Source organism: Dermacentor variabilis, chromosome 3 (genome assembly GCF_050947875.1).
Source record: "Dermacentor variabilis isolate Ectoservices chromosome 3, ASM5094787v1, whole genome shotgun sequence".
Taxonomy (NCBI): Eukaryota; Metazoa; Arthropoda; class Arachnida; order Ixodida; family Ixodidae; genus Dermacentor; species Dermacentor variabilis.
In genome coordinates, this window is record NC_134570.1 from 130,541,159 (window position 1) to 130,669,138 (window position 127,980).

The 127,980-nt window shown below is 48.2% G+C and overlaps 1 protein-coding gene across 1 annotated transcript; it reads left to right on the plus strand.

Annotated features, from left to right (window-relative positions):
- Positions 1-48,134: 48,134 nt before the first annotated feature.
- Positions 48,135-112,056, plus strand: LOC142574755 (uncharacterized). Its single transcript, XM_075683772.1, has 3 exons — positions 48,135-48,200; positions 69,291-70,267; positions 111,670-112,056. The coding sequence occupies exons 1-2, from the start codon at positions 48,135-48,137 to the stop codon at positions 70,137-70,139; spliced, it is 915 nt and encodes a 304-aa protein (XP_075539887.1). The 3' UTR covers positions 70,140-70,267; positions 111,670-112,056.
- Positions 112,057-127,980: the final 15,924 nt, after the last annotated feature.

Genomic DNA, 127,980 nt, shown 5'->3' on the forward strand with positions numbered 1-127,980 from the left:
AACATCATATCACGCACAGAAACAAACACGCAAGGATCTATAACAAGTAATTGGCTACGTAATACGAACTCAAAATTGGCACAGTTTACTAATTAACACTTATGATCGTGGGGCTCTTGTATTGCTAATAGGTACAGAATAGGCAACGCTAACGTCCTGATTTAAGGGAAATAAACTCGATCGTGGCTGCTGCAAACGAAATGAAAATTTTGCGGCAACATTAATATGGAAGCGCTTCTGCGCTCACTCGTGCGGCCATCGACGGTGAATACTGTAAACGACAATGCTCTGCGGGTTTTTATCAGGCGTAAAAACATAACAGCGAGAACCGATACATTTAATGTACTACATACTACAAGACAGATAATCAACGAGAAGATAATTCAACCATTCGAAATCTTCCAAATGCACATTTAAATCTGCCTACGGTAAATAGGAGAGCAATTTAAATGAGCTCCGGTCAACTCGACCACTGTAGAAGTGTCGCATCATTAAATACAGCTCCCAATGCTGAGCACAGGCATTTCTATAGTTGTCGAAGTCAACGTCATATAGCAGCACGCACAGGTCCTTCATCATGCCGAGATATGACATCTTCCTCCTTAGCGTATCGCTATTATCGTAAGCGATCGTGACATCGAGGGGAGGAGCAGCTCGCTTCACGATGCAACCCGAGACAACTGGCACGCGTCCGCTGAACCTGGCTTTCGAGTCGCACACCTCGAACAGAGCCATGTATCCGCTAGCCGCCGACACGGGCCTCGCTGCCGCCGGTTTGTTGATGTCGCCGCCCTGCCGGGCGTGCAATGACAGCGAGAAGCTCACGCACAGACCCTCTTCTGGTTGCGACGGTGGCGACGCCGGCCCTGCGGGTTCCTGAAAAAAGGCTTTCAGGAGGGCCAGCTGCGAATGGAAGACGGGAACAGAGTCGGCGCAATAATTGGCAAACGCGCCACCCTGAAATAGCTGGTGGGTGTTGAAGAAGGTCATATTCAGGTAGCTCCGAAGCGTGCGCAGGAACTGCATCTGGGATTTCTGCTGAGGGTCCACAATGGCAGCAACCTTGAACGTGACGCCGGGCCTGTTTAGGGACACGAGCCGCCTCACGCTGCTGACAAAGTCGCTCAGCTGTGGCACACCGCCGCCGTAGAAGTCCTCACAGACACGGCCATTAGGCACCCAGTGCAGGGTGATCCCGGAAAGATTGTAGAGAGTGGATGCGCTGAACAAGTCCTGCACCAGTCGTTGGCGAGCGATTGGGTCTCTTCCCACCTTGTGGAAGTCGGCGCTGTCTTCACGGAAGCCGCCCAGCGCGAGCAACACTTCTACCCTCACATTCTGGCCGCGCGCGGCGTCTCTGATGGCGCCAAGCCCAAACGTTTTGTCGAAATTTTTGGCCCTGCTCGTCAGAACTCCGCCGGGTAAACTCCACGACCAGTAGACCACACTAGGGCACATGGCTAAAGGAAGATGCAGTGGAAGAAAGCGACCGCGGGGAAGGCGAGTCACGTTGTAGAGGCAGTAGATGGGCTGAGGATCACCGGCGGGAGCCACGGGCATGAAACCTAGCGGAGCAGCGTTCACGTTCGCTACGTTCACAGCGTCATAGCCACTCGGGCTCTCTTTTACGCAGTCCTGCTCAGTCGTCTTACGAGCATTCTGTGTAGACTTGACGGTGGTCGAGGATGTCGTCGACGTCGTTAAAGACGTCAATATGATTCGGCTTGTCAATGGCGTCGTGCTAGGTGTAAGTGCTGTAGCGTTGGCCCCCACCATGGCGGCATCAATATTAGCCTTGATGTACGGAAACATGAAGTACAGTAGAGGAACAAATACCACTGCCATAGCGGCAATGCAGCAGGTACATTTTCCGGGACAGCAGCGTCGGGAACGCCGCCGGTGAGGTCCATCGTAATAGTCAGATGAAGAGATCGATTCGCCACCTTCATATCCGTGTTCTCTTCCGCCGTCTTCAGGGGCCTCCTGGTAGTCGGGGCCCATAGGGTAATCGGGAACCTCCTGGTAATCAGGGCCCATTTGGTAGTCGGGGTTGTACTGGTCATCATAACCTCCACCACTGGCGGGCCCAGCATTGTCACCCCTTGTAGAAGAACGTCGATGTGCGCCTGGCGACGCTGCTGAAGCCGAACCGCGATGCCGTCGGCCACTTGACGCGATGGGATCTCGGTGCCGCGTCTTACCGTGGCCTCTGCCATGAGCTTGCATTAGGGATAGTCGATGCCTGGTTCGCTCTCGCTGCCTGGTGGCTTCCAGTAATGTTCCCAGAAGAGCCCTCACCTGCTTTTATGGGGAGAACACGCCTCGTTGCATTTAGGTGAAAGTTACGGTTGATTATTCTTAGTGGTGGTGGCCAAAGACGCGGAATTTTCCAAAGCAGTCGCGACGATGTAAGATGGAGCGTCGCGTGCCTCGAGACAGTGGCCTGTTCGACCTCATCGTGCTAATGATTGCGATGCGAATATAAAAAAGCGAGAATTATTCTGCTTAAGCTTTACTAAAACGCGCTCTAGGCAAAAAACATTGTTCGTAGCCGTTATGCAAAATTGTCTTTTTTAAACATAATGAGCAAAATTTTCGCCACAGTTATTAGAAATCTTGCAAGCACAGGCTGAAAGTGGAAGAAATGGTTCAAAAACTTCAGCATTATTAGTTTTTTCTGCGAACCTTGAGTCTACGTCTAAAATAGGATTTTACAGCCTGTTTTCTGTTGTATCTATAAACAATGGCAACATTTAGCCAGCATTAGGCACTACAGAGTTGTTTTCACGATGACACCTGGCTGACTGGCCGTCGCGTGTTTGTGCCATTTCGATGTGAAAAAGAAAACAAAGGAGGGTTGCGTCATGGATCCAGCCCTGCAAAGCAACCTCTTCTGACGCCGTTTTCTCGTTTAAAATCCCTGCATCTTAGGAAATTCGCACGGAAAAGACAGCACGCAACCTGGTTGGGTTAATGATAGGTTTCACTGAGACTGGCCACGGGAATGGGTGCCACTTTCTCAAACCCGTTCCATTCAGTTTCGGCCAGTAGTTTTATTTCTATTACTATTGTTCGCCTACTTCAGCCATTTTTGAGCCTATCTATCTATCTATCTATCTATCTATCTATCTATCTATCTATCTATCTATCTATCTATCTATCTATCTATCTATCTATCTATCTATCTCTATCTATCTATCTATCTGTCTATCTAGCTATCTGTCTATCTATCTATATAGTTGTTTACCGGCTTAGACCACTAGGCTCGAGCTCGTGGTTTCTGATGCCGTCGTGGCCATTACAGCTTCGTGATCTTACTTTCGTCATGCCGTCATCGTTGAACCTTCTACGCTGATCCAGCAGCCCAAGTTGTCAAATGGCAGGGGTTTCTGAATATGTGCTCGGTGTTGGAATGTCATTGTCGTCTTTGCATTGTCGTCATACCACCTTTGTCATCAGACTCTCGTCATGTTGTTGTCGTCACGCCATCGTCGTCTTACAGTCCTCATGGACTCGTCGTTACACCGCCATCGTGATGTACTCGTGCTCATTCCATCGTCGTATTCCAGCTTCGTTATATGACTCCCGTTTTTTCGACGTCGTCATGCCATCGTCGTCACAATCATCCTAGCACCATTGTCGTCATGCTGTCGTCTTCACGCAGTCGCTTTGTCACAATCATTCAATCAGGAGCTGCAACCCATTATCGTGATACCATGGTCATCATATACGTCATACTATTGTGACAGCAATTACATGGGCACTGCAAGCGAAGCCGCGCTTCCTCACGCCAGCGTTCTTACAGCGAGTGTCACATGCAGGTTATGGAGTGAGATGTGTTCATGTTTGGCTATGCGTGCGTCACACCATGCTTGTTAATTTAGTTAGCGAGTGTTTACAAGTTGATACGGCTGCCGCGACTGATATTCTTACTTCATAAGCTGTCTAATAAATTGCTCTCGCAATCAACGCTTCCCTTTTTAGGCGAAACCATTTTTTTTCATAATTATGCTGTCGTCATTCAATTCTGATCACGCCGCCGTTGTTATGTCACTGTTGACCCTACATCGTCGACAGTATCATGCATCCATCGTCACGCTGTCATCGCCAAGCCGTCGTTGTCGCACCATTGTTGTCATGCAAGCTTCATGATGCAGTGTTCGTCATGCTATTGACGTCATACACACGTAATCATCCAATTGTCCTCATTCTGTTATTGTGCCATCTTCTTCACATTGTTGTCGTCCTACAGTTGTCAAGCATCATCATCATCAGCAGCAGCAGCAGCAGCAGCCTGCTTACGCCCACTGCTGGGCAAAGGCCTCTCCCATACTTCTCCAACAACCCCGGTCATGTACTAATTGTGGCCATGTCGTCCCTGCAAACTTCTTAATCTCATCCGCTCACCTAACTTTCTGCCGCCCCCTGCTACACTTCCCTTCCCTTGGAATCCAGTCCGTAACCCTTAATGACCATCGGTTATCTTCCCTCCTCATTACATGTCCTGCCCATGCAAATTTCTTTCTTTATTTCAACTAAGATGTCATTAACTCGCGTTTGTTCCCTCACCCAATCTGCTCTTTTCTTATGCCTTAAGGTTACACCCATCATTCTTCTTTCCACAGCTCGTTGCGTCGTCCTCAATTTAAGTAGAACCCTTTTCATAAGCTTCCAGGTTTCTTCCCCGTAGGTGAGTGCTGGTAAGACACAGCTATTATACACTTTTCTCTTGAGGGATAATGGCAACCTGCTGTTCATGATCTGAGAATATCTGCCAAACGCACCCCAGCCCAATCTTATTCTTCTGATTATTTCCGTCTCATCCGGATCCACCGTCACTACCTGCCCTAAGTAGATGTATTCCCTTACCACTTCCAGTGCCTCCCTACCTATTGTATATTGCTGTTCTCTTCCGAGACTGTTAAACATTACCTTAGTTTTCTGCAGATTAATTTTTAGACCCACCCTTCTGCTTTGCCTCTCCAGATCAGTGAGCATGCCTTGCAATTGGTCCCCTGAGTTACTAAGCAAGGCAATATCATCAGCGAATCGGAAGTTACTAAGGTATTCTCCATTACCTTTTATCCCCAATTCTTCCCAATCAAGGTCTCTGAACACCTCCTGTAAACACGCTGTGAATAGCATTGGAGAGATCGTATCTCCCTGCCTGACGCCTTTGTTTATTGGGATCGCTAAGTTATTGTTATCGCTAATGTCATCTTCCTGAGTTAAAGTCGAATACCTGTTCTGTAGCTTGATCTCGAATTCCTCTATTTTTCCTCTTACCGCTAACTCATTGATCGACTTCTTATGTACCAGTTTCTTCCTTTCCCTCCTCAGGTCTAGACTAATTCGAGTTCTTACCATCCTATGGTCCCTGCAGCGCACCTTGCTGAGCACGTCCACATCTTGTATGATGCCAGGGATAGCGCAGAGTATGAGGTCTATTTCATTTCTAGTCTCCCGTTCGGGCTTCTCCACGTCCACTTTCGTCTATCCCGCTTGCGGAAGAAGGTATTCATTATTCGCATATTATTCCGTTCCGCAAACTCTACTAATAACTCTCCCCTGCTATTCCTAGTGCCTATGCCATATTCCCCCACTGCCTTGTCTCCAGCCTGCTTCTTGCCTACCTTGGCATTGAAGTCGCCCATCAGTATAGTGTGTTTTGTCTACATCTACATACGTCTACAAAGAAGCTTTCGAATTCCTGGTCATCATGACCTGATGTAAGGGCGTAGACCTGTACAACCTTCATTTGGTACCTCTTATTAAGTTTCACAACAAGACATGCCACCCTCTCGTTAATGCTACAGAATTCCTGTATGTTACCAGCTATATTCTTATTAATCAGGAATCCGACTCCTAGTTCGCGTCTCCCCGGTAAGCCCCAGTAGCACAGGACGTGCCCGCTTTTTAGCACTGTATATGCTTCTTTTATCCTCCTAACTTCACTGAGCCATATTATGTCCCATTTACTGCCCTCTAATTCCTCGAATGGCACTGCTAGACTCGCCTCACTAGTTAACGTTCTAGCGTTAAACGTTGCCAGGTTCATATTCCAATGGCAGCCTGTCCGGAGCCAGGGAGTCTTAGCACCCTCTGCTCCGTCGCAGGTCTCACCGCCGCCGTGGTCAGCTGCTTCGCAGCTGCTGGGGACTGAGAGCCGGGGATTGATTGTCGTGTTCATATAGGAGGTTGTGGCCAAGTACTGCACCAGAGTGGCCAATCCTGCTTTCGTGAGGGTGTGCGTTACCGGTTCTGGTCGCCGGTATCAGGCCACACTCCAGGCCTGTTCAGGCAATTTTATCAACGCGCGGATTTTTTTCAATCCGGTGGAAAATTGCGCGGCACCGGGATTCGAACCACGGGCCTATTGCACGTGAGGCGGGTGTTCTACCTCTACGCCACCACTGCATTACCTGTCAAGCATTCATTTTCATACAGTTCTTTTGATGCCGTTGCTGTCGTTCTATCGTAATTCTAGCCTCGTCTTCGAACTATCGTCATGCCATCGTCGTCACACCATCGTCGTCACAAAGTCGTCATCATGCCACTTTTGCCGTTCCATCTACCTAAATTATTCGTCGTCGTTCTACTATAACCAGTTAAGTTGCCGACGGTATGTCGTAGTTATACGCCCCTTTTCATGCCATCATCATCATTGCGCCATCGCCAGACCGTCGCTATCATGCATCAGTTGTCATAACATCATCATCTTTCATTCGTGTTCCATGTAATCCCATCACTCCAGCTTCGTCATGTGACTCTCGTCCTGCCGTCGTCGTCCTGCCATCGTCATAGAGGCTTCAGGGTCCTACCACCGTAACGCCATTGTCACCATACATTCATAATCCCATTGTGGTTATACCATTGTCATTCCATCGTCGTCATGGCGTCGTCGTCATCTGTTGGCTCTCATACCGCCGTAAGGATACCATCGCTGTCATTTCAATATCGCCATTCTAGCTTTTTTCTGCTAGAATCATAGCTTTTTCTGCTTTTATCCTGGCTTTCTGTCTACATTTATCCTAGCTTTTACAGCCTTTGTCGTTCCTTCGAGTCACACAGTCTGCATCATCCCATCATGCTCATGAGCGGCCTTAATAAGCGAATGTCATAGAAAGCTCGGACGATAACGAAGTGTGTCGCCTATAGTAGAATCAACGAAAGTCTTACAATGACTACTACAGATGTTAAATAAACGTTAATAAACATCAGTAATACGGCGTGCCGCTCCATAGCTCGAATTCTAATCCTATTACCATTGACAGTAATTCCGAGATGAGTTGTGCCGTAATTTTAAGGCGAGAGCCGTAAGCGGCTCGTTGCAATGGCTCATACCCGAAAATAGTGGCGGCTAGTACAGTTGGTTGGTTGGTCCAAAAAAGTTATCGAGGTCCTGCAAGGCGCGTGTTAACGTGCAGCAGGCGAATCCCAGGTCGGGGCCGCCATAGAACTTCCTGGTCATCGACCAGGAAGTTCTATGGCGGCCACTTCGCGGGCCTGCTGGAAGGCCAGGAATTGGTCGGCCAGGAGTGGGCTGCAGAGGGCCGCCTCTCAAAAGGCCGAGGCAGTATTGGGCTAGCGTACGTAGCCTTGCACTTCCAGAGCATGCGCGCTCGCGTGGGCACGTCCCCGCATGCGGGGCAAGTGTCGTTAGAGAACACCTCGGGATAAAATTCGTGGAGGCTGCTAAGATTAACGTACGTCTCCGTCGGCAGTAGTCTGAGCGTAACAGCCTGCAAAAATCGGTGATGCAAAAAAATGTCATGATAAGGAATGGCTCATACAAAAGTCACTGTATATAATGCGTCAAACAAGGCAAATAAACATGTTGCCCAACCACAGATTCAGGGATCAAAGCCCCCCCCCCCCCCTCCCTCCACTCACCCGTGATGTATCGCGCGCGACAAGAGGCGGCGCGCTTGCTCCCCGCTTTTCTCCTTTGCGCACACAAGGCTGAGCCACCATAGTCGGCTCACCCATGCCCCCCCCCCTACGCTTTCAATCGCACACACAGCGTGCATCGCGCGGTCACGATGTTGTCGCCCTTGGACTTTATGCGGAACATGAGGGCGACGGCGGCAACAGGAATGCGCCTGGAGTGTCCATATAATTGCTGTCGCAGTAATAGAATAAGATTATCCGGCAACTGAAGCGTCCCGTGGCCCATTACATTCCGCAAAAGAAGAAGTAACGAAATCGAACTTTCGCAATGACAGAGTTTGCTGCGCCGCAACAATATACTTTTTTTCTTTTGTGGTGCGGCGGCATGGAAATGAAAAAAAAAATAACGCAAAGGAAAGGGTGCGCAATCGAATGCGTAGTTTGGGCACCTTATCTGGCTATCGAAGGAACATCGAAGAAAACATGAGACGCTTGGTCCACAGAGAACCACAGGTATAGATATCCTGCACCGGCGAGACAAAATTTTCCTGAGAGACTGCGCTCAAGCGAACGCGTTGCAATCCGCCGGGTCGCCGCAGTGATGGCGGCGAGCGACCATGCGTTGTTTTTTTTTTCTCCTCTGCTAGCCAGAAAGCGTCCAAAACTATGTCAGGTAGAAAATCCACTTGGCCAGGGAAAAACGAAAGCGAATCGAAGTGCGCCGCGCGGTCGTCGGGGCAACACGAAAAAAACGCATGTGCTCTGGCTGGCTCTGGCAGTCCGCGCGTAGCGTCAAGAGAAAAAAAAAAGATAAATTGAAGAGGTTCAATGTGCCCCGGCGAATAAAAGTAAAAATAGAAAAATTAATAAGAATGTAGTTACCATTGCTTGCTTTAGTGTCTTGGCTTGCATGTTTTGCGCAGGTTAAAAAAAAAAGATGTTGATATTATTTTCTGTGACATGATGGCAAAAATGAACCACCACTACGCTTCGTCTCATTCGACCTCGCTGCGTGCTTTCTCAACTTGTCTGATAGTCTGTTAATTTGGGTTGTCGCTTTGCATGGTCCGATGTACGAGTTTAGAAAAGTCGATGCACGTTTGGCGTCAAATGTTTATAACAACATTAAACCCGCAATGTTCCAGAATTGAAAATCAAATGCACGACTTCGGAAATGTGAATGCACCTTCCGCATGAAGAGTTTATGAGAACTTTGTACCCATAAAATCTGGAATCCATACACTCCGTAGATTCCGCGGCCTCTGCGAGATGCCGCAACGTGCCCCCTCGCCATCAAAACGACCTTGGAACTTTGTGCTCGAATGGGGCTCTTTGCGTTATGTGACTCCCTGCGCATGGGCGTTGCCACGAAATCCAGCCCGGTTTCGCAATGATCGCGCTGAAATGTCTTTTTGAGCGTGAAAAGGACATTCTAGACAGTATTCAGAATGATTTCCGGCGCAGCGGGTTCCTTTGGTCGGCGGTGCATGACAGCAACAAAAAAATTTCCGGGGGAGGGGGGCTGGAGCCCCCTAACCCCCCCCCCCTCCTGGCTACGCCCCTGACACCTAATATTTGGCCATGGCTCTAAGGCAAGAGGCTTAGTAAGGGTCAGAAACAGGCAGATTGACCAGCCCTTGTTGCGGTCCATTGTACGGCGCCCGCAAGGTGAGCGAAACAACAGCAAAACTGGCACCGCCACGAGCCAAATGGCTCTGAAGACCTCCCGGTAGATTTATTTGGCCTGATGGCGCTCTGTTATAGGCGACGGTGGATGCGCGTGTATGTGATTAAGGATCACATCCTATGTGAGACGCAGCAATGGCTTCATTCCACATTTAGTATGCTTTGCCTCACTACATCGCGAAAGCTTCACCGCGTAACGCCGTATTACTGCGGCAAAAAAACTTCTTCAAACGACTCAGATCAACTCTATTCCTGAGATCGCAAATTTGTAAACGTAAATAGGTTGTTTCCTGATCTTAAGTAATCATAACGCCAAACCTCTAATCATCTTCCTCCTTCAGCGAAGTCCACCTCATCCATACTTGTCATAAGGTGAATGTGAGTAAATCAAATTACACTTAATCATTAAGTATTACTGTTAAATAAATATTTGCTTGGTAGCAAGCTATAAAACATTACACTGTGACCGAGACCATATTTATGTAAAAAAGAAAGTGAAAGCAGAGGGAAAATTCCCTTTTAGTGCTTAACTTATTGTGGTTAACTTTCTGGGCGTACTTAAAACAAACTAGTTATTAAATAATGATCTTTGGCGAGCTAATAGATTAAACTATGAGATAATATTTGCTGATAGTGCAAATGAACCAGCTGACTCAGCATGGAAACCTATTAATGATGTAATCGGCCGCGCAAAGAAAAATGATGCGCAGAAAAGATACTACGGTACGAAGTAAATAAAAACATACAGACATTCGGTTTGTATTATTTATTATTTCTCTACAGTTCAATTGGCCTATTGAAGCAACAGATCAAACAAGTAACCGACGTTGCCTTTGTAATCAAGGAGAGCTCGAGCATCGCTCCCGCCGCTTGTCCGTTGAAGAACAAGAGGACGGACGCCTCGGCCTAGCAGCTCGCGATTGCGTTTGGCTGAGTCTGCTCGGCTGCTTTGCGCTCGACCAGACATGACTGTGGATACGGCTTCCCGATAACCGCCAATAAAGCCCGTAGCATTTGGTGGAGGTGTTGAGGTGCCTACCGCCTCGCCACCGAACTCCGGCGTCGCACTCTTCCAGCAGCTACCACCACCGCCATGCAAGACGACTGCGATGAGCGACCCACTTCGTAAGCCGGTCCAGTCACATGCGGCGCCGTTCGTCAATGTTACCCAGCAGCGTTCAGTGTCACTGCCAACACTAACATCAACGACTGGCTTTCGTAGTATGAACGGGTGAGTAACCACCGCAAATGCGACGATCCGACCAAGCTGACCAACCTTGTCTTTTAGCTAGCGCATGTCGCTAACCTGTATTTCCGTAACCACAAGGCACTCTTTGCGACATGGACAGAATTTAAGGCTGCCTTTGTGGAGGTATTTGGCCGACCTGCTGTGAGGAAGCTTCGCGCCGAACAACGCCTCCGCCAACGAGCGCAACAGCCTGGCGAGAATTTCACACGCTATATTGAGGACGTCGTATATCTTTGCAACCGTGTAAGCTGAGAGAAAGATAAGATTAAGCAGATCTTCACGGGCATCGGAGATAACGCTTTCCAGATGCTCCTGGCCAAGAATCCTGCCACCATCGCAGCTGTAGTCACCTACCGTCAAAGCTTTGACAAATTGCGGAGGCAAGAGCGCTCGCCCGCCGAACTGTTCCTCAAGTGGCATCCCTTTCGAGCTTGGCGGATGCTCCCGGACACACTGATAATGGCTCTCTGTCGCTCCACGTCTAAGCTTTCATTCGTGAAGAGGTGGCGCTCTAGCTCTCTCTCTGCTCCCTCTTACCCGTGGGCCTGGCCAATCAATGAATCAATGGAACATTATTTTTCAAGAACACACAAGATATATATACAAAGATTATTTGGACCGATAATCTATCCAATGCAACATACAGACAAATGTGCGCAGGTCAGATTAGAGAGGGAAAAACACGAAAAAACTACAAAGAAACACATATATATACATATGTGTGCGCGTATTTAAGTACACGTATAATACGTACATACATATAATGAACATGATCTCAAACCGTGCCTCTCAATATGCACGCAAGTTAACAGATCTAGCCTTGACAGAAAAAAAAAATCACTTACATGCTAGGCCGAAATTACGCGCAGCTTCTGTCTCAAGAGTGATCATGCACTAAATTTTAGCTCCCTATATTTCTAGAAGTCTTTCACCCCAAACGTTACGACATTCGGGCATGTTAAGGTTACCGTATGAAGCATGTCGCCATATTGCGTACAGAAACGGAAACAATACCTACAAAGAGGCGAGTTTCCATTATGTTATTGATTGAAACAACAATATTTTAGTCGCGCAACATCGGTGCTGAAGAAACGTGTTGCGATTGAAAAATGTTACATATAGGTTGATCGTCGCTTACGACTCTCAATATTCGCTTTTAGGTTCGTTCTGGAGCTATTAGGTAAATAGTGTCACACTCCATGAATAGCTTATGTAACTTAGGGAAAACACAGGGAAGGCGGCACATGGAAATTCAAGACGATAAGCAAAACGAGAACAAGGTGAAAGCAGGAGCTTCCTTTCACCTTGTTCTCCTTTTGCTCATCCTCTTATGTAACTTAGTAACTTATGTGAGAGTGACATAATGAAAAGTACAGTGCACGAAGTATAGCTTGTGGAAATTTTGGGGAGCTTTTATTAGAGTATAGTCGCCATAGGCTACCTTTGCGCATATCTTCCGTACTTGCTCATGCCAGTGTAAATTTTCATCAAAAATGACTCCTACGTCCTCCTGTCTCCTCGGCCCTGAAGCCGACCATCCGCGAGCCGGTTGCAGAGGTTCTCCCGCCAGTCCTCCAGCAACCTGCCACAGCAACGCCACAGCTGCCTTACTTGACGGCACTCCTGCCGTACTCGGCGACACCGCTACCTTATTCGACGCCACTGCTACCCTACCGGACGACACCGCGTCCGGCTCTGCTCACCCAGTCTCAAATGTCCCTCAGTGCTTCCGGCCACAAGATCCCTGTGCATGCGGGATAAACGGCCGATATGCCTCACCTGCGGTGCCGCGGGACATGTGGCACGCTTTCGTCGCTGCCACATGCCGCGTTCGGAAGTCATCACTGAACCGCACGTGACTGCATCCCGCTGCGATACCGATTCCAACCCGCCGCCGATCGTTTAGGACATTCTTCAGAAGTTCAACATCCATCGTTCTTCCTCACCGCATCGCCGCTCGATGTCGCCGTTGCGTGGTCACCCTCCTTCAGACGAGGGAAACTAAGTGCTGTAGTTCCGGAGGCAATAGCTGCAAGCTTGTCGAAACGGCCGAAGGCCTCCGCTATCGCCGCAAAACATTATAGAAGTACCGGTCGATCGAGTTGCTACATCTGCGCTAGTTGATACGGGTGCAGCAGTTTCTGTTGTACGTGAGACGCTTTGTCGACGGTTCCGGCAGGTCACCACGGCTCTTACTGGTGTTGTACGTCGCACCGCCTGCACTCAGTCCATCCTACCGTCTGCTGGGTGCACTGTCAGACTCAATATTCAGAACATTATGCAAACTGTCGAGTTTCTTGTGCTGCTTTCCTGCTCTCACGACGTGCTGCTACTTAAACGCGGCATCGGTGTTCCTTACCAAGAAAAAGCTTCAATTTCTTGATCAGTGTTGCCACGTTTAGATGATGTGCCTACGGTGTTATTGCATCTTGTGCCTTGCGCTTGTCCAATACGGACTTGGGGGACGTTGTTTTCAATAATAAAGATGGGTGGTTAGTCCAGCCACCTTCCTATCGTTTTGTCTATGTATGCCTCTCCGTTTTTCCTTTTTTCATGTTTGCTTGCATTCTCCTAGTTTTCCTTTTGCTGCCGTGGTCACATCCCGCCTTGGATGATCGCCCGCGTACTCAGAAGCGTTACGCAACCCGTGCACATTCCTGTCTGTGTCTACGATGGATGCCCAAGATCGTCGAGTTCAACGCTGCACCGAAACAGATGTACTGCAATTATGGTAACTACGTAACTTCACACAATGGGCGGACTGGTTTTGCATGATTCGAAGTACAAACAGCGTGAATTCTTGAACGAGGACAAACCAAACAAAATACAAGGACAAGAGCTTGTCTTTGAGCATGCTCTTTGTTTTTTTTTCTTTTGCTTGTTCAAAATGTTGCGTTACTACACTTTGAACCTGGCAGTTACGTATACGAAATAGCACGCAAAGCGTAAAAAACTGTGTGATTTGACTTATAAGCTTATGGTCGCGTAGCTGCTAGTCTTTACGTTTTTTAGTCGTCTGTGTTGCGACGGAGCGCTCGTTTCCGTCTTAAAGTTTTTTTTTTTGCTCTGGAAATATGTTTTCTTGCAAGATTGGGGAAGAAAGATTGAGAAATCTCGGGCGGGGCAACGCAATGAGCCCGGACGACCGCAGTGTTACCCGCCTCTTTTTCTGGCGTCACATTTTCTAATTTTTCTAACTCTTCGGTGAATGGTTCCTGACTGTGTTGTAAATTTTAGCTTTCTATACACCCATTATTCGTCGTTCCAGTTCGTGCAAAAGCCCAACGGCTGTCCCAGTCATTTTCTATACGATCTTACTTTGTTTTGGGCTGTAACTCTTTGGGCAGATGGCTGTCATCAAGTTCAAAATAGGCGAAGCCCGCCGAATATTGTGTGTACGTGTTCGAATATATGTCGTCTCATCAGTTCTGGTCGACTAGGAACTGTGATTGGTCTCCTTTGCATTCTGGCGGCGTGTTGGAGCGCTTCCCGAGGCGCTTGGGCAGAGTTCGAACAGGAAGCACAAAGCAGCCAGGTCGCCCTCAGTTCGGCTCTCAAATTACTAATACAAGTAATCTGCAAGTACCTAAATGTTTATTTTTGTGTAACTAAACATCAAATCAACAGAACCGGGAAAACGTCTACGGATCCCCTATGCGACCTCGTAATCTATCCGGCGCAGAATCAGCGGCGACAACATTCTACGCTACAATATAAAAAAGATGGCTATACTGGCCTCGCGGATCGCACTTGACGAGATCAAAGCGCCCGCTGTCCACCGAGATAACCGGTCGAACACAGTTGAACATTTAAAACTAACTTTAATTACACTAAGAAGGTCAAAAAGGCAAGTTAAAAATACAGAAAACATTCAGCTTTTCAGCCCGTAAGAAAGTGGTCCTGTCTCTAGGGACGGTGGGGTGAGTCTGCCCATCCCGCGATTTTACAACCACGGTTTCCATCCCCGTCGCCGTCCCCCAGGCCCGGGAAACATCACCCGACACCTCGAAGCGTCGTCACTGGGTCACTTCCAGGAACCGAACGGAGGGAGCGGCTCCTTTCTCTCGCGCACAGCTCGGAGTTCGCGTGGGGTCAGTGAAACAAAAAGCAATAAAAGTAAGGAAGGCTCGCTTCCCTCTTGAAAGAAAAGTCCGGCTGTGCGTCCGCGATGCGCAAAGAACAATGACTGTAAACAGTATGCTGCATCTTGTGTAAACGGATTTTGCGAACTATCGCAATTGAGCTGGAGATGCTGTGCAAGTCGTATGTTTGATCTTTGAGTCGTATGTCTGTGCTTGCCGCAAGCTCGTCGGCGTGCTCGCTGCCGATCACAGCCGCAGCAATCGGACCCTGTCACACTTCGGTGTAAGTGCGGCGAGCTTGCTGAGTACATGACGAGCTACTTGGAAGCCGCAATGGCGGAAATTTGTCATCACTGGCATTAGAACTCCTACAAGCCAATGCCACCCAAGCGTCGCTGTAATTGTTTGAACTGCGGTTGTCTTGTGCCACTTCCGCAAATTGAGTAGACCATAGTATATTCAGAACAGTATGGTTACGCTGCAATGACCAGCAGGGGGCTTCGGAAACGCGGTATCTCAAAAATGGTATAGAGAGTACCAAATGGGAGAGGATCACGGTAGTAGTGCCAAGAATGTCTCTGCGAGCACCGACACCGAGCGGAGCGGCGCCTGGTCTGCCGCATGGGTCAAAGTTATTTTTTTTTATTTTCAAGTGAAAACAAATTGCCACCACACTATCTTTGATCGTAAACACTGACAAGTGAAAAATCAGATGCATGAAATTTATAATTCCCTAAATTATAAAGATCGGGTAGCGTGCTACCTTCGAGGGCATTGCATTCCTCATTTCTTACTGTTCAAATTTGCTGCTCCTTACATTAACGGTCGGGTTAAAGTGAAGTAATTACGGTATTCCTTTTCTTAGAATATCAGCTTCATATGTTTTAGAGGAAGTACTTCATAAAACAACTCTCAAGATAACAAAACTGTTATTTTCCCGGAAAAGTACCGACGCGGCGGCCTAACTCTATCGCATTATCAGTCGTCGTCTGCCGGGCGATTATACGAAGTGCCGTTAGTTTCGGAGCACCAGGCAGACGCCACCGCCAGCACGCTTTCTCGCACCATGGTCCACTCTAACCAAACACACCACCCATGCCGTGAACACAAACTAACACGCGAACACAAAAGCTTTCCTCATAGAAGAAAGCCTTGTAGAAGCTGGGCGTCCCCTTGACGGGTATCGTTTGTCTCGGAACTGCGGCACCCTGTTGCTCCGGTGTCATCTGAGTCGCGTTTCCCTGTTAATCGAAGTTCTATGTCATGTTCGGTGATGATGCGATATCTGCCTGTAGATCGTCTCTGCTCTTCCTTAGCTATTCGAGGTGTCGTCTACAGGTGGCTGTGCCACACTTCCCGGGCCATAATCGGTGGCTCAAAAGCACCACAAGAATACCCAGGCACCCTGTCAGGGTCCTTTCTAAATTACTTCACCAGGACGAGTTGATGCACTTGCAATCTTGTGTTCTGGGGCCGCTTTTTATTAGTGTTGGCTGTTTCATTCGCCAGCACGAGGAGATCAATGAGCATCAGCCGCTCCCGACCAAGCGTAGCTCTATAGCTTGTGTAACTCCAGTTGTTTGGCGAACCATAGTATGTTGCCGAAACAACAATTGCGCAACTCGTACGTTAAGGGATCCTGACGTCTTTCGCATCATTGTTTTGTTCACTTCAGCAACAAACCTTTCGCCTTGGCGTTTGGTTGCGGGATGATAAGGTGTAGAAGTGACGGCACGGATTCCATTGTTCCCATAAGATTATTGTGTTTCTGCTTAAATAAATGCGGTCCCTTTATGTGACGCTATATTGCGAAAGGGGATCCCTGATAACAAATGGCCGCTACAAATTCTTTTCCTCACCTCCAGCCACTTCGTAGAGGCATCCACCACTTTCTAAAAGGTGTGTGCCCTTCTGCCGGTGCCACAAAATTTACGTGCACAGTGCTTCACGACATTGATAGCTGTGTCCATTGGGAAATCGGAGCGTTGGCTGGAGCTCCTTGCGTGCATTGACAAGCTGTGCAAGATCCAATGGTCTTCTTGATATATGCATACGCACCTGGTCACCACACGTGACTTCGCGCTACAAACCAGGAATAGTAGTAGTAGTATAAGACTTTTATTCAGCCCAAAACTACCAGCCGAGCATATCGACCAACTGGGTGGCAGTCGACGCTGTCCTTCTTCACCTTCAGCGCCAAGGCAGTCGAGCCAGGTGGTGATGGATAGCGAAGGGGGAGGATAGGAACTATGTTACCGTAACAACTCGCCCACCTATTCATCCTTCTGCACGTAACTGCATGTGCAGGCTTTCATCACAATTACTCCGCGATGGCCTGAATGAACACGAGTAATGCTTGCTTTCGTGCGGGCGTTCGTACAACAACGCTGATGGACACGGCAATACACTCGCGAGGAATAACGAGCTTCGATACCGGGCAAATTATTCGCCTTGAAGCTCGTTGAGAGTGTCTTGTTGAACCGCAGCGTTCACTTGAGAGAACTCCATCATCTTAAGTCAAGGTGGCCCACTGTTCTGAAGGGATCGCGTTGGAAGTGCCTGAAGTAAGAGTATGTCGCCAGGACGATACGGGTCTTCAATGCACGCCGCCAAAGCTAGCCTACTGAGCGCATCCGCATTCCGGTGACATTTCCCTGGTCAGTATTGCAGGACATAATCGTCCGCTGCAGGTTTTAGGCACCGTCATGTCATGCGCACTTCTTCCCGTGGGTCAAGTATTCCAATTGAGGGCTGGTGGCCCGAACGAAATGTAACTTTCCGCCAAGCGATGTACTTGTGAAAATGACTTGCAGCGAACACTACTGCAAGTCCTTCAGGATATAGTTGGCCGTAATTGCTGCTCGCGTAAATTTCCGTCATTGCTGTAATCGTGTTGCTGCCGAAAATTTACACCAGCAGCAAAGTAGAATATACTTGGGGCCCTATAACGTAAAACTATCCCAATCTGTTCCTGTTCTAATCTCAGGACGTCATATTTACGTAACCAGCACCGCAAGCATCGGGAGGTAAACCGCAGCGTTGTTTGAAAATCCCAATCAAACTCATTCCTCATTTAAAGGAGGTCACTTTTTTTTCAAATAGTATTGCCTACATTTAGCATTCTTTTGCTTATCTAATTGATTGACACGAGGACAGAAGCACGTTGAAGTGGCGAGGGTATCGATGGGGCCGAGCTAGCACGCTAAACATATATAACCGGATGAAGAGGGTGGTACCGGCGTCTGCGATTGGCCCACTTTCCCTTACTTGGCTTGCGGTGGCTGGTCTAAAATCGCGGCGGCGTGCAACGGCAGGTTAAGAGTGCCGCTAAAACGGGTCCTCAGCAAAAAATAGTTGGCAGAGCGATGGCGTAAACGTGCCGAAAGTGCTGAAAAACATTACAAGGCCACACAAAAAGCTTTATTGTATCCTAATAAACCCATGCTCCCGGCAGGTGCGAGTAGCCAGTGCTTGAGCGATTCGCAGCAGCCTTCTTTTTTTTCGGCATATTAATGCATTTTTAACGAGTACACGTCACTTTGAGGCTGTGAGTTTTTGCGGTTTTCTGACGTTGCAAGGCAGGTGAAGTGGGTGCAGCACAATAAAATTTGAGCAATAGCAGAGGGTTAATGGCAAAATGGCGTCGAATCAGAAATAACAATTTTCTTTTGTCGGTCCAATCATGCACAATCAGTGTGTACAAGTCATATGAGAAGGAGACCGATCGCAGTTTTCGCGACGTCTTTTGAGAGACAGGCGAAGCGGGGTTGGTCCGAAAATTTGTTTACCAATCGTGGAGGGCTTATTGCAGAATTGGAATAGAAAAGTTTGGAATAGCTTTACATTATAGCGCCCTTGGTTACTGCAATATTAGCTGTTTTTGTTTGTTTGAGCTCTGCGCCACCAGGTGGCTGCACCATGCTGGCCTCTCACGTATACATTTCCGCCCCAACGCCCACTCCACCTGCGCTTACCCGAATACCAGGCAAACTAAAATTCTCTAAAAGCAATCGGTGCATCCAGCCAAGAATGTCCGCCTGATTTGTCACTGCCCAGTTTCCGTAGCGTGGAGCGTCGCTACAAATGGGCAGAGGCTTGGACTCATCATAGCAAACAAGAACTCGTTTTAATAAGTGCAGAGTAAAGTTTCGTTCTTCTGTCCTTGCTTCCCCGTTAGAAAGTGAAGTTTCTCGAACGATGATAGGCAGTTGTTGATCGAATGCAGACGGGAAGCGATCTACATCAGATGTACAAGAAATATTTATAGCTAAAGTTTTCTATATACATGGCAGACAAAACAAGTGCATTACAACTTGAACAATTGAGAAACAGGGTATTGTTCTAAGACTGCCTCAATGACTCTTAGAGCCCACTTTCGTTTTAACGCCCATGGGCCCCACTGATCTATCACAATTCGGATCTCAGCCCAGCCTCGTTTTAACGTGCATGGTATGGGACCTCACTGATCTATCAGCAATTCTGATTTCAGCCCAGTGTCGTTTTAACGTACCTGGTACGCGGCCTCACTGATCTAACAGCAATTCTGATTTCAGCCCAATCTGAGGGACAGCACATCGTCCCGGTTATTATAGCTGAAATAGACAAAGAAAAAGGGCGGTGGGGCCTTTGGCCTGTCCCACACATTCAGTTGCCAATGCGAGTCAAAAGTTTGTTAAGCTACAACCCAAAGAGATGGGCTTACTCTTAAAAGTAAACAAACTGAAAAACAACACTGTTTTCCTTATTCCTAAAACACCGTTTCCTTCTCAATTCTACGTAGTCAGTGACGGAGTCGGCAAAACACGCCAGGCCCGCACAGTTCATTGCTAGGTCTTCCTAAACCCTGATGGCGCCTAGAGGCCGCAAACATCTTGGAAGCCGGCGCTTCAACACCGCGTACCGCAGCTGCCATTAAGGTTTGTTCGCGTGGGAGAAATATGACCGGCCATTGCACCTGAACTTATTGCCTACAACACGAAGTTCTCCGAATCTGTGTTTACAGATGACGTTCTCCGAATGTGCTCCTCACATGTGCGCTGTATCCCTACAGCGCACGCTGTAAGTTGTAATTCGACACCACGCGGGCTTTTCTCAGCAAGCAGCTACAAATGCCGACGATGGTCAATGTTGCTAGGCCCTTCTAAACCTCGGCGGCGTCTCCTGCCAGCCAGGGACTCGGGAGCCAGCACCACAACACCGCGTACAACAGTCCCATTCAAGGTTTGTCTGTGTGGACCTATTATGGCTGTCAGCGGAATGCCAACTCAGTGCGCACAATACACCCTTCCCCGAATCCACACCGTGCCCCCCTGGCGCATGCCGTGGCTCGTCACGTGACACTACGCGAGCCGTCTGACCCCTCATCGAACACAAACGGTTGCCCCTCGGACGTGGGGGGAAGTGGACGTCCTTTCTACACACAAAGCACGTGGGCGACTCGCGACACTTGAGAAGAACACAAAACAGTCAATGCGGCCTTACAAGCTGCTTCCGTTCATCTAAAGCATTTCTTATCTTGACTATTCACGCTATGGAACGTCCTTCTGTGGTAACACGTGCAGCGGAGAGGCTACGGTTGCGCTTCTTTCTGAAATACGGTGATAGAACATGAGCATTCTCGGAAGTGACTGGATTCTCCGTTCTGTACGCCCGCTTCATGCAGACGCTGAAATAGCGACTTACAGAATGTGCTGTCCATAATCCACTCGTTCATGTATAGCCCCTACCTCCACGCGCCTCGTCGGCGGAAACGTGTGTGGAGGGGCTTTAGTCCATGGTACTCACGCTGGCAACTATTTTTTTTTATTTCATACTTCTAAGTACACTTTCACTGACCGTCGTTGCCGCTAGCACGGTCAAAGTAAATGGCTCGCTTTCGCTGCAGACGCAGGAGTGCAGGACTGTGTACACTGGACATCGTATTCACATGTTTGACCCCTAGTGCGAGCGATGTCAGGTGTAAGGGTCACCCCGGTCTGCAGTCTCCGGAGACAGATTGCCTCCACCCGAAAAAAAAAATATCGCGGTGAAGGGAGGAAACATGCGGGATCTAGAGTACGCGTGTCCCGTAAGGGGATAGAATTTCGGGCGATTAGAACGGAGCCGGGTTCAGACGGGAGGGGAAAGAAGACGAGTTACTTATGTCTAGAAAGAGTAAGCAATGTGGCCCGCAAGGTCAGTGTTGTAATCATGGCCTGCTCAGTCCCCAATTTACCCTGACCAGCCTCTGTAAAACAGCTTCCAGCCTGTCCTTTTCTTCCTTCTCTGCGACTCCGCTGACGAGATGTCATCAAGCAAGACGCAAACTTCAGGCAGTCCATTCAAGGTTGTTTCCATAAATCGCTGAAATACCATGTGCATGACATGCCGGTGCTGTTAAACTTGTGCGCAGTCGAAGTTTGTGAATTTTCTGCCTCCTTTTATACGCTCCTGACACTGCCCAGGCGGCGCGTCCGAGCCGCGATCGTCAGCGCCTCTTGCGGCACCTTCCGTCAAAACTGACACTGACGGACCACGCTACCCACGCGGATCTGCCAGCGTGATCGCTTGTTCATGCTTGTTTTCAAACAAACAAATTGCGCAAGTTTCGCTATGTGGTTTCTGACCAATCTTAACTTTAGACGGTTGGATACGCCCTGCCATTCCTCGTAAAGGGAAAAGCTCTACGCTGCCGGGCACGTTCACAGCGTGAAAGAAACCGGTGGTGTGACTGTGCTGGTGAAGTAAAGGAGAAGAAAAGGGGTTAACCGAGGGGCCCGATTTTCTTATTAGTCATATCATGAGAACTGAATCATGAGAAGTGTCACTTCCACCAAAGCAAATACAACTGCAGCGTATCTCTAGCCTGAGTACACTGAACTATCATATTATGCTTTGATCAAGCAGCTCAATTGAGTGTGCAGGCATGGCTGAGCTTACTAAACGTTAGGCGTAGGCAAAGAAGGGAAAATCAGACATCCACCTGTTCGCAGCAATTGCTACAAAGGAAACCCAAACGGGTTCCTCGAAAGAAAAGCCTCAATGTTGAAGAAAAAATCGTCCTGGTCCGGGACTCGAAACCGGGACCACCGCCTTTCCGGGACAGCCGCTCTACCATCTGAGCTAACCAGGCGGCTAGCAGATGGCAGGGCGAAGTTGAATTTGTCGACAACACGAAGCAAAGGCAAGGGTTTGACGTAATAGTTCTGCGGAAACCCGCAAGGTGGAGAGAAGTAATTAAAGAACGAAAAATCAGACATCCACCTGTTCGTAGCAATTGCTACAAATGAAACTGTAGTTGTTCTTATCCAACCATTTGAGTTACCGTAGACCCGTGTCGTAGACGAAACGCGTCCTTCCGTGGTGTTATTTTGACACGCTTGCAAAGCCTCATTGGCCAGGGATAATAGGCGCCATATCTTTTAGAATTACTAAAAGGCTCTCTTAAACAACTTGCACAAAAATTTTATTAGACTGCTATGTTCTGACAAGCAACCGCAGTACTTCGTTTACAACTGCCGAGGCACCGGCACGACCAAGCTTGGGCCGCTCCGGCCGCCAAGACTCGGCTGACCGTATCCGGCAACCTGAACCCAAGCAGAGCCACACAGCGTGAAGTGCTGAGCGACTCACGCAAGCCAGAACACCTGCAGCCACCACGCAGTACGCCTCGTATACAGCAAAATAAATAGCTCTAAAAGATATGGAGAAATTGCAAAAATATGTAAGCCGGCTGCCCGGCAAGACTCTTTCTTGACCAAAAACTTCTGGTCTACTGACTACAATACTTTCTAGTGCGGTCCTGCAGGAAGGAAACGCGAGCACAAAACCACAGCCGGCCAGGAAATCTATAGAGTCGGAGAGCAGGCAGCCGTGCACGACCGTTACAGCCTTTGACGCAGCAGTACCGCCGTCCCCACGCTTTTCTTCCTGGGCTGTTTTAGATGTCTTGCACATTTTCCATCGTAAAGCAGCGGTATGACAACGTTTACCCGCAGGACGGTGGCACACATAGTTCAGAAGTTCCGAATCACACGCGGTCATAACAACAACACGTGCGCCACTACGCCGTCGACTGAAGTTTGATCAGTACCAGAGTTGCGCTTTCGACGCTACAGGTGGCGCGGCCGTCACCGGGAAACTACACTGTCAGGAGCGTACAGTGCGGAACGCAACTTCAGCTCAGGGCAGGGAGTAAGAAGCTGTTTTTGTAACCTCGTTCACTGTGCTGCGAGAGTCAATGCAGCTGCGCAGAACTCGCTCTCTTTTACGTACCCTCACGAGCGAAGTAGCCTAGCCCGAGCGTTAAGCTAGCTCCCACATTCCCTGCTCTACATCTTTCGCGGTCAGGGTTTCCATTGTAGAGCGGACGGCAAAAAGGAAAGGCGTCCCTTCATAAACTCATGCTTCGTTTCTTGAGTCAGCTCCAGATGCATTGACACCTAGGGCTGTTCTTCGATATCTTCAGAGAACACAGACTGACATTCAAGAAACTGCCAGATTGATACTATAATGGTTGTCGTAATGAATGCTGGTCAGCGCAATTCCCAGCGCTTCGAACTACACTCTAAGAAAAAGAGGACTAAAAGGGGTAGGGAGGTTAGTCCTTTTGGGGACGAACTGACATGGGATGCGCTTACTCCTTCGGGGACTAACAGTTGCCCCTGCCGGATGGTCCTCAAGGGAGTAACTGTAATTCGTTCCGATGCTCCGCAAAGGTGTAATTAATTAAAATAAGCATTTATACCCTAATAAAAAAAATGAATGAGCTGAAAAAAAAAAATACGTGCCCGACAGCAGGATTCGAACTCACGTCCTCTCGCTCACAAGTCAGGTACTCTAACCACTTCACCACGCCGCTTGGTTAGTAAGACGGGATATTTAGCCAAGGTTAAGCATGGGAACGCAAGTGCGGCAGTATAAAAGTAACTTCGTATTTTGTGCAAGCTATGCAGTGAGAGTCTAACGTTGAGTGTACTTGCAACCATAAGCGACTGCGAAAAGAAATCAGCCCGAGTATTTTTAGGGTGATTTAAACTGAGGCACTACGCCATGTATACGTGTAGCGAGCTCAAACGGGGCACCGAAGACGACAGAGAAGGGCAATTTCTCTGTCGCTTAGCGTGTGCCGTTTGAGCTATATACACATCGCTTCAGTTCGCAACCTCCTTGGAACGGAAGGAACTTAGGTACTATAGACCAAGAAAATCTAGCCGTCTATCAGTGACTTGCGCATTTAATGTGTATTGCTCACTTATGGGGTGCGCACGAAGGGCATGCCTCTTCACATTCCAGTTTTAAGTTTCACGTAATTTTCTCACGAAGAGGCAAGGTGCTGCTTTGCATGTAGTTCAATAGACAATGCATGAACTTCGAACCATTCAGGATTTATAGACAATATCGTTTTCGCCGCATCGCTCCATGACACGGACGAAAACAGCGAAGTGCCTGGGGAGTAACTGTTGCCGTTCGTCCTCCCATTGCTCTCTTTCCGAGCAGGGACTAAACACTTACTCTCCGAAATTTGCACACGGCCCGCACATTCATGCAGTTAGTCCTTTGAGGGACGAAAGCGCCCTTTTTTGGACTAACGGCGCAGTTACTCCCGTTTTCCCCGGGATCTTTCTTAGAGTGTAATAGCGTCCCAGTACGGTTCCAACCCAGTCCTTGGACTACAAGCAGAAGCAGTTTACTTGAATTAACCTGGCGGCGCAAAGGTACCGTGGCAGATATCATCATTCTGAGCGATTGTCCTGCCAATGTCCGAAGATGAATGTCACCCCTTTCAAGCTAGGGCGGATTCGTAGGTCAAGTAGCCCAAGATCTCTCATGGCTGACCATGCTGTAAGTCGTGCCCTTACAGTTAGCTGCATTGCTGTGCAGCAGTCGCAGCGCTTATGTAATGGCTGCGTTGCTCTTTTTTGGCACTGGCATTAGCGGCGTGCGATTTTTCTAGTTCAGACCGCTGGCAACGAAACCGTCGTATGAAAGCCAACCTAGGGGTTTCGTGACTAATATAAACTTGGATCTATCGGCCTCAATTCTAACAAATACAACATAACAAACTTTATTCAGATGGCTTCGGCAGCTCCCAGCCTAAGTGTTCCCGCTTTCTTTGTGCATTCGAATAGTCTAGCGTTACTGGGAGTGGATTGCAATGACTTTTAAAATTACGGCACACAGTTTAATAAGAACAACAACGCCAACATTTGTCATTCTTGTACGTGAACAAGTGCAACGACAGACTCCGAAGAACAACGCAGACAAGAATGCACACGCTCGCGGTCTAGTTCCTGTTGTTCATCTATTGTTGTTTTTGCGCCAACGACAACCTAAATGATATTGCACCAGCTAGCTCTGGATCAATTCCCAACAAAACTGACAGACAGCGCGACAAATAGAAACAAATGAGAGAACATATTTTGTTTATCTCGTCACTATTTCACTCAGCGCACTAAACCAATCCCAGTGCCCACTTTTAGGGATTATGTTCAAACGAAAGCTCAACAACCAACTTTAGGAGTAATGGCGGCATTACTTACCAAGTTTTTGAACACGGTGCACCATTTTCTAACCTTTACCATTGTTTCTTTCTTTTCGTTTCTTTTGTTTATCTTTATGGCTCACAGTTCTGCTTTATATTTATAGCTTTATTGCAAGCGTAGTGATACTAAGATGTACTATACGTGTATTACAGACTACGCCGACACGACGCATGAAGATTGCAGTCTCCAGTCCGTGTTACGCTTTATTTATTGAAATGCAAATGAAACAAAGAGATTTAGTCACGTATAATGGTAATGCCTACATCTTTGGCATAATAGTAATCATAAGAAAAAAAAGGTAAGAAAGAACGCCAGAAGTTCGGAAAATATTCGGCCATTCCAGCGACTATAGGCGGCGGGACGGTATACGTCAAGATGGCTGCCGAGACGGTGAAAGTTGATCTCGCAAGCGTGTGCATCTCGAGCAGCAAAGCACGTCAGGCGCTCTAGTTTCGCTGCAAACCATACTTTCTCGCTCGCTAAAGAGACGCAAAGGTGTGTAAACGAAGGCGAAGCTACGTTCAACGCCGGTCACATCATATGCTGCGGCATCAAGTCCATTAGAGACGATTTTTGGAAAGGTGGAGCGCAGAAGCGTTGCGGTATAAGGAGACGTGGACAGGAAAGACCCTCACTTGCAACTAAGTATATTTTCCGAGACAAACCACCAGGAACGTTATTGCTTATGCGCTGTCATCGAAAATTGTGAAAAGAAAATTTTTACATTTTTTATATATATAAAATTTGCCTAGCAACGGGGCATGCATTACTACATCAATAATAATAACTATAGTGTAGTTGATAGCAACAACGGCACGTGCAAGTGGGCTGACAAAGGTCATTCCAAAATAACCTTCGGGGGGAGGGGGACAGAGGAGAGGGCGTGGAAACTTCAGCCAAGGGCGAGGAACGCATATTCATTATCCATCAGATGCACTGACGGGGCACTAATACAAAGGTTAGCATGAGCGTGAATCTGACCAGCCTCGAGGATTATTTCCCTTTAGAGTCTGCCTTTAGATCTTCTTATAATTTCGCTTTTATCGAAAAGGGGTTTACAATCCCTACAGTGCGCAGGAAGGTGCGCGGAGTTGCTCAGTGCCTTTTAAGATCAAGAATGTTCTCTTAGCCTGTCATTTAGACAGCGTCCCGTCTGCCCAATGTAAACTTTCCCACAGTCGAGTGGCATATTATATACTACTTCGGTGGCACCGGAGGCGAGGGGTTTCGTCTGTTTCTTTTCACAGGTCTTGTTCTTCTTATGGCCGTTTTGCAAGGGCGCACAACCAAGAAAGCTTGAGAGGAGCTGTGAAGACGAGGTCAACGCCGTGTGTTTTCTCGATTCTTTTTTAGGTAGTGTCAAATCTTTTTGTCTCTGAAAATATACTTAGTTGCAAGTGAGCGTCTTTCCTGTCCAAAGCTCCTTTCTTCCGCAACACTTCTGCGCTCCCCTTTGCAAAAATCACGTCAAACTAACTACCCCTACAGCTTACTGTTCCATTAGAGACACCGAGGTCAGCGTCAAATGGCTCTGCTTGCAGACGAGTGCAATCAAGCGCCCGCCGCACAGCGTTAACGCCTCAGCACGTGAGGGTACAGGCTCTATAAAATTCAGTATGTCCTTACTGGCCTTGAAAATGCTCACGGGCATGAAGCAATGTATTTGTGTTTTCGCAAACACTATGTAAACGCAAGTGCATACCGGTAACAGACGCTAGTTGTTTTTCACGCGCTCTTATTCTCAACAAATTAATTCTGTGCATTAAGAAAGAAACTCTTGCGCTTCGAAATATAGACAAAAAGACGGCTGCAAAATACAACAATTTACGAAACTCGTAGCGTACAGGGGTGATCACGGTCGTCTGGAGCCTCGAGCAGCGTACGGCGGAGCAAATGAACTAAAATTTGGCGTAGCTGTTTGACTAAGGACAATGTACTTGTGCCTGAACGGGTTTCACGTTTTTTCCACTTCCGTTTAGAGTTGGTCCTTCGTAACTCGGTACCTCCCTTAAGATTTGTTTCTTCCTTGCGCAGAGCTCGGCTCGGTCGCTGTAGACAAGTGTACACGAGTCCCTCTGTACACGATTCAGTGTCATGCAATTGTAGTACGAGCTTTCATAATTGGTTGCAGTGCCTCAGATCGTTGCGCCTGTCTTAAAATACAGCTTAAAGATACGTCAGCAGTGATCACTCGCTACCGCATGGTTTGAGCACTTCGGCATGCTCCAAATGCGATTACTATTTCCTTCTTTCCTCATCGGTGCATGCATAACTACCGCGAGACCGAATTGCTGAAGTGCGTCGCAGATTTCTATCACCGGGCCACCGCTTTGGAGGAGGGCCGCATGGCGCCGCCTGCGTCGCTGCAATGACCGAATAGAGAGGAGTTAGCAATAGCGAGTGTTCGCGCAGCCAATGAAGGAGAGAGAGAGAAAAGAGGAGACATTGCACGAAACCTTACGCTGAACCCCGAAATATAGTGGCATATAGAACTCTAACATGTACACAAGGCCGCTATGCGATTTAATGTGAACAAGCGTACGGAGATACATAAGTGACATAATACCCAAAAGTGGGCTTCATCATCGAGATGCACAAAGACGAACATTACGCGCATATTAGACACGAGCATAAAAATACAAATGTTTGCTCATCTTCGACACTTTGTAGATTTCAGTTGCATGCGTGTTGATATTCTCATCTATATTTTCTTTGCCTGTGGTGTTGACAGATAAAGTCAGAAAATGATAGCTACAACGGAGCAGTGGGAGACGGTAATACTCAGATCGGACGCTGATACTCAGTCCCGGGCTGCCAGGACGCCCTTGGCCCGCGGACGAAAATCAGCGGCTCCTGGCCGATGGCTGAGGGGCCGTAGAGGGGACTCCCAACCTTCGCCACCCCTGACCCCATCGTGGACAATCACTAAGGATATTCTCTCTCTCTCTCTCTCTCTCTCTCTCTCTCTCTCTATGTTCTTCCCTTCTTTGATCTTTCTTTTTCTTCCTGTGTACCTAATTGTGAAGCAGCAGTCGTCAAGACCATTAAAGGGACACTAAAGGGAAATATCAAATCGAGCTAGATCATCAGAGTATTCGTCTAGAAGTCTATAATCGCTTTCTGTGCGTCAATATACAAATTTCTTTCGTAGGAAATTGCCGTCGAACGTCCCACTGCAGCTCCTTAATTCGAACCGCCCGCGCCAACGTCGAGGACTTGACGTCGTCTCCACGTGGCCGCCCCCTACATGCCATTGTTATGTATTTCGTAGAATCTTTATTCAGCTCTACATACGAAGCGTATTGCTTGGCGGGTGCAGGTGTACGGCTTTCGTGAGTCGCTCTGCGCCTTTGCTCGGGTTCAGGTTAGCGATTATGGCCACTTGACCCCCCACGGCCGGAGCCGGCAGGGTGCCACACGTTGCGGCCTCGGCCGTTGTAAGCACAGAAAAGCAGTGCCACTCGCAGTGGTGGGTCGCAGGCCGCTGTCTGTGTGCATCAGAGATGCTGAAGCCCCACATAAGAGTTACCATAGTCGACAACAGAGGGCGCCACTTCCATTTCAATTTAAGTCATTTTCTCGCTTACGAACGCGATGGTTTCGTTACGAGTGAAAAGTTCGTTATTACAGAAGCCTAATCTTTCATTCTAGCTCGACCTAATATTTGCTTTTAATGTCCCTTTAACGGATAAGTCTCCTGTACATTTCATTTAAAGAAGTTCCTAATGTGTGCAGGCTTTCCAGCATGGCGTGTCGCCGTTGCACCCTATTTTCGGTAATCTTATCGTGATAGAGGTGCTTTCCGCTGGCCTTAGCGATACGCTTGCGTTTACGACCGAGTCACTTTATGTTTTTCATCCTTCACAGGCCATTCACCCCATCTTCTTTTGAGCCTCCCATCCCACATTACTCCTTTTATAATATATCCGTCATGCTTCGACGCCGCTTTGTAGGATATTGCCTTTTGTATTTTATGAAATAGACATGTTAGGAGAAGAGGCTGACAGCGGCGCGACAGTTTATCCATCCACAGACCAGCGACACGCCGCTTTAACAAAGCACTGACACCCTCCATTTGTCTCGGCCAGCACCACCCTGCAGGTGGACCGCAAATGTCACTGCGCGCGACTGCTGTGCCTAGGATTATTAGTGGCAGGAACCGGCCACGTACCGAGGGTGCGCTGAATGCCCCGTACGACGCAGGGTGGATGGCAAGAAAGGGCACTGCTGCATTAACTTTACAAATACCAGTTCGTGCCGAACGTACGGGAAAAGGTTCACAGGCCATGCAGCGGACGTGCTAAGCACACACACATCTACGCGCACCTATACAGGCACGACACCGAGAAAGAAAGAAATAAAACAAGCACACCGTCGTCCGTTTTCGTTCTTTTCCGGCCACTAGCACCACCTTCCTCTCTTTCGGGCGTCCAGACAACAATCGCTTCAGCGGACATGAGGGGTACCCCTTCACGACAAGGTCTCTGTTGCCCCGTGTGCGCATCCTTCACCGCGGTTATCCCCTCCCACGTCCAGACCCCTAGAGCTACCCACTCGCCTAAGCACCGTCGCTTGTGCGTGCTCGGTGGGTGAGAGCCGTCAAAAGGGGAGCACGACCTACACACAAAAGGCGGCGGAGAATAAAACACCGACTAAAGGAAAGAAGCCATGAAGGCTCTCGCGCCCCGACGGCTGAGAAAAAAAAAAAAGAAAAATAACGCCATTGAGCGGAATTCCAAGCGAACATCTGGACAAGCCATTTGCTGTCCGCCCCCCCCCCCCCTCTTCTCAATCCTCTAAAGCAGCCGAGCAGGACGAAAGAGTGGAGCTCAGATTGGCACTCCTCCTTTCACAGCCACCCGCCCTTGGCGTACAGAACGCGCTCTACACCAGCTGCAGAAAGACGACGCGTTGAGTCTTGCATCACATGGAGCGACGCCAGGACATGTGCGATAACTGCTGCCCACTGGTTTCAGCCTATGCACTCAAGCCCGTTTTACAGCTGTCGACACTAGCCTTCGCATCGGGGTGTCGTAGTAACAGTAGATCTACGCCCGCGCTATTAACTAGCAAAGAAATGCGTATTGTATACGCCGATAAAGGAGGACTGTCATTCACCCGTATTGTTAAGTTAGATATCACCGATGAGTTTAACATAGAAACTTTTCGGCTAATGGCCACCAAGATCCGCGAAAAAAAAAATAATAAGCAGAGGAGTGGGGACGGATTCATACAAGCCTCGCGCCTTGTTGGAGGGCGTGTTGTAACTGTCGCCGCAAAACCCTCCAACAGACCCGTTACAGAAATTTTTCTCCTTTGTTTTTTTCAGCGAGCAGCCAACGAACAAATAATGGGCAGCTCTACTAGTGAAATCGACAATAAAATTACACGTTTCTTGTTTGCATAGCAATAGTTTCATTCATGAGGACATCCAAGTGTATTATCTCCCGGCCCCATCAACGAGAACACCGATGTGGATGTAGTTTCAAGTACTCCTGTATTCTTCTCTTCACGGCGTGCACTCTCCATTGCAAAACAGCGCAGCCCGCGAGACACTTTCCTACAACCTTATCTCGAGTCGAGAGTGCGATAATCTTGGCCGAGTAACGGGGTTCTACGTAACAGGGAGGCTAAGAATCTACGCGCTTACGTGAATGCGGCAGCCAGCGCTGCCCCTTCGTAGTTCTTGAGTACATGCCACTTAAAAGTAGCGCATGGATGAGCTATGCCTTAGTTCTGAGAATACAGAGAATGAGATGACTGACAAAAAAATAATAATAATGTGCGTTATAGGATAGCTGTGACGAAAAAAAAAGCGTTCATGTTCCTTAATCTGGGCTCAATTGTGAAATGTTTACGTTCGTGAAGTGCTCTATCCTATTTACCAGCCGCTTTCGGTAATGATATGAACATCGTGATGAATGGCTGGAATGTGCTCTTGCGAAGAGTTATATCGTGAGAGCTGTCATTAACAAATGCGATTTTGTACATGGTATTAGTCAACGCTGCCAGCCCTTACACACAGCAATCATGAACCAAGAGCTTGCTAAGCCTTCAAAGGCCTGATACTTCAAGGAAAAGCGAAGCTTAATGAAAAGGAAAGAAAAAAGACAAGGATGATGACACGACTGATGAAAACGAAAACAACCTCCCTTGAGAAGAGTAATTCCGGAAACGTTTCGTCTCTGAGAAGCCCCGGCATCAATTTGCTTTTGTCCAACAATAGTCCACTAACATCAGACTTCTAAAAATATCGTATTCAAGAGGAGTAGAGGACACCCAAAAACTAGTGTCAGCGGCAGCGCGCTTACGTGAACGTCAAATCGCACTATAGAAACATTGAACTCTACGTATTTTTATTTGCAGCCTTATTACCTAATGCGCCCTCTACCTAATGATTTGTATTCTGTTTGTAAAGCTCAGTTAATTTCCTTTCCATTTCTTTCTTTGCTAGCTACAACACTAGTTAAGGAGAGAAAGTGTATGAGATCCGAAGACGGCGCGCCTGGATTACTCGCATGCACGGTTGATAGCGCGAAGGAAGAGGGGTTGTCGTGTAAAGAGGCGTTTTATTCAAACGCTGAGGTGTCTGTCCGGGTCCAAGTCCAAGCCTCCGCCCTCTTCAAACGACCAAAATATCACTATTTAAACCTCCAGGTGCACAGAGGAGTCAAAAACCGGCCAACCACACATGCGGATATGCGGATCCACACATTTTCATCCAATAGCGCAAAAGCTTTCGTGACGGACACGGCATTGGTCAAAACAGTCACGCAATCTATAACACGCTAGGGGATAGGTTTACTGAAAAAGCACGTGTCATCTCACTCTCCCGTACGTTAGAATTCGATTATTGACCTTGGTGACTTCCGACACCGGAGGACGGGCTCAAGCTCGCACTTGTAACCATAAATTGCCCGTGCCGTTCCCCTTTGTGTACGCATCAGCCCGCGGGCTAAACATTTCCTACAAGAAGCCGCCTCGCCAGCTGCGAGGATGTTCCTACGAAGCCAGGCTATTCACGAAGCCAGGCTATTCACGATACGTGTGCCTGACATTGGGCTGCTCTGCCAGCACTAGAAAACTCGGTCACCCCGTGTAGCTGTGGGCTAGCTCGCTTGAAGGCTCCAAACGCCGTAATTGGGACCCAATGGCGATCACACGCATAAGCACCCATCGGTCACTGCCGGCTAAGTGGTCGTAAAAATATCGGCGTTTTCTCAAGACATTCTCAAAAGACGCTCGTGGATGCCCAACAGTGACTCTGGAACCAGGTGGCCGTGTGTCGCTTCGAGCGAGTTCCGTGACTACGCTTCTCCGTCTGGCGGCGAGGCCCACAAAGAAACCACAGTAGCGGCCGAGCATATCAACGGGACATCTAGGAAGCTCGGGAAGCTCCTTTACGGTAGCGGCGCCTTCAAGCACACCCCGTGCTCCTATCTTCCAGCCCGTCAAGCCGAACGCTTCCCACTGAGCTCGAACCATATTCCCTGTTGTTCCGTGCGAGGGTCCACATTTTTGCGGCTGTTCCATGACAAAGCCACTAAGCCGTATTTCTTTCCATGTGCGGGTGTCCCCCGCGTCCTTCCAGTTGCTTTGACATAGTTACTAGCGCAAACAAGACTAGCGCAAGAAGGTGGGACAGGACAGAGCGCTAGTGTCCTGTCCGTTTTTCTGTTGGCCTTGTTCGCGCTAGTCACAGCAACTGCTTGAACATTCTACGTTAATTACTGCGTTAGTGGCCCTAATTAACACCAAAGTTCGAGGATGCTACTCCCACCAAGGGTCGTGGATTCGAGTGCCTCTATAAACACCGTCTTAGTTCGTGTGTCTTCTTTAGGCATTATATATGAGTCGCATCGGAGCCACCCGTGGCAGAAGGCGACGACGAACGCGCGAGCAGTGGTACGAGTTCGTGTCTGCGCGAGGGCGGGCTCACATGACTTTCTGTTAAGGCTTTCGCCTTTAAAATATTCGCAGCTTTTGCGGTGGCTTGGTGGCTATAGAGAGGCATTCTGCCGCTAAGAGTTACATCACGTTTTCACATCCCTGACGCCGCGTGCTGATTTTGATGTTGCCGGAGTTCAAGAGCGGTCGCTTACCTATAGTGCGCAGAATAACAGACAGAGCTTTTCGGGGATGGAACGACAACAGGAGACGCCCTTTCCCTTTCAGCGCAAGACGGAGACTCTCTTTCATTCCTATGAAGAGAGACCTAAACTAAGAAGAAGGAGAAGAAAAAAACAACGCAAACACCAAGTGTTTCACGTCTGCTCAGGCTATACACCCGCCCACAACACGCGCATAAACGCGACCACGTTCAAATATTGCGGAGGCTTCGAGCATGGTCCTTAAAAGCATGGTCATGGAGGCGGCGGCGCAGACTTTGAGTGTGGAATGGCCGAGTACCCGCGGGCTTTTGCGTTTCTGGCGAACTTCTTCGGCTCGCCGCAGGGCCCCTTCGAATCAGGAGACGACCACGACGTTTCCAAGAAACTCTAATCTTCTGAGACGTGCAGTTTGAGAAAGCAAAGAAAAAGAGATATACAACAACCTCCCCCGTATGAGCGATTTATTGAGCTCATCACTCTTCCAAAGGGTGAAGCAGCTGTACGGGTTGATTTATCTCCATTCCACAAGTTAATTACAGTTTGGTGGAGCGCACGCTGCCTCGACGCTTGAATGTTTCGTTCATTCTGGTGATCTGGAAAAAGTGGCATATTAGGTGATCCAACGCCGTCATGTTCTTGCGACGAGAATTACACGGATGCTCCAGGCGCGTTCGCTGTTGGCCCCATTGACGCCGCCGCCATCACGCTGTTCCGGTATCGACTCGCGTGCGTGGGTCGCGCGTAGAAGGTCGGAATTCAGACGTATGGTCAGAAGTTCTCCGGAGAAGCGCCGTTGCATTGGGCTGCAAAAGAAGTGAAGCCAATTGGAGGCACCGTCGCGCCACATGTCACCTGCATTACAGAGGCGGAGCGCTGTGGTTTCCGCTGCTACTTCACCGTTGTGAGCAAACACATTAGCATGCTGCTGTGCAGCCGTGTGAACAGCACATCATGCCGCACATAGTGGTCTGAGCGGGACGGGCAGTCCGCTTAAAAGCTGTAAATGCTAACGGTTTTCGTTGCGTCTCTTCTCCTGCACCACGTGGTGCAGTAACTGCAGCGCCGCTGGCGGCGCTTTGCATCGCGCCAGCGTGTGGTACCCCGTAGCAGCAGCGCCGGAGAGAGGCGGTACAATCGAGGCACACTGCACTCGCGTGGGGCGCTTACTTATTTGCATGCTTGCTTGCCTGTTTATTGTATTTATTTTTCCCTTGGGATACGACCATCCCTTGGTACAGCAGCACGCTCTCTAAGAATGTTTATTCAACGCCCGGACCAGGCTACTATCGTCTGTGTGTGTGTGTATGTGCAAGCGCAATCGTTCTCATCTCATGCTTGTCGAGGGCATCAATGGCCATGGACGAGAGGAACAAAGGAAAAGAGAAGCTGCGCTGTCTACCACGGTGTGCCGGCGACCGCGAAGGGAAGGGGAATCAATAAGCTCTCTCCACTTTAGGCGGCCAGTCTGACACGACGAGCCTCAATTTACCCGTTGGGGCAGGGAAGTGCGCCTTTCCGCCGAGTTGCATCCTTACGGCGACTCGTAACAGGTACTACCGCACTTCTTACAGCGGAGCTGTTAGCCTCTAGTTGGTCAGGATTTTTCGAGCCCGTATGCGCGGTTTAGCTCACAGGGAAAGAAACGACAGCTGGAAGACTTTCTGTTTGGGTTTGCGTGTAATAGAATTATGTTTTTCGTATGTTCGAATGCTATCATCTCTGCTGGTTGTGTTCAAGCCGTACTTTACATGTTTTCTGGGGCGTTTTACTTTAAGGAATTATTAGTTCATTATTGCACTTGCACTTGACAGAGGACCAGTTAATTTCCTCTCCCTTGTCCTCTCGTAGCTTCAACGCTAGTCAAGGAGGGAAGGTGATGAAGGTCCGAAGTCGGCGCCCCTCGATGATTCGAGTGCACGGTGGCAGCGCGAAGGAAGAGCCGTTGTCCGACGAAGTGACGTTTCATTCAAACGCCGAAGCGTCTGTCCGTGTCCAAGCCCGAAGCTCGGCTCTCTCTTACACAACCAAACATGACTTTTTAAGCCCTCAGTTGTACAAAGGATTCGGAAACCAGCCAATCACACATGCGAGTTCACATCATTGGAACCAATAGCACAACCACTTTCGTGCCGCACACGGCATTGGTGGAAACAGTGGCACTCTTTAGAACACGCCAGGGGATAGGATTTCTCAAAGACATGTGCCACCTCCCTCTCCCCTACGTTGGGCTGCGAGTATCGGCCCCTGATGTCTTCCCTCTTTTCACCTGCAACCGGCCGCCATACAAGCTGCCGAGAATGTTCCGTGAAATCGCGGATTATTAACTCCATATCCGCCTGACAGCGGGCTACCCTGCCAGTACTGAGAAATCTGTCTCCCGTGCAGCTGTGTGCCGGTTCGCTTGAAATACAAACACCATAATTGGGACCCGATGGCAATAGCACATAAAAGCATTCCTCGGCCATAAGTGATAAAGCTACCGCCATTTTCACGGGAATCCTTAGCAGGCTCACGCGGATGGCAGGATCAGCTGTGAGTAATCAGCTTAGATGAACGATCTATTTCCATACTCTAGAAGCTGACTACAAATTGTTAGTTCTTGTGGTTTTGTCAGCAATGGAAGGTTTTCTTTGCTTACGCATATACATATTCAACCCTGCTATGACACTTTGTCAGGCTAGGGTCGTCAATCATTTTTTGCAAGTCATCTCCAGCGTTGATGAGCAGGGCAATAACATCTGAAAATCACAGGTTTCTGAGATACTTCCCATTATCCTCACTGATCATCACTTCTAGCCTAATAACCCACCGTCGTTGCTTAGTGGCTATGGTGTGAGGCTGCTAATCACGAGGTCACGGCATTGAATCCCAGCAACGGAGGCGGCATTTCAGTGGGGGCGAAAACACCCGTGTGCTTCGATTTAGGTGCACGTTAAAGAACCCTAGGTCCTCCAGATCTCCAGAGCACCCCACTACGGCATTTCTCATCGTGGTTTGGCAGGTAATACCCCATATTTTCATATTTTTTTCCAGTCTAATAGCTGTAGTTCTTCTTCCATAGTCATGCGATGAAGAGCATTGGAGAGACAGTTGTACCGTTGACTATTTAGGGGCATCCTAAGATACCATCTGCCCATGCTGGGTAACCTTAGTCAAACGAGCATTCGCACACTTCAGGGCATAGAAGTCCAAGTTCTACGGACGTGCCTCGACCTGCCTGTGTGTTCTTTCACACCAGCCATAATCTCCACCGCACGCGACAACCCTATAACTGGGTACATTGTAGGCGACACTCTAAGAGTGCACATTTGGCATGTCGCAAGGGGACTTTATCATCTTGCCTGCCTGCCCTAAACTATTCCTCATACCAGTTTTAACTGTCTCCCGGAAACTCACGGATCATCCTTACTATCGATTTGCGTCCCTGCAGCACGGCCTTCGTTGCCACTGTGGTCCCTGCTTTCCCCTCGAGTATGGCTACCGTTTCGGGCCTCTAGCAGAAGTTCATAATGCCTTCAGCAGCATTGAAGGAGGCGACATTATCGCTAGGCTACACGAATTCTACAATGACCGTTTGCATGCTTACACTGATGGACACGTTATACATTCTAGTTCAGCAAATGAAGTATTTGCTCCATGTTTATTGAGACAAAATTCAAGGCCACGCACTTGACATCAAGGACGGCTGCCGAATCTGCAGCCATGCGTGCAGCACTTGATTTCAACAAACAGGAAACCCCCGAAATGGCTCATCGCCTGCGATTCCAGAGCATCCCCCTCCAGAACTTGCTCTACATTACGCCGTGGACCCCATGAACAGCTTGTCACGGACGCAAAATAAATTTACCGTCGGGAAGTGTACAAAGGACATCACATCCTCTTTCAGTGGTGGTCATGTCACTGTGGTATCGTTGGAAAAGAGGAAGCAGTTGGAGCTGTTCGATCTGCCATGGCAGTGACAATTGCGTTGCAATACCGACGTAGAGACGCAGGACCAAAGCTCCGTGTGCACGCTGGTGATGTCACGTTGGCCTAATGCAATTAGGCAGACATTACACAATAGCGGCTTTGTTTCCCGGATTCTCATAGAAAGATCCGCCTTCCACACAGCTTACCACAACTGGACGTAACCATCAATTGTCGTCTACGGCTTGGAGTAGATTTTACTATAGCCTACGCCGACGTAATCTTTATGGCCAGAAGTCCTGAATGTGAAGTTTGTGGGAACAAAGAGATAATAGGACAACTTTTGTGGGATTGTCGTCATTTTAGTGCCAAGGAAAACGTTTCTAGCACTCCACTTGACTGGACTGAGGACCACAGGTGACTTTCCGGAAGCCAGAACTCTTCGGCCGTAGTAATAGACGACGCCGGTCCGTATTTCCTTAAAAGCGCGTTTTAAAAGCATTGCAACTGATTGAAAATCTACTTTGGTGGACAGATTTTTTTTGTCCAAAAAAATTAAATAATGAGATTTTACGTGCCAAAGCTACGATCTGTTTATGAGGCACACCGTAGTGGGGGATTCCGGAAATTTGGACCACCTGCGGTTCTTTAACATACACCTAAATCGAAGTACATGGGCGCTTTCGCATGTCGCCACCATCGCAATGCTGCCGCCGTGGCCGGGATGCGATCCCGCGACCTCGTACAGATTTTTTTTATCTTCTCTTATTTCTTCGTCGTATTTTCTGCCCTTACAAATCCCCTGGGCAGAGCAGTCAACCGCAAATTTAACCTGGCCAACATCTCAGCCTATGATCTCTTCGTTTATTGAGTTCTCTTAGATGGATTGTCTCCATACCTGACCTCTTTTGCTATGAGTATTTTTCTGCTTTCCTTGAGAACAATGAAGGTAGCTGGGCAATCTCTAGGGTAATTCACTAAGACAGCTCAACTTATATTTCTCCTTAATGTCCCTCAAAGGGCTAGGGAACTGGCATATTCGAAAACACGGATATCTCTGAACCCTTCTAAAAACGTTTTGCCTGCGCAATACCAAGGCATGTTATCTCAATGACCTTCTTAATATAATCATTTTTAACTCGACTATGTGACTTTGTTGGCACAGGTTTTGAGAGCAAACGGCGCCTAATACAGGACGGAGAACAACAGCACTCAGAACTGCGCTGACTACCAAGTGAAACCTTCATTCTTCCAAATGTCGACTGTAAACGTTAAAGGTTAACGGACAAAAGAAGAAGCGGAGGCCGATAGCAGAAAAGCAAACATCGTTCGAAGCGCAGAAACAGCACTAATCGCAAGGATATGCGATTTGTCTATCGGTCAGGCCATGATATGGAATAGTGACATTGGCATTTGTTATCATTGAGCGCAGCGCCATGCGTCCTGTTGTTCTATATATCCCTTGTCTTGCGTTGTTTGCTTCGAAAACGTTGACCTGACCATTGTCCTGCATTTGCGCTTTTATGAAGCCTGACCAGTCAAGTACGTGCGTCGTCTCATTGCCTTACCGATGCCGGTCTGCGGAACAATAAAAGTATGCCGCTCCACATACAAAGCGGCTGGTTTTAGTATGTACAAGGTGGTTTGGGTAATAGGAACCACGCTGGAATGTTTCGTAAATGACCGTAGCGGATAAATTTTCCCGTGCTATCAGTCCAGAACTGATAAAGGCCCATTCAAGCTGACGGAGACCTAATCATGACGAGTCTTTATGCGCTGCGAATTCGTACTGGCACCGTTAAACTAGCGCTAGGTTGGATGCGCCGATCGGCAGAAATTGCTTCAGAGGAATATAGATCCGGCCTTATTGAGCTTCTCCGTGTCATGGGAAAGTAGCGGGATAAGAAATATGCTCATATTTCAGTCGTTACCTCCAGATAAGCCATGTGACACTCTCCGTAAACAGACGAGAGAACCGCTCGTGCAACTGGCAACTTCCCGAGCGCGAAGTTTTCAGTTAGGTGACAAATATCCAAATATACTCGCGAACGCGCGTCACTGAAGCCATATTAGTAAACCTTTTTCCAGCTTTCGCAGCGTAGCTCCAGACGATAAAAGGATCTGGGTATCGCTCAGCTTTTCTCCATGCTGCCTGCATGCAACGCTGTGACGGCCCTTGTGAAGTGAACGCGTGGACGGTAATATATAAGGCCATACATAAGTTATCCCAAGCGATACGAGCGTTAGAGCAGAAATTGGCGCTTGGAGAAACCCTCCGACTCCATTGCAGGGGTGCGCTGGCGTAACAGGCGACCGTAAGGGAACGCGCCCTTGGCAGGCGCATTTCTCCGTTTTGCAATGCGGCTTCCGTGCTGCTCTGATATGGCCTATCGCAGTTTCTCAAATGCTGCCGTAATCCTCACGATTACGCGTGCCACCGAGAGGAAGTTCTGACATCCGCGTCTGACGCAACCGTGTAATCTTCTAAGCCATTTCTGCTCCTACGCTTGATAGCCTCGGAAATGCTATACAGGACTCACCAATGCAATTGTCTCTCTGCAGCTGCTGTTATGGCTGGTAAGTGTACAGTATGTGCCCCGTGTCGCAGGAAATTTGGTGCCGACGTCCCACGTTCAACGCCCCGCGTTAACCGTCGACCCTTACGGCGAAAACGATTTCGAACCGTACACACCCAACCACGCATACCCAACTACGCAGAAGGAGTGTTGAGCGTAAAAAAAAAAAATTACTGAAAGGGCAACTCCGGCAATTTTTTGAACCATATCCGGATACTGTCATTTTCAAATTGCATTTACACTGCTGTCACCGCTAGGGTGGTGCAATTTGCTTATAAATTTATCAATAATTTTAAATAACCAATAAACGAGATACCGAAACCGAAACGGATAGCTGCTTCGCGTGACGTCACGACGAGTCAATGACATTAGCTCCTACACTATCATAACGTAAACACGCCGAACGCGTTCTAAACACTTAGTACATATGGCGATAACGCCAGAGAAGCGAAGCTTATGACGTCTCCTGACAACACAGCGAGCTTTTACAGAGTTTCCGAATTAGACAGCGGCGATTTAAGCGACCATTTCACCGACAGTGGGGTGTATACAGTCTATGACATCGCAAACACAGGGTGGCCAGCAGAAAGTCATGTTTCTAGAACGCAACATATTTTTGAAATTCGTTTTCAGGAAAGCTAAATGACTTGCAGCCATATAGTTAGATGCAGATAATCAGGGTCCAAAAAAGTACATATATTCAAAGTTTCTTTAATATCAATGGACATCGAAAAATCGCCGGAGTTGCCCTTTAACAGAATTTCTCAAAGCTAAATACGTCAGAAAAATCCTGAAGTACGACTTACAGACAACCTTATTACATGATAGCGTCGAATTATAATTTGAGTATACGAGAAAACGTAATCCTGTCACGCGGAAACTCAAACAAACCCCTTTTCCAGCGTTTCTACAATACCATTTGCGGACGCCAAATCTTCGAGCCCACGGAGCGGCCCCCTGCACCCTGTTCTTTACAGTAAAAACCTTCAGATGACGCTCGCCTCCGCCGCATCGTGGCCCGCGCAAGAGACCGCGCTTCTACCAGAAGGCTAACCTTCGTGTACAGCGTTCGACACCAGCGTTTCGCGGCAAACATTACACTTAGATAAGGTGCAGTAACCGGGAAGCTCCAGAAGCACCCAGGGATATTTCAGTGCCATCGCGTTCCATTCGAAAAGGCGAAGCTAAAGCATCCTCCAAGTTTTTCTTTATTTACTTCAAATACTTTATAAAAAAACCTACAAAAGTTACTCGAATTACATAACTACAGACGAATTATTTGCCTAGGTGCCCCCCCCCCCATGCTACTTCTACCCAAAATAAAAGCAATACATTTACTGTAGAACTATTTGCAATATTACCCTCATGTTTACCAACTTTGCGGCACATGTTCATGTGGGAAAGTTGAAGGGAATCGGCATTAAAGTCTAGTTCCGTCTCTACCTATGAAAATGGCCATGTAGTCTAACTATCTCGCATCCAATTTTTCAATAAATTCGCCTCGGTATCCACGCCGCAACGCGAGTCTGTGTCCAACCCCTGTGTTCCATAAAATGCTTTACGTAATGCGAAGCTATCCTAGCACGTCCCTTTTCCTACGAGCTTCCATTGGCGCTGTGAATAGCTACCCATTGGCTGCGTATTTATTTCAGCAGCAGGGGCGAAATAGTTTCCAGTAGAATCAGGACAGCACTTGATTTCAACCAATCACGACAAGCTAGCTTAAGGAAGGAATATACCACAATGAATCACATTTATATCACCAATCAAGTAATTTAGAAATCAGTGGAGCGCTATCAACCTCTCTATATGGCGTTCATAGATTATGAAAAGGCATTTGAGTCATTAGAGGTGCCAGCAGTCACGGAGGTATTGCGTAATCAAGGGATATAGGAGCCACACGTGAATATCTTGGGGAATGTGTACGAAGATTGCACAGCTACCTTGGTTCTCCACAAGTAAAAAAAAAATATTTATTACGAAGGGAGTCAGCCAAGGCGACACAGTTTCTCCAATGCTCTTCGCTGCATGCCCAGAAAAAATGTTAAAGCTATTGTACTGGGAACAATTAGGAGTGACGTTGAACGACCAATAGAGAGTTTTACAATAGGGGCCCCAAACGTTTGGGGCCCCAAAGAAATAGCGTCGAAGCCACTGCACATGCGCGAGAAGCAAACTGAGCTTCGGTTTTGCGTCGGACACGCTATTCCACTGATTTAGCGCGAGCCCCAATACCTGCTCCAAAAAATTTGCGTCAACAAACATGGCGGCACCCATCGAAGAGACGGCTCTAACCTACCACCAAACTGGACTCCATTCGTGGTAAGGCGCGAAGTTCGCCAGCTAGAAGTGACTGCGATTTTCGCTTTCTGACAACTGGCACGTGTTATGAAGAGTGATGCATTAGACGACGCTGATTCCGAATTCTATTGTCGAATTCGTGGCTCGTAGGCCTAACACGGCTTAGCTTGGCTGGTGAAGGCACGTAAAGTTGGTTACTCAAAACTAAGCGCCACTAATTGTATGCTGCTAATAGAATAACCTCTACATTGTAATTAAACGGGAAAACACGAAAGTGAAATTGCTCTTCTTATCATAAAGTGGTATATTTTATTTTATTATTTCTAATAGCTTTTCTTTGACGCCGTAGTGGCGTTGTGAGCGCAAGACGCTTTCCGCAAAGGCAACGCCCTATTCTAAATCTCTTCACTCCTGCGTGCCCACCCGCATAGCTCTTTGGGGCCTAAAACTATTGGGGTCCCTATTCTGAAACTCTCTAATATATCAACAACCTTCGGTTTGTAGGTGGGATTGCCCTGTTCATCAACACCGGCGACGAACTGTAACATTCGATTGAAGACCTCAACCGAGAAAGTGTAATAATGGGGTTGAAGATTAATATGTGAAAACGAGGCTAATCTTCAATTGCCTGGCAAGGGAAAAAGAATTCATGATCATCAGTCAGCCTGTCTAGTCTGTGGAGTCAATTACTCGCAGGGGACCCTGAACATAAGAGGGAAATTTGCAGAATTAATATGGTTGAAGTGCATACGGCAAGCTTTACCAAATGCTAACAGGGAGCTTAGCACTGTCATGGCATTCTACCGATACTAACACATGGGGCAGAAACGTCGCGGTCAACAAAAAAGCTCTAGCACAAGTTAAGGGCCGCGCAGAGAGCGATAGAACGAAAAATTTTAAGCCTAACGTTAAGACTACAATAGAACGGTGTTGATCAGAGATCAAAGAGAGATAACTGTTATTCTAGTTGACACGAGGAGAAAAGAAATGATGTCGGGCAGGCCATGTAATGCGTAGGGCTGATAATCGGTGTGCATTAGAATAACGAAATGGGTGCCAATCGAAGGGAAGCGCATTCGAGAACGGCAGAAAGTTAGGTGGTGTGATGAAATTAGAAAAGTTGCCGGCGGAAGTTAGAATGAGCTAGCGCAATACAGGGGTATAGTTGGAGACCGCTGGAAGGGGCATTCATATCCTGCAGTGGACATAAAGATAGGCTGATGAGGATGATGATTACAGTCAAGTTTCATTTTACGCCGCAATACTACGTCACGGGGGGGGGGGGGACGGGGGGGGGGGAGCGCGCTTTGGTCCGCGTTGCGCACTCCTGAGAACATATCATAAATTGAATGAATAACTTAACGCGAGTTATTTGGTTTGTCATGGCCGTTTTGACATTTAGACAGACAAAAATTATGGCAATTCCGTTTGAACTTTGCTATGTAAGCATGCGCCTTACAGTTTTTAATTATGAACTAATGATAACCTAGTTAGCATAACTGTTCAAGGCATTGCTCCTGGCATTTTTTTTTTCATGTAAGATTCTCCTGGGCCGATAATTTACCTACAGTAACGTAATTCCCATATTTTTGTAGTTTTTTTTTTTTGTTAAGTACTCGGAGTAAAAGAAAAAAAAAACACTATTGAAAAACGTACACAAATATTATTAGCATAGGGTTGTACTTGAAGTCAAAGACATTTTAGTTTTTTTCGCGCCACGGTGGCCTTATGTCATTAATGAAGTGAAGTGGTAAAGGCTGGTCTTCGAAGCCAGTAGAGGGGATAGTGCCTCCATGGGTGGATGCCAGGCGGCTGGCCTTGGTGTCAGCCAAGGCTGATCAGGTGGGGTTGGCTGGGCCAAATGACGTCCAAGGAATACATTACGCAGGAGAGTCAGTTTGAGACTTTGGTAGTTGGGGTTCTCGTTGCGGTTGACCATGTTTACTTAACGGGGCTTTATGAATGGAGGATCATCGTACTGGGTGCGGCTGCAGTGGCACCGAGGTCATCCAACGACGCATACGACGGTCGTTAAAGGAATGATGTTGAAAGCCGTGAAAACCCGTTGGGCAGAAATGTGACCAGGCATGCGAGGAGAGAGTGTTTTTTAGAGGTGAGCCGTGGCGGCGGGATCTTGGTTAAAGCGCCCCTCACCAGGTCTTGTCATTTTGAGCTTACACGAGCAGTGCATACAGTGCGCGCTAACGATCGTGTCTGCTAAGTATCACATCCCAACGCGCCGCGGAAAGAGTTCAAAGCCGAACGCCGTGCGCCCTGCTCCTCGCGGGCGCCGCGTTCCTACAGGGCGAGTGAACGTGTTCTTGCGCAGGTGCACCTACGTACACGTGTCAGTGCTGTAACATCGCTCATAGTGACACGTCACTTCGAGATTTATTCGTGCCGACATCTCGTATTTGTTTCACCTGTTACTTCCGTATGCGAGATAAAGTTTAGAGAAATAATAAAACTTACACACCGACTGTCCCGGCGTTTTTGTTTTACTTCGGACCGGGAAAGAGAGATGTACTTCCGTTCCGTCTGCTTGACTCATGTCGCGCAGTTGCGCGCGCAGACAGCGAAACTATTGTTATTTTCTACCGCGTTCCAGAGCGCGATCGTGCTTTGCGATGCGCTTGCTTTTGCCTAAGTGTTCGTGAAGTCAGTTTATACCGCTGGTCAGGGTATCTCGTGCACAGGGCGCAAAATCGTGCGCTACGCGAAACGAGACAAACGAAACAGGCTGCACGCGAGACCGTCAACGGAAGTGCGCGCGCCACAAAACTGCGAGAGAGAAAAAATGAAGGCGGGGCCTGTGACGTATGCGTCACGCGATCCTCTCCAGCTCTCACATGAGAGAACAGAGAGAAGGAATTTCGCTTGCGAAGGGGTAGACGGGGGCAAGTGGAAATAGTGTCTGTTTTGGGCGGGGGACGCTCGCCTCGTGAAATCATGGGTTCATGGCACTGAAATGTTTCTATCTAGGCTAGTGACCAAAAAATTAGGAAAATTGCCGGGGTAGAACGCTCCATACAGCTAACGTAACAACTTCTAGCGTGTAACCGAAATTTTCCATGTGGGCCGGTAAGGGACCTTTAAAGTCCAATTTACGCTCAAGCCGCGCCAGCGCTGCAAGCCGCACCGCACGCTTGCGGCGCATGGGCGGCGGGCGGCTGGCGAACGGCTGTTAAATTTTGATTTGCGCTGGGGCAGGACGAGTGATTCGCATTCGCCGTCATACGCACTCCAATTTGGAGGCGGTACGTCTGTTGAAAGCCGACGACCACCCGGAGGACCAAGGGTGTTCGAGTCGGCAACTATTAACAGACGACACTGGCATATCTTTGTCGATGTGGGTTCAACCTGCCGCGTCATAGCGAAAACGGCACTCTTGCATTGTCACATTCTGTTCTGCAACTGCAAGTGTTGCATTGGCGCGGTGACGCACGTTTGAAACACTGCGGAGTTAGCTTACCTGTACCGCTTTTATTTTATTTATTGTACCGCATTGTGTTGCAATAACATATATCGTTATGTACACGGTTATGTCTGACGCAATGACGCACTTTTTGCAGGTGTGCTAGCGAAAGCTCCCCAGAACGCGCGTGCATACGAAGACAAATGCGTTTTTAAGGCAATGAACAAGGGGATGTGTCGCAGCAACAGTGTTGCTCACTGAAGCGCCGCTGCGGTATATATTAGCCTAATCGTAGATGTACTTCGATTATCGCGGAATACAGCTGTGCAGATGGATAAGTCACTTCTCTTCATCGCCAAGTACGCATGTGAATCTTGTACTATGACTTGTTGATTTAGTTTCACTTCGCTGCTCACATTTTTTAGCAGCTTCTAAGTTAAAAAGTGAGCCTACATTTGATTACAATTGGTTATGACAGACATAAAAGTGAAATGTATGTACGATAGTTACCTCATGCCAAGAAGCTTATTGGATATGTTTTAACAGCAGAATGTTTGCATGAAAACAAACAGTAATTGATAGTGAGGACAAGACACCTCATTATTAGAAAATGACTGAATGCGTACTTTTATTGTTGTTGCTAAAACATGTCCCCGAAATTAGAAGTAGTACTGTCTCATCCGTGCCTTAGGAAATGACAGATGTTTACGGTGGTACACAAGGCAGCGATGCCCATGCAAGAAGGACTAGGTGGCAAATCTACTGTCCCTTCACTACTTCGTCATACCTCATTTAGCATTTAAACATTGTACGGCCTGTGGACAAAGTGCATACAGGCACACTTCATCTCTGAGCAATGGCGACAATCAAGGATAATCGCCTTGAGACCGCTTCCTGCTGCCAACATCACCGATGCACGTGTTCCTTTTTTATTCTTTTTCCAAGATAAAAAAAAAACTTGCACAGGATGCATGAAGTTCGTGAGCTATATCAAACTACTCAACTTATTTGATTGAGTTGGGCATGAGGAAAATGTCGTTCATGTAGTGACAACTTCGTTAGCTGATGCATACCCACATTAAAAAAATGAGCGCATATGCTAACATAAACGAGTGCACCACGCCTGTATTTCAACTCAAAGCAAATAAATAATTACTAAGTGTCTAAGCATTACAAAGAGTGCAGTGATCTCTCATGCGAAATGGTTGACGTAGTAAGTGATTTCACATGTGTCTTTCTTAATCAGCAACTGCTTAAACAGGCACACGACATGAAATCAAATGCTGGCTTATATGGTGCACAAGACACAAATAGGATTGAACATTTGCCGTGCCTGCTCGCTCCAAAGTCAAGCCAAGGCAAGCACACTTTACCCTCCTCTTCGTCCGTCCTTGCTGTCGCTGTATACCACTCCTCCCTTCGCAGGCGAAGCCCGCTGCAAGAGTAACTGTTACGTGCACTCAGGGCCACGAGAATGACAGCGCTTGAGGCGGACGACAACAAAAAGCTGCGTCTTTTTAGAACGGTAGCCATGAGACATCAACCGAGCAATGGAATAAGTCACATTACTTAGGCGATCGGTGATGACGAAATGCCCAGTGTAACGAGCCAGAAACTTCTGGCACAGGCCGCGCTTGCGAATTACGTGCTGTCCAAAGCCACACTACGTCTCCTTTGTCGTATGGCACATTCTTATGCCGTGAATCATAGCTGATCTTGGAGCAGCCCTCGGACGCCAACGTACAGAGCTAAGGTATGCGACGCGCTTCCTCAGCGCGGCAGAGGGTCCTCATGATGGTAGAGTCCTCATGAGGAGTAAAAGGCAGAATGATATTATATATGCTTGGTCTATATAGAGAGGATAGAATGGGCTCTAGCTGGTATTTTCATGCTTTGCAGTGTTGTAGCCGTATGCGAGAAAAAGCAACATCTGATCCCTATTTTCGTGCCTAGGATTGACGCACATCGAAAGCATGTTCGTAAATGTTGTCTAAGTTCGCTGAACGAGACCATTCGTCGCCTACCATTTCGAAAGGAGATCTTGGAGGTGCCACGGCGGAAAGGAATCCCGCCAGAGCAATGTTAGAGCACTCGAATTTTCGGCACTTTTCACAACCGGCCACATACTTTTCTATATTCCGTCGCATACTAGGCCAGTAGAATTGGCCCTGAGTGCGGTGCTATGTTCTGCAGAAAATCATGTGCCCAGCGGTAGCGTTATCTTGCATAACAGGGAACACGTGAGTTCTCAAATTCTTAGCGATCGCTCAGAGAAGCGGGCCCCATTAGACGCGGAATTATTTTCGCACAGCAGGCCACCTTGGATTCGAGAGCGATTGTCACCTGTCGGCCGGGCAGCTGACACGAAGAGGGCATCGACGTGGTGGTCTTTGCAATGCTCTTCCGGGAAGGTAGCCAGGTCGTGAAGGAGAGGGACGTCGATGGTGGCCAGAAACTCAGGGTAACTGTGGGCGTCACATTCATATCTTGACAGAGGGAGCCTTGAAAGACAATCGGCGTCCGCATGATGGCGGTCACTCTTGTAACGGACTGCAAAGTCAAATTCCGGCAAACGTAGCGCCCATCAAGTGAGACGGCCAGGCGGGTCACGGGGACCAACCAACCAACATTGTGAATGGTGATCACTAACGATCGTGAAGTTGATCCCAGATATGGACAGCGAGGTACACTCGCTCAGTGATGGTGTAATGCTGTTCGGACTTGCTCAATGAACGGCTGGCCTAGGCCATCGCATGCTCGGCGTCACCAAGACGATGGAAAGGGACGGCGCTAAGTCCGATTCTACTCACGCCGGTGTGCAATTCTGTTGTGGCAGATGGGTCAAAATGACGAAGCATTGCTCCGGAAGAGAGCAGCGACTTCAGTTGACCAAACGATGAGTTGCAATCCGCTGTCAAGGTGGAAGGCTTATGCTTGCGCTGCAATGAAGTCAAAGGGTAGGCAGTATCGGTATAATTGGGAGACAGAGAGAGAGAACGGAAGAAGGAAAGGCAGGGAGGTTAACCAGACTGAGTCCAGTTTGCTACCCTACACGTGCGGAGAGGAATGGGGAGTGAAAGAAATAGAGAGAAAACTTAGGCGTAGGAGGTCTATAGTCAGGCACTCAAGTCTGTTGCCTTTAGGTAGTGAAAAAGCGCTCGAACTGCTTTCTGGGCTAATGAACTGTGAGGCCAGGCTCCCAAGATCTTCGCTTCCGTAAATGGCCTGTCATCCAGTCTCTTCAAGGCGCACTGGATAGTCTCACGTTGATTATCAAAGCGAGAACAGTGGCAGAGAAGATGACTGGCGGTCTCTTCACACTTGCACTTAGCGCACATTGGTGAATCCGCCATTCCAATACGATAGCTGTAGGAGTTGGTGAATGCTACGCGCCTACCCACAGCCGACACAGCAGTGTTGCGTCACGTCGTGAAAGGTTCGCTGGTAATTTAAGTTTCAGTGAGGGGTCGAGGCTGTATAAACGACACTTAGAGTTCTGTGGTGTATGCCAGTAACTTAACGTGATGGTACGAGCGAGACTACAAAGCTCTCTTGCAGCGTCGACTCTCGATAAAGGTATAAGGAGTGTCGGTGCGCCAGCCTGGGCACGTCGGGCAGCGTCATTGGCCAGGTGATTACCAACGACGCCACAATGTCCCGGCAGCCACTGAAATATGATATCATGTCCTCGTTCAGAAGCGCATTGGCCGGTTTCGTTGGTTTGTGACACCGGCTGTTCATAATTGCCACGTCGTAAACTTCCCAAGCTCTGGAGGGCTGCTTTCGAATCACAAGGTATTGCCCATTTGTTGGGCGGTTCTTTTTCAATGTATTCGACAGCAGCGCGAAGAGCGGCCAGTTCGGAACCTGTAGATGTCGTCACGTGTGAAGTCTTAAACTTGATGACGACCGATTGAGATGTTAGAACAATGGCGCCCGTAGAGTTTTTCGAGACGGAACCATCCGTGTTAACATGGATTCGGTTAGCGTATGAACAATGCAAAAGTACCAATGTGATCTGCTTGAAAGCCGCGGTTCTCAGGCTAGCTTTCTTCACTATTCCTGGAACAGCAAGGTACACAGGAGGCTTTTTCAAGCACCACATAGGGGATGGCGTTCTTGTTGCAGGTGAGTGCCTCAAAGACAAAGAGTGCCGGTTAACCGCAATTGATCTGGAGAACGCTGCCTTGGGTCTTTTATCAGGCAAGTGAGGGAGATGGTGGTCAGGCACTCTGGATATATGGCGAACATGCGCCCGGAGTGCGTCGATAGCTATATAGGTCATTATTGGGTGGTCTCTCGCGATGGCAATTGTTGCCACGGTTGAAGCATTTCGAGGTAGCCCCAGACATGTTCGAAGGGCTTGGCATTGAATGCTCTGTAGGACATGGATGTTAGTTTTGTTAGCATCGGACAGCCCTGGTGTGCTATATCGCAAGTATCCTAGGAAGAGCGTCCTGTATAGTTGAAGCATAGATGCCACGGATGTGCCCCACGTTTTACCGGCAAGAAACCTTAGTATATGCGAGAGAGAAGTAAGCCTCTTCTTCAAGTATGAGATGTGGGGGCTCCATGGAAGGTCTCTGTCGGCAATAACGCCTAGGAATAGATGATCTTTTGCGTAGGAAATTGGTTGGTGGTCAATATAAATGGGGTACCAGGTCATGGGTTGTGGGTAAAAGCAACTAAGACGCACTTCTCGGTCGAAATATCTGCATGCCTTGAGCGCACAGATACGATGATGTTAGTGTCTCTGCTTTTTGGAGCCGTGCACGCACCTGAAGACGTGTAACTGCCGAGGCCCATCTGCATATGTCGTCAGTATATATGGAAAGGTTTACTGTATGTGGTAGAACGTCGGCAAGCCCAAGGATTGCAAGGTTGAACAAAGTGGTGCTAAGAACCCCACCGGGGTTCTTAGAGGGACGCCACGGCAAGTGTAACGGTCAGCGGTTCGGCCATCTGCACTGTGCACAAAGAAGGATCTTTTGAATAGCTAGCTCCGAATCCACCAAAATATGCGTCTACCAATTCCATTATTTTCCAGGGCATCAAGGATGGCTTCATGCGTTACATTATCATAGGCGCTTTTCACATCGAGGAATAGTGCGGAATAGAACGGCGAGTATGCACTGTGAACGGGAAGCAGGTTGGCCGGCAAGAGGGGAGAAGGAAAGCTCGCCGGTTTGTGTCACGGAAATGTGTCAGCAAAAGCTTGTGTTACGGAAATGGCCGGTCGGGTCGTCTAGGCATCAACAAAGCAGAAGAGAGGCTTTCGTTAGAATATGCCTGGCCCGGATGTTCTAAGGACGTTGAGAAATTTGTAAGATCGTGTGAGTCGTGTCGACAAGTTGGGAAACCGGGAGAATAATTCGAAGTCCCTTCAGAGGTGGTTCACCTGACCACAGAGCCGTTTCGACGGCCGGTACTCGACACAAAGTGGTCTTTGCCGCATAGCAGAGCAGGGTGCAAATACCTTTTGATGATGGTTTTTATGGCGACAAAGTTTCCTCGAGGCGATTACTTTAAACAATCTTCACTCAGTCGAGATAGTTGGCGCTCTGTTGCCAACTTTTGCGCGGACTGGGCTTCCAGCTGAAGTTCAGGCTGACCACGGGGAACTATTTAGAAGTGCCTTAACAACAACGTTTTTGTAAAGCTGCGGGGTACAGCTAATACACAGCTCCATGTATCACTCGCAGTCAAACAGTGTTGAGAAAAAGAGGAATGTGAGGGTTGTTTACCTTCATCACTGTTTCCATTGTGGACGGTTCCACAGAAAGCAATGGGGTCCACCCGAGTAGAGCTGGTTTACGGCCGCGCCCTCCGCTCTTCCCTGAGAGTGCTGCGAGAAATGTGGGAAGTAATGGGCGAAAGCCAGACGGTAGTGAGCTACGTGTTGAAGTTGCTGGACCGCCCGAATGTCTTGCGTGAGCTAGTGTGAAAAATACTAAAGGACGCCTACGACAGGAACACGCGTAGTCGAGTTTTCAGGGTAGTTGACTTAAGTTCCTTGACTGGTCAACATCCCTGCCTTCCTATATTCCTCTCTCTCTCTCTCTCTCTACGGCCTCACGGAAAAAGAAACTACAAGTACAGTGGGAGAGGCCTTGTCGAGGTTATATACATGATCTCGGAGACTGATTACACCGTAGAAATTCCAGGAAACATTAAAGTAGGCGTTTGCCACAGCAATTTAATGAAGCCCCATGCCGGAAGAAGGTTGAGAAGAAAGTACTAAATGCGTCAGATACGGTAGCGGTTCAAATTCCAGTTTCGGACACAGAGACAGACGCGGAGTGCACCGTAGATGACATATTGGATCTGTCTGTGAACACATAAGCTCTCAACACTAATCAAGTAAGGTACTTTCGGGAGCTGTTTGATGAGCTTGGTCAGCATTTGAGCAGCCGGCCAGCGACGACAGATCTCATCACTGATGATAATGAGCTAACTTCTGAAGAACTAACCAGGTCAGCGTCGTACTTAATCTCACCTCACCGGCGAGAAATAATGGAGGTGAAATAAGGCGAGTGCTCGAACACGGGTAATTGTGCCTGCGGATAGTGATTACACTTCCCTCATCATTCTCGCAGAAGAGAGTGGGAAAGGACCTCGTCCATGCAAGGGCTAATGGAAATGAATGCGGTGGCGAAAGACCACGTTTACCCAATACCAAACATACGAGACCGGGTAGAATGTGTGGGCGGCGCGATGTACGTTTCCCAACTTGGTTAGAGGGTACTGGCAGGTACCCATGTCAGAAAGCTTGAGCAGGTACGTGGCCTTTATTTATCCGATTGGTACATTTCGATCCCTCATGATAAGTATCGGCCTGAGAAACGCACCCTTTAGCTTTTCGAAGCTAATGAACATTGTTCTCCATGACGTGCGAGGCTGTCCGATGCCGTAGTTGGATAATGTGGCGATCTTCTCGAACAGTTGGGACTAGCGCATAGGACAACTAAGAACTGTACTAGCACGTTTGCGGGACGCCGGTCTCACGGTATAGGCTGAAAACTGCAACTTCGGGTGTTCACAGGTTACCTATCTTAGGGAGGTCATGGGTAAGGAAACGCGGTGGCCTTCCGAACTAAAGTTAGGGCATATCACTAACCTTGCTCAACGGCGGACAAAGACAGGCGCCAGGTAGTTTCCTGAGATTGCGGGGTATTTCCACTGATACATCCTTAATTACTCTCAGACATCGAGCCCACTGACAGACGTGCTCCGAAAGAAAGAGCCCGAACAAGTTCGTTGGGACGAAGCGACAGAACGAGCGTTTCATGACCTAAAAATCGTTCTGATGTCAAGACCGACGCATCCGACCCCAGACTAGTCTAAAGAGTTCGTCGTGCAGTTCCGCGCCAGTGACCGCGGGTTGGGAGTAGTTCTTACACAGGCGAAGCTGGGAGGAGCATCCAGTACTTTACGCTAGCAGCAAGTCAACCAACCGAGAAGAGGACTACCGTGCCTCATATAATGAATGCACCTGCTTGTATATATAGCTTGGGTGGCCCAGAAGTTGTCTTGCTGTTTGTACGGAGCGAAGTTCAGTTTCGAAGCAGACCACTATCGACTGACTTGACTCCAACAAATCCGTCATAAGAAAGGACGCTTGCTCCGGGTAGAGTCTAATTCTATACAGGAATCTATTTTCCCTGAAACTTACAAAAAGGCAAGGTGAACGGAAAATTTAATGCGTTGAGCAGTTTGTTTTAGTAAACTGAGGTTTCGCATGCACTATTTGGTTAGTAGTAGAACGGCGTTTTCCATTCAAGGCGCTAGCGCTTTTCCAAGGGCGGCAAGACATCGATGTCGCAGAAGACTTTTGTGCGCGGATCGCAGACCAAGCGGCTCGTCCAGATCCTCCAGCCCGAGCTGACGTCCCCCATTCCCGTGATTGCCGCATGGACCTTCCTTTTACAATGGAGGAGCTCGAAGCGGCACTAGCTCTCTGCAGGCGCTCATCATCTCCGGGTCCAGATGGTATATCATACCGGGCCTTGTGCTATCTCGGAGAGTCCGCACGGATAGAATTGTTGAGCCTTTACAACTCCTCATGGCAGGAGGGAAATGTTCCGGACGAATGGAAAGTAAGCCGCCTGGTGCCACTCTTAAAGCAGGGCAAATCCCCATTAGAACTCACCTCTTACCGCCCAATAGCACTGGCCAGCTGTGTAGGAAAGATAATGGAACGGATGATCCTTGGCCGCCTGGAATGGTACCTTGAATTTTACAAGATTTATCCGCTTTCCATGGCTGGTTTCCGACGTGACCGCTCTTCCATCGACAGTGTAGTTGATCTCGTTTCATATGTCCAGCACGAAAGGTCCCGTAAGCGTTTATCTGCAGCTTTATTCTTAGATGTGAAAGGGGCATACGATAACGTATTACATGAGGCCATTCTCGACGCTCTTGCGACGGTTGGCCTAGGTGGTCGAGTTTTTTTGTGGATTGCAAGTTACCTGTCTGCAAGATCATTCTATGTGTTAACTGACGATGGCCCAACTACGCGACGCTATACCAGCAGGGGCGTTCCTCAAGGCGGTGCTCTCAGCCCGACGCTATTCAACCTCGCTCTTGTTGGACTTGCTGAATGCTTGCCAACTACCATCAAGATTTCAACATACGCTGACGACATCTGTGTCTGGACTTCGGCAGTCACACGTCCTCAGATACGTGCGCGACTTCAAAGAGCGGCCACTTTGACAGCGAACTACTTGTGTAAACAGGGTCTCAGCATTTCACCTGAAAAATGCGCACTAGTCGCATTTACTCGGAAACCGATGACGCCTTATATCATCTCAATCAATGGGCGGACCATTTCCTATGTCCGAAACCACAGATTCCTTGGCGTCATTATTGACCGAGACCTCTGTTGGAGCCCACACGTGGCCTACATGAAACGGCGCCTGACAGCTACTTCCCAGTTGTTCAAATACTTGACAGGGAAGACGTGGGGGATGTCAGTAGACGCAATGCTTAAACTCTACAGAGCTCTCTTTCTCGGTTTTTTAAGATACAGTCTACCTGTACTGAACAACACCTGCAAGACAAATATTCGTGTTCTGCAGGCAGTACAAGCTCAAGCACTCAGAGTCTGCCTTGGTTTGCCCAGATGTACGTCAACAGAGGCGACTCTTGCGATTGCTCGAGACCATCCAATGCGAACTCACATTACGGTGGAAGCCCTGAGAACGCACATCAGACATTTTGCACGTGCTCCCTATCACCACCTTGCAGCACTACCTTCAGACAGGCACCAATCATCATTCTCTAAAACTATCAACAAGTACAACGACAAACTTCCCTCGGGCTTCACCGCTGCATCTAAACCATCGACACCCCCTTGGTGTCTTATCAGCCCCACAGTACATCTCAGTGTACCAGGAATAGGAAAAAAGTCTGAACTGTCGTCGCCTGTCCTCAAACAACTGTCTCTGCTTCTTCTGCACGAGAGGTACGCGGACAGTGAACACATTTATACTGATGGTTCCACAAACATCCAGTGTTCGTCCGGTGCTGTGGTTGTCCCAGCAAAAGCTATTACCATCAGCTTCAGGACTGACCACCCGACAACATCGACATCTGCTGAACTAGCTGCTCTTCGCGCTGCACTCCGTTTCGTCAGTCGGGAGCCACCTCGACAATGGTCCATCTTCAGCGACTCAAAGGCAGCCCTACAATCTGTACTATCAGCTCTGCGTCGCGGGCCATTCGAACAGCTCGTATTCGATATTAGATGCCTACTCCATACATCACAGGAGAAAGGACACCACGTGACGTTTCAGTGGCTGCCAAGTCACTGCGGCGTCACTGGAAACGAAGACGCCGATAATGCAGCTCGGGCAGCTCTTGAAGACGCACAAGAAGAGGCCATACCGCTTTCACGATCCGACGCAGCTAGCAGACTTCGAGTGCTTGCACAGGAGATGACGCTCTCTTCATGGTGCACACCAAACAGCCAGACCAACCAGAGCAACCGTCAATACCACCTGCCCTCTTTGATGCATCTCTATATGCCAACTGGACTCCGCCGAAGCGAGGCGACTCTGCTTTATCGCTTATGGTTAGGGGTGGCTTTCACGAAATCTTACTCATTCCGCATTGGAATGGCCGACAACGCTCTCTGCAATGCCTGTCTTTGCGAGGAGACGCTGCAACACATTCTGTGCGACTGTCCTGAATATAATGTTCAGCGACAGTCCCTGGCATCCGTTCTCGCGCACCTTGACACTAGACCATTGTCCCTCGACACGATTTTCACATGCCGCCGACAGAAGACATCGCAGGTGAAGGCGACAAAGGGACTACTTCAGTTTTTGAAAGAGACGGGATTGGACAAGCGGCTCTGACAGTGTTATCACGTACAATGCCAGATTGATAGACTCTACCGGACGATGTTTGTGTGCTGTGCTATGTGCTCTCTCTCTCTCTCCCCCTTCCCCATCTTTCATCGCACCCATCCCTCTCCCATGTGTAGGGTAGCAAGCCGGTTACGCTAAACTGGTTAACCTCCCTGCCTTTCCTTCTCTACTTTTTCCTTCCTTCCTTCCTACGATCATTGTAGCTTCAATAGTTTTTTTTTTTTTGTATCAGTGCAATTTGTTTTGTTTTGTTTTATGTTTCTTAAGTTTTTGCGGGTATCAGCTGTGGCTCTGTTTGCCTTTGAGGAAGTAAGGTGCGCTGTATTGAAGGGTATTTCAACCTCTGCCGTCGAAATTGAGACGAGAAAGTTGGAATTAAGAATTTAATACGAGGCTGGCTGTTCAAGGGCAAAGGTGTGCGTTTGCATGCGGGGCAGTGCATCGTTACTTCGTTTGTTTCGACGTTTGTTCTCCAGCACCGGGGACCTGGGAGTTAGGCTACGAAGATTCTAGAAATCAGATTGAGTTTTATTGAATGTAAATAGTGATAAAGTATGAGCATTTCCTTGAGCAATCGTGATGACTGTATTTTAATTCTATCAATGCATCATTTGGCCAGGATAGAGCTGTCAGGTGGGATGATGGAAAATAGTGTGCTTATATTCTTCTGCGTGTTACATGAGCAGCACAACTTTTGCAATCAAGACACAAATGGAATATGCATAAATAGACATAAATAGACACGCTTCTGAAGAAACAGATATTCTGGGGTGCACAAAACTAATCCATATTGGCGTCGGCAACTTCATTTCATTCTTTTCACATGCAGCAAGTTATATATCCGGGGTTGAGCAATTTTTTTTCAGCTGACTTAAACAAATAAGCTGATATTTTCAGAAATCGAAAAAATAAAGTGTGTCTGGATGTGACTCAGACATTTATGACACGGCGATAGTTTGTCAAGTTGCGAAGTAAGTTCATGTGAAAAGAAAATGTAAGGCACTCTCCAAGGGAGAGCGAGAGAGAAACAAGCTTTATTGGTATGCTGGAGATATTAGCCTCGCTGTTCGCCTGACATGCCACTCCAAGAGCTGGGTGTTGATTATGATATATACCGCGCGAAACGCTTTACAGCCCCTACACTCACACATACACGCACTGTCCAAGATAACGCAGTTAATTCATAGTGAGTGGATACTTTGACGCCGGCTGGCAATAACAATAAAGATATTTTCGCGAGCAGTTCGCCTTTACTGGCTGACTTTCGTCATTTCTGCCCCAAATATTCCCACTGCAGCTGATATTGCGACGGTAGCTGAATTCTCAGGTACAAAGCACCATGGCCGGGAATCTGCCAACAAATAGAAAGAGGGGCAGACGTGCCTTTGTATCTTGCTTGTGTCGAGCGGCGCAGCTGCATATGGCTGCGTTAACAAGTGGACCCTCGGCATGTGCAAAATAAAGATGAACAGGATTTAGATTATCAAGCACACTACACCTGCAAATTATACGCTACAGCCGGGTGGAACCGCACAAGCAAACCACTCTACAGGCATATTCTGTGGGCATAAGTGATTTTAAGACGCTGACTGCTAGCAAAATAAACAGGAAGATATTACCTAAAGAACTTCACAGTCATATTACGCTGGTACTAGTCACAAATTGTGTTGGCGAATCATTGAAGGCCAATAGAAGAGACAGACGATACGAACCACAGAATGAACAACCAAGGCAGGTCTTTAAAGTACCGGCCACGTTTCTTTTGGGCGACTCTGTTAGAAATAGTAAGGTGACCACAGCTGTGAACTGCTGGCAATACTTTTGTTATTCGGCCGGCAGAGCATTCCATTCCAACAGTGTATTTACTGTAAATTCATGGTCACAGACTTCATGGTCAGAGATTCATGGTCAGAGACTTCATGGTCATGGTCAGAGACAGGTGTAACTTTTCCATTCCTTCCTAAATTCGTCCCACGGAAAGAGTTGTATCATTAAGTGTAAAATAAACTTTCGACATAAATCATATTTTTACCACATAGAAACGACCGGTTCGACAGAGCTTCTCTATTAAGAAAGCTACCGGCAATGCTTATGCAGGGTTCGCTTCAAAACACACGCACGTTGCACAAAACGAACACTTTTACATCAAGTAACGCTGCGACATATGGCACATACTAAGATTTGTATTTCCTTAACACGCTTCGCACAAACAGGGAACAAAGGGCTCGAACTTGACACGTTCTGTGGGCATTTGCAGCAACCACGAAGCGTCGCAGCAAGTGAAACACCTCTCACGGAGTAGCGCATGACGAATGACAGCGATAACGAGGCAAGATTGCTTATAGATACTGTTCGTATTATCATTTGTGAATTGAACAGGACTGACGTTCGCCTACACACACATACACGCACTGTTCCGTGCGATGAGCCTCATAGAGAAAGCACATCCAAATTTCATATGCGGCGTGAGGCGATCACACACTTTTCACTTCGACTCACAATCAAAGTGTATCACACGAAGGATGCACGTATATGTGATATCCTTGACTTTCATAATGTACACGCGAAAAACAGCAGAAAACAAGAAATCGGCGGCTTCATTTCTTCGGACCCTCGAGTAACACAGCGCACTTCCTGCACTCCGTCTGTTTCTGTTGACGATCGCACGCACTGAAGAGATCAGGAAGGGTGCAACGGTTTGCAGCGTTCGATGACTAACTCTGCGGATGCTGGACAACTCTTGTAATGATCACAAATACCACAACAACAAATTGTCGCTGCAGCAAATGGGGTCCAGGCCTCACGCCTTGCTTCACTTCGAGCAAGCACCGTGTTTGCCATGAAGACGTCACACCCCAGCCGCCCAATTAGAGGGCAGATTTGCGGTCGCCGCACAAGGCAAAAGTTCCCGAATGCTTTTCATGACGTTAGAACGGTCGTCAACGGCGGGCCGCTCATGATCGCTTGCGTGCGGTGCGACTTGCTGCGCTGATGCCGCTCGAGTGTAAAACGACCTTAACTTAAGGGGCCCCTCACCAGGCCCCATAGGAAATTTTAGTTATGTGCTTGAAGTTATTACATGTCCTCTAGGGAGCGTTCTGCCAGAAAAATTTTTCATATCGGCCCCCCATTAATAGCCGAGATAGAAATATTTCAGTGCCGCGAACCCTTGATTTCAGCAAGCGGGCTGCTGAAAGAGAGAGCGTCTTGCTTGGCAGACGCTCTCTCCACTCGCCCCGTCTAGCCTTCTCAAGCGAAATTACTTCCCTGCGTTCTCCCATACCAGACCGCGAGGATGGTGCGACGCATACGTCACAGGCCCCGCCTTCATTTTTTTTTCTCCTCGCTTTTTTTATTTTTCCTGCGCCACGCATTTCCGCTGACCGCGCCACGCGCGAGCTGTTGTCTCGTTCGCGCAGCGCACGATTTTGCGCGCTGTGCGTACGGAAACATGACTAGCGGTATAATTCAGTGCTACACGAATACTGAGGCAGAACAAGCGAATCGCAGTGCATGATCACGCGCTGGAACACGGTAGTAAATGGCATAGTCTCGGTACCTGCGCACGTGACCGCACGACCGTGGGAACATGCAGACGAAGCGGAAGTACATCTCTCTTGCTTCGGTGCGAAGTAAAACAAAAAGTACGCAGACATTCCGTTTGTATGTTGTATTATTTTTCTAAACTTCAATTCGTCAATTCAAGCAACAGATCGCGCAGATAACAGATGTCTTGAATGATTATCGAAGTCACGTGTCACCACGAGCGACGTCACACTGCGGACACGATTACGTAGGCGCAGGAGCCTGACTACGCCAACGTCCCTCTCCGGGAGGATTCGCCGCGAGTGAAGAGGGAAACGGCGTTCGGATTGAAATTTCAGGCCTTTGCGCTGCGCGTAGCGATGTAATTCTTTGCAAACACGATCGTTGGCGTGCATTGTATGCTCTGCGCTTGTCAGCTCAAAATGGCCAGACCTTGGGATGGGCCCTTTAAGGCAGAAAGAAGTTCCCCCTTGGTGCGACTTTTCAGCCTGTGTTGCTTCACAGGATCAACGAACGATAATTGCTTGCTCAAGCGGGTGATGACCAGTGGCTACCGGCAGCGAGCCGCTTAAAGTGAATTCTGGCTTTGACGGAATGTCAAACCAGAATGCTTGCTTTGGTTTTTCTGTTTGTTATGTGACTCCGCAGGAATGCGTAGAGAGACTGACTGGGTGATCGACCGAACTGTGTGCTCCCAGACTTGAGAGCCGCATATATGCGAGCCCTGTTCAGTCCCTTTCCCCCGCTGCTCAGGGCGTTCGTTCTGAGCAATCAATGCCGATTTCTTGTCAGCTCATTTACTTCAATTTTTCATTAATTGGCTTCATATGTTCCTTAAGCTCCAGGTTTTAAATTGGTACAAGCGTGGCAGTGCTGATGATTCGAAAATGTACCTCTGGCTTCCGGCAATGTCTGAAATCATATCCGTAGATTCAACTTAATTTCGGCATTTTTTTTTTCGTGCAAATAAATGGATGCAGGGACAAGAACAAAGTCTATTCAACTACAGCTCGACTCGGAGCTTCCACTGTTAATTGGTAGAAACAAAGACATGGATAAAAGAAAAGGAATTGGACTGACAAACAGAACATTCTTTCCCACTTTCAACTAACACGAATTCCCACAATCAGTGCAATTTTTTTATGAATGGTTCGTGTGTAGACTGTTTGGATCCGACACTGGAGCGATCGGATGGGAACTCGGCGCTGACGCCCGTGGTTGTACCTGGGTCGCAAGCCCCAAGGGTAGCGTTGGCCTGGCGGCCTGGGGTACAACTGGAAGCATCCGAAGGTCCCGGCAAAGCATGAGTCGACTGGTAACAACGAAACAACTTGTTTATTTTAACATCGCAAAGAGTTGGCGGTCAGGTTGACCGAAGTAGAGAGACGGGAGAGCACTTCACTCAACAGAAGAAATCGGAGCCCTCCTTTTGGCGTCCGGGGGCAGCTGTTTTTATACTCTCGCAGTTGAGGGCAAGAAGGAACCCCTCAAAAGACGAGCACGTGAATGTACAATGGGCTAATGGTGACGCACACTGTCGTGGCGCTGCGCACGATCTCGTAGCACCCTGTCGTGGCGCTGCGCACGATCTCGTAGCACTCTGTCGTGGCGCTGCGCACGATCTCGTAGCACTCTGTCGTGGCGCTGCGCACGATCTCGTAGCACCCTGTCGTGGCGCTGCCGGTCGGACACAATGACTGTAATGAGAGGCTGGTCCCTGCTTTGGCATCGCCTGTTTCGGGCACAATGACTGGAACGAGATCCCTGCTTTGGCATCGCCTGTTTCGGGCCCAATAACTGGAATGAGATCCCTGCTTTGGCATCGCCTGTTTCGGGCACAATGACTGGAACGAGATCCCTGCTTTGGCATCGCCTGTTTCGGGCACAATGACTGGAATGCGAGGAGGATCCCTAGGCGGTCGCATCGCCGCAGACGCGCCTGGAAACACCTGGCGATGAGTGTTGCGGCGACGACGATCGGGCCAAAATGTCTGCCGCCCGCCGCAGTCGCGCCGGCAAAACCACGTGTCGCAGGCGAAACGCAACAGACCGCCCCGCCGGGGGAAGGAGATCCCGATGGACAGGGGACTGCATCCGCTGTCCGGAGGGATGTCGCTCGATGATGCTCATAACCGAAGTCGGGCGTCCCTTGACGTTTCTTGAGCGCAGCGCACAGAGAAGGCCTCGTTCTCTCGTTCAGGTTCGCACGGGACACTGCAAAGTGACTTCGGGAGAGTTCACATTTTTGTTCTCGTTCCCGGCAAGCGTTAGAACTACGCTGAAAACTCAACCGCTCAGTCAGCAAGCACGGCACAACCCTCACTAAGCCCTGCCAGGCTCTTTCCCCTTTTTAGACCACTGCCTAGTTCCTTACAGTAGTCTAGCATCACTCAGAACGCGTCCACAAATTGAAAAATTGCACTAGAAAGCATATCATCACTTTGAAACACTAAACAAAAGCAATATGTTAAAAAAAAATCCTGCCTCAGGAAGAAAAACATCAGTAACAAACAATTTTGAGGCTGATTCCTACGTTAGGGGCTTCGACTTAAGCCATCGGCGTTACCGTTGAGACTCCCCTTTTTGTAACGTACCTCAAAGGAATATTGTTGTAAAGCGAGGCTCCAGCGCAGGAGGCGGCCATTTTTGGGAGAGATGGTCTGCAGCCATTGGAGAGGGCAGTGATCCGTCTCAATGATAAACCTCGAGCCGGCTAGATAGCATGACAATTTCTGAACGGCCCACACGAGACATGCACACTCTTTCTCGGTGGCGCTATACGCCTGCTCACGACTGGTCAGCTTACGACTAGCATACAGGACGGGGTGTTCTACTTCTCCATTTTCCCGTTGGCACAGTACAACGCCCATGCCTCGCTCACTAGCATCGCACTGAACAATGAACCCTTTTGTATAGTCTGGCGATCGTAGCACAGGCTGGCTTGTTAGGGCACTCTTTAGGGCGCTAAAAGCTCTTTCCTTGGTCTCGTCCCAGACGACTGTTTGAGGCTCTGTCTTTCTTAGAGCATCCGTCAGGGGAGCCGCGATATCAGAGTACCTAGGGATGTACCTCTGATAGTAGCCGGCGACACCTAAGAACGACCGAATATCGGTCTTTGTGCGCGGTTGCGGAAAGTCTCGCACAGCGGCCACTTTTATTTCAGAGGGGCGGCGACGACCCTGACCAATCACGTGACCGAGGTAGACAATCTCGGCCTGTGCTATCTGGCACTTAGGAGCCTTGACTGTCAAGCCCGCTTCGCGCAGGCGGGTTAGCACTGCCCGCAAGTGTGTCATATGCTCCGACCAGGATGCGGAGAATATCGCTACGTCGTCTAGATACGGTAAAGCGAATTCTTGCTGTCCCCGCAACACTTTATCCATGAGGCTTGAAAAACAGTATGGCGCGTTCTTCAAACCAAAACTCAACACTTTAGGACGGAATGTTCCCATTGGTGAAATGAACGCCGCATACCTACTAGCCTCTTCTGTAAGTGGAACCTGCCAATAACCCCTGACAAGATCTAGGGTGGAAATAAACTGAGCGCTACTAACTTTCTCAAGGCGCTCCACGATGTTAGGGATCGGATAAATTTGATCCTTAGTGATGGAATTAAGCCTGCGGTAGTCGACGCAAGGACGAGGTTCCTTGCCCGGTACCTCAACTAAAATCAAAGGGGAGGTATAATCACTCTCACCTGCCTCAATAACACCGAGCTGTAGCATTTTCTTTACCTCAGCCTCCATAATATCGCTCTGGCGGGGTGACACCCGATACGCCTTGGATCGTACTGGCTCTGTGGAGGTAAGTTCTATATCATGAGTAAGTACAGAAGTCCTACCAGGCCTCTCAGAGAACAGACCCTGAAACTCTTGTAATAGCTGGTGTAGTTCGGTTTTCTGCTCGGGCGACAGCGGTGCTTTACTGATAAGGTCACTAATGACTTGACCGGTGTCTTCCCTGTTCGTCACTGAGCCTAGTCCCGGAAGCTCGACTGGAAGCTCTTCAGGAACGTTTATCATCATGCACACCACTGCTTCCCGTTGTCTATAAGGTTTGAGCAGATTACAGTGGTAAACTTGCTGTGCTTTCCGCTTTCCTGGCAGACTTACCACGTAGTTAACTTCCGACAGTTTCTGAACAATTCGTGCTGGGCCCTCCCACTGCACGTCTAGTTTGTTGTTTAGCGATGTGCGCAATATCATGACCTCATCGCCAACCTCAAAACGACGGGCCCTGGCTGTCCGATCATAATAAACCTTGGCCCTCTGCTGGGCCTTTGTCATTGCTTCACCTGACAACTCCTGTGCCCTTCTTAAGCGTTCGAGGAGCTTAAGCACGTACTCCACCACGACTGGGTCGTCGCCCCTACCTTCCCATGATTCTCGAAGCATGCGAAGCGGAGATCGAAGCGAGCGACCGTACACCAGTTCAGCTGGCGAAAACCCCGTAGCCGCATGCGGCGCGGTCCTTAAAGCAAACATCACCCCAGGCAGACACAGCTCCCAGTCAGTTCGATGTTCAAAACACAACGCTCTCAACACGCGCTTCATGACGGAGTGGAGCTTCTCAACGGAATTCGACTGAGGGTGGTACACTGAGCTGTGTAACAGCTTTACCCCACACCTTTCGAGAAAAGTTGTCGTCAAAGCGCTAGTAAACACTGTGCCCTGATCTGATTGGATTTCCGCAGGAAAACCAACTCGCGCAAATATGGACAGTAGTGCATTAACTATCTCAACTGAGCTGAGTTCTTTAAGCGGCACTGCTTCAGGGAACTTTGTCGCTGGGCAGATCACAGTCAAAATGTGTCTGTACCCCGTGGCTGTTACCGGCAGAGGTCCCACAGTATCAATAACGAGCCGTCTAAAAGGCTCCGTAATGATAGGTACCAATTTCAACGGCGCCCTCGATTTGTCCCCTGGTTTGCCCACCCGCTGACAAGTGTCACATGTCCTCACGAAATGGTCTGCGTCCCGAAAACACCCTGGCCAATAGTACTCTTGCAAGAGACGGTCCTTAGTTTTCTTAACTCCTAGGTGTCCGGACCACGAACCCCCGTGTGACAAGCGCAACAGATCCTGACGATAGCATTGAGGCACGACCAGCTGATCGAACTCCACTCCTCTGCGGTCTAGATACTTCCGGTACAGGACTCCACCTCTTTCCACAAAACGCGCAGTTTTCCTGGCGATACCTTCTTTGACATTGCAGCGCACGTTTTCCAGGCTGCCATCCTTTTTTTGCTCGGCTATCAAAGCCGACCGGCTGACTCTTAGCAACCTATCAAGTCCGTCTGACGTAGGCGCGATGAGCAAATCTGTAGATAGCTCTTCTAACTTTCCCGTGTCGGGCGTTTCCTCTCCAGTATCTGGCGCCTTTAACGTTACAGACTCAAGTTTATTCAGTTCGGGCGTGCTCGGAATATCAGCTTGCTGCGCCTCTGACCCTTTTTCGTTGTTTGATAACGTCGGCCCCGCAACTACCGCCTTTGCAGCGAGCTCCCGAACCTTCGATCTGGTTAAGGCCTGAACACTAGCTTCACCAAACAAAAGCCCCTTCTCGCGCAGGAGGTGATCGGACCTGTTTGAAAATAGGTACGGGTACTGGGGTGGCAGCATAGATGACACTGCCGCCTCCGTCTCAAGCGCTCCGAAAGGTCCTTCAATAAGCACTTTTGCTACCGGCAGACACACGCTATGAGCTTCCACGGCTTGCTTGATCCATGCGCACTCGCCCGTGAACATATGGGGTTCTACATAAGACGGGTGAACTACATCCATCGTAGCTGCGGAATCGCGAAGCACTCGGCACTCTTTCCCGTTCACGAGGAGGTCTCGCATGTAAGGCTCGAGAAGCTTCATGTTCTCGTCAGTGCTGCCTATTGAAAAAAACACAACTTTTGGTGTTGTTTCCGGACACTGCGCCGAAAAGTGACCCGGCTTCTGGCACGTATAACACAAGCGCGCTCGCCTCATCTCGAACCGCTTTCTGCGTTTGGCTGCCGCCGTCTCTTTACGTTTGGTCGGACTGCTTTCGCTCGCATCCGCACTACGCGTGTCCCCCTTTAATCTCATGGGTGTGAACTTCGGCCTCTCAAACTTCGAGCCAAATTCACCCTTTTGACCGTCCTTAGCTCCGCGAGCCCGACGCGTCACAAACTCCTCGGCTAGCTCAGCGGCTCTAGCCACCGTACTCACGTCTGGCCTATCCAAGACCCAGTATCGCACGTTCTCAGGTAACCGACTATAAAACTGTTCTAGCCCGAAACACTGCAGAACTTTATCGTGGTCACCAAACGCTTTCTCTTCTTTGAGCCACTCCTGCATGTTCGACATAAGCCTATACGCAAACTCTGTATATGACTCACTTTTGCCTTTCTCATTTTCCCGAAACTTCCGACGGAACGCCTCCGCAGACAGCCGGTACTTTTTTAGAAGACTCGATTTCACTGTGTCGAAATCCTCTGCCTCCTCTCTATCCAAGCGAGCGACTACGTCGGCCGCCTCGCCGGGTAACAAAGTGAGCAAGCGCTGTGGCCACGTTTCCCGAGAGAACCCCTGCTTCTCGCACGTTCGCTCAAAGTTAACCAGGAACAAACCAATGTCCTCTCCAAGCTTAAACGGCCGCATCAGGTCAGTCATTTTGAACAATACGCGTTCTCCTGCACCGTGTGCCTGACTTCCATTACGAGCGCGTTCCATTTCTACCTCAAGACGCTTCATTTCCAAAGCGTGTTCGCGCTCTTCTTTTTTCTCTTGTTGCTCTCGCTTTTTCTGTTCTTTACGTTCACGCTCTTCTTTTTCTGTCTCCCTCTCTTCAATAGTCTCAAGGCATTCCGACAGCTCGTCATCCTCAGCCTCTAACTCAAGAATAGCCTTTAGCAGTTCAGGTTTTCTTAGTTTGTCTGAGACATCCAGACCCAACTCTCTTGCAAGCTCCAACAATTTCGGTTTGCGCAACGACTTCAAATCCATGGCTGCTCTGAATGCTGCTTTCTCTACTGCTTACTATTGTCTTGCCGCAAACTAACCCGGCAGCAACGACAACCACAATTACCAGCTCTGTTTCTGACACTAACAAAAAGCCTGGCAAAGCTCAGAAGAAGAAAGTCCCGCACTCACCTAACCTCGCAGGCAGGAATTCCGCGCAGTCGTTCCGCTGCAGGCAACCAGTCGTCACACAGGGCTCGTTGCACTGCTCCCGGATCGTCGTTGAGCTGCTCAGCATACAGTCAACTGCATCTCTTTGCTGCTGGCCTCCGTTGTCGCGATCTCGCCGCTGGCAGACCGTTGTTTGAAGTCGTAGGCGATCTCACCGCTGGCAACCAGATGTTTGGATCCGACACTGGAGCGATCGGATGGGAACTCGGCGCTGACGCCCGTGGTTGTACCTGGGTCGCAAGCCCCAAGGGTAGCGTTGGCCTGGCGGCCTGGGGTACAACTGGAAGCATCCGAAGGTCCCGGCAAAGCATGAGTCGACTGGTAACAACGAAACAACTTGTTTATTTTAACATCGCAAAGAGTTGGCGGTCAGGTTGACCGAAGTAGAGAGACGGGAGAGCACTTCACTCAACAGAAGAAATCGGAGCCCTCCTTTTGGCGTCCGGGGGCAGCTGTTTTTATACTCTCGCAGTTGAGGGCAAGAAGGAACCCCTCAAAAGACGAGCACGTGAATGTACAATGGGCTAATGGTGACGCACACTGTCGTGGCGCTGCGCACGATCTCGTAGCACCCTGTCGTGGCGCTGCGCACGATCTCGTAGCACTCTGTCGTGGCGCTGCGCACGATCTCGTAGCACTCTGTCGTGGCGCTGCGCACGATCTCGTAGCACCCTGTCGTGGCGCTGCCGGTCGGACACAATGACTGTAATGAGAGGCTGGTCCCTGCTTTGGCATCGCCTGTTTCGGGCACAATGACTGGAACGAGATCCCTGCTTTGGCATCGCCTGTTTCGGGCCCAATAACTGGAATGAGATCCCTGCTTTGGCATCGCCTGTTTCGGGCACAATGACTGGAACGAGATCCCTGCTTTGGCATCGCCTGTTTCGGGCACAATGACTGGAATGCGAGGAGGATCCCTAGGCGGTCGCATCGCCGCAGACGCGCCTGGAAACACCTGGCGATGAGTGTTGCGGCGACGACGATCGGGCCAAAATGTCTGCCGCCCGCCGCAGTCGCGCCGGCAAAACCACGTGTCGCAGGCGAAACGCAACAAGACAAGGAACTGCTTCGCTTGTATGTGTTTATTCACGCATAATGATTCCATGTGGGAGCCTTTAGGAGTTCGGTCATATATCCAAGGAATAAACGGGAACACGTGAGTGAGACACACATGAAAAATTCCCATAAGAAAGTCCACGGAACACAATTTGGGTAGGTTCCGGCTATCTATATATACTCAATGAGTGCTTTTATTGATATCTGAGATTTCGTCAGTTCATAATCAGGCGCAGTAAAGGCACAAAAGAACTGACAGTGCAAACGCCAGTTTCTTTGTGAAATAGTATGGAAAATTGACTGATATATGATACTCGAGGTGGGGGAAACGCTTGTTGACTTGGGTCATGTCAACAAAGTACTCTGCGACAGCGTTATATTTGCGCGGCGTCCTTGTTGTTCTGTCGCTTGTGACTTCGCTCTTTTTGCACTACCTATGTAATGGATACTTCCTCCGCAGCGTTGTGGATAATTTTTTACACAACGTATACATCTGATCGCTGAGAGGGAATGGAACATAGCAAACCAGAACGGACCACGAGGACGGGTGCTTGAGAAAAACTTAATATTTATTAAAAATATCACCGATTTGGCTACAACCAATATGCGTGCTCTCGTCAAAACTTAGTAGCAAATCGTGTTACTGTTATTAAGCATCTGGCATGCTGTGAACCATTACCTGAAATTATGTGATTGTAATTGCACTCAATTTCCCCATATATATGTATGCACTTGCTAAGGTGCATTCTATATTTTGCTGTAGCCACTCCGTCTAATGTATTTGCCCATGAATGTATAACGAAATAAATGTGATACCAAATCGAATTATGTCCTCACCTCTGCTCAAGTACAGCTTCGCCTCAGCCTGGGTTTTACATTTGAAAGGTTGTTTTACATTATTACCGCAGCATTCTCTGAATCACTGACAGCAGACTGCCTTACGACACTGCACTGTAGACGTTAATAAAAGACATATCTCTTGAATAGACATTACTAAAAAGCTCTTTCCAGCTGTAAATAAACATCGATACTACGAATGAACGACAATGGATGTCAGCCATTCTTTTACGCAATAAGAGAGAGAGAGCATATTAACGAAGCTTCTCGCTACATTTCATAATCTAGACAATGTCATAAAGTCTGTCAGCTATATCTTTATTATCTTGGGCGTTACGACCTGTGCGGGAGCGCGACCTGATGTCCGAGTCACGTTGCCGGGACGCATCGCGGTTTGCGCAGGCGCTCGGAGCGGCCGCAGCTCACCGCAGTACGACGCGCTTTACGCAACGGCACGCAGACAACGTGCGTCTTCCAGTTACTACGCGAGCTAGACTCAAAGAACGCGGCAGAGTCACGACTCCGCTCCGCGGGCTCGTTCACCTCCCGCCGCCGCCGCCACCACGCCTGCCGGCGTAGCACTACGCATCGGCGTCGGCGCAGCCGCCGCACCCGCGACGACGATCTGGTCTGCCGCTGCCGTCTCCCCCCGTCGGGGGCGCGGTGAGTCACACCCCGGCGGGAAGCCTGCGCCGCGCGGCGCTCCGCTCCGCCTTCCTCCTCTTCCTCCCCAGCCGCCGGCTTCTGCACCTCTTCCTCACCCGACGGCGTGCGGCAGCAGCAGCAGCGGCCAAGTGTTCCCCCGCTGCTCTTCACATCCCCGGCGGCCACTCAAACCGGCTGCCGCCACGGTATATCCCCACCCGCCGCTGCTGTCGTCTGCTGCCGCTCGCTGTCAGCCGGCGCCGGCTCCTTCGCCCTCGGTGTCTGCTCCGCTCGCCGGCTTCCTGTCATCCGTCGTCGCCGACAGTTCGCTGTCACCGAACACGAGTCAAGGAACAGCGCCGGACCTCCCAGCCGGTGGTTACCGAAGCGGCAAGCATGGCCGCCGCCGCCTCCGCATCGGCGTCCTCCGTGGCCCGCTCCGTGCTCGGGCTCTTCAAGACCGTGGCGCGCGACGTGCTCGCCGTGCTGGCCGTGCTCTTCTTCTTCCTGACGCCCGTGGCCGCGCTGCCTTACACGCGCGCCTACGTGCCCAACACGTACACGCTCATCAACTCCCACTGCTCGGCCTGGGCGTTGCGCATTCTCACCTGGCTTCTGCTGCTTCCCGGCACAGTGTCTGTGGTGCTAGTGCTCATCGTGCTGCCGCCTCTGTGCATACCACGCCGCTGGAAGTACCGGGCCGTCATCGAGAACTACAAGGTTGGGCCGCAGACCACGTTCCGCTGGGAATCGCCATTCTTCGACCGAAAGTACCGACTCTGAGCCTGTCGGGCTCTTGCCGGCGCCGCCGCTGCCGCCGCGTTCTCCTACCAGTTGAAGTTCACAACACCGACGCGGGAAGACGGGACGGACGGTCGCTGCCTTCTCGCCGGTGGGAGAGGCGAACGGAGGTTGGTGAACCCTGCTGTATGGATGTTCCGTCTGCTTCTGTAGCTAATAGCTTGGTAAAACATTCGGCTCTCTCAAGTGCCTCCGCACAATTATATGACGTATTCGAAATTTGGAAAATCCAGGAACCATCCGAAGTGCTACGTTGACTCTTACTAATTTACTTAGCTCTTCACAGGCAGGTGAGCCTGCATGTGCTACCTTGGGGCTCACAGAAATAAGTAAAATTCCCTGCAAGCTCACGCATTGTCCATTGTGCTGCCATCGTTCGAGATTACACAAATAGGTGAATTAAAAGCAAATGAGGTGCTTCATATAGATATCCGATCTGTACAATTCCTCCCTATCAATGCGCATTGCTAAACTTTGTTTAAGTGCACTTGTATGTACTCATAAACGTCAATCAGCAGCTAGAATAAAATGATAACATATAGTACAAGATAATGTTTAGATGTTAAAATTCCTTCCCTCGCTCCGCTTCTTTGTCTCATCGCATCGTGTACAACAGCACAGCGTCAGTAGTTTCGAAAAAGTTTCTGTTCTTCCGTTGACACACGTTTACGGCATATTGGAACCACGGCTAAATTCGCTGCGAGTGCTGAGCATATATTCTCCCCAGACAATTCGAAAATGTTCGCAGCTAAACCAGTTATGTGAATTGGGCAGTACGCGAGTCTAAACGACATAACCGAGGAAATCTCACACATAAGTATAACTTGGCATCGGCAGGAAACTGCTGGCTCCTAGCTTTTAAGTGTCTTAACCTTTCCACATGACGTTCTTGCCTCATTGCACTCATCTATTTGTTGTGCCTGCTAGCTGGTGATTTGGCGGCCGTCCTGAATTGCTGCATTGTGCGCCGGTCATTGTTTTATCCGATAAACACGACGCTTTTAACCGATATGAGCACAATAGAGGCTACGTTGTCGTAAGCGGTAGCGAAATAATTGCGCTACACTGACGTTATATAGAGTATCACGGAACCACGTCATTTTATGCTGCGAGCACACGTTGAATAACAGTCCGATCTCGCTGTTCGTCAAGAGCAGTATAGGTTAAAATTGCAAAGGAAATTGAATGTTTGCCACCGATACGGGTTTTTCTGTACCAATTGCAGTAAGGCGCTGTTCAGTGGATGAACGACTGTATTGCGGTCGACACATTAACAAAACCTCTGTGCCACATCACGTATTTAGGGTTAGTATGGTATTAGTGTACTGTTCGATCTACTATCAGTGCCCCGCTACAGTGGCAGGCCGGATGCGATGAAAGTGAAGAGGTGTTATTGCGGTTTTTAATGAACGCATGCCATTAAACGGGCTGTGTGGTGTGCGAGAGCACTCTTGTATTTCTTCCACGCGTAGTTTGGTTTGTTCAGTTGTGGAAACCTTGATGACAAAAGCGATAAGTACGACAGACATAACCATATTGCTGCCGTCTAAAAGCGCTAAGATCATAGGTGGGCTTGTTCACGAATTTTGCAACCGTTATATATTGCTGTAAGCGCCCGTAGTTTATTGGTCATCCTTGTAAGACGGGGCAATCCTAAAATTAGAGCTTCCCAACGTTCCCAATTGTTACTGCCTTGCTTGTTCAGGCGCTGCTCAGAGCACCTATGTTCATAGGACACCAGGGAAATCAAGGGCAGGTTTGCGAATATACGGTAATTCTTCTTTGTGAATTTATGGTTGTCTGGTGGGATGTCTCACATAGAACGTTACTAAAACTTATTTTCTCGTATAAAAATCCTCACTCTAACCTACATGTCGGAGTCTGGCATGGATTCTGTCTCGCAAGAGATGGCGGCCAGAGCAGTCTCTGGCGTCACTTTTGAATAAAGATGTTTATACAATCTATAACGACAGACCTTTTCGGTTATTACATTCTGTCGATTTAGTAATGTCACTCTGCTCGGCCTGTGCCCTTGTACTGCGGCTTTACAGACATCACCGCAACAACATCAGCGGCGAGGGGGGGGGGGGTATTTTATAAGCACTGGGATACGCATTGGTGTGAGGAAGCGCTCCCATCCAATCAGCACTTCACCAGCAGACAAAATCGACGTCTCCACTAAACTGAACACTTACAGGGTGCCCCCACCCCTAGTTGTCCTCCATCCTCTTCTACTCCTTGTTGCATTCAAGCGCAATGTTTGATCGCTATTCGGTGGTCTACATTTGTACACAATAACGAATAATATCATGCTCAATTCGGCTTCCTAGGAATGGCGCTACTGAGCGAGAGGTCGTGGGCTCGATCCCGGCCGCGCCTACTGCATTCCGATATGGGCGGAGTGCAATCACACTAGTCTAACGTGAATTGGGTGCCCGCTAAAGAACCCCTGGTGGTCAAAATTAATCAGGAGCACTCCAACCCTAACCTCCTACGACGTGTATCAATCAGATCGTGGTTCTGGCACGTAAAATCCTTGAATAATAAAAAAGAAGCATTTATGCGCTGCTGTGATTTAGGCAATTGTCGCCCAACGTGCACGCTTGGAGTGTTTCTTTGTTTTTCTTCTTTTCTTTAATGCCTGCATTACGGAGAGGTTGGTGCCTTGAGGTGTAGCCTGCGACTTCTCTTTTCTGGCATTAAAATAGTGCTTAGAATTATTATCATAACATAATTAACAAAAATATAATGACAATTAACGCGTCTAAGGTTCGTGTACACAAAATATGAATGTTCCGGGCAGTTCCGCATGAGTTTTGTCCACATTCCAAGCACAAGACCTGCGAACATGGACGGAAGCTTGAGGGGTCTGGTTGCCTGCGTTTGGATGGGGTTAGAAACAGGAGGAGTCAACAATGTCGGAACAACACCATAGTTATACCGTTCTTTCAGGACAAGGAGGATGCAACTGGGAGGCGTCTGGGCCACACAGAGTTCTGCTTTGCTTTGTGAGTGTTGCAGATTAGGGTGACCTGGTCAACCTTTTCTGCACATCTTCCTGCTACTACGTCTTCAGACCGCTATTCTCATGCACGGTTGCCGTCTGGCCCTATTTCGCAGTGCTTCCTTGTCCTAGTGTATTGTGCCGCCGGTTTTCGACTGCAACCCGTTATGCAACTCCACAGGCGAGGAATGCGCTTTTCCTTCATTCAAGGATAAGCGATGCTATCGACTGCGTACCCGGCATACCTACCGCCGATGCACATACGCGATGTTGATGATGCTTTGTATTTTTGTCCTTGTTTGTTTTTTTTTTTTTCGTTTTTCCCCCTGCTCAAGAGATGTTGCTTGCGCAACAGGTACCGAAAAAAATCATGACGAACAGGAAAAACTGCAAATACCATAGACCACATGAAGGCAGACCTGTCGAAGCTTTCCAAACTACGAGAAAAGGCTTCCTTGCAGGTGTTTGTACGGGGCATTACGACATCATTTCGAGCTCGCTCAGCTTTGCCCTGAAAGGCACGCACTATATCACGCATTTTATATAGCACGCATTTTCTTGCTATATGAGCAAGAAAACGGGTCAAGGGGCACATGAGTGATTTTAAAACTGACATACAGTAGACGCCTACAGAAAAGCAATGAATCGAACCGCCGTCCCGCTTCCGTCGCTTTGCTGAGACCACAGCACGCGCAGCTTCTCTGACTGCCGGCCTCTGTCGCAGCGCAACATGTTGCAGCATCCGCGCGGCCAATTACCCCATCGAATAGCGATGTAGGCATTCATGTGTGTACTCGGATTGTCCTTGAAATACGCAAAAGCTTATAAAAAGGGTTCTTTTATTTGTCTGTTTGTGTGTGTGTGTGTTCTTTTGTATGTTTGTGTGAGCTTTGTGTGTGTGAGATTCAGCGACCGCCAACGCCCTTGTGTTGACGACCCTCACGTATGTAGCCTACAGCCGTCAACACCTCTAATATAACCGTTTTCGCAATTTCACTCACCTGACTGCCGATTTCACTACAGTATCAGCGCATTGTGCTGAAAAACACAATCAAGTCCACATCAGTTCAGCGTTGACGCAAGATGTTAACATAACAAAACGGGTAAATGCATCAATAGCCTACCCTGATATGACCTACTGCGCAATGTTGCAGGCAACAAATGAACAAACTGCGAGTATTTTCAACACTGTTCAAAGCGACAGCCATTCGAATATTGTATTTGCGATGACGACTACTATCCGTATCGATATATGGCCGTTTTCTGTATATAGTAAGACAAAACAAATTTAAAGAATAAAGTTCTCGCGTTTACAGTAGAACTCTGTCGCCGTGGTCGCATTCTATTGGGGGCGTAAGCATTTTGGCTGCGCGTAATGGAAATCAAGTGGTCAAAGTTCGTGAGAAGCCCTCCACTGACGTCGCCCGCCTACGCTGTGTGTTTCTTTTTTTTTTAATGGTGTTCAACTTGAGTCTCTACGCGCCGGATCAATCGCTCGAGCAATTACATAAGCATCAAATTCACCGACGCTCCGGGACTGTAGCGTTAATTGAGCAACAGCCGCTTGTCAGTTTCCTGCAAGCAGATTATAATATCACTACAGAGCTCATCCCTATATGCCACTGCGTTGTTCTGACTTTCTCTTTAAATTTGTCTGTAAGGCTTCTTCTACGTTGCAGAATTTCGGCGGAATGTCAAAGAAAATAAACCCATTAATAAACAAATTGAACGCACAGCGTACCCATTGGACGCGGTAGACAAAGAGTGAACAATCTCACGCGTGCGCGGCCATGCGACCACTGGTAACTGGCGATGCAGCGTCGCCGTTCGAAGCTAAGTGGTCATCTTCGGGGTTTAGAAATGGCTGTAGAGAAAAATTGCGGACTGCCTGTGAGACACGTGTGCCGTATTCATTCTTCTTATTCAACGGTAAGACAGAAAACGAGGGAATACGAGAATTGAAGTGTAACCAGTGTGTAGACCGGCTGGATGCCCTGCGCGGGGGCAGAAACGCGAAACAAACGTTCAAACAGAGAATTCGCAAGAAAAGGGCGGTCTTCCCTTTTTCTATCTACGCCTATTGTGCCTTACAATGCGGTAAAGAAGCAATCAACGCCAACTGGCTCAGTTTACCGGAATACAATTGCAGATCCTTGCCAAACGTTTCAAAATGATTAGGAGAATGTAAAAATGCCTTGCCGGGTGTCATAACCGCAAAACTGTGGCGTACCTGTCTCTTCAAGGTTAAGGATACTAAAAAAAATCGCCTTGAAATTAACACCTTTTCTAGGGGGTATAAATTACACTATGCCACTCAACATTTATTTTGACCACGTGTGGTTCACGAACATCCGGTAACGCCCCAGCTGGCTTTGCAACTTTTGACGAAGGATGTGCGTAACGCAGCATTTCGAAGCGCTTCTCTTGTAAAATAAATTGAGAGAGTCGACTGTCCGAATATTGACTCTCACGGACATATGGGCCTTCATGCATACTTTTTCTTCTATGTATACACTGCATATAGACCATCTGTTGACTATGGTATGGTTAACAATTATATTCTTTCCCTCTGTTGGGGATTTATATGCTCAGTAAAGGGTCGATTCACGCGTCCATAAAAATTTGTAGACAAACTGAGTCAATTGATAAAATCCGTATTAAGGGATAAATGAGGGAAAGTTTGATTATAACAGAGCCCGCTATTCTGCAATCACTGTTCTAAACACAGGCACAAACACAATATAAAAAAAATGCAAATACTTAAACAAGACGTTTCTAAATCGAAACAATATGATAAGAACAAAACAAACTTGCAAACGCATGTGCGGCATGCTCAATGCAAAGCTAACAAATTACGTGTGACTAGCGTGAGCAGCCTCTAAGCTCACGCCAATTAACCCCAAAGCGCACCATAGCTTCACTGACACTAGGAAGCGTTCACAGCGTTGTAGTTGGATAAAACATTACTGCAAACCAATTGCGTAGCACTAGTTAGAATGAACTGAACACTGTGCGCAGAGAAATCATGCACACATTTCGCAGGTTCTCTTCGTTTTTAGAGCTAGGACTAAGACAATAAGTACCTGTCTGCTATGTCTATAGGTAGCTGGTCAGAACTATTATTACATTTTTGGCTGTGCAGGCTGCACGCCGGCTGTTAGCTGAATGATTGTTTTGTGTACTTCAGCAGTGTCGCGAGTTGCCCGCGTGTTTTTTCTACAGGGAGGGGTCCGCTCCCCTACGTGTCCTGGCGGTGACAGCTCGGGTTTCCTTTGTGCTTTTGAGGGATTAGAATGCCCGCGTGGGTTCGGGTGACGAGTCACAGTGCTCGCCTGGGGGGGGAGGGGGGAGAGGGAGGGGGGGAGGGCGGATGCGGTGAACAGAGTTACTGTATACGGCTCCCTGCGGGCCCATATATGCAGTAACTCTGGCGGAGAACGGATTCTGGGAACGCGGTCTCGCAAGCACCGAGTTCGGATTCCGCCGGCGGTCATGGTTGATCCACGCAGACCAACAACGCGCGCGAGTGCTGTACGCGGTGTTGTGGCACCGGGGGCTTTCGAGTCCTTTGTTGGCGAGAGACGCCGCCGAGGTTTAGAATAGCCTAGCAATATACATAGAACGCGTGTTACGTCTACGGGGCAGGGTACCACTCCCGTAAGCGTCCGGGCGGCAACAGCTTGGATTTTCTTTTCGTTTTTTGAGCGCTGAGAAAAGCCCTCTCGGTGTCGATTGACGAGTCACAGTGCACGCCGTAGCGGCGCGGTACTCATGCGACGAACGCGTTCGGAGAACGTCGTCTCGTAAACACCGCGAGTTCGGATGCCGCCGTAGGTTGTAATCGTTCCACGCAGACAAACCTTGAGTTGGACGGCGGTACCCGATGTTATGGCACTGGCTTCCGAGTCTTTTGCTGGCTAAAGATGCCGCCGAGGTCTGAGATGACCTGGCAATAAATTGTGCGTGCCTAGGGCTATTCGGTGAGGCCGTCACTACCTACGAGTTTGCAATTGCATGGCAATTGGTAATTGGCCTTGGCACGAGTTAGACGGGGCCGACGGCTCTATCGTCCTTTTTCTTTGTCTGAGCTATAATAATGCAGACGATATCATGTCCCTTAGTCAGGGCTGCAATCAGGATAGCTGATAGATCAGTGAGACTCAGTATAATGTGCGCTAAAATGAGCCTGGGTCGTAATCAGATTTACTGATAGATCGGTGAGGCACCGCATAGTATAGTCTGTGCTAGTCTGTGCTATAGTCTGTGCTAGTAATTGAGACAGTCGAAGATTGAGACACTGCTTGCTCTATTGTTCAAGTTGTAATTCACTTGTTTTGTCTGCCATGTATCAGCATAGCAGCGTTTAGCTATAAACATTTCTTGTTCATCGGATCTATATCGTTTCCTAGGTGTCTGCGTTTGATCATGACTGCCCATCATCACTCGTGAAACATCACGTTCCAAGAAAAGTGGGGACATAGTTGAAAAGAACTAAGTACAAAACATTACTTCGGCTATCAGCTTGCGAAGCAGGAAAGTAACGAAAGGAGGTTCTCTAGCAGTCATCGGCAGACGGGTCGCCGGCGCCATCATTGAAACCTGAAAGCAGGCGTGTCTGGAGTTTCATGCAGCAGCTGTCGTGCTCCAGTTAGGTCACGTTGTGCCGGCGGCAGCGCGGGTTCTTCGAGTCAGTCGGGCGTGCTGCTTGTACATAATACTAGATCTTATTTCCTGGGAGCGTCTTCGAAGAAAGAAAGTGGGCTGCTGTTCATTCGCCGTATGGCTCGAATTGATCGCTGTTGTTGGAGCCGTGTGTTAGAGTTATACCTTCAAGTAGCACTTGACATGCGCTATGTGCAATAATGGCCTCCGGTTAGAATCGGACACAGAAAGAAAAAAAGAAATCCCACTCGATGCATCGTTTTAGCAAACGTGCAGATACCTATTCACTTTGGCTCTCGTGCATCTTGCAAAAGGGCGCCGCTGATCGAATGTGGCATAATTTCGCGCTGGTCAATTTCGTAAAGTGATGTAGAAAAATATCGAACCGGGTGGAAGTTGTGACGCAGTTCTTACAAAGCCGAATTTATTAATTTTTTTCTGGGTAAAGAAGGAAAGTCTGGCATTTTGCGGAAAAAATTAAACACGCTTAAAATGTTCCCGTTTTATATTTTGGGACCCAGCCGTAACGCTAGGCAGGCCAACTAGACAGAGCAATTTTCACAGTCCCAATAGTATGGTGTCATGGGCAGCTGCTGCGCGAGCTTGAAAGTGGCGTCGCCGGAAGTCCTTCGTTTCTGCCTCGTTTCTGTCACGCGAAGCTTTATGTCACGGCACGACTTGATATTCTGAATGTGTGGCCTACAGACCAAGCTTAACTTTATTTTTATTTCGTCCGCCTTTAGTAGCACAATGCTGGCAGTCAGCAAAGCACGCTTCCGTGCATGCATAACTTTCGGAATCTAACGTCACAAATCTGCGATGTGCGCTGCTACAGGCCCTGGTGTTGATGCACGGGAAGTACTGATAACTTCTCGCCATCTAAAGTTCTTGTACCCTTGTTACAGAGGCCGGCTTAACCGTTGTTAAACTCAACTGTAGTTACTCGCTTAGCCACGGTTAACGCCAACCGCGGTCCGCCGGAGTTGCGTGGGCAATCCTGTACCTTACAGTTCATGCCGGCGACGAGGAGGGCGCGCCACCAGTTTCAATTTCATGTTTGATATCAACTTACATATGACACCCGAGTGTAAAAATATAGCAAGCTTGTGACACAAAATGAACACGCCGTGAACAGTGACAAGGCAACACAGTAATGGGCACGGCGTCCTTGACAGCTCGTCACGTCGTTTTGCCGTCTTTCTTTCCAAGCAGCTGGCGTCTCCGGCTGACAGAATTCTGAGAACGGCCCAGCCTCCTTTGACCGCTGCAGGTTTCCTGTATATCATCACGCGCAAAATTCGTCATGCAGGTTAGCGACGCGCAAATAACTGATGTAGGCTGCTATCTGTAGCACTTGCTCATATCGTCAAGATTCAACCGCACTTTTTCCCGTTTGTGCGGTTGCTCGCCTGTCGGGAGACGAACGTTCAGCCTGGCTGTCATTTCGGCATAGAGGCGCGCATTTTGAGTATTTGGACGTAGATTTGAATGCAACGGTAAGGTTACTTTCGCAAATTATTATCGTGGCCTTCATACATTTTTGCCCTAGGTGACTACAGACGTTTTTGGGAAACCACCGAAGGGGCTACACTGCTCTCGGTTGTCACGGCACAACCACGTTGACAGTTAGTTAAACGTCGGTTGCTCCAAGCCTAGTTAGCCAAGCTCGGCTTGTAGTCAACAGCATTTAGCGACCTAACGGCCTTTTCACCTGCTGTGTAGCTGGCGCGAACCATGTTTAGCCCTAAACGTAGTTACATTACCCACGGTTTAGGCCGGCCATTTAACGGAGGTAATGAAGCGCGCACCGAGATTCAACTAGACGAATGCTTGTGCATTACGTCCACATTCACATTTGTTGCGACAAATGGTGATTCGCGGTCTTTCCTCGGCATTGAATGACTGGGAGTGACGACGAGAGGCAGCCGCTTCCCCGGTTTTCGGAGTAACTTACCATTCTGCGCCTTCCCCCAAAATGTCCAAGCGCTAAAAAGTCGCAGTTTTGCCCGAAAGCTGAAGCATTGATGGCCGCAGGGAATGAGTGTTCAGCTATACGAACTCAGGATAGTTGCTGTTTCAGCTATGTAAGCTCGCCAAGATTCGCTTACTGATTAAATTAACCAGCCTGGTGTCACGCTTGCACAGGCAAACAAACACATCTCGCTCGATGAGTTCGGACCCTCGCTGTGAAAGTGCTGGCATGAGGAAGAGAGGCAGCAGCAAGCGAATGGACCTTCGTGCTGCCTCTCGCTTCAACGCAAAGTCAGCGGCGACAACACAGCGCACACGAATCTATTAGCCCCGACGCACCTAGCCTATGTACACATCGCAGATCCCTTTCAATATATGGCCCGCACGTCCGCGTCATACGCTGCCAGCCGCCGCAGTAGAACGCCCCGCACACCTTCCTGTGACCTGCGCGCGACGGAATTCGGCGCGCTTCCTCTCTGCATTCCTCCCTAGCGCGCGAGATTTGGCCGCCGTTGACGGCTCACCGTAAACTTTCACTCGCACATGTAGCATACGGCGCGGTCCCACGACATTATCGCCCTTGGGCTTCATACGGAACATTACGGTGACGGCAGAGATGCGCCTGCAGCTTTCATATAATTGTTGTTGCAATAAGATTCAAATGAAAGTAATCAATCCATCACGTAAAAATTCCAACGGGGTGCAACCAGCGGAGCAACGCGTGATCTCTCCTTTTCGCTTTCCGCCATTTCTAACACTTTCAAGCTCTTCACCTAGCGCCAATGCAGTCTATACCAGCGTACATACGAAACAGCGCCTCGCGTCCCCTTCGACCCCCGGCACGCATTTGATCTTGGCGACCGTTATTACTCAAATCATAATGCCCATGCGTATACCCTCCAGACGTGGAGCCTATAAAACGAGAGTGATAACAGATCACAATTGCCTTGGATTGCTTTACATAGCGATCTTCTTTACGGCAGATGGTGCGAGATCAGCAGCCATGCAAACGTGGAGCAATCATCCAGGATTGGCTTCTGTTGACTCCTGTCTGTGCTCCGCGTACTCTCCTCGAGCTGCTCGCCCTCCGCTTGCATTTGCTAGCGCGGGTCGTGTTTGACGGGAAGAAGCGGCAATGAGACAGCCTTCACGCATCGCGTGGCACGTGTTCCCGCGTGGTCCGCGACGGCCTTCACGGCCCCGTCCCACGTTTGCACTGAGTCAGGAAACGTCAATTTCACTCGCGCCCTCGCCAAACGTGGGCGGCCGAAAAGAGAAACCTGCCCGCTCAGTGAGGGGATCGTCGAGCACTTAACCGCTGTTGTGTGTGCTCGGTCTTCCTATTTGCACCCTCAGCCAGTGCTACAACCACTATAGTTATTCGGCGTTCGCCGCTGAAGCGGCTGTGAGCTGTGTGGCAACCGTCAGATTTGTGAAGCAGCCCGCGTCGGCATGGGCGCGTTGAAGAATGGTGTGACAAGAAACGCCGCGAGAAGCTATTGCCTCCAGCGCTCGTAGGTAATAGGTGGGGCAATGTTCACTGACTGCCCGGAATGGCTTTGTGAAATATGAATATCTTGAAGAGAGTGTACTGAGGCACTAGAGCTCGTTAAAAATTTGGCGCGTGCGCGTGTGTGCTTGCGTGACTGTCAGTGTTTATACTGACAGGCGCGCAACTGACAGGCGATCAGCCATTGGCAAAGGGAGTTTACGAATGAAAATCTTTGTGAATTCGACCACTGATACTAAGATGATATTAAGATAATTACCGCTTAGGTAAGAGAAAGAGAATTTATTTATGAGGAAACGATAGGGTTAGCCTGAACTGTAGCTTGCTCTGTCCTGATGCTTTGCACTGGGGAATGGGAACGAAGAAAATGAAGAGAAAGGACGATGGAGAGAAAGAAGTGCACAACGTTGAGGCATGTCTGCAGCCGTGCAAGCGGTATCTTGCCAAGGGCTACCCTAGTAATCAAAGTGCCACTTTCTTTTCTCCAGCCATGGCTTCATTACAAATTGATCGTGTTGTCTACTATTGATGTGCGCATTCGATACTTACGCAGAATTTGAATTAGTGACATTTTGTTTTCTCACGTTCTCATGCATTAGTGTCAAGCACAATGAATTGGAGGCTATCGAATTTGCGAAAAGGCTAATTGCATGCCGAGATTTATTACACTGCCGCAAAGGCTGCCGGTGGTGGTAGTTGTAATGTTTAACGTACAGAAGTCCAACTCTAGTTATAAATTTCTAGTTTTCCTTACATGTATCTGTAAATTTTCTTTTTCTCCTTTTTCTTATCGTGGCCAACAGGCGTAACTAATGCGCCTGAAGATCACAAAAGACCTCACAAGCAGTATCGAGGACTTCCACTCACCGATTCATCCTCGGCCGATATACAGTATACAAATCGGCTTAGAGTTCTTTGCAACTTTACTATGAGCCCGAGCTCTATAGCAGCTGCATCCGGTTGAGAGGAAGGAAGGACGTGGAGTTGCATTTGCTAAAATAACTATCGCAACTTCTAAGGTAGGTTACCTTGCGTGCCGGATCTTGCGGATTTGCGGGCACCAGTGGAACTGCGACGCTTCCTACACCCGAGTGTCTGAGACCGTCTCGATTTCAGACAAGCTCCAAGTGGAGCTCAAAGGAATCTAAGGGTCTGCAATGAAGTTCCAGTGGTACAAAAAAAAAAAAAATAGAATGGGGAGTAGGCTGTATCCGGGACGCAACCGCAGTGAGCTACGCGAAATGTCTTGCCCTTGCTGAAGAAGGCGTATGACCAGTAAGGTACAGAAATTAACTAACCAATTGCACCGCTTGTTGTCGATGAGGACAAATTCAAACCGCGCTGCAGCCAACTGCCAGCGTCTGTGCTACTCGGACGCACGCGTAATCTGCCCCGGCCGTGCTCCCACGCTCGGGCTGTCGGAACTGCCGTGGATGCCTCTGGTGGATGCTGATGGGCTTGTGCCATCGTGTAACTCCTATACAGTCGCAGACCGCCCTGCTTGTGGCGGCACAGGCTGCCCTGCGCTGCTCCAGCCCACCACTCCCGTAGATGGCTGGAGCTACTGCGCTTGCCTCAGTATCTTGCACATGCGCACCTTGCGGAGACGGACGCGTTCTGCCGTGGTGAAAAAGGATGAGCGAGGATTATCATCCTTCTGTCTCGGTACACAAGTCTCGTCAGACCATTTCTGAACCCTACGTGCCGAACGCAGGGGCGCCATAGCCGAACAACCGTCAAATTTCCGCAACAAATGAAACCTTCTAGGCTTTATAGCTACCGATGACCACCGGTCTGAATTGAAGGAGTTATACCTAATATGGTACAGCGAGCTCTCTCAAACGCGGCTACTCGCGTTCGAACGGACAGACGTACCGCTAAGATACGTCTCTGTGAACGCCGTGCGAGAGGCTAAATTTAGCTCCGATTGCGTCATTCGTGGTGCGACACCGCCATCTGCGCCATCTGTGCACGAGACACATGCGTGATCGACTAATGGCTTCTTTCAAGTAGTTCACAACAACGCAAAAGTAACGCACTGTGCTAGTATGGTTGGAAAGATATGAGTGGCATTAGTGTTACGTTTTTTCATCACTTGCGGGTTGAGAAAGCAAACCACTACTGACAATAATGAATAACGTTTCATGTCAAGAAGTGTTACCATGTATTCGCAGTTTTAAGCTACGCTCGGAAACTGTATGGAGAAGCGGCGTAACGTGATAGTGTTGTCAATAGGTAGGTGCCCTTTAAGCGGAAACACGAAGCATCTTTGTTGTGCGATATATTTAGATGTCAAACACGGGTTCTGCAATTAGTGCAGTCCTTGAAGGATTCTTGCTTTCACAAGTACATTATTAGGACTTTTCCATATATAGTTACAACTGTTCACTAAGTGATGTTGGAACTCCGGGTAGCGGAGCCCATCGTGGTCAAACAGTTGTTGGGTCTCGGGTGTCCGAGCGGTCATTATTTGGTCGTGGCTGGTGATGTGCAAGGTTTCAGGTGATCGAGAGGTACGGGACAATATCCAAGGAATGAGAAAAACGGTTTATTTACAATTTTACAAGTGGAGAGTTTGCATGTACTAGTACGAGTATATAGTTCGAGCGTGATCAGGAGCAGACGTCCGCGTCGTAGCAGACCTTCACCGCACTCCAGATCCGCTTTTTATCCAGTCTATCTCCATTTTCCACTCACATCCCGTTTATCTCTTTGTTTCACTCGTTGAGGTAATTCACTGGCCAATCACGAACGCCGAACCATTCACAATATCCCGCCCCCAATGCCCCACCTTTCTTCCCAGCTCCCTGGTCTATAACTTTGCACAATAAGAGGCAACTACGTGGAAAACTGTGCATCTTCCATCGACGCCGTTCCTGGGGAGTCCTCGACAAGGGCCATTTTACCAATTGTGTGCTTCTTCGTGACGGTCAATCTGTCAGAATCGGGATACTGACCTTCGCGGAAGTCGGAGGGCGGCCTTGTCGCGTTGAAGTGAGCTGCGATTGTTTACGCGTTACCGTCGGCGCCAATTCCAGCCGTAGTCCGGGCGGGCACTCTTCTCGCCTGTCACCTCTGTGCGGTCGAACAGCCGATGATACGGAACGTAATTGCTTGTCGGTAAGTCTCAGGTGACGCTGATTTAATTGCCTTGAGTAAACGACGAGGCGTGGAATAGCCCCCGAGAAAGCTGCATGTCTGCCGGTAAAGCATCCTTTGTTCGGAGGTATCACCAGGCACACCTCGGGTCAGTTTTCGGCCAAGTGAGCGCTTGTTTCCCCCGTCAGCATTGGTTACGATGATTTAGTACGGTGCCTAAACGTCAATCCTAATAGTACCCATATACTGGCTTACTATGTCACGGCTGCGGACTCACTAAGACATATATTGCACCGTTTGATCGTTTCTATCAATCAAAGACTCTATGTCACACACTTGTTAGGATCTCGCGGCCGTGACATGTATTCACAGCCGTGAATAAATAAACAAATAAGTTACTGAGAAGCCCTCGGATACCGTGGCTCACTAAGTAAACTATTCTCGGTAAACTGGAAACATTTAGCTTTCATACCTTCAGTTCAGTCGGGCCAACTTTGGCGTCTGCATGACAAGCGGTGGCTTCCACTCGTGGTCGCGTCTGCGTCATCGCGCTCGAGATCGCGCCAACCTCGGTTTCTTGCTTCCGTTACCTGATAGCGCACGCAGGCAGACGGCGTGAGAGCTCAGCGCCGCAGCCGTGTTTAGAAACCTGACCTCGGTGACCGCGCGTGAACGTGAGATTAGGTCCCACTCGTGTTCCGTTGATAGAGGTTGGGTTATGACTTGCTGGCACACGTCATAGCGACGATGGCTGTCAGATTACGGCGGCTGTTAGATGCTGTACGCAAGTCGGCTGGGCGTTGAGTTATTGCCGCTAATCAACAAGCGCAGCCATTTTATCTGTCTGCTACAGGGGCATTTCGTTCTTAAACGGGCCATGAACCATCCCTCGGGCTTGGTGAAAAAAAATATGGACTCGCCATGCTGGCCCTGCGAGAGTCGATGTCCAGCGAAGCTGTTGAAAACCGCCACTACAAGTGCTGAGGGGGGCATGCAATGCTGCAGGATCGCACGCGGTTGGACGTCACTGACCTGCGTGCCTTATTACGGTTTTGCTTGTCCAACATGTACTTCTCGTACAGTGGCGCATTCTACAGGCAAGCTTCCGGTACCGAAATTGGAGCATCTATTTCAGTCACGACTGCAAACCTTCCGATGGAAGTGTTTGAAGCCAAGGCCTTGGCGTCATTTCAGCCTAGACTTAAGGTATTCTTGACGTACATGGACGATTGCTTCTGTGTAATAGACCAGAAGAACGTGCAACGTTTCCTCGACTGCCTAAATGGTGTCGAGCCTTCCATCAAGTTTCCTTTGGAAGAAAAAAAAAGAGGGTTACCTCCCGTTCTTAGACGCACCGGTCAAGCATGCTCCCAATGACCTCACATTCAGCGTGTACCGAAAGCCAACGGACTCGGGCAGATGTCTCGGTTTCAAGTTTGTTCATCCGGCAGCCCACAAACGCTCAATGGTTCGTTAGTTAGTTGAACCGACGATCCGCAGCTGTTCTGAGCCAAGCACCCTGCAAGAGGAGCTTCGGATCATTGAAGAGGACCTAACGAGGAACGAGTACCCCAAGCATTTTATTTGGAGGATAACTAAATTCCTGATAAGTAATCAGCAGACTGACAGATAAGCCGTGGGTGCTTCAGCATCGACACAGAAGCGCCCTGCTGTCCTGTATATTCGAGGTGTTAGCGAAGCCCCAGCCCGTGTCTTTAAGAAACGCGGTGTACAAATTGCGCATGTGCCAGCAAGCAAGCTTAATGGTGACTTGATGAACGTGAAGGATCCTCTCCCTCGGGCACGTTTTCCTGGCGTGGTATACAAGATTCCATGCGCCGACTGCGAATCGGGGTATACTGGTGAAAGCGAAAATTTCTGCACGCGTCTCCAAGAGCACAAGAATGATGTCGTCAAAAGCCACACGGTGACAAATGCCCTCGCAGAGCATGCCGAGAAGACGGGTCACGAGATAAGCTTGGACAACGCGCGTATCGTGGACACAAAGAAAAACTTCACAACGAGGCTCAATCTTTGCCTGCTGCTAATTTGACCGACAAATAACACAATCAGTCGATTATTTGACACTATAAACCACGTGTGCTCCCGAAATTTGAGTCATGTGCTGAGCGCCATTTAAGAACCTTGTGCTTAGCCAACATTCCATGGTGAATAAGGGATCCGTACGGATCCCGAAACGTCGTTTTATTTTTATTTTGACCTTGGTGAGTGGCCTGCTTCATTTTCTAAGAATGGTCTCTCTGGGTGGCGTGGCACCAGGCGCAGTTCAAGGGCTCAGGGACCCCAGTGGCCACGTTGTGGTCTTTACTATTGGTCGGTTGCCTTCGCTAATGATATCTGCAGCATCAGGATTGGCTAAAATTTGCTCTACGTAAACAATTTTAGCGTATCAACCTTTTGTGACTACGGGCCGTGAGTCCAAATTCAGGACGCTTTCTTTTTGTTCCGAAGTGCAATTGAGCCGTGGCAGACTGCCAGCGCTAATCTTATGCCCACCACTGTGATTTTCTGCGATGAAGTCGCCGGAAGAAATGTAATCAAAGGGCCCCATTGTAGATAACTGAAATTTAGCTAAAGGAAAGCACATGTATATGAGCCGAACGTTCCTACAGCTGGTATAATGTACATAAATTACAGGGTAGACTTCACAACATACTTATTGTACAGAAAAGCTGCAAATACGGTTATGGGTCTCCAGATATAAAAAAAAGCGCTTAGCCTATTCGTTTGGACAGCTGCGCGAGTCCGCGCATTTGCTGCAGGCGGAGCCAAACGCTGGAGCCTCCACAGCATGTCTGTGCGCTTTAATCGCAAAGGCTTCGTATGCCGGCACAGGTGTTCTCCCGTCGGCTGCTCTCCGAGCGCTATAGCTCAAACTGCCGGAGGGCGGCAAGGTCACGCGCTTCGCACACCCACAGCGTCGTCGCGCAAGAAACAAAGGAGCCGCTTCTTTGTTTCCTAAATAGCGCCATTGTTTCTAGTCGGCGCGGTGCGGGAGGACGACAGTTTGCGGCGGCTGCTTTTACCGGGCGCTGCCTTTCCGTCGGCGACCCCGAAAAGTGGCATTGGACGGCGTGCACTCGTCCGGGACTACTCCGAACACTCACAGCCTCGAAACCTCCCCGCACAGTCCAGTCAGCAGCGTTGTTAGAGTTGCGTAAACACTTTTGCAGCCCCTTATTTAAGAAGAAGCCTTAAGTGGGGCACTCAACAGAAGCGCTACATCAGATTGTCGAGGTGTACTATTCAAGACTCCATTTTCGTTATATTTCCGCTAAGAAGCCTATTTTTAGAAAAGAAAATTAAAGTAACGCTTCCTTTTCTTTTTATTTATTCATTCATTTCTCTGTGTGTGTGTCTGTGTGCGCGTGTGTTCTTTTTTTTTTTTTTTTTTTTTTACGTGCCCGAAATTCCAGCATCGCTACAACAATGTGGCGTTACGGATTTCAAAGAACTTTATCGCGTTTGAGCAACGTTGGCTTTATAAATGTCTGATGCCTGCTACCTTCAGCCTTTAGCTCTCTTAGAATACGATACTGTCGTTCTTTACTCATAAGTAGAGGCGGGCAAATATATCATTTTTCGAACAAGAATCCAATACGAATTATAAGTATCAAATATCGAATTGAATAGTCTAACACACATATTTATTTACAGCATGAATTTTTCTTTCGCTAATACTACGCACCATGGTAGTACTGATTAGTCAAAAAAATTGACGGCATACTATAACGGACAATTAACATCAGTTTTACACGCAGGTGAACTGATCGTCAATAAAGAAACCGCACAAATAATCTCTGAAGATTTTTGAAGCCTACTTGTAAACAGGCTTTCCAAAAATGAGCGCCTGCTGCATAGGACGTTTTCCAAAAAACGCTAATTAAGTCGATGTTTAAAGAAAAGATCAACAGTTATGAAAAAAGTGAAAAATAAAGCTGCTGCGGGAGTTGTGTGTCGTAGATACGCGTAGAAGGACGCAATGCAAGAAAAACATCATTGGTTGTAGCGTAAAAAATACAACTGCGACATGGCTAAACTGCAAGAAACACTAAATTACGTACATACTGCAAGCAAAAATCGCAGGTTTTGATGTAACGTACCCCCGCGAGACCGAAAACAGAGCTTCCATTACATATTTTGTTTCTGTGCATTCCTTCAAAAACTTTTGTCCTAGTTTTACTTCTAATAATGTGCGATACGTCGTTTAGCAGGTCGAGAACGATCACACGACTCTAACAGTCGCTTGCTGAGAAACATTTTGCTAGTTTCGACATTCAAAAATACCGAATATTCAATTCTCGAATACGAATGTAAATAGTCAGTCTTTAATATTCGATTCGTGTTCGCAACGTTCAATATTCCCTCACCCCTATACGTGATAAGTAATGAATGCCGTCACAGACGACGCCGTCAAAATCTGTGACGTCACGGCGGCAGTGGGCGGGAGCTTCAAGGCGGCGTTGACGACCTTTTTCTGTCTTAGCCACTTTTTTGGTTTATCAATCCATCTCTCATACTAACAGTTGCCTTTTTTATGCTGCAGAAAGGTAATTGGCTAATGCAGCTACAATAATTTATGTATCTAGCGTCTCATTAAGTCGACCTGCCTTTCGAGGGGCGCGTTAAACGCAGATACTGCGATATAAGACCCGAAGAAATAGTTTCAACGAAATTTTCTTCATTCAATGAAAGCAGGTAGATTCGAGCGAGTGCAACATATTCTTGATTTATATTGTAAGAGCTGTGAAAAAAATTACGTGAACTGGATAAAAGAAAACATCCAATCATTGCGTTCACACTTTTACCCTTCTGCATTGAAAATGCGTGTGATAACTTTGTAAATTGCATGTACTCGAAACCCTATAGACAAAAGAAAATTTGTTGCGCGAAACGGCTGCGCTAATTTCGTAACAGTACCTTCTCCAACATCACAAAATATCTTCATCACAAACTGTGAGATTAGCTTTGACGCTCCTAGGCGGAAAAAAAAAAAAACATCGGAGTATAAGATACATTTAAATTATCGGTGCTACCAGGAGCAATAGCATTATGCACGTGCAGTAGATTACAAAAAAAAAAGAAAAGAACCGCGCACTTTTCCACGATATATCGGACCTTATTAGTAAGTACAGCGGCTGTACAGCAATACCTTTTGTTTGTTTTTGTTTTGCATTCCTTGTGGATGGGGAATTTGACCTTCATAGCTTTAGTTACGAGCAGTACGGGTTCTCCGCGTAATTAGTCATGGGCCTTGCAAAAAGAAGACATTGGGCTACTCTTCACAGTGAGAGCGGGAAGGGCAACACTGGTATGAGACGAAGGAGAGAGAGCGAAGGCACGAATGGGCAACACACGACATTGTGGGCGCTCCCACACAGTCTATCAAAGTGCCAGGTGGACGCCCACACACAGTGTCAGTGTCAGATAAACGGAGTGTCAGCTCGGTAAGAATTCGAAGCAGCAGCATCTTTATGGACACTCGCGCGGATTTCCGTAGAGGGCAACGCCCAAAAAATTTTCTCCCTGTGAGTGGTTAGCCGTGTGGCTGGTATAAGTTCACTTCGCTGGTTCTAGGGAGGGCGATCGCTTCGCTACACTGCTGAAATACAGGTGACGCAACAATGCGAAAGTCAGAGCCAGAAATAGCAGTGCTGACTTTGTTGAGGAGGAAAACAACAAGAGCAGATTGTCTTGGCGTGTGACGAAGAGGCAAGTCAGAGGTGATACATCTTGACCATTGTCAACAGAGGCTCTGCAGCCGGAGAACGTGGCCGTGCTGCTTTTTTTTGTGTGTGTGTCTGTGTGTGATTGTGTTGAAGACGCGATCAGCTGGTTGAACCTATAACATTGAAGACGGTAGTACTGAGGCCGGCAACTGCTCGGTTTTCAGCATTTCTTGCGGGTATATTAGTAACGCCGCAGTGCGTTTGAAGGTCCACTGTATACGAGCGAACACAAGCCGATAGCGCAACATTTTTTGTTTTTTCGGAGGATCGTACAGCTTATTGTGAAGAATAAGTGCCGCTTACATGCGCGCAGAAAGGCTCCGCGTCGCGCTACGCTGTATTTTTCACTCTCTTGCAGAAGGTCTTAAAGATTGATTAGCGTACACGCCTGCTTGGGTTTTCAAGACGGTGTGAGCACCATCTCCGTTCAGTGCAAGCTACAATGAGCTGGACAATGTGGAACATAGTGTTTTGCAAAGCTGGCTGTTTTCAAGCAGCCTTGTGTAGTCGTAGCTGGTGCCTACGTCGGTGCTGCCTTGTTTATGAACCTACCAATGTACACTAAGCCTATTTTAGATCACATTAGATTGCTACCTTTCCTAATGTACAGAAACTAATCGTTACCAATCAGCACAATGTAGATAGAGATATAGTGACTAATTGATCACGCAGCTGGTAAATTTAAACAGGAACAAATGTACGTAACATGCGCCGCGATAGCTAGTTGGAAAATTTCCTTTTTAAGGACAGGAATGGTTAGCAAATAATAACGTACATGTTGGCTAGTATTATAAACATGTTTAAATTGTGAAAGCAAATTTATTCCCGCGGTTCTATTTCGTTACTTTGTGTCTTTTTGGGAGGGGGATTCGTTGATTTTTTTTTTTTTGCACTGTAAATCTGTGCTCAAAGTATTTCCTACAGCAACTTTTCTAGTGAGTAGGTTGCCAACGCAAGCTACCGCTTAAGCCATCCTGATACCTTGGTATTTCAAACAGCGTGTAGGCATATGTTAAAGCCTTCTGCGACTTTTCCTTAGCACCCATCAGGAACGTTGTACTTTTTGTGATGGATGATGCAGGAAAGTGACGCTGACTTGAACTTGAGTTCAATGAAACGAGTCCGACGCTCATGAGCACACTGCATACGCAACAAGTGTCAATGACCGCAGTTCGCGCACCGCTTGATTGTCGCCGCACCTCATGGTTACTACCTGAATTGCACATTCCTTCCAAAGCGGGTGGTTCGCCGGGGCCCTGTTGGCTTTGGTAGCCAAGTGAAGCAGATATGACAGTCAGGTTATGTGATACGTAATAGTTAAGAATTGACTTTGCTTTTCTTTTGTGATTCGTCGCATTGCATAAGCCGCCCAGCTTTATCGCCCCCTTCAAACCGACTTCTCGCATGCGCAATCTTGCATTAGTAAGTACCGTGACCGGTTTGGACCGGTGCGGCAAGGTCGTGGTCGCCGCGTCAACGACCGACACTAAGCCTTCGCAGCGGGATACCTCTTTCCTTTTTACTGATATAGGCGTTTTGGAAAGAAATAGCTGCGCAGAGACCTCACAGTTTATTTATCTGGCTGAAAAGCTCGATGTACTTAATGCACCGAAACGAACAAACAATGGAGCAGAGTTCATCTGTGGATTAAAGTGAGCGGCAACTTCCTAGTCATTCGGTATAATGCGCTCGCATCGCTGCTTGTTAGCTGAGTTTCTTTTTCTTTATTTGCGTTTTGCACATGCACATCCTTGCTAAAATTAGGCGTGTATGTGAGGTTAGTGATCCCTGCTCTGGGCGCGTGCTACTTGCAAACCGCAGCTGGGGCTCCATTTGCGCGCACTTGTGCTCCGGTTACATACGCTGTAGATGGGACGCATGAACATTTTCCCGTCTACGTGCCAGAGCCTCCGACGAAGTTCCAACCCGTAGGATTGAATATTTCATGTGCACGCTTCTTGCTGGCAAATGACCCATGACGCTAAAGCAGGCCCGTCGCTCCGCTGCTAACTGAGACAAGACAACTTATTTAAAATATAGTTGTGCGGATCAACAAGCAACAGGAAGTCTGACAGCTAGGCAATAGAAATACAAGAAAAGCGGAGAGACAGGACAGGGCAATTTCTTGTCTCTCCACCCTTATCGTATTTTTGCACAGTATGTCACCTGTTCAGCATGAACGAAGTAGGCCACAGCAGAGTCCTTCTAAAAGCTTCCCAGCCAATGAAAAATTCGCCCCGGTTACACCGGACCGAAACTGGTTCGATGGCATCCTCAATCATTCCGAGCAAGCTTGCGCTTCAGCAACAAATCAGAGCCTACATTCATATATCATCCGTGCCTGTATTGACAAAAACCTTTCACGCTATGATTCGTTAGAGAAAATGTGATCCACTTCGGCCCGAGCCGAATTCACAAAACGTTTCTGTCGTAATTGTTTTTCACCATTCCTTGGCCGCCTCCACTAATCATTCTAGACTAACAGCTCTTTTGTGAATACGGGCCCTGGAGCCGAATTAGCAAAGGATTTTGTTATTCAGTGCTCTTTCTAGCGGCCTTTGTCAACATCTGCGACAACACTATCGGTAGCATATGTTCTTACAAAAGTTTCTTCTAGCGTAAACGTAAAAGCTCTCAAGAAAATATTCCAGCCAATCTTGGTGTTGTACTTATTGCTAGAGAAAAGGGCTGGTCAATGGCAGACGGTGCCTACGAAAGAAAAACTTCGCGAATTCAGCCTCTGGGCGGGTAATCACGTGAGGTCGAGGAGAACATTCTTTTGTTGAAATGCAGAGATGTCGACCTGAGCTTCAGCTTCTCAACCTTGCACACTGTGCTGGGGTAAAAATAGGGGAATGAAGAGGGGATGGAAGATGATGATATGAATAGGGGTGAAATGAATGCTGGTCGACACAGCAGCCTCATTTGAATCACAATGCTGAGTGCAGTCCAGCGTCGTGCAGCAATTGCGCCACGGCCCGGTATTCCCAAAAACTCCTTCCTCTTCGTGAGAGCATGTGTCAGCCAGTAGCGATGTTGGACACAATATTAGCCTTGGCAGCCGGCCAATCACAAACATCGCTTACAACGTGTACCCAGACAAAAAGAAAATAACTCTCCAAGATCTATCGTAATCTTTAGGGGATGTTAGGGGATTTTTCTCGTGAACAGTAACTTGATAAGTCCGCTGTGAACATTTGTATATGTGTATTTTTTTATTTTTGTCTATATTCTTGTGATCCATTCGTACTTGTGGCGTTCGTGGGCTCTTGCACCATTTCCTTTTCCCCAATTCTTTACGCGATACATAAACTAGCTTTCTTGGTGTTGATATTTCATTATAGATGGTGATCATTTTTAAGGTTTACGGAAGTTTACGGAAAGATTTCTCGTCCAAGTAATGTCCGCCTCTCTCAATAGGCAGCTCAAGGACCAAAATTAGGTTATGTGCAACAGGTGATTTTTAAAGAATACCGTAAAACTCAAAATTGACCACCCTGTAGACTTGTTATGACAGTTTCTGCAATCTCATCCCTCTTTTTCTTTTCTCTTGTTCATCTTATGAAAGATTGTGGGATAGCCGGCCTTTCCTGTGGCCAATCTTTCCATATTTAACTAATAATCAAGAACAAGAAAAGCGTTGTGAGGCCGCTGATGCGTGGCGGGGTTTCCTTACTGACCAGCATTCGGGCGCACGCCACACGACTATACCTGTCGATGTATAACGGGATGATTATTACAGCCGTGACGAGTCATGGATGGAACTTGCCCAAGAACAGTTTTGTTAATGCGAGCCCAAGGCAAGGGTTGCCGCGCTTTTCCTTGAGCCTCCTACACTGCCCCCTTTTAATTCGGTATACATTTACTTCTATTTCTCATCTAAGCATCACGCTGGCGCTAAACAGTATTGAGGTACGAACGCAATATCGATGACATCGCAAGCGGGATTGTAATGATTCTATTCCGTTGTAATTCGTTTTCGCGCTTCACCGATGATCGAGCGGTCATGAACGGTGGGAGATAAGACAGGAGCGGAATCGAGCGATAGCAATGTTTACATTGTAGCGGCCTATGTTTTTCATTCTGGTACCGCTTGATTAAAGTATACTGTAGTCGATAAGCGCGTTAAAACAACACTGGCCACACCATAGCAAGCAAAATGAGAGCGCATGCAAACTTGAATTGAATCCTGGGGTTTTGCGTGCCAGAACTACGATGAGCCAGAACGTGCCAGAACCATGAGGCATGCCATAGTCGCGGACTCCAGATTAATTTTCACCACCTGGCGATCTTTAACGTGTATCCAATGCACGGCACACCGGTATTTTTTTTTTTTTTTTGCATTTCGCCGCCATTGAAATGCGTCCGCCGGGGCTGGGATTTGAACCTGCGACCTCGTGCTTAGCCGCACAGCTCCATACCGCTAAACCACCACGACGAGTGTATAGAGTCTGCTCACCAAGAACGACCGCTCGTGAAGTGTTAATTGTAACCAGGAATATGTACCAGGTTGCTTTACCAATCAGGCTGTAGTCTAGCGAAATGTCTTTGTGTTCGCCATAGATGTTCAGCGGTCGATGATCTCTTGATTGCAAATCGCTGTTCTCATTCTTACTGCTCACGAGGTTCCTTGCGAAGTTCCACGGTTTGTTCTTTACGTCCAGTGCGCTCCATGGCAAAGACGATCAAAGATAATGGGTAATAAATACGGGGCAGATGTCTCTTAGCCAATCTTAGCCATTGATCGGCAGCCTCGGATTGAATCCGTGACATCGCTCACACCAGCGGAACGTCATTGCCACTACCCACTGGTTGAGCAATGGTTGAGCCTTACGCAATGGTGCATACGATGCCACTAAGCGACGCGAGAACTCCGCGTACTTGCCGAAGCTGAAACGAAGAATGCGCCCTTTGTGGAAACGGGACCTGCAGGAAAGAAGCGCTGTGTAAAAGGAGGTAGGTGGCTTCTATGTCAGCTCACGCGGCTAGAGGCCGTTTTCTTTTACGAGGAATGTGGGCCCCAAGGAATGAACACCTCTGCGCTCGGAACGTCTCAGTGTGGCGTGAGAAAATATGGAGCACTGCAAAAGACAAGTAGGAAAAAAGTAAAAAAAGAAACTGCGCGTGCTTATAGCTCCAGCTTAATAAACTTGTCGCTATTTATACGACGTGCTATCTCGTAGCGGCGTGCACATGCAAGGATGTCCTCTACACAGGGACCATAATAAGACGCTTCAGAAAGTAGGGGATCCAAAATTAGGAATCACAACCGGCCAATTGCAGAAAACAACGGAAACTAATATACACCACGCACAGGAAGTATAGAACAACGCAAACTCAATGTGGGGCGTTTGGTATAAGCAAGGCCACTTGGGGGCACTAGATATAAAACTCCTTAATAACAACAGTTAGAACGTTTTTGCTTAGTATATTGTAACTCAATCCAGTTAAACTGAACAGCAGCGTATTAATTTTAGGCTTACTCGGGTTTCAGCAGATCTGCTGATTTTCGGTAGCCGCCTTCTTGTCCCTGGTAAATGGCAAAATGTATTGACATTTAAAACTAGAATACTTACGGTGGAGAAAAAAGATTGAGTGGCAATTTTGTACAGTACTGAAAAGCTTCTGTTGTACGTTATTTCCCAATGGTGAAAACAAAGTTGCGAGCCTTCTCGTTAATTGGAACGAGTTGTATGAAGCCACAATTGCCGAGGACAGACGATTAGCGTGTTCTCTGAAAAATTCAGAGAACGCGTGCGCAATGTGCTCTCTCAGCGAAAAGAGCAGAAAATCCACATTCTGTGCTCTGCTGCATCACAGTTTTTGTTTTCTAGCAAGCCGAGTAGAATGTCTATGTTTACGGAATGTGGTTTCTATGCCACAAATCAACTTCTCTGCCGTTGAAGTAGTGCTGCCTCGTAACTTATGGAAACATCACCTCACGTGCGACTTCCCCTTCCGTGCATAACGTTGCGCGAAGCCTAGCTTCTGGCGTCTCCCTCTTCGGCAACACTTTATTCATTTCAGCTGACCATTAGGCAAGATATTTTTTCAGAGTTGCTTCAGCGCCGACACGTGTTGGCATTGTTCTTGTGTTCCAAGAGTTAGCACTGCCGAATTAAAGCTGGCCGACGGAAGAATGTTCATCAAGTTCGCATTTCCTCCGTTGCACTAACTTCGTTTCGTGCATGATGGAGTCCCACTGTTTATTTATTTTTTAAATTTGTTTTCAATTACTGTCTAGTTGTATTACAGTCATATATTCATCTTGTTAGCGTTTTAAGTTGGCCTATGAGTTTTATTTCTGGACGATGCATATGTCTCTGGCGCCTAAATTTTGCCAAGAATTCCTGCGTCTTTGAAGATGAATTAAACATAGAGGCCGATGTGGACCCACTTTTCTTTTCACAGTCGGTAATATTTCTATGTGCATGAATGATTGTAAGTTTGAGCAGAGAGATAATGTTTGCGCTGATTTTTTTTTTCACATTTTTTATTTGACCCGGCTTCCTGGACAATGTTAGCTCGAAAATTTCAATCGTTAACGCTGTCGATTGCTGATGGCGAGGCCTTTTGTAATGCCCGTTCTAGAGGCTGACTAGTTTTTGCGTCAATTTAACATTGGCGCGAATTCGGTGGTTGTACATGTATACCCAGCTAATTTGGGAGGAATGTAAAGATACCCGTCGTCTCAGATTCATGTGCGCGGTAAAGAGCCCTAGGTGGCCAAAATTATTCCACAGCCTTATGGCCCACTGCAATGTGTAGGGAAACCAAGCGGACTCACTTTTACTGACTTCCCCGCGTATCTCCTTGCCTCGTTCGCTTTCTCTTTTTGAGACGCCGAAATATTCTTGGGGTGAGTTATTCTGCTATTTAGCTGTGGTCTTGAAGTTGCGGTTTGACGCAAAAGAAAAAATTGTTTTACTGCTTTTCATTTTCGGTATGATATTGCGTGATGCGTTATTTCCGAACCAGCTAACTGACTATTTGCAAGGAAAGATAGTTAGTGGGTTGAATGAAAAAGATTGCGATTATGAGCATCGCAATTACCTCGACCGGTTCAGTAGTGACTTTGGGAAAAAAGTGCTCGATGTTTCAGGTTCTAGTAAGACAAACCAATGCTACTACATCTCTACTTAGTGAGAGGCGTTGCCTAGTACGTACGTATATGTAGCTCGAACTCGGCCTTCTATCAATCGTACACCTGAAAGGCATACGCGGAAAGGCATACGTACGTATTTAAAAGCGAGGCCTGTCTGCAGCTGTGCGCGACTGGGTACACAGAAATCTGCTATGGCTGATTTGACGAGAAGGACACGGCCTACTGTAGAACCGTCTAAATAAATAACGACAGCTGTCTCAACCTCGCGCGCTGTCGAAGGTCCCTTCGCTGTCATTCGTGCAGCCCTGCGAAGCGCGCCATCGAGGTGGAACGTGCGCCAAAACGAGCGCAAAAACGATTGCTGTCACGAAAGTTTCGCGATTTGTTTTTGAACAGCGCATGAAGTGAGTAACATGCCGAGCTCCTTAACCAAGGAGTGTGCGCGTCAAACCAAAATGAATCAGAATTCCAAAGAAGCTCTGACAAACTTGCTTTAGTTGCGCCAGCTATGTCAACATTGGCACAGTCTCACTGATTTCTACACATGGCCACATTGCATATATATATATATATATATATATATATATATATATATATATATATATATATATATATATATATATATATATATATATATATATATATATATATATATATATATATATATATATGCGCACTACTCCATAAGGTATAGCTTTGTTCTTCGGGTGTTTTTATTATCCTCTGCAGTATATAAAGGACTGCTGCTATCGATGTGCCGACCTCTTCCTTTCGCCAATTTCCAAGGAAGGAGTGAGCACGGGACTTGTCTTTTCAACCTTTCATCCGGTATATCCGAGACTACACCACAATCACTCACATACGGTCGTTTCAAGCTTTCTCGTACAGGGCCTACTACACGTGTCACTATCAGCAGTAAAGCAACCCAAACACTGACAAGTTAGAGTGCTTTGTTCCGAAGATGAAACTATCGGCTAACCGCAGCGCTAACATTTGCAAGACCTCTGTTTATACGGGAACGCCTTGCAGATATCGAACGAGCATTTACTCGGTTGAAGGGTCTTGCTCGTAGAACTACCGCACTGCCTTATCGTTAGCTCTTAGTTTTTTCCCCCGCTTTCTTTATCACCCTTTGTCATCTTACTCTTCTGAGCCTTATCGTGTTTACACAGTTGCGGCACAAATGGTGAGGATCACAGCCGCGTCTGTTACAGATGCATCGTCGAGGTTTGTGGCAACAGTTACAGTGTCGTTGGTACTGCCTGGAACCTACTGTGCTTTGTTTACAACAGGTATAAGTAGGCATGGGCTTCAAGTTGTAAGGAACACACGACGTAACCGTATAAAAGTTGGCCTTATGAATAAGTATCGCAGGTAACCAAAAATGCGCTTTATGAAATAAACGGGTCTGATAATTTCTTTTAACCGCGCACAGCCTCAGTGATGAAGCACATTGCTTCAAGTATTTGTTTGTAGCAGCACGCTACAGCACGTTGTGCTGCAATGCTGTTGTGCTACAGGCCGTAACACCTCTGATTGGATGATCGATTGGTTGAGCCATAGTTAGCGCTGAGAAGTTGGCAACTTGCGCTTGCCTGATTGATGAAAGGCAGCGCGGAAGCTCTGGCCGTCATCTGTCTTTGGAGAGCTAGCTGCTAGTCCTGCGCCATGCAAGTTCATGATCACTCGGCCCTTCATTGTGTCTTATCATGATCGCTTGGCCGGTCTCTGCAATGATTATCATAATTGGCATTACCATCACTCGGCCTGTCACTGCATCATTTTTATCGTTAAATGGTTTGACAGAATGCACCGAAGAAAGTTGGTTGTATACCACCATTCGAGCCACGATTTTTGTTCATAAAAATTATTCACCTTTCCGACTTCCTCATAACAGCTTTGCAATTTGGAAACTTGCCACCATTCAGAAATTAGTCGTAGAGCGACCAATTTTTAGAGCTTGTTTACATTTTCCGTTATAGCAATAATAATTTTGCGGTCCTACATTCGCAGCCAGTTCAGTGCAGAACTGGCTGCGTCGCCGTCCGAATTTTTCGAACCAAATGTTTTGAACCCACTCGTTTGTTCGAACCTACCAGTAGCAACGCCAGCCTCTCAGAGCACTTGTCCATAATGACGACAAAAATTTCGGGCTCCGCTCTGGAAAAATTTCGTGAAATACTTTGCGTCCATTTCAGCATGTCTGTCGGGCATATATTTCTTGCTTTCATGACAGAGCAGAGTGTCTGTTCAGAGCGTCCAACAGAACAAAGCCTGAAATGTTTATGTACACAGAAAACATCTGGAGTATTCAAACGATGCTTTAGTGGTTTTTCTTACAGACCTTTAGAGTTTCTTTTTTTTTCCTGGGGCGGGCTTCAGCTGCAGTAGTTTTCTATTTCTAGGGTGCGCATATGTCTGCATCTGGAGCAACTGCGTTTTCACGCAGTAGTCGCATAGCGAGCAAAGCACGGGCTTCGCGATCGATGGCCACGTGCCCGGCCGTGTGCTGCGCGCAGCGCCATCTATCAAAGAGAGCTCGTGCGGTGAGCAAGGCGACGTCAAGTGTGTCGTGTCAAGCGGCCAATTGTCTTCTCGCCCAACGAGCCACACTTCCCGGTGTCGTCTGTCGAGCACGTGCGCCTTGTCCGCCGCTGCTAGAAACGTGGATCGTTTATTTGTCGCTTGCAAATTGGCTATCGTGCAGTCTCGCCTTTAATATCTTTTTTTTCCTAGTATAGGTTGCAGTGTGCGTGTGTCGTTGCAGTCTATGAGAGCGCAAACTTCTTTCCGCAAACATCTTAGCTTATCGCTGTGAAATACCTCTTGTCCCAGAGAAAGATACTTCGAGTTGCTCCGCAGTTGATAAGCCAATGTAAAGCATGCTTTGCAGCTGTAGTGACAGGCGCATATTATGTCACCGATATCTATGTAGCACCGTCCCCTCTCTTCAGCTGAGAGAGGAAATGTGCTACACGATAGCAGCAGGCTCCAGGTGCAAGCAGGCTACAGTGTGCGTGCGTGAGTGCATATGTGTGTGTGTGTGCGTGGGTGCGTGCGGGCTCGCGAGGTCGTCTTTAATCGACGGTTTCCGCTAGGTATGAGGCAACTCATCGCAATCGGTTCGTCATACTTTGTTCCGTTTACTTCGAGTCCGCTGCAGGCTTTTCTAGGATGGCGAGCGGAGGTGGGTTTTTTCAAGACGATGCCGGCCTTATATTGTGCATGATGAAGATCGTCTTTTTGGCCGGACTGGCTGCCTTTTTTTCTGATAATATATTGGCTTCCTCGTTATGTAATCTCTTTTCTGTGCGATGAGCCTGCTATCCCAAGGCCAGCAGCGAACTGGACAGGCCTCGAACTAAACAGAGTTGGAATATACCTCGTGGATGGAAAAATGTCCTCTTCACCCTAAATCTTATTAAAGGCAGTGTCAGTGTGACCGCTTACCCCTGAGATGCTTGTACTTGATAAATAAATTCGGCGCGCTGTGGCAAGCATTACAAGTAGCACAAAGTACGAAGAGGGATAAGCAGCCGCGGTGAGCATCTGTACCGTGTGCCACTGTATGAATTCACGTTGGCCATAGTAGCTCTCAGGTTACCCGCCGCAGTGCCATACAGGGCGGTGGTGCTGCGCTGCTAAGCACAAAGTGGCTGCATCAAATCCCGGTCGCGGTGGCCGCATTTCAATGGGGGCGAAATACAAAAACGCCCGTGGCCCCGTTTGTTGCGAGCGCGGTAATGATTCCTTGTTGGTGAAAATGAATCTGGAGTCCCCCACTACGGCCTGCCTCATAGTCAAATCGTGGTTTTTGGCATGTAATGCCCCAGAATTTAATTCAGTAGCTCTAAGGTAATGAAGTTCCTATACTAAAAAAAATGCTGCGTGTTCGATTCCAGATTAATGAAATCGCATTCCGACGCCTTTCGAACGAAAGAAAGATCAGCTTTGGGGGAACACGTTTTAAGAAGTCTACGTATGTTTAAAAACCCCTGGCTACTCTCGTAATTAGAAAGTTTTAGCACGTCCATATAGCGTATTATTCTTCACGACACACGTGATTACCGGAGACGCCAGGGTTAACGGAAATGACCTGGTGGCCGTGCCCCTTATAAGGGGCAAGTGGTGTTCTAACGCACCGCACCGTAGCCGCGTTGGTGGCGCTATCCTGTGTCGCACTTTAGCCAGAGAGGAAGCAAAGCTGTTATTTCATCAGCCGACGAAGTGGGAAAACCATATCTAATTGAAATTTAGAAGCAAGAAAAACTAAAATTATACGAAAAGACGACTTGCCGCTCCCACGCATGGTAAGCTGTATTTTTCCTAAACGTTCATTTTCATTTCCCACTCAATTTCTTCTATCTTTCAACTTAACAAACGATCTCCCGTATGCTTCCTCTGGCGTCATCGCTGTTTTCTTCGTGTGTTTTACTAGCTAATCCGAATAATTTTGCCGCCCCGCATTGATGTCACCCACGGATCGAAAGATTTCTCCAAGCGAGGTGCAGAAACAAAGCCACGCCGTCGCTGGCTCATAGCGCCCAACCAAACCGGCCCACGGTCTTGCCTGGTCGAGCAAGACGGCCCCGTACGTGATCTCTCGCATGGGACGTTGCGCTATGCTCGGGGAGCGCGCACGCCTGCCGGTCCCTCTACGCGTCTTGCCGGTCGATACGTGGCTCGGTCCGCGCCCAGCCTCGCCGTAAAGGGCAAATGCCAGGAGCATCTACGTGCCTACTTTCACAATTGAAGGCGATATGAGCACTTATCTCGCCTAATACAGAGCTACGCTAAGTGCCAGTCTATAAAATCTTTTGCAGCGTTATTCGCGGACGTCAGTAGCCAGAATAATCGTGTATAAACCCTCCTCCGTGGGAATAAAGATCCAGAGGGTCGCTCTGCTTCAAAGAGGCGCTCCGTGAGACTGCACACCGCGTGTGTTTAACTCATCCGCGTCTTCGCGCGGACATGCAGGGGAACGCGTGCGGTTCCACGAAGTAGCAGAACAGGAACATCAACGAATGTGTTTTCGTGTGTCAGAGCAACGCCAGAGGCTGTAAAACAAACGCACGCCGTAGAGAGCTTATGTAACTGGTTAACTTCGTCCTCCTCAAATGCACGTAGATGTTCTCTTTATCATCGTTTCTGAAATTTGTTTTGCTGCCAGACACCTTAAGCACAACCTTTCTCGTACGGCCTTCCTAGTAGAGATCACGTGTAGCGAAAAGTATAGTACGTGAAACTGCGTCAATTGTCGCATTGCTAACATACATGCAACAGGATAAGTAGCCCGCTTAGAGATACATTCATGTGAGCTGACCAGGTATGTAATGTCTGGGGCGTCAATAGGAATGCCTAATGCTGGACTCTGTTCCAATGCTCGAGCAATAGGCTAGAGAGAGTTAGTTTAACGTGCGTAGGAGCTTTGCATGCATAATGATCTTGCGAGATAGGAGTGTACATGGCCACAATGTAGCGAACGTTCTCGCGTCTTACGTGCGCACGATAAGTGTGTACGCCTGCATTGCGCGCCCTATGCGTACGTAAATGTGTTCGCGTGCGTCTCTCGTGAGAAACAGACTGCGTCATCACCTTAGTCATAAAGAGGGCGTCCATTTCGTGCCACAAGAGGGCTCATAGGAAGCGATGATCTCAAAAGAAAGCCGCGAGGCATTTCGTTCGTTTAAAGAAAATATGGCGCGATTACGGCTCAGTTTTCAAAAACTCGGATGCGGTACACGCCTACCGACAGAGAGCGCAACTCAGCTTGCTCAACTCTTCGACATTGCCGGGCCTGCTGTTTGCGTACGACATCGTGCTGCTCGCCGAGAGTGTAGAGCACGTGCAGCGGTTGCTGACTTTGGCTGCTGTCCACCTCTCTCGGCTGGGCCTTGAGTTCAATGCCAAGAAATCTGCGGTGCTGCAGTTTTCGTGCTCTCAAGTTGACACACCCCTGATTCGTCCGCATGGCGCTAGCCTGTAATAGTCAACGGAACACCGTTACCTTGCTGTAACGTTTAGTACATCATAAAATGTTGTTTAGGAACACGAGGACCAGATGAAACGGGCTGCTCAGAGAGCATTCAGTTAGCTGCGCAGACGATGCATGAGGGTTTTCCGTCGCCCTGTGATGTTTCCAGAACCCTCGAAGGCGGTACATGTGCCTGGTCTCACCATTCCTTATCATGTTGTATGTTTGTCGGCCAAGAAACTAGGATGCATGGAACGCAATCAGCGCGAAGTTTGGAAGACAGCTATGGGTTGCCATGGGCGCGTTGCTATCGAGGCGATTCAGGGCGACATCGGCTGGTCTTGTTTCGAGGCTAGAGAAGCAACCAGCAAGATTTCAATAGACGGTCGTCTAAGACTGATGAACGACGAGAAGCGGGCCCAACGGTTGTTTAGATATCTACATTTTAAGGGTGCAAAAACAGTGGAGTAGATGCCTCTACACTCTTCAGCAAAAGTTTGGCTTCTTCTTTCGTCCTGTGCAGGAAGACAGCGTGCACAAGTGGGCGAAAGGAGTGAGGGCTCGTGTTAGGCGAAGAGGAGACCGCGTTATGGTAGCCCGTCATGCTCTTTAAACGAACGCTACAATTTTACAGGACCCACAGAACAACAATTGCACAAGAAACCCCACATGACAACAGCAATGAGAGTGGCCTTCTCTTTGAGGCTGGCGCAGGAGCATTTCGCACTCTTGTGTATTGACGGCGCTAGGACCCAGAACCGGAAGTGGTGGCTGCAAAGTGCCGGGCGGGGGGAGAAAAGGAAGAGAAGGCGGAAAACCTAGTCCCGGGCTTCAGAAGCCTCACGCATAGCCACACAGAGGGCACCACCTCACCCCTGGCGCTGGGATATCCCATTGCCGTGGGAGCAACTGCCCGTGAGGAAACCGACGGTAAGCTGAAGGCTGCATGAGTGGTCGATGCTAACGAGCGGACGTCCATGAACTGCAGACCGTGCTGTCGAGTGAGACAATTTACACGTCTGCTATTTTTTTTTCCTGTTTTGTTTGTTTCTTATATTTTTTGACGCTGTTATTTTATTATTTTAATGCTTGTTATCACGGCTAGGGCGCAACGCTAGCGTTCGCCTATTCTTAAAGGCAAAGCCACATCAACACCAGGCAACCACTGCTTGTGAGACATCAATGCATCAACTTGTGCCTTCAATTCTGGTGTGCGAGGGGGTGTAATGCACGTACAATCTCCTGTTTGCGCGTTCAAAGCTCTTGGGCACGTGCAACCAGCACGTGCCCCTTGCTTACCTGCCGTCAGCAGAGCATCGTTAGTAAGCGCCCGTTTCTCCTTTCGCAATACCGCTATGTTTACCCAGTCTCATACATTCGCGCTTCGTGTGGCGACAACGTTCACGGGAAAAACCGGGCGCTCACTAAGCTGCTAATCTTGCTTCATTATCTCGCTTGCGAATATTTCACGCCCAGCACCTGTTATCATTCTAACACACCTAGCACTCACTGTTGCTTTGTTTTACCAAGAATTTCGCAACCCGACTGCCTTTCTTTTTTTTTCTTGCCCCGCGCATCATTCAATAGAACAATCCTGATTTTTCCTTGTCAAGATTAGTCCGACATATTTTTGTCGTGAGGACATCGTACATTGACGGTACTATTGGCGCCTACAAAAGAAAAGAAGCGTATTCTAGGCTTCAACCTTTCAAAAGCGAGCACTTGGATACGAGGGATAGTGACCACATTTTAAGCTTACTAAGAATTTGCACAATGCGGCGCTATTTAACGCAGAATTAAGTGTTAAGTACACGATCGTTTATCCATTTTGACACAATCTAATGTATTCAATTCTCCTATGATGAAGGAGGAAACTGATTTTTTTTTCTTTAGAGCAGCGCAGGCAAGCGACGATTCGGAGCTCACAGCCGAACAAAATGAGCCAGGAAAATTCCATCTTGCTGCGAAATACTATGCAAAAAAGTCAACAGTAAGGACAATATATTTGCGTAAATTCATGATATTAAAAATGCAGGGTACTGCATTTTTAATGCAGTACTCTCAATTATAAGGCTATGAAGGAAACGAATGTAGACGTAGACATTTATTTCAACGCAACGTCTTTGGTAAATCTATAGAGTATCGTCTTCAGGCTTTTTCCACAAGTGCATTTTTTATGGACATCGGACATCCACGTCGTGTACCACGAGCTAGAGCATGCCCGCTTGTGGCCAGTGTCTTTTGGACCACAAACGCACGAATGAAGCGGTCGAATAGTAGTAGCCAGCGTTCGCAACGTCTTTGCCGTCATATTTCTTTGTATACATGCACCTCTCCTTTCGATTCTGCGCTTGACAAAGATCAAACATCGCCTTAGTCCTCATGACAGCGCTGCGTCCACGTTCCACACTGAGCACGCGCATGAACTGCCCCTTATATTTCTACAAAACCTTGCGAGTCATCTGGCGCAGAAATGTAAGCACTGCGTGCAAACACACGTTGCATTGGTTGACATTAAAGGCAATTGCACAGATCGGGTTTAGTTACGTAGCATTTCAGCATTTAAGCTTAGATTAAGAGAAGAAGTGGAGCTCGGCGGTCATGGCAGGCGTACAGTCGACAGGCAGTAATCAGGTAGAGCTCCAAAATGGCTGTCAAGACAAGGATAATGTTGATTACGGAATAGAGTGGTTTTATGAAACTAGAAAAAATTGCAGGTGTATGATATTGGCCGCTGCAAAGCAGGTATATTTGCAGCTCGCAGGGAGGGCTCCTCGTCCTCCACTAGAAATAAGAGAGGCTGCTGCTGCTGCTGCTGCTGATGATGATGATAATGATTAGCACTAACCAGCACGATGCGATGAGCGGAGAAAGCGCACGCGTAGCTCTGCATACCCGGCGCGTGGGAACCGCGTCTTGAGTGGATAAGATGGCGAGGAACGCGGTTGCTATTTTTAAAAACCCGGCGCTCTCTTCTTTTCCTTGGCTTCCGCCGCTGACCCTGGAGTTTGGCCGCACGAGTTCCCCTCAGTCGTTTGCCACGACGGCCTCGGCGAGTCCACGCGAGCAGATAATCTTCTCCCTCTCGTCGAAAGCGCACGAATTACGACTTGCTCTACCATATGTTTTTGTTCGTTCTTCCTTCGCTTCTTCTTCTTCTTCTTCTCTTTTTTTGTCCGCACTTGTTATTCGGGCTTCGCATGTTTTCAAAGCTGGGCGGCGCCCTGCTGCGGTTCTTTTTATTCTGGCATCCGTAGCGGTCCCTGACTTCTCGGAGCTCTCAGTCGAGGCTGCAGCATGCCAGGGTGCACTGACGGGACACGTGGAGCTTGTAATCGCGTTCGTGGGGCGAACGCGAAGCCGACGTGATAGCGAATGTTCCGCCTTAACTAGTGCATGTTGTTTGTGCTGCCGAGTCTGCGCCTGAGCGGTAGATGCGAGAGAGAGCATTCACATTTCCCCGTAGTTACAGACAGATAAAAAGAAAGTCGCGCTTTACATTAAATATATTAGCGTATTAGGTGTAGTTACGCCCTCGCGCATGAAGGCACACACACACACACACACACACACACACACACACACACACACACACACACACACACACACACACACACACACACGCACACGCACGCACACACGCACACACACACACACACACTCACACACACAGCTCAATATGAACCTAGGTTCACACGAGCGCATATATGCGGGCACATATACCTAACGACGAGCAGCATCCTTTCCGCATGCTATCGTGGATAAGGAAGTGGCAACAAAATCTTTGAGTTCTGGGGAGAGCTTTCTGCCGGATGATTACAGAGAGCGCCGAGTGTTTCCCGGCAATGGCTTGCATAACGAACAGGAAACGATGTCACATCCTGTTTCTTCAGCATCTCGCTTGCCGTGAGTGTGTGTCAAGGGGCGGCTGGCATGAACATTTAATAAAGAAAATAATAAAGCATTTAAGAACACGTTCTTGTGCGGACTAGGTGTTGTCTTTGGAACATTTAAGAGTGCGTTCCTAAATTCCTTATGATTTTGGTTATTACTTGTTCGTGCAAGCCGCCCCAGGCAGGACGCGTAATTTGTTCGCAAATAATGGATTGTGGCCGAATATGTGTAAGGCTGATGACGCCCATAATGATGAATACTGGAATACTGCCCAATCATAGGTTAAAACTACAGTGAAAATAAAATCAATGTTTGCCCATGTTAAGTGAAGCGACAAGGCCAGCACTGAGCGGATGCAAAGTGCAGAGAGGAGACAAAAGCAGTAGATAAACGTAAGCCAAGACAGCGCTTAGATTTAGGCGCACGTTAAAGAACTCCAGGTGGTCGAAATTTCCGGAGTCCTCCACTACGGCGTGTCTCATAATCCGAAAGCGGTTTTGGCACGTAAAACCCCATAATTTAATTTAAGACAGCGCTCGTCTTTGTTTACGTTTCTCAATTGTTTTTCTTTTTCCCGCGCTGTGACTTCGCATCATGAGTCACCAAGTAGCCCGGTCACGTACTTCCAAAAGTGAGCGCACATTTCACTTTGCTAAGTTGTCACCCATTGACTTTGAAAAAGAAATGCTGGCGCTATGGCCAACAGCGGGGTTAAGAGAGCAGAGTTTTATCGGTTTTAACATCTTGGAAAATTTCAATAACTTGCGTTTGTACAAATCTTCGTGTCCGCTGTTGCAAATGAATGAATATACTACAAACAAATATTCGACGGATGCATAGTGTATGTGGGAATTACTGTTCAGCGTAGCTTTGTTTGTCGTTCGCGCAAGTATTGCGCTAATATTGTTCTATAATTACGCAAATACAGTATTCGTACATATTTAACTCGGTGAGGCAAATGTACAATTGAAGCCAACGTTTCGATATCGGTTCAGCATCCGTTGCAGCATGACACAAAAGCACGTCCAATTTATTAGATGCAACATACGTGTCTCTTGGTCTCTTCGACTGTGCATTACTGTGCCCACTCAAGAAGCAGTTTCCGCACATTATGCACAGCAAAAAAAAAAAGAAACCCAAGGACAACTAAGTACATCTTATGATTTGTGAGGGCGAAAGCATTAATGTCCAATTGAACGCCGCTCAGCTAGGAACGTTTTTCGAGTTACGAACTCCTCGCGGGCAGCGAGTGCGTTGAGACGAATGGCATGTTTTAACGCGACAGCGTTACGGGTCCCGTGACCCTGAAAATCCGGCATCGGTGCTCCGCTTCGAACGTTGTTCAAAAATCATTCCGAACCATGTAAACCCAACCAGGCCGACCTTCCGTGTCGCGCAAAGAAGTTACTGAACTCATTGAATTTCTCGTAGTAATATACCTCAGAAAAATTGTAAAGTGCGACTTACACACAACCTACAGGAATGACAGCGTGTGACTGTAATTTGAATATACGAGAAAACATAGTTATGTTGCGCCGGAACTCAAACAAACCCACTTTCCAACGTTTCTACCACTCACAGACCGGCCACGGCGTCCGTGATTTGCGCGCACCGGCATGCGCAAATCTTGGACGCCACGCAGTGAGGCGCCCGGTTTACAACAATACCTCCAGATGGCGCTCGCTTCTCCGCATTGCGGCCCACGCAAGAGGCCGCGTTTCTACCAAAAAGCTCGCGTTCGCGCATAGCGTTCCGCGCCACCATTTCCCGGTAAACCTTACGGTTACATAAGCTGCAGTTGCCGGGAAGCGTGAAGAGCAGTCAGGGATCTTTGAATGCTGTCGGCGTTCCACTCTTAATGACGAAGCTTAAGTGTCCTCAAAATTTTTGAGTTGTCCTTACGGAGGTGCAGTTAGAACGCAGGCGAGAGCTTGCGCGGACGAGGAACGCGCTTATAACGCAGGCTTCTGAGGGCGAGGGCAAGGATAATGTGGCGTTGCGGCCACGGATACTTCTTACGCCGTGGTTGCGGCGATGCTCTCTCCCCTCACGCAGCACATGGCGCGATATTGTTGCTGCAGGTGTACCCTTTCGCCCAATCGGCTCCGTCGAGGCGCGGTAGTGACCTGGCGTCGCAGACAATGGGAATTTGCCTGCCCTTTCGCTGCTACAGACGACAGACGCCGTCTTTCTCTCTCAATGGGCCATTTAAACGATTGGATGCTGTCGCATCAAAAACGTCAGCGTTCGTAATCACCGATGCGCGTTCATATGACAGCGTTTCACGTGCCTGGACGGGCGCCGTGTAGCAAACAGAAGCAGTGCACCAAGCAAGCTAACACCTCGCATCTTATCGAGTCTGTTCTTGGTGTTGTTCCTGAATTGGCACAGCGGCGACAAAGTAGCGTGGGCGTCGAGAAAAACGAGGCGCAATGAAAAACGTTCAACGTCCGGAACTCTCTTGTGAACACGTGGTCAATCGCACCACCAGTTCTTCAGATGGGCAGTTATTGTTGGGTTCAGTGACAGCCTAACGACTAGCACACCGAATATATCTTCCGTAAATGTCGATATAAACACCGGATTTCAGGTTCTGGCAGGTCAAAAAAATCTCGAGTGAACAGCAAAAGCATCTAATTTGCTTTAATGAAGGTGCCATGGAAGCTTAGGTCAGCGATATATGTGGGGTCATAATTTCTAAATTATCCGGAAAAAAAAAATCGTGCAGAAACTCCTCTGGTGGTTGCCTAAGTATGCGTAAGTACTGTGCCACTTGCTCATCCCCACACAGCCCGGTGTCATTATCAACGTTATAGAACTTCATCCGACCAGTATAAACTCTTATCAACCGTCATTGATCGTTGGCTTATCGTGTTCAATAGCGAACATGATAAGGTAGGTTTAAATTAGAGTTCATTACAGCACTAGGATCTACCACCGTTGTTAATCAAAGTGGACTTAAGTAGGTACAGTTCATTTATATAGAGTTAATTAAGGCACTGGAACCCTCAACCCTTCGTGGCAGTCGAACCCACGATCTTTGGTGTTAATAAAGGTAAATTAGGCTTAATTTAGCGACGCTGTTTGAATACCACCACTGAATTCATTCCAAGTGGGTATGCCATGTGAACTCGCCGGCTAGAATTCCCAAATTACAATATTTGCCGTAAAGTAATAATTTAGAAGCCAACGGTGTCAATTATGTGCATTGATACCTCCTGCATGTCCGCCATTCTGAGCAATGCAGCTGATGGACTAGAATTGCGTTATCTGCAACAGCCGATTTTTTAAAAAATCTGAAAATCTTGACAAAAATCACTCCGTATATACTATTTCGTTATTTGCAGTATTGGTGAATAACGTTCCGCAAAACATTGAACGTCTGCGCACATCCTTGTATTTTTATGACCACCTTCAAATATTTAGGGAGCACTACTGTTGTTTATATTTCTGATTGTTTGTGCGTACTTATCTATCTGTGCCTTCTTGCACTCCTGTGCACAGCTTACCACGCGTTGGTGCTTTGTTACAGTATTGTGTTTTGCTCGCACGAGGTCATGGGGTTGATTCCCAGCCACGACGGGCACATCGCGATGGGGCGGAATGCAAAAACGCTCATGGACTTAGATTTATGTGCACCTAGAAGAACTCCTGGTGGCCGCAATCGATCCTCACCGGCAGCCAACCCCACTCCCCACCTACTTGTTATGATTCTTTACCTGCGGTGTCTGCCGCGTACCACATGATAGTTTCTTTTCGTTTCACTGCATTTTTATGTTTCCTTCCATTTTAATTTTCATCACGTAATGATCATTAGAGGAAATTAGCTAAATGTGCCAACCCCTCCTTTAAAGAGAGCAGCATTCCGGGCAAGTTGGTAATCCATTGCTTAAATGATATTGCGCGACATAAAAACGACACGGATGTGGTGTGTCGTCTTCTTTCACGTCCGTGTCGTTTTTATGTCGCGCAATATCATTTAAGCCCTCCTTTAAAGTTTTGTCACTTGAATAGCGCTGGTTAATCGCAACAGCAAACAGGACACTAGCAAAGGCGGCTGACCAATCACCGACAGTCCTTACGAACCATAAGCCTTTGTAAAATGAGCCCGTGGTTGCTGTGACGCTGCAGATAATACCTTATGGGCGCTATACAGGGTGAAAAATGATCATTTAAACAAGGAAGAATAGTGGGCTTCCCATCCCTGATGTTGCTTTCTCAATTAGGCAAAATGCTAACTCCTTTTATCATTATCAGGATGACGACCATTATCGAATGTGACAGTTGGAATGCTGAACTGACTCTCAAGAGTACGTGCAACAAGAGTAACGAGCAGTCTCATCGTCGTAACACGACACATACATTGCAATCTGTGCAGTGACGTGTAAATAGAGATCCCTGTAATTCGTAACAATTAAAATAACCTTACATTTTTCACGTGCTTACAAAAGCAGTTAGCATCAGACGCTGGTGCGTAGCATTCTGGCCGCAAGAGGCATATATGCTACAACAGTTCTTTTTGTCTTTTCTATGCTTGACGCAGGACCTTCAACGGACCACGCGCCACTTGTAGTCGGACCCCTTGGCGCTCGCAAGGACCAGGCCCTTCGTAGTCGGCCTCATCGAAGCTCGAAGCCAAAGCGTCATTGAGTCCAAAGCGTTCATTGATCTGCTAATACTTTTGTCCTACGGTGTAAATAATTCAGCTTCCATGTTACACGTGCTTCCAGAAACTCGAGATATTTTCCCCCCCATTTTTTTCAGCGTTCTATTACTTTGTAGTAGTAACTGTGATGGTGATAGAGAATACCTGGCTGTCACGTAGCCTCTGCTTATTTATAAGGACTTTCTTTTTCGCCAATTTAGGAATTAACCGTGTTCACACCGGTACACTTTGTACTTCCGGGCATTAAATGACTATGGAAAAGTACAGAGTATCGACTTCATTTCTTCCAACTCCCCCACATTGCGGCAGCTTTAGCTGCGCAGCTCCTGAGAGTGGGAAACGCCAAAAAATATATTAAAACATTTTTTTGTCATACCAGTAAGGGTTGCGTTTGTGTTCGTTTGTTTCGGTGGCACGCAAACACGATTTTTTATGTGGCAAACCAAAGTTTATGCTTACAGTTTCGTTACAATTGAGATAGCGACGTAGCAAAGTATGTATGCTTAACTACTAGGCAACACATCTATATACTGTACATTAAGAATAGAGGAGAAATAATTTGAAATCTCCGCGACGTGACTCCGCGAATGACCTTGCTTAAGCAAATGATACGGCTTACTTCGTGGCTGCTGGTCAGTCATCTTTAACTAATTAGTGCGTAATCAGGAAATACGGATTCCTTATGTAGTTCGCATGATCTGCTGCCAAATTGTTCACCGTGGCCTCCAATATTCGAAATTCCCCGCTATCACGCAAGCAGCGATACAGGTAACTGCCATCAACGAATTACTCAGCTACTGCGTACATTGATTACATGGAAACTTGTAGCGTATGTAATGTAACTGTCGGTATCATTGGTGATGCTTGATATTCCTTTTGGTTAGCTAGACAGAAATCAAAATGAACGTTCTCAATCACCAGCAGCAGGAAATGACAAAGTGTATCCATACGGATTTCCCAGAAAGAAAGCTGGCCCGGGGACCAAAGCCTTCCTGGGCCGGTGCCTCTATGCTGATTGAGCTGACCTGAAGGCACTGAAAATGGCAGAGCAGTTCTATGGAAGAACGTGAGGGGAAAGAAGATTCCTAGACGGGAAGAATAATTTTCGCCTCTAACGAATCTTGCCACACTCTGCGTCCATCTGCAAGATGCCCTTGCCCGAAACAACTAGCATGCTACGGCGTCACTAAAACTAATATAATAGGTGAATAAATAGGCCTGATTTTTGTTCAAGCATCCAGAGTGTTCAGTTTAGCAGACAGATATAGCACCGCGAGCTGGGTAACGTCTGCGGCTGTAGTGTGGACATCCATATTGCATGAAGTAATGGCGAATAAACGGTGAGCCACGTAATAGCGTGATAGTCGTCCAGGATATGAAGTCCTCAAGAAACACTCTTACAGTAATGTTAGTGCCTAGCATGGCAGTCTGCCATTTGACCATGGTCTCATTTTTTTTTTCAGTAACAGTAGCCGCCACCACGCAACTACGGAAAATGAAACTTTCTATTTCCTGCTCTTGTTTTTAATTTTTTGCCCATACATGCGCTCTCAGGCACATTTTATTGGGCGCGAACTACAGGTACCAGTTCTGTGTTGCCGTTCTGACAGAGCCGATCACCTTATTCGAATATTACATGAGGTTTATTCTTGCATGCACGGCATCGAATCCACGCATCTCTGGAAATATGGGTGAGTATCCTCCACAATCTACGAGAAGCATCGTTTGAGAAAGTGGGATTCAGCTAGTACTTTTCAGCCACAGTGGTAACTTCAACTGGCCAGTGTTGTCTCTCTGGGACAACACGCGTGCGTTCCTCTATATTTTTTTTTTAATGCCAGGGCAAATGTTTCAGGGCATACAGGGGGATTCAGCTGAGGGTGATACAGGATGAACAAGGATGATTAAATAAATGAAAAAAAGATTTGCTGATCTAATGAAGTCCAAGAGGGATCGATAATGTGGTCCCTGCGTCCGAGCCGTGTAAGCGCTCGGATTATGTGGCAAAAGTCCCGCTGCTGCGAGGTGCCGGAGCCTCGTCGGTTTCAGTGCAGGGCAAACCCACAGCAGGTGGTGGATGTCTGCTTCAGCATTTGCAGAGTGGACACCCCGGGCGAGGGTATAACGGGCGAAAGTACGGCCACTTCCGAGTCAGGGCAGGAGTCGTTCACACCGAAGGCGGAGCGGACAAGCGGACAAGCGGATCCGGCCAAGCGGCCGCGGATTTTCCGCTTTGCGGAAAATTTTTGCGGAAAATACGCGGCCGCTTGGCCGGATCGCGCACGGACCGATTTTTTCCGCGCGGATAAGTTGGCCGCTTTGGCCGCAACCAATCAGAACCCGACACTGCGGAAGCGCTGGTGAAGGAAAGTAAACGAATGTCTTTCTCTGGGCTTTTCGCTTCTGTTATTCAAAAGCGTCAAAACGGCAAGTTGGGCCAGTTGGTTGGGATTCATAGTAAGGTTTGTTACAGCGCAACACAAGACCAGGACAAAAGAAGGTATAAAAAGACGACATGGCGCCGTGTCGTCGCTTTACCTCTTCTTTTGTCCTTGTCTTGTGTTGCGCTGTAACAAATCTTGAAAATCGAACTAGGCAAGTGGCGAGTAAAATGCCAACGATCTCGTCTTCCTCGTCTGAGCTCATCATTTTGCAGAAGTAGATAGCGGACGGGAGCGCGCCGACCCACGAAGAAAAAAATATCGAAAGTGCGCGCACAAACCCAAAGTGCCGCGAGATGGCGGCACGTCCCTGAAATGGCTAAAGAAATTGTGAGATGCCCCGCCTTCCCGGCGGCGCGGATAGCAAGACAACGCGGCCGGTCTGAACAGGCGCGGGCGCTCGCCGCCTCGCCGCTTTGAAAATCCGCTTGTCCGCTTAGACGCTCCGCTTTCGGTGTGAATGTGCCCTGAGGGCAGCCCGGACCCGGATCGTCCGAAGAGCAACCATATCTGCACGGGTAAGACCTCGGGGGAGGTTTACCGTACGCGGAGGTATGAGAGCACGTGTGCGGCGCCGGAGGTGCTCGTTTCTTTTTAAAAGGAGGGTGGCATCATCTAGGTGAAATAGTGAAATAGCTGAGGCAGTGACGATGGAGAGGTCGCTAGACGGGTCGCAGAATCCGCACGGTTTTGGAAGCTTAGAAGGTCGCGTGGGATCCAGATATTGGCTGCGAGATGCGTGCCGTTAGAATATAGATTTGTTGACAAATTTCAGGGCTGTGACTGACCCGTCGCAGAAGCCGCGTCCCCTGGAAGGCAACAGTGCGAATGACAATACCGGCCGTGGGCACCATGGGAAAGGTGGCCACAGAGCACAACGCTTCTCGGACAGTAAGGAGCTCAGCACAAAAGGACGAAGGAGGCTCTTGAATATGAAACCGTGTCGTCTTATTAAGGGAGATGCGCAAGGGCAATAAATTGCAGTGGTCGTTTCACAGTCCTGAATGCTTGCATCAACGTAAAGCACGATGGAGCCAAGCGGCAGGTGGGTATCTTGAGCTATAAGTCGGTCACGAAGCGGCGACGCCGCGTCAATTGATGTGGGGCGACGTGTATCAGTTGGCTTGTTATCGCTCAGCTGTACAAAACTCCAGGAAGAAAGAACTGGTGATGGTGGTGGTAGAAGGGAGTACGAGAAAGCGTAAGCACTGAGCGCACACGTTGCGTGTGAAAGAATGGCCTTAAGCCTGCGAGTATCACGTCGCTGTAGCACCAGCTCATCTAGTGTGTTCAGCTGTGCATTCTCTTGGAGAGCCACGATCGGGGTGATGCGGGGAAGGCAAGTGAGGACCCTCATAGCCTCACGATTTACAGCGTCAAGGCGATCCCATTGTTCCCTAGTCAAATGCTGGAATTTGGCTTGATAAACAAGGCGTGGCTGCACTACCACCTTCACCAACTGTCGCGCAACATATGAGCGGGCGCCGCCCGTTTTAGTAGCAATGCGCCTAATCAGACCCAACGTCTTAATCGCCTGATTTTTAGCGCTGGAGAGCCAAGCAGTTCCGGTTCCCGACTCGTGGAGCATTAGACCCAGAATTTTTAAAGTCGGACATTGTTGAAGTGGGGTTCCGGATAGATGAAAGCGAATGGGTGTTGCAGAGAGTTTACGCCAGCCCCAGCGATTGGCAACTGAAATGTAATCAGATTTGCTAACAGAAAGTATAAGGCCGACCGAAGAAGCGTAAGTCGACGTCATATATAAAGCTGATTGAAGGGCAGCGGCTTGAGTCTGCAGGTCATGATGAGTGCTCCAAACCGTGATGTCATCAGCGTACAAGAACTTTATGTCGGCTACATCGTGTAAGCGCCATGTAAGCGGGACGAAAGCAATATTGAATAATGTGGGTGACAATACCGATCTTTGGGGTACGCCGCGAAGGACAAATGAGCCGACGGCGTCACCACTGAGGCGAATTGCAAAATGTCGGTCTTCAAGGAAAGATTTGACAAAATTCCGTACTCTAGGGGGAAAATGCAGCATGTCAATCAAAGCCAAGATGGCAGTATGACTGATGTTATTATACGCCTTTTCGACGTCCATAGCAAGGACACTACGGACACTGTGGCTACGAGTTGACGAAAAAACTGAGGATGCCAAGACAGCCCGCCCATCTTCAGTACCTATGGATGTACGGAATCCAATTTGAGCAGGGTGGTAGAAACCGTGGTGCTCTAGCCACCACGACAGTCGTGTGGCTAGCATTTTCTGAGCAAGCTTGCACAACGTTGACATTAGGGAAATGGGTCGGAAGTTGCCAAGTTCGGTCGGTGGCTTGCCTGGTTTCGGAATCGGGATCACAATAGCCGATTTCCAGCCTGGAGGGACAAGGCCATCTAGCCATACCTTGTTTATGGTGTCGAGAGTTGAGGCAGCACAGCGCAACTCAAGTTCTTGTAAGCCTCATAAGTAATAGAGTCTTGACCGGGTGCTGTCGTGCGACTGGTACCATCTATCGCTGCAAGTGACTCAGGCATGGTGAAATATCTTGCGATCTCCTCTGAGTCTGCTGAAGACGTTAACTTGTCGATATGTACCGGAATGCCTGCCAAGGAAGCACCATTGGCTGTTTGAGGTAACACGTCGTATTGAGGGAAAAACCTCCGGGCTGCTTCTCTTGCGAAATCATCCGGCGACAAGCCAGCAGCGAAGGAGGCTGTGGCCAACGCGTCTGGACGGTGGCAACTGTGCTGCACGGCACGGAACGTTCGCCAGAGAGAAGCATTCGATGTCTTGGATGAAAACCGCTCACACCACGTATCCCAGTGCCACCGCGAGAGGTCCCCTTCATATCTTCGGGCCTTAGAAGTTAGGAAATTCAGTCTCGTACGTGCTTGTACAGAAGTGGTGTCTCGGGATGCTTCCAGCTCAGCTTGTCTGCAAGCAGCCCACAAGTTGAGCAGACCGATATCTGGTGCCGGTTGTTCTACGTCTACCCAGATGATGATTGTAGCTTCATTGAGCGCGATTTTTATGCCGTCAACAACGAGTGGCGACGTGTTCACAGAGGTATCTTGGAGAATGGAGTGAAAGGTGTCCCAGTTGACCACAGTACACTTGCGGCGCAATCGGCGGGCCTGCGATGGATGAAGGCCGATGGTGATAGGGTGGTGGTCACTACCCCAGCAGTCCGGCTCCAGGTGACAAGTGGGAGTGCCGGGATCCTATTACCACGTAAGATCCGGTTCGTATGTTGTACGTCGAGCTTGAGGTCCAGCCCGCGTTGCTGAATCGGGATGGTTCTGTAGTACAAACAACGCATCTGCGAAGGCCTCCCGCACACGCCTACCTCGGGGGCTAGAAGTAGGGTAGCCCCAATCTGGGTGAGGGGCGTGGAAATCACCACCAACTAAAATAGGACACGCTGGGTATTGTCGACTGACATTCAATAACCAGCCCAGATTATTCATTGAAGATGAGCCACCGGCCGGTCTTACGTAGTATGACACCAGCACAAGAGTTGCCTTGGGTAACTTCACAGCTACTGTCAGTACCTCCCGATGTGAGTTACACCAGTTTTCAAGAGAAAGGCAGACCTGAGGATAGCGCGTATCAGCATACACTGCCGCCTTTCCTGGAGGGGCAGCTGTGTGCACTCGACGGTCACTCATCGAAGGAGACACGTATGCACTGAAGCCCAGAATGGCAGGCAAGGCGTTGGTCTCCTGTAGTAACAGGGCCCACACCTGCAGCTTGTTCATGCGTAGACGGGATTTAAGCTCCCCCACTTTCATGGAGAGACCTCTACAGTTCCACTGCAGCACACCAAAAACACCGGTACCCGCCATTTCAATTACGCGTCCAGGCGCTGTAAAATCACAGATGTCAGGTTGGAGAACTGGCTAACCACGAACCGCAAAAGGGATGTTGTAGAGTTATCCAGCAACGGAGTAGAAGACCTGGTAGATTCTGCGAACGATACAGCAGGGCGTGACAGAGACGATGATGCAGCGGAATCGATAGTTGTAGTGGTGTGAGATTCCATTGCACGTCTGTGACGCGCAAGTGGTTCACGGTGCTGTCGGAGCTTGCAAACGTCCTTTAAAAGGCGGGCAATTTGATTGTCAACTGCTGCCATATCATCACGCGGATGTTCCGGCACGCTCTACTTCTGTGTAACCAGTAGGCGACGGCGGTCTTTGCGAACTTTGTCAGTGTAAGTCTGTTGGGAATGGGGTGCAGGCGGTTTGGGCTCGGAAAGAGTTTGACCAGTCGTCGTCATCCCACTGGAGTGCCGCAAACCTGTTTGATGTCGGCACTGGTTGTGTGGCAGCATGCTGAGGCCATTGCTCATGAATCCCGCGGCGAACCTAGGGAGTGGCATTTTACTTTGTGGGACAAGTTGTACAAGTTATCTCGTGGTCGTCGGTCTTGCTGAGTCCACATCGGTAAGACACTGTAGCAGCTAGAACAGCTTCATCTGGCGCTGTAAACGGAAAGGATCAGCGCGTATGGCCAGGTCGGAAACAGTTGTAACAATAGATGACACTGGGCTTACATGGCCGACGTCGTAGAACGCAGCCATAGTACAGGCGGGCTGGGGGACTTGGGGGGCCCTGCAAGGTGACGATGCAAGAGCGCCCCTTTCCCATGTAACGCGCTTGAATGACACGGTGACTAGGACAGAGAGCTCACGCTGGAGAGCAGTCTGGTCCTCGCCAACGTCAACGTTGTAAACGACACAGCGCTGCAAGTCCGAGCCCTTTTCCATGTACACCTGGACCGGCACGGTGACTTCGCTTGGGATCGACAGACGCTGAAGTGTTTGCAAACGCTCGACAGTGAGTCTCTTGTCAGTACGTGCTACTTGTAACAGTAAGCGCTGGCTCATGAGCAAGGTGTCGAACTGAACAGTATCTCAGCCCTAACCGAGAGCTGAACCGTTACTTTCAGACGATCCGCCACGCCCTCATTGATGACGATGAAGGCGTGAAGACAACAGCATGACGACTACGGGCTACCGAAGCTTGGACGGTGGGAATGACCACTACAACATCACTACGACGGAATGGCGACGACGTCATGACGACAACTGAATTACGTCGGAGGAGTAATCATGACGGCGTGACGACGACAGCAGCATAACGAAACAACAACGCAGAGATGACGACAGAGAAAATACGCCGAAGCGATCACGACGACACGACAGCTGAGAGATGATCACAACGAAATGAAGGCGATGAAATTACGGCGACGGAATGGCGACGAAGGCGCGTTCGAGTTGGCGCTCACGTCCGCGCTTTTGTAAATCACCTGCCATCCCAGGCAGCCTTGGTTTGCACTAGAGACCCTTCCCACGGTGATTCCGTCGGCGCCGCTATGTTTGATATCGTGGGGACAACTCCATTGAGTGTCTCAGCTGCCTCCGTGTTTATGTGTGCGGGACGCCAGTGCGGCTGGCAAACCTCTGTTGGTGGATGGTGATGGGGTGAACGACACAAAGTTTTGGCAACAACGTCAGACTACTATTTTAAGAGCTTGCGACGCCTTGACGAAATGGCGAAAGCAGCACATACGGTTCTTGTACTTCTTTTAAAAACGGTGCTACATATGTATCCAAGTTGCACAAACTTTCCGCATATAAATTAAATCATGATGAGTCTGTTTTGCTCTTCTTTCTTTATATGGCAAACACTTTCAAGCAGTGGCTTGATATGTTTTTGATTCAGCAAACTTCCTTAGTGCGGTCGCTATCTGGTTGTCTATTTTCTGTGGAATCGCTCGCGGGTGTGCTCGGTTGAGATATAACGGTTCTTGCTGCGTACAAGGCGTCTAACGTAGACGTCCTGCACTTTGTAGAAGCCTTTAGCAAAAACATAGTATCCCTAGCCACTCGTTCACTCTGTGGGCCGGTACGAAACGCTCAGCTTCGAACAATCTTGTGATATAGGTGTATGAAGCACTCATGCTTCACCGCACTGACTCAAGTGTGCACCCATTGAATTATTCTTGATACGTTGGCGGTAGTGTACGCCTGAGTTCGCGCGTGAGTTGGGATAGATGCGCGTAGACAACGTTCTAGAAATTGACTACTACAGCAAGCGGCGCTACTCCATCTGTCACCGTGGAACAAACGGTATTCACTCTTCCCGACGCTGCGAGGTTGAAGTTCTTTCTTTGAACTCTAGCGATGTAACGCTCGTGGATGACTGAATTTTTTTTATCCTCGAGGAAAGCCATGCATAGGGAAGGGCCGGCAAAACATGTAGTCGTTATGTAGCAGCTGCCCGTCATTCTGAACCGTGCAAACGCATTCAAACATACCCAACTACACAGACCCTCCGCCTAGCACAAGGAAGCTATTGAACTAATTGAATTTCTTAAAGTAAAATACGTCACAACAGTTGTAAAGTATGACTTACGCACAACCTACTAACATGATACCGTCAGATTGTAATTTGAATATACGAGAAATGAACTCTTTTACTAGGAAACTCAAACACAAACCCCTTTTCGAGCGTTTGGAGCGTATATAGATAAGAGACGGCGTCTGAAATTGCGGGGCCGGTGCGCTTCAATCTCGGAGGGCAGGGAGTGGCGCGCCCGGTTCCTTGCAACATTTCCAGGTGGCGCTCACCTCCACCGCCGGCCTACGCAATGGACCGCGTTTCTACCAGAAAGCTCGCATTCGCTCATAGCCTTCGCCGCAAGCCTTTCCCGGGAAACATTACAGTTACATAAGCTGCGCCTGCCGGAAAGCGTGAGACGCGGTCAGGGACCTTTGAATGCTATGGCGTTCCACTCTTTCCACTCTTAAAGGCGAAGCTCGAGCGTCCTCCTAATTTTCCAGCATGAATGGAGCACAGTGCGTTAGAAAACACCCAAGTAGATTGCTGAGTGCCGATCGCACGGAAACAGGAGAGAATTGGTAACGGCTTCCTATTCGCACGCTTTCACCAAAGCAACGTCGTGCGCGATGCCGAACGCGTCATCTCGTTTCTCTGGAGCAAATTGTTCCGCTATGTTCCGTGCCTCTTTGTACTCTGTCTAGTAGTGGCCAATCTTGCAAGACAGCAGCCAGTATTCTAAGAGGGATCAAAACAGGAAAATAACTTTAATAACAATATTGCAGACAGTTCAGTAAATTAGAGTCACAAAAGGAGTTTCCAACGCCATTACGCGAAATCCTGCGCACCTGCCCCGCTATTCGTGTTTCAAACTATAGCGGTATAACATTGTTGAAGGTCAGGCTAAGCTGACGCAGGAGAATTTCCAGTGCCTTCCTCCTTCTAAGAGAGAGAGAGAGAGTCACCTATACGATGGCAAGGCTTATTTGGGAGGAGCCCTCAGCTCAGTCCTCCTATGATCGCGGCTGCGACGTCCATTCCCCAGAAGAAGCGGTGCCGAGCCAGTAGAAACTATATTACGAAGTAGAACAAGAAGACGACGAACAAGAAGAAGCGAATCCCGAGTTTCGAGGCCACATTACAGCAATAGCGGAGACAATCGTCGTCGCTGTGTCCTGCGTTTCAACTAGGAGGCCACAAACAAGAGCTGTTCGCCGCCTACGAAGCAAGGTTCCAAGTAAAGCCCGCGGATGCCTACTGCATACGGACGAGGCTTGCAGAGGCGGCGACACCACAGCTCTGCGCCCGGTGGCGATTACGAGATTGAAGAGGCGCCGGCAACACAATGGGTACCTCCGCGAGACCAACATGCCCCTGATGAAGCACAGCGTGAGAATCCAAGAGGTTACGACAACGTTGCCGAGACACGTTATCGGATCCTAGTGACCCGAGGCCCGGCGAACAATGGCGCGGAGGTTACAGAGACGAGTACAACCGTGCATCGGTCGCGGATGTGAGTGTTCGCCGACAGTATTCTTACCTCTTCCTGGCAACTCTGTGGGCAATGTGGCTTGTAGGTGTGGTGGTTATAGCTTTGCCGTTGCCATTCTTCCTACTTCCGCTGATCAAGAAGAGTTTCCTAACCGCCACAGAAAAAGCTTTGGGCGCCAGTTCACCGACGCCCGCGGAATCCCCTACACCGCCTACACCAGCCACACCTGCGAAGGCAACCAAAGGGGAGACGATAATCGAAACTGCACGTATGGCAGAGCACGAGCGCCGTAGAGAAAGTCCTGACGTCACTGGCGTCGAGAACTTCTCTGACTTGCCCTCGGACAAGTGGCGGTGGTTTCGGCCTGACCCTCCCATCAGCGGTCTGCAACCAGTATACTGCGTCTACAATGTTACGCGATTTCGACGGCCAGACGATTACATCTTTCTGCCGCGACATATCCCATTCAACTTGTGTCCTGGCGTTGTGTATTGGTCTTGGAAGCTACCCGAAGGAAATCTCACAAGTAGGGCACTCGAATTCGACCAACGGTACGGTCTCGCTGCTTTCACAAACGCTGCCCGTCAGCAGAGAGCCGTAGTCGACGTCCTTCTCACGCTGGGCGGGTTTCGTGAGAACAGCGCCGATTTTCTCAAGGTCGCCAGAGACTATACTGTACGCCACCGAATGGTACAAGGCTTCTACGACACATATCGTCAATACAACCTTTCCGGCGTCAACCTGCACTGGGTACCGAACAAACGTGACTGCGAGAACACTTACGGCGGTGGCGTACCCCATCTCGGCGAGTTTATTGACAGTCTCAGGGAGCTACTACTGCTGAACCTTCCCAACAGCCAGATACAGGTAACTGCCATGGTCGATTTTGAGGATACTTAAGAGATGCAGTTTTACCGCGCCATTCAAAGCCGTCTTAATTTGACCTTCTTCAAGACTCACCAGCTCTCGGCTACCTACGGTTTCCAATACAGCTGCTCGAATTATATTCCCGTCTTCCGGCACAATCTCAAGCGCCTCAAGGCGTCGATCCTACCGCATGCGCCGGTTCCCAGCGGCGCTAAGAATTTCGGGAGGGACGGAGGACTGTGTGCGAGTTTCTCGCTGGCTATCTACGCCCGATTCGGTGACGATCTGGAATGGCCGGCACCTGCGCAACGCTTGTCTGGCACGCCTGGCTACCTGGGGCTGTTCGAGGTGTGCCAAGCCAAGGTGGAGTTCAGCAGGCCTAAAGAGGCGGTGCCGGGTTGCATCGTGAGAAAATCTTCCAGTCCTTTTCTCAACGTAACGTTCGCGTTCGACACCAAGCAGACCTTGACGGAAAAGTTCGGCATGCTGTGGGCAGAGACGGAAGACGCATGCATCATCATATACGACCTCGACTTTGACAGCTACCGTACGGGGTGCTTGGGTTATGATCGACCTTACCTAATGTTGGCGCATTTCTACTCTGCGAAGACTATCAACGATACTTTTGATATTGAGGACTATATGCCTTAGACTTCCTCAGCAGTCATAGCGGCGAGGTACTGTCGAGAGTCCGCGCTGCTTGACTTTGTTGCCGGAATCGTTGGGTGGTACGGTCCACTTATTTTCGCTAATTGCCCCGTTTCCCGTCCCATGCAGCCGCATTCGTGATTGGACAGATAAAAGAAGAATACGCTGAGTTCCGCTGTTTTTATTTGTCGTTTAGTGAATATTTTAATACAGCTTGAAATTTAATGTATGACCTCTGGGAAATTTTTTTTATTGAAATCTCCATTTCCTATTTTAAGTGTATTGCTCCCATCAGTACTCGAAGTTATAGGGGAAATGAGCCACCTTCTCGCACTTTTTGATGAATGTGGCACTAGTGAGCAGACGCTGAATTCACAAAATTCACTTCCGAACAAATTTTCGCTTGAGAGAACTTGAATCACGTAAGTGTAATCACAACGCGAAAAAGCGCTTTAGAGGAAACTGTGGCGCTAGTGCGTACGGGAGCGGCAGGCAGAGCCGTTTATCCAGCATGGAAACGGCGAGTTTTATATGTACTTGCCTAAACCTCCTCCTTCTGGCTCTAAATGGCTTCTTGACATTGCAAAGTAATCATTTTGAGGAAAGTAGAACATTATAAGTTACGTAAACACTATCAAAACAGCCCGACGGGAGAATTTCAATAGAGGACCTCTTGCAGAGAAGCGCCTTGTTGAAACCATTACGCCATAGACGCATGGTAAGCGGAACCACTTCAATTAGCAGCGATTATGCGTACTTGCAGAATACCATTGCCCTGTGCATTAAGGAAAGTCTGTATTGCTTTGAAATTTAGGCTAAGCTAGATTGAGATAAAGCGTAATAATCGAAGCCACAAGAACCTCTGAAGCCCCGAGCACGAAGATCAGACAAATGCGTGCATCGTTCCCATCATTCCCATGGTGGCTGAACGATCGCAGTGCCAGAGTTCTCTGTAGAAATTGTGGGAAACTCAACGTCAAAAGTAGCTGCCTCGTTATCAGATCTACCACCGCCGACTTGCTCGCTGCGGTTGCTGGGAGATACGTGAGCAGTGGTGATGAAACTGATATTTTGCGCGTGCACGCGGAAAACGTCGTGTAAGATGATTCACAGCGTCAAAACTCTCGAAAAATTATGCGGCTACGACCAAGTCCCAGTATAGGTTGAGATGACTCTTGCGAGCCGCACGTTAAGGATCTGTAACTTATATACCAGAAGGCAGTGCGCTCGAACTGAAGAGTGGCAATCGTATAGACGGATGAATTTTTTTTTTGACACTGTGAAATACTTTTCAAGCTATTATGCGATGTTATTTACGGTTGAGCGATTATCGTAATGGTGAATAAGCGTCTTCGTGCATAGCGAAAACCGTGGCTTGATTTGATCTAAACGCAAGAATAGTAGCGAGAACGGCGTGCCTACACGAAATTTTAAGGCAGTTCTTAGCCGTGTTTATCAGCGACCGAGATTTGCTTGTTGCCAGAATGATTTTCAAGTGTTTCTGGAGCGGTCTGGCGCATTTCCTGGCTAGTTATTATTATCGCTCGACGTGATACGAACCACTAACTAAGCTTTTATGCGCGCTTTAAATTGTTTTAAAACAACTTGTACTCACCTATTGTTCAGCGCAGCACGTTTTGCGCTCTACTGTTGAGTTTTGCTGATTGCGCCAAATTGAGGAAGGGCTTTCACTAAAGAACCAATGACGTGCTTCTTGAGAGTTGCTCTCGTACGCTTGGGCAGCACCCCTAGCACATTGTACGGGGAGGGGGGGGGGGCATATCATCAACTATAATCACAACATCATGGGTAGTCTTAAAAATTAACACACTACCTTACAATTTTTACGCTGAAGCTCATCTAAGATACAATAGAACAAACATATCGCATTGTAGTGCAGGCCATTACCTTGGCTTCCACCATTCCACCATTCGAATGGTGACAAATAAAGTCCCATAATGAGATTCTGTAGGAAGCTTTGAATTTGATCGACCAATCATTCAGCAATACAGAGTCAACACGTGGTGCTGAGTCATCCATTTTAACAGTGCAATTTTATAATAGACTTTCAGATTGAAACCGAAGGTTTCAAGTCTTTTACACCTCTTGGAACAAAAACGGTGATGATGTGGAAATGGTCCTTTAAAGGAGGACCTTAAGGTCCTTTAAGGAGGACCTGTAAGATTCCGCAACGTAGAGACCACTTTTTCTCGGTACTGAATCTATATCGGAATGAATTTTGCTATTTCTCGCGATGAGCAGAACAAATATATTGAAGAACAAATGTTGCTCGAATGGCTCTCCATCTAAAATACATTTAGCATGAATGCGACATTACACCGGACTTCTACTTGGCGAGGTGTTTATCTTTCCAACCTTCTAGCGAAAAGTATTCTTCTGAAGAACTCCTTTAAATGGTGAAGAGCGCGTTCTCTCGCGGCTCTGTAGGAGCTGAAATAGTAGTTAGTACAGTTAATGTCACTAGCTCATTCATGTGGTCTTGGCATGATTGTGCAATAGCGTCTGTAAGTATGAGCATAAATATTTCGTTCATCAGGTGATGCTTCTTTATGACAGTCTGTGCACTGTGATAAATACCAGGAAAGAAAAAAATAATGTCGCCGAGGTGGTCAAAAGGGGTTACCGCCGGCTTGAAATAAGTCAGTTCGCAGTTCAAATCCAGGACGCGCGGCTTCTTTTTTATTGGATCGAGTTATCTTTATTAAATCCTATGGCAAAACACTTCAAGATTGCTTAACACTTTCGTTACCGCGAGAGAATTGTCTTTTATATGTCTCGGAAAAAATGTATTTACCTCCCCAAATAATATTTCAGCACATGCATTGTAGCATAGCATATTGTGCATAATCGAATTGTCGTTCAAAAACATACCTTGCCAAACAAAAAGAAAATATTAGGTAAAACAAGAATTCTAGAAAGCACCATTTTTGCTGCCAGTTGATAAAAACAACAATAAAAAGCATGACATCTACAAAAAACGGTATAAGAAAGGAAAGTTAGAATATACATTTCAAAGATAAATAACCGAGGAACAGTCTTTAAAAAAGTGAATGCTCAGTACACCGCCGTTGTGTAGATACAAAAAAAAAAAAAACTAAGACCAGTTCATTGCTCATGACCTGTATTTTGTGAACGATAGGTGCACTCCGCACATTTTCCACAAAACGTCTGGTTTTTGTTCAACTTTGTGGTCCTCGTAACACATTTTGCGGTTCCACCTTTCCGCCATCTTATGAGGATGGTTCGATGAGAAGTCCAAGGAGCGTACTTCACCAGTTCGTCTAGACTCATGCCCCTCTTCAAGGACCAATCACTCTCAGCTTAGCTGGGTAACTACAAGATTATGCATCCAAGCATACCTATTTGCATTCTTGCAGATTGTCTTTATCACCTCTGCAGAGAAGAAGAGTAGAAAGAAATCCCACGCCGTTGTAAACTGTCTTGCGCTGATCTGTAGCACTGGGCAGAGATGTGCTACGGGCGGCCTTCTTGGCGTGAACGGAAGAGGGGCACAATTGCCTTCCCACTGCCAAGAGTGGGGGGCAAAGTATGTCATTTGTCCCCCCCCCCCCACTATCGTCTTATGCGAAGAAGGGACGGATGGACAGTTGTCTCGTTGGATAACCATAAAAATGCTTACGCATTTAAAATCAGCCGTTCAAATGGGTGTACTAGTCGGCCTAAACACCCTGTCCTATGAGTGTAAGGGGTAGAGTTATAAAAGGGAGAAAACACCTCAACCTCAACCACGTTATGCTGAATCCAGCGCACATTTGTGGCAAGTACGGAAAGTAGGGAAAGTGTATGCGGCCTCTGAAGTCCGCATACACTTTCGATAAATTCTCAGCGTTTTGAAGGACTGCTTGCGGCACTTTACTGCATTGTGTACAGTAAAGCGACAGAATGCAATTCACAGAAAGTAAATTCATCAGAGCCGCCGTACATGCATACTTATGTCGGTCCAGGCATTTATGGGCTTAACTGGGGTCCTGCATGGACCTCGTAGTAGGGGTCTAAATTTTCTACTTTGTACCTTCGAGTCACATGAATGTCAGGGTGAATTGGGCCGGCAAAGGTGACTCGTCCTACGCTTGGGTAAGCAGCAGCACTTGTGTAGAACAGTCTTATCAGGTGGGCTCTGCGTGGTTCACCACGTCGCTGAAGCTTCGTTGCTTTATCAGTAGTCCTAGAACTACAGCACAACGGCGTCAGATCAAGTAAAGTGATACCTAGGATTAGGACTTAATAGAACTGAGAATTTAAAGCTCCCATTCCGTAAACGTTTCTTTCCTATGAGTTGACACTGCACACTCCTTGGTGATTCCTTCATTGTGAGCAATGCCTCAGCTCGTGGGGAGGAAACTACTAATC

What these genes read in the sequence shown, in the direction of transcription:
- LOC142574755 (XM_075683772.1), top strand. Translation starts at nt 48,135, where the DNA reads ATGCTCTTCCGGGAAGGTAGCCAGGTCGTGAAGGAGAGGGACGTCGAT. An exon ending in ATGGTGGCCAGAAACTCAGG is followed by an intron (nt 48,201 to 69,290) that starts GTAACTGTGGGC and finishes CTGCCGGCGTAG; the next exon opens with CACTACGCATCGGCGTCGGC.